Raw genomic sequence first — 144,179 nt, 5'->3', positions numbered from 1 at the left:
GTCACCAGGGTGATCCAGACAGCCCCTAAAATCAGATTAATTGCCAAGACAAACATCTCCTGGAAGGCTTATTCCACTGCCTCACAAGTCAAAACATTTGACTTGATTCTAAGCTGTACCACTCTTGATATATCTCCTGAATGTCCCTGGTATTCACTTTCACCAGGATACCCCAATCCGTGGAGGTTACACCCCCTTTTTCCCGTTGTAGACATGAACCAACTTTGTTATTCATGAAGAGAGGGAAAATTCACAAATTATACGGCATTTCTAAGAGAAAGCCAAAGTTAACAAAGATATTTGCTCAGTGACTAACTTAAGAACACTGAAGCCACCATGTTAGCAAACTTGAATGACTCATATCAACTTAAGAACCATTAAAGCACCTTCTATGTGCCAAGTCGTAAGCAAAATAGTCCCTGTCCTCCCTGGCATTTGTTTGGCCTGTTGCCCCTTGGCATTTGTCATTTTAGAATCAATTCCCCAGAACTGGTTGATTCTTGAATTCTCCCCTTTTCCCTCATCCCTGGAGGTCTTAATAATTGTGCTTTCTCCCTTGCTCTGTATCTTTATCTCCATTTCTGTCTTGTTTATCCTGCCTCTGTCCTTGTCTCTTTTTGTGTCTCTCCCTCTATATCTCTGTCTCTTTTGTTTGTTCTCTGGTTCATTCTCCCTTTTTCCCCTTTTCCTCTCTCCCTATCAATCTCTCTCTCTGTTTTTTCTGTCTTTGTCCATCTTTGTCTCCGACTCTCTGTCTTTCTCTCTCTCTCTGTGTCTATCTTTTGGTCTCTCTATCTCTGTGTCTTTCTGTCTGTGTCTGTTTTTCTCTCTTGCAGCATGTCTCTCTCCAATTCTCTTTTCCCTTCTACTGGTTAATTGATAGTAGTGCTTTATCCCCAGGCAACAATTAATCAAAAACAGTGGGCTGGTCCTGACATTTTCCCCTACACCTGGATGATAGCACACCCAAACAATAGCAACCATATCTTGTGAACCAAAAATAAGCATCCATATCTGACCTATGGTTTGCTTTTTTGCAAAGATATCAAAAGGACACTTTCCTAATTGGAGCTGACCTAGAAAATGAGGTCATTGTATCTATAATTATAATATGTATCTCACAAAGATTAATATATATTGCTTTCAATGTCACCCCCAAATTTTGAGATATGGCGAGTCTTAGTATAAAGAATAACGGACCGGGGGGGGGGGAACATGTATAAATCTCTGCTCTAAGACTTACTAAGTGGCCCTCAAGACTAGTTTTCCTCACTTGGTACAATGGAATTATTACTGATATTACCTATCACCTGGGGTTGTTATGAGGAAAACCTATTAAAGGCAACATGATACTGTGGAATGATTTAAGTATTTGGAGCCAGAAGTCCTAGAATCAAATTCTACTTTTGTCATACTATGTGGCCAGGAGCCAGATTGTTATTTTATGATTCTTCGCATTAGTTTCTCTATCTGTAAAAGGGGAGGGTTGGATTAGATGGTTTCTAAGGTCCTTTACTGCTTTAGATCCATGATCTTAACGTACTTTGTAAACATTAAAGCAACAAAAAAATGTTATTCTGTATATACACGCTATCTCCCCAGTTATTATCATAAAAAGCACTTCATTTTTTTGTTCCTGTTAAGAAACATGGTATCTTGGTTACCTAAAGATTTCCAGTCCACTGTTAAACAGAGATTTGCTGAAAATATATTCTCAGCCCCTTTCTCTCAGTATCTCTTTAGACAATAAAAGAAGGAAATCTTTTGCATAACTCAGTTATTAAGTTGAAGACATGAATCCTCGAGAAAACAAGTCTGCTTACCTCATGGAAACTTGTTTTTAATAAAACAATCGGTGCTGCTAGGCAACCCAGATCTAGAGCCTCTTCTACAACAATTAAAGTGAAATGAGAGTCATCAAGTATCTGCAGAGGATGGTTGAATAAGACTGGGTTTTTTGAGTCAAAAGAAGAATCCAGAGATAGTCTGATGCTGATTCCCTGAGGCTGGGGATGTGAAATTTTGCCTCAGCATCAAGAGGAGGTGACACTTGGGGTTCTGCAATGGGCAAGGTTGTTGTGTCACCCTTTGGGCCTTGAATATTGATTTGGGAACTCACTTTAAAGGAATGGATTGTTTCTTCTTACTCAAGTAGGTGGAGTTAGCATCTGGGGAGATGTTCTTTCTCAAGTGTTGTAAAGACTAATATGTAAAGTCAGACTTTGGTTTGCTGCAAAAAAAAAAAGGGAGAAGGGGAGAGAGGTAGAAAGGGAGGGAGAAAGATAGAGAGATAGACAGAGAGATGGAGAGGGAGGGGGAGACAGAGACAGAGAGACAGACAGAGACAAAGACAGATACAGACAAAGATAGAGACAGAAACAGATAGAGAGACAGAGAGAAAGGGATATATGTAGAGAGAGACAGACATACAAGTCAGAGACAGAGACACCCAAAAAGAGTCAGAGAAACAGAGACAAAGAGACAGAGAGAAAAACAGAACCAGAGAGACAAAAAAAAAAAAAACAGAGACAGAGACAAGACAGAGAGAGGAGGAGGCAGAAAGAGACAGAGACAGACTTAGAGAAAGGGATATAGGAAGAGATACAGACAAGTCAGACACAGACACACAGAAAGAGACAGAGACAGAGAGGACAGATGGAGAGAGAGAGAGAGAGAGAGAGAGAGAGAGAGAGAGAGAGAGAGAGAGAGAGAGAGAGAGAGAGAGAGAGAGAAAGAAATGAGAGAGAGAGAAGAAGAAGAAGAGGAGGAGGAGGAGGAGGAGGAGAGAGAGAGAGAGAGAGAGAGAGAGAGAGAGAGAGAGAGAGAGAGAGAGAGAGAGAGAGAGGGGGGGGGGGGAGAGAGATAGGCAGAGAAACACAGAGAGAAAAACAGAGACATAAAAAGAGAAAGATGAGACAGAAAGAGAGAAAAACAAAGAGGCAGAAAGAGACAGAGAGACAAAAAGAGACAAACACAGACACCAAAACAGATAGAGAGACAGAGAAACAGAAAGAGACAATTAGAAAGAAACAGAGACAAAGAGACAGTACAGAGAAAAACAACTTTTGAGGTAGATTATATGTTGCAACACCCAAATCCCACTGCCAAGTCATTAATGCAAAGTGAATGAGGTGAACTGTGAGCTGGCCAATCAAAGTGATGCCCAAATGGTACCATTTCCTATTATTCCCCGCCTTTGGCTGGGACAGGGAAATGAGACAGCCAGGGAAAAACAAGACCTGCAATCCCTTTTGCCAAGCTGGCTCACTGGGTGGCAATACCTATGGTTTCCCAAAGCATGGGAAATCCTTCAGAGTAATTTCCTAAACTTCTAAGTCTGTCCTTTCCTTAGTTACTCAAACTGGTTATCCCCTAAAGCCAGTCAACTTGAAAGACAGAATCTGGAGAGTAGAGTTGGGTGGGTTTATATAATTTGTGCATGTGTATGTGTACGAATTTGTGTTTATATCCCTTTCTGCCTCGCCCTGACCCCAAGATTCTTTTTTCCACTTTTTTTATAACGTTCAAAAAATACAAATTAAAAGCTTTAAGTTGTTTTGAACCTGCCCTGTTCCAAAAGGCACTCAAAGCACGTCTAGAACAGACCTCCTTAGTTGGTTTTTATCATGCATCTAATCCTGTTTGCTTCCCCACCCCTCACCACTGCCATCCCAACATAACCAGTCACTGAGTCTTGCAAGTTTTTCTTTCCCAATGCCCCTCCTGAGACCTCTTTTCCTTCTCATTCTTTTGGCTACTAGTCTAGTTCTCTAGATATCTCAAGAGAGAAATAATGCCATATCTTTCTAACTGGTCTACCTGTCTCTATTTGTCTCCATCCTTCTCTTCCTAAAGCACTACTTTGCACATAGAACCATCCATTTGGAGTTGGAGTCTCAAGGTTATTTAGTCCAACTTCTTTATTTATAGATGAGAAAACTGAAGCCCAAAGAGGTTGTTTGCCAAGATAATAAGTGGCAGTCAGAACTTGAATGTGGACTCTCTGACTCCAAAATCCAACGCTTCTTTTACCACAATATACTTCCTCCCAAATATTTACCCTTTTGGAAAATAACTAAAGTGGCTCCCCTTTTTCAACAGGATAAATCCAGATATTTTTTTTATCTCTAGTAAAAAAAAAATTCTCATTTCCTCCCAAGGAAGTCTATTCCATTGTTCAGATTATCTATCCACCAGACAGAGCTTTCATTAGGAAAGATTTTCCCTTCCCCCTTATAGTAAACAGAATATGCCTCTTTATAACCTCTAGCCATGAATTTTCATCTGGACTCCTAGACTAACACAGACTATTCATTTCCCATATAGAGTCTTTAAAAATTTTATAGACAACTATCATATCTCCTACTGGTTTTCTCTAGGACACATAATCCCATTTCTTTCAAATTCAACTTGAGACACATTAATTGTGTGACTCTGGGAAAGTCATTTAACTTCAATTTCTTCACCTGTACAAGGGAGATAATAAAAGCATATTTCTCCCAGGGTTGTTGTAAGGATCAAGTGAAATAACATTTAAGAAGTACTTAGCACAATGCCTGGTACATAATAGTAATAGACACTTAAAAATGCTTGTTTCCTTCCTTCGTTCCAATTTATTCTTGAACAAGAGTTCCTTCTCCAAGATACCATGTGACCTGAAGACACAAAGTGAGGAGAAACTCAGTTATCCTAAGGCAGGCCCTTTATTATGGGAAAAACAAAGAGACTAAAGACTGGTCTTGGCCTTTAAGGAACCAGATACATGACACAATAAGAGAAAAAATAACTAGTAAATTGTGTACTATTAACTAAATATGTAATGGGAACTCAAAGAAGGAATCAGTTAAGAAGATCTGGAGTAGTCAGCAATGGAGGGAATTATATTTGAACTTGACCTTGAAAAAATTAGGAAAAAATTAGAGAAGAATGGAGTCAATCCAGCTAGGTCAAATAAGTCAAATTACTCTCAGGTTAAGAGACACTTCTGAAAAGGACTGTTGTTGAAAGGGGGAGACAACTAGCAGTCTAAGATCAAGAATTCAGGTTTTCAGCAGGAGGAATACAGAGAGGCTTGGAGAGGCTTAAATCAACTGTTGCTGAGTGAAATGAGCAGAACCAGAAGATCACTATACACTTCAACAACAACACTGTATGAGGATGTATTCTGATGGAAGTGGAAATCTTCAACATAAAGAGGATCCAACTCACTTCCAGTTGATCAATGATGGACAGAAATAACTACACCCAGAGAAGGAACACTGGGAAGCGAATGTAAATTGTTAGCACTACTGTCTATCTACCCAGGTTACTTATACCTTCGGAAGCTAATAATTAATGTGCAACAAGAAAATGGTATTTACACACATATATTGTATCTAGGTTATATTGTAACACATGTAAAATGTATGGGATTACCTGCCATCGGGGGAGGGAGTGGAGGGAGGGAGGGCATAATTTGGAAAAATGAATTAAAAAAAAAAGAATTCAGGTTTTGATTTGATCATTTTGAGTAGATGGTGGACTACCCAAATAAAGAAAGAGGAAGTTAAAAATATGGGGCAAAAGAGCATTATCAGTAGCCTTCTGGAATTATCCCATAAAAGTAATTGTTTAATCCAGATGAATTGATATTATTTATGAGAAAAAGAGACAGAGACAGAGACACAGAGAGAGAGATAGAGACATAAAAAGCCAGAGCCAGAGAGATACAGAGAGAGACAGACAGAAAGAGACAGAGAGATAGAGACAGAAACAGAAACAGATAGAAATAGAGACAGAGAGACAAAGACCAAAGTATTCCTATAATTAAGGATCTAGAAGATAATAGAAGGGTCCAGAAAAGGAGGTAGAAGAATAACTAAAGAGATAAAAAGAGAACTGGGAGAGTATAGTATGGCATAAGCTAAAAAGGGAGAGACACTACCGAAAGTCTCTGGATTTTTAATAAACAGTTTCAGTACAGCAAGTAAGACTGGAAGTCAAATTACAGAGAATTGAATAAGAAATGAAAGGACATGAAATGGAATTGGGTATAGACCATATGTTTAAAGAATTTTATCGAATAAAGGAGAAAGGCTGGATGCTCACTAGAAAGGGTAAGAGGTTTAAATAAAGTCTAACTAGAGGGGTTAGAGAAAAAGATGAAGATAGCCCTTCCTGAAAGAATGGAGGGAAAAATCAAAGGTTAGACATAAAAATATTTCTATATCTAGAGTCAGAAGGAGCTTTAGAGATCAACTAGTTTAAATCCCTAATTTTACAGATGGGGAAAGTGACATTAGGAGATTAAGTTACTTGTCCAACACCTGTTTTAGTAAAGATGAGGATACATTTTGAGTGTAGAAATTTAGTCTTTCATTCAAAAAGCATTTAGAGTTATTGAAAAAGATGCTTTGGGTTACCTCAGGCAATAGTTGGTCTTTGCTCACTGAATGTCTTCAAGCACAGGCTTGTCAAATCTGTTATAATGATGTGTTCTTTCTAGCTATAGGTTGGGCTAGATGGCAGCTGAGGCCCTTTCCAACACTGAAATTCTGTGTGATTAATTTATGAAGATGGGAGTGGAGTAAAGAATTAGTGTATAAAGAAAAGAGAAGGTTAGAATTGAAGTACCAGGGAGACAATGAGCATTGTGCTTCTGCAATAATGGGACATGATTCTGTGTTAAGGATCATAGACTCCTTTCAGGAAGTCATTTAACCCCCACACCTCTCAATAATGAAATCAAAAGACTTGCTCCTTCACTCACCATGGTGGTTTGTGTTCAAAGGATTTGTTAAGTATCCACAAAGCACTGAGAGATCCCGGAATGAATGAAGCCATTGCACCACTGAGACTGTTTATTATGATGAGCAATAATTTGAATCTGTTTAACACAACCACTGGTTGCTGGGAAGGAAGAGCATAAAACAGACAACGAAGGCCTGAGGCAATTTCAGAGGTCCTGGGCAATTCCAGAACAAACAATATGGGCTGATGATAAAGCAGAGAGGTCAAGTGATAAAAGTAGAAAGGAAAGCTTCAAGTGGCTGCTAGGACTTCTCTAAATGCTTAGTATTGGAGCAATAGCATCCCATCAATCACCGTGTACTCAGTATATATTTTATGCTGTTTGTGCTGGGCATGGGGAGTGACAGAAGAAAAGTAAGATATGTTTTGTTCCCTCAAGGTGCTTATAATGTCATCAGGGAATTCCTAGAAACAAGTGTGTAGCAACAATACAACTGTAATTATCCTGAGTACTGCCTAAAAGTTTGTATTAAACAAGGAAACACTTTATATGTGTGTGTATAAACATATATATGTCTATGTCTATGTATATGTATATATGTATAGATATAATAATATCTAATCCTAATAATCCTAAAACTTTGGGAATAGGTATCTATCACTATTAAAGCTTAATACATACATATATATATAACATATATATGTACACATATGTGTATTGTATATATATATACACATATATATTTTTAATATAAGACCTGGTATTTTAGGGGGCTCCCAGTGAGAAAACTCCTACGAATGCAACTTAACATCTATTCTGTAGCTTAGAGTTTGAGTTTTGCAATTGGGGGTCATTATGAATCCTCCTCATTTCTGGCTCTCCATCCACTATAGCACATTGTTTCTAAGTGTATAACTATATAAAATAGAGGACAGACATAGAGACTGGACCTGTGATTTCATTGGTGAAGAGAATTTTTGAATACAGAAGCTCCCTCTTATCAAAGAAAGTCTGCACTTTTGTAATGATTTAGTCTTAGAGAATTGCTTGGGGCATTGGGTTATTAAAGACTTGCCTTAGATCACACAGTCAGTGTCTATCAGTGACCCAATTCTTCAGTGGTAAAAACTGCAGATTATCTTACTTCAAATTTAGTATTTTTTCCACTTCACCAATTCTGCTACTCTATTCCACACTATCTGCCCCGAAACTTTCAACTGGTAGGAGATAGATAGATAGATAGATAGATAGATAGATAGATAGATAGATAGATAGATAGATAGATAATGCATAGAGAGATAATTGATACATAGTTAAAGATGGATGAGTACTGATAGATAATAGATGGATAGACATGACAGAAAGATAATGGATGGGTAGATATAGAAATAGATACATTGATAAACTTTTTGATACCTATATTATCAATAAATTTAGTAAATTTGTTAATAAAATCCTCCTCCCAGAAAGATCTGCTCCCAGGCGCCTGCTCTGGCTTTAATAGTTTTACAGAATTGCTTATAAGGCAATAATTTCACATACTCTCACTCTCATTTTAACCAGACTTCTTTATTTGTAGGAAGCCAAAATTATCTTCCACCCAGAGCCAATTTAGAGTCATTTTAATCTGCAGATATTAGGTGTTTTGCTTCCTATTGGGTTCTAGATGACTTTTGGTCTGGTCTCTTTTCTCTAAGTCTCCTTGCTCAGATCAGGTGCTAATGAGACTCTTGACATGGTCATCTTGTCCCAGACTCCCTACAGTTATTTCCTTACTCATCAGAGACTCTTTTGGCCTTTTATGAAATGTGATGGTTGTCTTTGATGAGAAGTAAAATAGGTCAGGATATCACAGGCTGATCTTAAGGCAACTCCAGAGTCCTCTGATAATCTATGAGACCCAATGGCTATAGCAGAACTAATCAGGAGACCAGGCTTGAGTCAAATGCCAGCATAAGAGCAGGGTCAAGAGTCAGGAACCAGGTTCCTATTTGTCAGGACCAACCACTGATCAGCGCCAAAACAGACATGTCATTGCCCATTAGTCTTCTCACCTTTTTCTCAAGGTCAACATGGAAAATTGCTTGATCTTGGGTTAAGTTTAAGGTAGAAGAATACTTTATGTTGGAACAAGAATTCATAACTGGGTTTAGAAAGAGAGCTGTGGATACTAGTACTTTTTTAGGCAGGGAATCTGGGGCAAGAGGCAGGTAGACCCCTACATTCCCATCCTTTACAAAACTGTAGGGTTCTGGGAGTTTTGGAGGAAGAGAAAACAAAGAATATTGTAGTTGACCAGGCGCAAAGACATATTGTACTTATTTCTTTTTTCCCATGATGGTCATCAAAGAAAAAAATGTCCCTATTATGAAGTCAAATTCACCCTAAGTAAATAAATGTCTTCTACTTGCAGGACAGATTATTATCTATGTGGACATGTTGCAGTAAAATATAATTTTATTGTATTATAATTTTGAGGAAATGTCATTTTGTTTAGACCTGGGTTTTCTATTGAAGGAGAACTTGGCTGTATCTATATGAATCAGAAACTATATTTCAATCATGATTTCAATCCTCAGGCACTGAGACATTTTCATTCAGTCAATGAGCATTTATCAAAGACTTACAATGTGATAGAAACTATTCAAAGTGCTGGAGACACAAAAAGAAGCAAAAAAAAAAAAAAAAAAACAATTCCCACCCTCAAGGAACTCACATTCTAGTGAGAGACATTAAATGAAATTATATGGATATGTAGAAGATTTGGAGAAAGTAAATGAAAGGTAATTCCAAAAAGGAACACTAGCATCCAGGGCAGTTTTCCAATTACTTTTTGGTCTATTTACCCCTAACTTCTTACTGAATGTAGCTTTTATTTCATTGTGATCTGAGAAGAAGGCATTTATTATTTCTGCCTTCCTACATTTAATTTTGAGATCTTTATGTCCTAATATATGGTCAATTTTTGTGTAGGATCCATGAACTGCTGAGAAGAAAGTATATTCCTTTCTATCGCCATTCAGTTTTCTCCAAAGGTCTATCATACCTAGTTTTTCTAATATTCTATTTACTTTTAAAATTTCTTTCTTATTTGTTTTGTGGTTTGATTTGTCTAAATCTGAGAGTGCAAGGTTGAGATCTCCCACTATTATAGTTTTACTGTCTATTTCTTCTTGCAGTTCTCTTGAAAGTTAGATGCTATACCACTTGGTGCATATATGTTTAGTATTGATATGGCTTCATTGTTTATGCTACCTTTTAGTAGGATATATTTTCCTTCCTTATCTCTTTTAATTAGATCAATTTCTGCTTTTGCTTGATCTGAGATAAGGATGGCTACCCCTGCTTTTTTGGCTTTACCTGAAGCATAATAGATTCTGCTCCAACCTTTTACCTTTACTCTGTATGTATCTCCCTGCTTTACGTGTGTTTCCTGTAAACAACATATTGTAGGGTTCTGACTTTTGATCCAGTCTGCTATCCGTCTCCGTTTGATGGGAGAGTTCATCCCATTCACATTTACAGTTAAAATTACTAATTCTGTATTTCTTGCCATCATATTATCCCCAGATTATGCTTTTTCCCTTGACCCCCCTGAGCCCCTTTCCCAATATTTAATTTATAGACCCCACTTGTGATGCGCAGCCCTCCCTTTTTTAGTATCCCTTCCCCCTCCTTCCAAGTCCCTTCCCTTATTCCCCTTTTCCTTTTCCCTTTTCCTCTCCCCCCTTTTAATGAGGTGAGAGAGAATTCTCTGAAAAACAAATATGTCAATTATTTACTCTTTGAGCCTCTTCTGATGAGAGTAAGATTCACACAATGTTTCTCCCCCTCTCTGAATTCCCTCAGATATGGTATATTTTCTATGCAGGGCAGTTTTCTTTGGCACATAAATGGAGGATAAATTGGAATGGGATGAAACTATGGCATGACCCATAGACCATTGGGTTATTGCAGTAGCTCAGGAGAGGTAATGAAGATCTGGATTAAAGGGCTAGGTGAATAGAGAGAATATTGAGAAATGAGAAATGTTGTGAGGGTAGAAATAACAAGTTCTAGCAATGGATTTGATACAGAAGGTGAATCCCAGGATGATACCTAGGTTTCAAGAGAATGGTGGTGCCCTCAGGAATCACAGGAAAGTTGGCAAGATAGGAGAGTTTGTAGGGAAATATAATGAGTCAATGGGCCAAATTTCAACTTTGATCTGGGCACATGAAAATGATTTGTTTGATTTTCATTTTCATTTTCTGGCTTTCTTTTTCTATTTTGTTTTTGTTTATTTTGTATTTAGCTTTAATTAATTTTTTAAATAGCAAAAACTATCTAGAAAAGAGTCCTTTTAGACTGAAAATCTAGAAGGGCCCTTTCAAGCTGAGATTCTAGAAGAGTCTTTTCTAAATAGACCATCAGAAACTATTCTAGAATACAGTCTTTTCTAGACTGAGAATCTAGAAAGGAATCTTTTCTAGTGTGAGAATCCAGAATCTAGGCTAAGAATCTAGAAAAGTGCTTCCTAGTCTGAGAATCTAGAAAAGTCCAGAAAAGAGTGTGTAATCAAAAATATCCATTCCATACCTTATAATGGTCTCTATCTCTTGTTTATTCATAAATTATTTTACTATCCATAATTCAGATGGATAAAATATTCCATATACTTCTAATTTTCTTTTGTTTCCTTTTATATTTATGTATACATCTTAATCTTTTCATGATAAATGATCTAAGATATTGGTCTATGCCTAAATTCTGCTAGACTGCTTTCCAGCTTTCCCAACAATTTAATAATGAATTTTTATCCTCAAAGCTTAAATCTTTACATTTGTCAAACACGGAGTAACCATAATCATTTGCTGTTGTGTATTGTATATCTACTCTATTTCATTGATTTATCTTTCTATTTCTTAGCCATTATCAGATGATTTTTAATAATTATTATCTTATAGTATAGTTTAAAATATGATAGTGCTAACTCTCCTTCCTTACATTACTTCTTTAATTTCTTTAATATTCTTGGCCTTTGGTTCTTTTAAACGACTTTTGTTACCCTTTATTCAGCAAAATAATTTTTAGTACTTTAATTGATATAGCATTAAATAAGTAGATTAGGTAAATTTATCTCTTTATTATATTGGCTCTCCCTATCCACAATTAATTAATATTTTCCCACCTATTTAAATCTGACTTTATGTAAAAAGTGTTTTAAAGTCATGTTTATATAGTTCCTGGATTTGTTTTACCAGGTATACTTCCAGGCTTTTTATATAATCTACAATTATTATAAATGGAATATCTCTTACTATCTCTTCTTGCAAGGTTTTGTTGGTGATACATAGAAATGCTAATTTTATGTGAGGTTTATATTATATCCTGCCACTTTGCTAAAAATTATTCATTGTTTCCACTAATTTTTTAGTTGAATCTTTAAGATTTTCCAAGTCTATAATCCTATCATCTTCAGAAACAAATAAGTCTTGTTACTTCATTGCCATTCTGATCTCTTCAATTTCTGTTCCTTCTTTTATTTCTCTTATTTCTATCTTATATCTTATTTCTATTATTTCTAAGACAACATTAAATAATACTGGTGTTGATATCCATCTTTTTTTTCCTCTTCTGATCTTATTGGGAAGACTTCTAGCTTATCCCCATTACAAATAATGCTTGATGATGGTTTTGGGTAGATGCTTCTTATCATTTTAAAGAAAAAAATCCTTTTATACATAAGTTTTCAAGTGGTTTTTTTTAATAGGAATAAGTGTCAAGTTTTGTCAAAAGCCTTTTCTGCTAGTATTACTCTAGTTATATGATTTTTGTTAATTTTGTTATTGCTATAATCAATTGTATTAATAGTTTTCCTTATGTTAAACCATTGCTACATTTCTGGTATAAATTCCATCTGGTCACAATGTATAATCTTTGTAATATATTATAGCAGTTTCTTAACTAGTATTTTAGTTAGAATTTTTACATTCATATTCATTAACGAAATTGGTCTGTGGTTTTCTTTTCTGTTTTTTGTTCTTCCTTGTTTAGATATGAGTACCCTGTTTGTTTCATGAAAGTAATTTGGAAAGACTCCTTCTTTGCCTATTCCAAATAATTTAACTAATGTTGGAATTAGTTGGTCTTTAAATGTTTTGTAGAATTTACTTGTAAGTCCAACTGGTCCTGATGCTTTTTTTCTTATGAATCTCATTTATGACTTGTTCAATTTATTTTTCTAAATTAGGTGTATTTAGAGATCTATTTCTTCTTCTGTCAATCTGGGAAGTTTATAGTTTTGTTTATAGTTTTGTAAATATTCTTCTATTTTATTTAAATTATTAAATTTATTGACATATAATTGGAAAAAATAACTATAATTTCTTTGATTTTTATCTTCATTAGTGGTATATTCACTCTTTGAAAATTTTAAATACTAGTGATTTGGTTTTATACTATCTTTTTTAAAATCACTAACCAATAGTGTATCTATTTTATTGTTTGTTTTCATAAAACTAACTTGTAGTTTTATTTATTAAATTAATGGTTCTCTTACACTCATATTTATCAATCTCACCTATAATTTTAAGATTTCCAATTTGATATTTAATTGGGGACTTTTAATTTGTTTTCTAGGTTTTTTTTTTTAAATTGCACATGCAACTCATTGCTTTGCTCTTTATTTTATTGACATAAGCATATATAAAGCTTTACAAAACACCTTCTTTAACGACCCTGAGAGAGCAAAAAAAAAAAAAAAAAAAAAAACAACAACAACAATGTACCTCTTATTCACTTTTTTTTTACTTGTTATTTAGTTTGGACCTTAATCACTAAATGGGCATTGCTTTAATCCAATTGAGAACTGGAGGGGGAAAAAATCTTAGATAAAAGTCAAGGTCTCCCACTGCATCCAGAGCCATCTCCAGCCATCCTGATCTATATCTTACTGCTAGAACCAGATGGCTCTGGAGGATAAAATGAGGCTGGTGACTTTGCCCAGCCCTCTGTCACTTAAATTCAACTCCCTTAAAGGTCATGGCATTACTTCTCTGATATCATAGTCCTGGAGAATAGAGAACAACAATGATGGCAACTAGGTGACACAGTGGATAGTGTGATGAGTCTAGAGTCAGGAATATCTGAGTTCAAATCCAGCCTTAAATACATTCCAGATGTGAAATCTAGTAAGACATGTAATCTCTGCTTGTCTCCATTTCCTCATCTGTAAAATGACATTAGCAATTGTATCCCCATATTTATAAAAATGGGAATAATAATACCCACCTCTCCAGGTTTATTGTAAGGTTAAAATGAAATGATTGTAAAATGTTTACCACAGTACTTAACACGTAGTGATATCTATATCTGTATCTATCTATCTATCTATCTATATGCTTACATACATACATACTTACACATATATGTGTAGGCATATATATGTATGCATGAATATATATATACACATACATACATACACATATTACACATAAATAACTGTCAGTGTAGGGGGTTCCTATTGAAGAAAGTCTCAAACAAGGCAGATCAGCAGTTGCTTTCATTCTGGTAGTGACAAAAATATTCAGGAAGGATGGCCTCTTATCAAGGAGTTAGCATAATAGAGTCCTGTAACAGAAAATAGTTTAGGGCTTCTTAAACTTTTTTCCCCATGACCCCTTTTCACCCAACAAATTTTTACTTGATCCAGTGTATATAGGTATGTAAAATAGGTATACAAGTCAAACACTTACTGGAAATAAAACATAATTTCACAACCCCTACATTTAGTTATAAGACTCCATTAAAAGTCTCCAACCACAGTTTAAGAAGCTGGGATTTAGACAAAGTGATCTCTAAGATTCCTTCAAAATTTAAGATTTGTGTATACTATGACATTTGGAAAGGTTATAGAGAGAATTCAAAATTAGGAAGGGTGGGGGTAGAACAGAAAAAATGGAGAAGGGATGTGAAAGGAAGGGAAAGAGAAAGAATAAACAATATGACTCTGGGAATTAAGACTCGTCCAGAGGGGCCCAATCCAGACGTAGCCCCTCTTTGGTGGAGGAAGAAGGGGCTCTGGTACTGAGTTCCTGTTTTTGTTCTGATGTCAATGGGCTCCCATTTTATCTGGCCCCATGAGAGGTGATATATCCTAGATGTCCTAAGAGGTATGAGGGCAGAGGATTATCTCTTAAAGGCAGAAAGACAGGCTTGGAGTGTTTGAGTACAACCACTCCTGAGGTCAAAGAGCTGATCCTTGATATTTGGCACTTTGCTTCTGACTAACCTGACTAAGCCAGCCTGGTTTGGTACTTCTAGACTTCCTGGGCAACTCTATGTGACTCCTTACTGATCATGTCTTTTCATTTCTTGGAACAGTAAAAAAAACCATCTGATTCACCCCATTCGTTCCTCTGGCATCCCCCATGCCTCTTACATCTCCCCAGGGCTTGCCTGACTGACTGCCATAGTCCTGGCATGTCTCTTGGCAATCATACCACCAGCTCCTTCCGTGTTTTTACTTTTTATTGTCCTCAGGCACCTCCTCTTCCAGGTGCAAAGCACAGATCTGGAGAGTGGGGTGACTATGGGAAAGGAGGAGCTAAAGAGTGACTGTAAATGAAATTGTGTAAACAAAATTTAAGCAAATGAAACTCTCCAAAAGTCACTTCGTGCATTTAGAGAATTCAGTGTTAAACATCAGCAATTTGGCTGGGTGGTCCATAGAGGGCTGGATCTGGAGTCAGGAAGATCTCAATAGATGGGTAACTGGATAACTCTGGGCAAGTCCCTTGATCTTGTTAATCTGTGATTGGACCATTAAAATAGCACCTATCTCATAGTGTTGCTGGTAGGATCAAATGAGATGATATATATATATATATATATATATATATATATATATATATATATATATATATATATATATATATATATATATATATATAATGTTTGGCGAACCTCAAAATGCTATTGTTAAGCTTCAAGAGGACAACTGGGGAGCACAGTGGATAGAGCACTGGTCCTGCACTCAGGTGGACGTAGTATGGCTTCTTATACTTTCTAGCTGGACAGACTTGGGCAAGTCACTTAATTCCCCCCAAAGAGTCAAGTGATTTAGGATATTATATATAATGTGATATAAGCAATAACATAACAAAATAATGCATACTATATAATGTTGTAATTTCCATACCAGTGATTTCACTGACATAGTTTCTGTGAGGAAATAGCATTTACCAATGGATTCAGATAATTTTAGTGTAATTTAGAGATTGTGACTTATTCAGGATCAACATAGTTAGTATTGGTCTTGGGCAGACCTTAAACTTAGACTCTAAGGTCTGCTATCAACCATGCCTATTTTGTATTACATTGTATATTTTTGTTGTAACTATAACCACCTCATTTTTCATTTAAGGAAACAAAAGTATACATTCTAAACCATGAGATGATGGGATCATAGATTTCAGGCTGGTAGGACCATCCAGTCCAACATCCCACTTCCCATTTTGTAGAGAAAGAAACTGAGGCCCAGAGAGTTTAATTGATTTGACAAGTCTAGTTCCCATGTTTTCCACTGTACTGTGAGCCCTGGGCAACAGCTGCTCCAGCAATTAGGATCCCTTAGGAGCACAGACTCTCACTACTGGAAATGTGGAAATGCATGGACATATTTAGCTATGCAAGCAGCAGACATGCCGGCATATGAATCCCAAAGGAAGCTCTCAAACTCTCCAGACCAATCACTTTTTCTGAGGAGTCTAAGCATAATCTCTCCTGAACTTATAGGTCATGTAGCATTCTTGGTCAAGAGCACTGGTTGGATGGGAGGGAAGCTATGGAGGAAAGGTCATTAATACAAATGCATGCTTGAAGCCCCTTGATAGCTGGTTGTCCAAAAAATGAATTTAAGTTCAACTTTAAATTTAACTAAAGTACCTATAAACCTAACTTAAATCTAAATGATAATCAAAAGGGGGACATCTCTTTTGACACGTAAACAAACTTACTTAGCGGATAATGTAGGAGCGGTGACCCTGACTTTTCCATTCACCCCACTCTGAGTGTTTGAGTCAATGCCTGAATTTATCTGGGCCTTAATCTTTGCAATGGGGAACAAATGAGATAGTGTAGGTAAAATGAATTTTAAACATTAGAGTGATATATAAATGTTAGCTATTTATACATATATTATATGCACTTATCAGTTATCAATATATTTTATATCCATATATTATCTTATTTGCTGCTCACAACAACCTTGGGATTATTATACCCATTTTACAAATGAGGAAATAGAGGCAATTGTCACTTAACATGGAACAGGACATCACATAGAATCCTAGAGTGGGAAGGACTTTGGAGACATTATGTTAAACTCCAACTCATTTATAGATAATAAAAGTGAGGTTTAGGGAATTTAAATGAATTATCCATTGTCTTATAACTGGTAAATGTCAGAAGCAGACTTTAAACTCCACTCTTTCTGACTCTAAATTGTGTGTTCTAAGCACTCTATTACCTAAATCCCAAGCCTTCAGTACTCTGACAATGGCATGGAATTTTGAGGGTTTTTACAATGCCAGGAGCATATATAATCAGATGTCTTGTCCCCTCCTCTCCCCTCCCTTCCTCCCTCCTTCCCTCCTTCCTTCCTTTCCTCCCTTCCTTCCTCCCTTCCTCCCTCCCTCCCTTCCTTCCTTCCTTCCTTCCTTCCTTCCTTCCTTCCTTCCTTCCTTCCTTCCTTCCTCCCTTCCTCCCTCCCTCCCTCCCTCCCTTCCTTCCTTCCTTCCTTCCTTCCTTCCTTCCTTCCTTCCTTCCTTCCTTCCTTCCTTCCTTCCTTCCTTCCTTCCTTCCTTCCTTCCTTCTTCCCTCTCTCCCTCCTTTCTTCCCTCCCTGCCTTCCCTCCTTCCTTTCTTCCTCCATCTCTTCTTCCTTCCTCTCTCCCTTCTTTCACTCCTTTCTTCCATTTTCTTTTCTTCCTATCTAGAAACAACCTTGCAACTGGCCTTCAATGTGTGCTAAATAAACATTAGGCATTACATAAGATGCAATATCTTCAGGGATCACTAGATGGCAGCTGATGGAGCCCCACAGAACAAAACTCCTTGGGGAGGCTTTTTAAAAGAGTACACTCAAAATCTCCATGTTGGCTGCTATTGTCTTGAAGAAGTGCTGGAGCTAATCCATTACCATCTGTCTTTATTTTGCTAACATGCTCAGTCAGACGCCACACAATTGAGTCCTGCAAATGCGTGCTATACCATGTATCAGTTGCTGTTTCTCGTTTTCACAACAATACCCCTCCATGACATTCTTTCGATCTTATATCAGCTTTCCAGCTCTCAGCCTCCATTTGTTTACTGAGATTGTCGGCTGCAAAAGTTGTGGTCTGGGCCTCTCACCTCAAACCCAGAGCAAGGTTCTAAAGCTCTCTCCAAACTGAGAAGGGGCCAATCTGCAGTCTTCAGGGACATCCCATACCATGCATCAGTACCCAAGCCCCAGCCAAGACCCAAGGTCATTTGTGCATTTCTATCGCTTGTACACACAAGCTTAAGCAGAGAGTCCAGAACACCAGGTTGTTTTGTTTTTTGTTTTTTTATTTTTTTCCCCCAGAATTGTATGTGGAGGAGGTTAGAAGGCATGGTGGATAGATAGCTGATCTTGGAGCCAGAAAAATTGCCTCTGACCTTTGATTGTGTGATCCTTAGAGTCCCAGATTGCTCTTTAAGACTAGAAATTTCAGAAAAAGGGTCCAATCAATGATCAAGTGGACTTTCTCCAGCTGCCTCTGACTGTGATTGTGTGATCCTTAGGGTCCCAGGTCGGTTTTTAAGATTAGAAGTTTCAGGGCAGCTATTTGGTGTAGTAGATAGAGCACCAGCTTTGAAATCAGGAGGACCTGAGTTCAAATATGACCTCACACTTAATACTTCCTGGCTGTGTTACCCTGGGCAAGTCACTTAATCCCAATTACCTCAGCTAAAAAGAAAAAAAGACTAGGAGTTTCAGAGAAAGGTTCCAACCAGTGGTCAAGTGGACTTTCTTCAACTGCCTTTGATCTTTGATTGTGTGATCCTTAGGGTCCCAGGTCACTCTTTAAGACTAGAAGTTTCAGAGAAAAGTTCCAACGAATGGTCAAGTGACTTTCCTCATTCCAGAATTCAATGGAATCTGTTGAGTACCTATATATTGGAATCACTTTGCCTTGGCTTTGTGTTGTAGTAAAAGGAAAGAGGAGACACTTTAATGACCTTCTCAGTAGCTCAGTCAAAAATAGTTGAAAGGGAAAGTATATAAGACAACTTCCAAATCTACATAGGATTATTTCATCCCTTCTCTTCCCCTCCTCCCCTTTTCCCCTACTTTTTGAGAGTAGGCTTTGCTTTTCCATTGGTCCTCATACCACACTAGAGCCTAACGCAGTACTTGGTACATGATAGGTATAATAAATGCTTGCTGATTGGATTGTTGGATGATTTAAAACTGGAAGGGACCTTGAAAGTCATGTAATCCAACTCCCTCATTTACCACATGAGGAAATTTAGACCCAAGAGAAGTTAGGTAGGTTGTAGGTTGTAATTAGCAGGTGCAGGATTAGAACTAAGCAATTCTGACTCACTCTGCTCTACCACACTGCCCCCTCAATCTTAGCCAAGGTCTGCAATCCTTCCTCTAGACCTGTTTTATGAATTACCACCAACATGTATTGTCACCACCTCGAATTTACAACGTCACCAATTTAGGTCACCATCATCCTACCACAATGGAAATATTCCAGTGATTTCCTTATTATTGTCAACAGTATCACCAACCTTCCAGATACCTCAACCTGCAAACTTGAAATCATCTTCAAAAGCTTCCTCCTCCTTTATCTCCCAGAGCCAAAATGCTTCTAATTTCTTCGTTAAGGCTGCTTCTGTCTCTCTATTTCCAAGGGCACTACCCCATCCTGATCTATTGCCACAATCTCCTAGCTGGTTTCTCTCCTTCCCCACTAGATCCTTAAATCTTCCCTTCAGAGAACCCAGAGAAAAAATGACTCCTTCCCTTTTACCATGTTATGTTGGATCTCATACACCTCCAGCAGTTTCCCAATGATTACTTTATCAAATCAAATTCTTTGGCCTAATTTTCAAGCTCCTGGCACTTCCCTATCTCCTTAGCCTCGATCCTTATCTCTCCCCTGCCCAGGCTGGCCTCCTCAGCCAAAATGTCTTGTTTTGTGCCCTAGATTCACAATTTGCGGAAATGGACTCTTCTTCCCTATTCTCCATGAAGCTACAGCCCTTATTCTCTTGAAAAATCAGCTCTGGCAATGTCTATAAAATGAGATGAGCCAAGCAGATCCCAGAGGACTCTCTACCTGCCCCAGCATTCTGGGATTCTGGGATTCCATTTCCTTTTGGGAATCTCCTGGCTTGACCTGATATAACTCACAGCACTCCTCTCCTGGGCACCTCTTCCATGCTTATGCAATCCATTTCCATTGCATTACTGTACACCTGTTGATTCATTTCCCTGTAAAAGTGTTTGCCTCATGTGGGCCCTGATCCCACAGCTGGATTGTAAGCTCCTGAAGGCTTTGCCATCTGTATGTTTTCTATTCCTTGCCACGCCGAGCACAGTAGATGTTTACCGGCTGGCTGGCTGATTGGAAATGGGCTCCCTTGAGAAAAGATCTCAGAGAAGGGAGTGCTCGTGGCCAAGTTAATCTCCATGCAGGCTTAAAGAACACATGCTTAGATCAGTAGAATGAACACAGACTGGGACAACTAAATGCTACAGTGAATAGAGCACCAACCCTGGAGGTCAAATTCAACCTCAGACACTTGACACTTAATAGCTGTGTGACCCTAGGCAAGTCACTTAACCCGAATTGCCGCACCAAGAAATCAAAATAAAGTATATACTCCGTAATCAGAGGGCCTGGGTTCAAATCCCACCTGTTACACAACTACCTATGTAACTTTAGGCAAGACATTTAATTTCTCTGAGACTAAATTTCTTCCTCTTCTTTGATTATCTCTGCATTATTCTCTAACATTCAACCTACTTTCAATTTCTCAACCTTCTCTCAATTTCTATATCCTTCTAGCTGTATATTTCTATATCCTTAACTATGCCCTAACATCTGTAAAATCAGAGGGGTGGATTAAATGGACTGTGAAGTCCCTTTTACCTGGAGATCTATGAAACTATAACCCAGTTAGAAATCTCTGTTTTTCCTTGGGAAGTGGAATGCAGAGAACTGGATTGAATTCTCAGTCCCATTGTGACTAATTGGCTCCATAAGCATAACCATGGCATTTCAGTTGATTGGGCCACAGTTTCCTTACCTGTAAAAGGAGGGAAGTGAACTAAATGACCTTTACAATTCTTATTTAAATATATACTGATTGATCAATTTATCTATCTACCTATCTGCTTCTACCTATCCATTCACCTATCTCTATAATCTATTATCTACCTATCTATCTGCCTGTCTATCTATCTATCTACTTATCTGTCCATCTACCCATTCATCCACTTATCTCTATAATCTATTTTTATCTATTTATCTATCTATCTATCTATCTATCTATCTATCTGTCTATCTGCCTGCCTGCCTGTCTATTTATCTATCTATCTAAACATCTACACATTCATTTACCTATCTCTATAATGTATTTATCATCTGTCTCTTTAGCTACCACCTATCTACTATCTGCCTGCCTGTCTGTCTATCCATTTATTTATCTATTCCCCTATTTATTTCTATTATCTGCTTACCTATCTATCTCTATTATCTATACAGAACTAAGTCATCTCTAAGGTTCCTTCTAGTTCACATGCCTAGATTTATTGGGTAATAAATCGATCAATCAACAAAGATTTATTAAGTGCTGATTACATGCTAGGTATTATGAGGTACTGAGATACAAAAGCAAATATATATATATATATATATATATATATATATATATATATATATATATATAACCTCATGGAGGTCATATTCTATCAGAAGAGATAGTTTGAACATATAGGAATATAGTTCAGGTCTCAAACTTAGAATCTTTGCATATAATCTCCTTATTGACAGAGAGAACAATGACTTGACACTATGTGCCTATGTAAGGAATAGAATCAGTGCTTTGGAGATGAGAGACACTCTTCCTACTTCAAAAAGATACATGAAGTTTTGGATTTTCTACAGGAGGAGACCTACTCCCTAGGCTAACTATCCATGCACTAGAAAGATCTTGGAAGACAAACCTGTAGGGAAGATCTGTAGCATGGTCCTGATCACCATCTTGCCTCCCCAGAGACTTAGGGGAGTTTTCCCTCGTGTCATATTGGGGGTCTCTCTGTTGGCTAAGCTGAGATATGTTGCTTTTAAAAGGAAAACTCATTCATTCTCTTTACCATTTGGCATATTCCAATCTATATGACTTCTATGATTCCTGATAACTATCTTCTTGAATAAATGAGTTTGTATTATTAACTATTTGTTATAATCTTTTGTGTAATTTGCATTAAGAAAGGGTCAAACCTTTGGATACAGACCTGGGGTGCATCTTCTTTAAAGGATTGTTGTTCTTCAATCATTTTTAGTTGTGTCCAACTCTTTGTAACACCATTTAAGGTTTTCTTGGCAAAGATATTAGAGTGGCATTTCCTTCTCCAAATTCATTTTACAAATGAGGAAACTGAGAAAACAGGGTTAAATTACTAATATGTTTCTCAGACCAGATTTGAATTAAAGAAGATTAGTTTAGTTTAGTTTTGTTTTGTTTTGTTTGACTCCAGGACACACTACTACCTAGCTGTCCCTCTTTAAAGGATAGTGACCAGGAAAGTGAATTGAACCTAAGGATTTGGGGAGTGGAGGGAGAAAGGGAAGCATTTTCCTAGGCTAGCAATATTTAAAGCAGAGAGATAACTTTTATTCTGATGCACGCTCTGAGAAGAGCATGGACGCCAGCTTTGTGGTACCTTCTACTCTCTTTCTGGCAGTAATCAAAATCTGCAATCAAAATCTGCATTGAAGAGGAGTGGGCAATATTCCCAAAATATCCATTCATGTCTCCTCACAAGCTGAATTTAGATCGCTAATGTGGGCATATACACATATATATATTCTCATGTGTCACACATACACACACTACATAAATCCATAAAAATAGATAGCAAGAGATAATAAAGGTTTGATTTCATAAATGTTGGGAACTTCCTAGATGAGAAAACTCCCTCTACCAAGCGATTTGCCCACAGTCATATAGCTAGTATGTGTCAGTGGTAGGATTTGAACATAGAACTTGCTAGTTCTGAGCCCAGCTCTTCATCTGCCTCCCCCAATCCATACAAAATAAAACAAGGTAATTTAGAGAAGGTACAAGCAGTCAGGGAAAGAGATTGGAATTAAAAGGTCTTGTGTAGCTTTGAAGGGTGAGCTGCTGTCTGTAGACATGGCTACTTCCACATACAGGGCACTATGGGTCCTGTTGGTCACTCCTTATTCACTATGTGGTATTAATTACATGGAGAGAGAAAGGAGACGTACAGAGACAGAGAGGGATGGAGAGAGAGGAAGAAAGAGAAAAAAGAAAGTGATAGAGAAAAGAGAGAGAAACAGAGACAGAGAGAGGGGGGGGAGGGGAAGGAATAGAAGGAGAAGGGTGAAGGGAAGAAAAGGAGAGAGACAGAGAGAGACAGAGACAGAGAAAGAGAGAGACAGAGACACAGACACAGACACAGACACAGACACAGACACAGACACAGACACAGACACAGACACGACACTCTCCAGGTCGTCCCTGCATTGTCGGCTCCTGCCATGATCAGAGGTAAAAGCAGAGCTGGCGGTCAAAGGAGCCCCCATGTCCAGAGGCGAGCTGCGCTCCGACTTCCCCTTCTCACTTTGCTCTTTGGACCGTGGTCCCCACGCTGGCCCAAGCTGTGGCCAGCCGCTCCCGCACCATGTGAGGGGGAATCTGCAGAGAGACATCTGAAGGTGCTCCGGTTCTCCCCTGAGGCGGTGCCCACTGACCCGTGGCCTCCAAGACTCTGGGCTGAGAGAGCGTTGGGCCCTCCTGACAATGGGAAGGACCCCTCTCCCCGCGTCCGCGCAGCTCCGTGCCGCCGGGTGCAGCCGGGCTCGGGCTTGCGGGTGATGCCGGATGAGTCAGGTCAGCCACGGCCCATTGCGGGGCGCCCCGATGCACCTGTGTACCACGCTGGGGCGGGGCCGCCAGCCCGAGGACCTGGCAACGCCAGGTGTGCGGGGTGCTTCAGGCCTCACTTCCTAGGCTTGTGGAGGCAGCCTTCCCGGCGGAGCCGGGCCAGGGCTGGACCCTCTGCCCGCTTCCCCTCCTCCTCCCCCTGCCCGGGAGCATCACCGCCCGGCCCGTGGGAAGACCATGACTCGACTTCCTCCTCGTTGGACGGGGAGGACGGCTGGGGCTGCCACGGCGTGACTCACCCCTTACACACCCAGACACATCATGACCTCACGCTAGTGCTGGGGATTCCCCATGGAAAAAAAGAACTGAGTGGGAGGGAAAGACAAAAAATAGATGTCAGTGTACAGAGCCCAGAACCGGGGAGGCTCCAGAGGAATAGGTTTTCTGCCCAGGCCACTTCCTGATGTGTAGGGAATGAGAATGTGAGATGTAGGAGTCGTGTGTCTGCCCAAACCCAAATAAACAGAGACCCATAGGGTACCTGACACCTGGAGAATAAGTTTGCAAGACACTTTGCAAAACATTATCTCATATGAGCCTCAATCAGCTACTACACGTATTGTCCCCATTTAGCAGATGAGAAAACTAAAGCCCAGAGAGGTGAAGGATATGGTCTTGGTCACCCAGCTATCCCCAGCACCCAAGCCTCCGAGGCAGTATGTGGATGCAGGTCTTCCTAACTTCTTTAACACACACACACACACACACACACACACACACACACACACGTTAATATAGCATAACATAGCACAGGATAACATAAGACAAGATAATGAAATGTCTGATGTGATATAATGGATATATGGTATATAACATAAGAATATATTTTTATTTTGGAATCATTTCAGTCACATATGCCAATGCATGACCCCATTTGGGGCCCTCTTGGCAAAGATACTGGAGTTATTTGCCTTTTCCTTTTGCCCAGGGTCCCCCAACTGGTTAGCGTCTGAGGCTGGATTTGAACTCAGGTCCTTTTGACTCCAAGGCTGGCCCTCTATACATTGTGCAAGCTAACTGCCCTGAAGAATTTGTATTTATAGTTATACATACATGTGCGTGTATACATGCAAATATATCACATGTGCATATGTATGCAGACACACATAATCTATACATGCACATGTATATACATATGTACATTGCACCCATGCATATACACGATATAAAAATATATACATGCAGGTTCACAATACAGTACTTATACTCACATATAGATGTACACAATAAGGTATGTATATTCACACATATGTAGCATATGTGCTCACACACATATACATACACATCACACACATAGCTACGTATATATACTAAATAAATATATATAGTCTTACATGCATATGTGTATATATAATATTTATAATACAGTCTATATATACACATTTATATACATACACCTGTATACATGCATACATACACATATAGATATATACACTTACAGCTGCATAAATATGGATTATGTCCACACATACATATATACACATTCCTATATATACACATGTACACGTGTATCAATATATACACATGTAGACACACATATTATATATGCATGCATATATACACTTACATATATTAATAATGCACATATACACAATACATATACAGATATATATGCATACATATGTACACACATATAAATACACACATAGATATAAGAATATTATATATATGCACAACACACTCATGCATACTATAACACCTACACATATGTACATGCACATGCATGTGTGACTATATACATACGTATGCACACATATAAGCACATAGGACTATGTGTGCATGTATATAGATATACACATGCACACACATTTACATATATAGACATAAACATATACTTATGCATACATATATATACAAAATGTACACACATATACATAGATATATTAATATCTTATATACATATATGGCATAATAAACATATACACAATCTATTTACATATATACACATATGCACATAGGTACACACATAGGCAAATAAAGACAAACATAAATATATTATATATGCACACATATCCATATGTAATGTAATACACATTTACATATACATGTACATATATAGGTCTATTTACACATAGATATATACATACACTATACATACCTATATACTTATGTGTAATATAATACACATACATTACACATATATTTACACACATATAGCATATGTGCTCACACATATACATACACCTATATGTGTATATATACATGGATATGTAAATATTGATTATATATACATACACACATATATATAATACACATATGCACACTTGTATACACATAGATATATACACAAATACATATAAATCTACAACATACTTACATATAATACACACATATACAAATACACTTATGTATACATTTATAGATATATACATATAAAATATATATTTCTTTACACACATGCACAATATACTTTATAACATGCCCATACACATGTACATGCATTCACATGTATGTGTACATATATACACACATGGGTATATAAACACAGATTATATACACACTTATATGCAATGTAGCACACACATATACACAATACATATATGCATGTGCACCTGCATGCATATATACATACACATATTGCACACTTCTAAATATATACACACATAGATATATAGATTGCATACACACACATACACATATATGATATTTATAATGCACACATATTCCACCTAATAAAGATGACTGGCATGAAAGGCCACAAGGCATAGTAAATAGTGTTGGATCTGGAGTCAGGAAGAGCTAAGTTCAAACCCAGCCTGTGACATTTCATAGCTGGCTTTGAAGTCGAAAAGGCCTGGAATGGAATCCTAGCTTTGACTCATGTTGGCAGAGTGACCGAGTCATTAAATCTTTCAGGGCCTTCAGCTAACTCTCTAAACCTATTAAGTGGCCAAGCAGGTACTAACCTGCCCTGGTAGAGGGAATTTCTTCACTGAGAATTGCATATGCCAGTGAAATCCCAGGTCACCAAAACCTGAAGGTGTCTGTCTGTGTATCTCTATTTGGTGGCACAAATCCTATTTCAGATGTAAAGATTATGTAGACGTCAATCAAAAAAGGTCCTCAGAGGTCATTCTAGTCCTACCCCTTCACTTTACAGCTGGAGAAAAATAAGGTCCACAAAGGAGGCTAACTTAACCACAGGACAACTGGCTGCTCCAAACCTGATGAGGAACAAAACTATTTTCTAAGACTCATACCTGGGCAGTGTTCTCATCCCAGCCAACTGGCCTTCTGAGAATTGCTTGGCATGATATGGGACCATAAAGTAATGAGATGGAACTGAAGGAAATAAAATTGCTACCAGTTATCGGTATAATTGTTCTAGTGGTGAGGTCAGTGACTGTGGAATCAAGAAAAGTCATTAAGAATCAGACGGGCTGAGATTGCATAAGAGTGTTTTTTAAGAATTACATTTTAAAAGCAATGAGAAAAAAAGCAATTGTTACAAAGCACATTGCCTCTATCCCAGCTAGTGGTGGTTTATCTTTTAAGTAATTTCAAAGGGCTGGTACAGGTGGATGTGTAGGTTGAAGTTAAGCTCTGAAAATGGCAAGGAAGCATGCGATAATAGACTAGGAACAGAATTTGAAATCAAAATATCTGAGTTCAAATAAAGACTCAGTTGTTTAGTAGCTGTGTGACCTTTTACAACAACTGAATCTTTCCAACTCTAAATCCTACTTTATTTTATTTTTAATGGGTTGCTTTCTTCTGTTGTGGTTGTTCAGTTGTTTTCAGTCATTTTTGACTCTTTGTGATCCCATTTAGGGTTTTCTTGGCAAAAATACTGGAGCAGTTTGTTATTTTCTTCTCCAGTTTATTTTACAGATGAGCAACTGAGGCAAATAGTATTAAATGACTTGCCCAAATCACACCACTAGTAAATATCTGAAGTCAGATCTGAATTCAAGAATAGGTGTCTTCCTGACTCCAAACCCAACATTTCACCTACTACTACTACATTAACTAGCTTGCCCCCAACTCCACACCTTATGATGGGAACTCAGTGATGGATGACTACAGTGCACTTATGAAATCCTCCTTACTACAAAGGAACACTATTACTGTCTTTCCCAGTTACAATAATGGCTAGAGTCCGGACCTAGAATTAGGAAGACCTTAATTCAATCAAATCATTTAACTTTATGGTGCCTCAGTTTCTTATGTATAAAATAAGGGAAAGTTGGACTGGTTGGGGTCTGAAAACTCTGTATTTCTGATCTCTTTTCCTCCAGCTTGGCGTAGACCTAACTTCAGTGACATTCCATAGAATCAAAATAAATTTTTCTTCCTGTCAGAAATGTTTTCCTAAATAGTAAACAAAAACTCCTGGTTCTTGGTTCAGTTTCTAATCCTCACCATATCCAATTTTGGCTTTCCATACCCAATCCCTCTTCCACCTAACACTTTCCAAAACATCAGCTTGCTCATCCAAGGCTCTGGCTATTACTAGACTTGTTAAGATTGCTCAATGTTTTCTCCCCCAGGGAAAAAAAGTCCTCAGAAACCAGTCCTTCTAGGCACCGAGATTCAGTAGCAAGTTTGATGGGGCTTTGGTTTCTTACATAATTTCGCTTATGATACTTACCTCCCAGAAGACAAACATCATAACATGTTTAACTAGAAATGAAAAACATGCAAAATTTAGCTGGATGCAGAAAAAAGACTTAAATCAGGATATAAAAAATGAAACAAGATGAAGCACAATGAAAAGTAATTTTAAAACAGTTGTGTTGATTTCAAAAGCAGTAAGCTCAGAAAAACAATCAAATCAATAAATTTCCCTCTGCTTTTTGAAGTCCATGAAAGTTTCCCCCTCCCTAACCTTTTCTTTCTTTGAAGTCTCTGTTGGCTAACTCAATAAAAGTGTTTCGAGTTAACTTTATAAAAACAAATTCAACAAACATGTATTAAACTTCTATGTTGTACATTAGACCTTCCTTACATTTCTCATGTAATGAGAAGTTACATTATTTTGCTTACTTATTTTTCTTTTAAATGTTTCTTAAGTCCTGAGTTAAACTATTCCTTACCCATGGGCCCATACTAGAAGCTATTTTACAATTGGAGGTAGGCCATTTGCAAGTCAGCCACTTTGGGGTATTGACTCAGAAATAATTCCATTGTGAATTCATAGACAATGTAATTCTTGCCTAGATCAAATGCTACTTTTTTCAGAAGAGTCAAAAAATCACAGTGAAAAGAGGGCTAGATTTAGAATTTAAACTGTGACTCTACCAATCATTAGGCTAAGAGACATTGACCAAGGCACCCAGCTGGTAAGGATGAGGGTAGCCAGGTATGCAAGAGATAGATAAGGTTTTATACTTGAGGTCAGGATTGTTGTTGCTGTTTGGTTCTTCTTTCTCTAAGACAACCATGACATCAGGGAGGGGAAATCATGACATGCACGTGAATTGGATTTAAGTGAGGGAGGCTGCAAGGTCACCTGCCTCACCTTCCCCTCCAGAGTCATCTGGATCCAGAGGCCAGGTATGGATCAAATTGACTGGAGATGGCCCTGGATACAATGGGAGACCTTGGTCTGCTTAAGCTGAAGTCTTTAACATGTTTCAGTTTGACTGAAGCAACATCCAATCAGTCAAGGCTAGGTAAGAAAAGAAGCAAAGAATGTAAAAACAAATCATTTTGTGAGAGGAAGACCCTCAGGATTTCTGACTGAAACAGAAGCAAGGACTATTTATATCCATTCTGAAGCAATCAGAGTCCAAAGACCAAAACCAAGTGGAGTTTAGCCTGGAACCTATTGTTGGCCAAGTAAAAAGAGCCAAAATTATTTAAGTTTAAGATACAGTGCTTAAAGAAGTCTAGTTTGTGAGCCCCAAAAAGGGGGAAAGGAAGGAAGGAAGGAAGGAAGGAAGGAAGGAAGGAAGGAAGGAAGGAAGGAAGGAAGGAAGGAAGGAAGGAAGGAAGGAAGGAAGGAAGGAAGGAAGGAAGGAAGGAAGGAGGGAGGGAGGGAGGGAGGGAGGGAGGGAGGGAGGGAGGGAGGAAGGAAGGGAGGAAGGAAGGGAAGGAGGGAGGGAGGGAGGGAGGGAAGGAAGGAAGGAAGGAAGGAAGGAAGGAAGGAAGGGAGGGAGGGAGGGAGGAAGGAAGGAAGGAAGGAAGGAAGGAAGGAAGGAAGGAAGGAAGGAAGGAAGGAAGGAAGGAAGGAAGGAAGGAAGGAAGGAAGGAAGGAAGGGAGGGAGGAAGGAAGGAAGGAAGGAAGGAAGGAAGGGAGGGAGGGAGGGAGGGAGGGAGGAAGGGAGGGAGGGAGGGAGGGAGGGAGGGAGGGAGGGAGGGAGGGAGGAAGGAAGGAAGGAAGGAAGGAAGGAAGGAAGGAAGGAAGGAAGGAAGGAAGGAAGGAAGGAAGGAAGGAAGGAAGGAAGGAAGGAAGGAAGAGAAGGAAGGAAGAGAAGGAAGGAAGAGAAGGAAGGAAGGAAGGAAGGAAGGAAGGAACACGAGTTCAAATCCAACATTAGGCATTAGTAGTGTTACAGTGGATAAATTACTTAACCTCACAGTTTCATATATAATGAGACAGGATACATAAACTGCTCTGTAATCCTTAAAGGACCATATAAATGCTAGTTTCCAATATTATCATTCTAATTTCTAGATCTGTTTTCCCATATATAAAATGAAAAGTTTGGGCTAGATGACTTCTAAGATCCTTTCTAGCTCTGAATCCATGATTGGATGATTCCATGATTGTTCTAATTGAATCTTCATTTGGTTTGCAAATTTCTTGTGCATCATATGGGTCATTTTGCATTATAGTCATCTACTTATGAATTATATTCCCCTGCAAGATTCTAAGCTCTATGACATCAGGGACCCCTGCCTTTTCTAAACTTCTCACCTGCCCCTCCAACTCTGTGTTCTGCAGCTAGGAGGGGTTTAATAAATGTTAGTTGAAATAAAGGGAAAAAAAAAAAGCTTGTGTCAAAGTAATTCTAAACTACCTCCTACTCACTTGGTTATTATTTTCTGGGAATTAGATTGATCATTTGGACCACTGCTGTGGGAAAAATGCCTCCTGCTTTCTGTAACTGATGTAGTTTGTGCTTCCTTTGACAGGAAGTTTCTTTAGCCTGAACAAAGTAAAATCATTCTTGCCATTATATAGGCACATGAGCTTGCTCACTGTCCATGGCTGCTTCCTCTTCTGGTCTTATGCTGTTTTTTAATTAAAAAAATAAAAAAATTATCATCTTCTGCAGCTTTCTCTCACTATTTCCTGCCTTTGTTGATAAATTACATATTACTCCCCTCATAGGTAGTATTATTAGCACAAGGACTCTCCTGCTAAGTGAGAAGTTCATGACTAGACCATTAACAACAAGACTCTTCTTTCCCAGTACTAATGAAGATCCTAATGGACTTACTAGCTTCACACTGACCCCTAAGGCATACTTGTCCACCAGGAGAATCCTCGTTTTTCATCGTTTTCTTTAGTTTAGGAATCTTTCTCTTTGATCTGTGCAAGCAAACTTGAATAGAAAGAGGCCAGTAAACCATACATATGTTCTTATCAGTCCAATTTAATTTAGAAAACCACAAAATGGCATTATTTTTATTGTATTTTTATTTATTGCATGAAATGTTTCCTAATTACATCTTAATCTGTTTTGACTGTATGAGAGAATTTTGTGGGCTGAGTTTTGGGCACCTCTGTCTTTTGAGGACAATTGCATTCTCAAACCCATTTTAGCTCATTTTTCCAGTAAGAGTAATCATGAATGATGGGGGCAGCTAGATAAAGCACTGGTTCCAGAGTTCAAATCTGATCTCAGACACTTAACACTAGGCAAGTTATTTGACCCCAGTTGACTCACCAAAAAAAAAAATCATGAATAAGAAACTTAGACTTTCTGCCTAGAGCTAAACCCAGCACTTGGGGACCTCTACTTCTGCTTTCCTGTATAAACTAGGATAAATCATGCACCCTGAAAAGGCCTCAGTGCAGTCACACACAAAGAGTGTGCTGGTAAATAATTAACAAGGTGAAAAAAATGTGCCCAGGACACACTTTTAAGTTTAACCTGCATTATTAACACTTAAAATTATTTTCTTAACTCTATAAATTAAAAATAAATAAATAAACCAAGCCCTGATTTATAGCCTCTGCAGATTTCTAAGGTGTAAATTCTTGCACTAAAAATTTAATAATGATTAAATAAGCAGGTAAGAGCTGGCTCCAGCACTCCCATTCACAAAAAGGAGATTATGAGACTACCTATAGTTACCTCCAAGGGACTTTGCTAATATTCATGCCTAATTAGTCAGGAAGCAAAGAGTTGCCCTGTTGAATAATGAGGGCTGGGGAATGGGTAGAAAGTTGTATGGCATAATCTGCTGCCCTGGTGGCTCTGATGTGAAGTTGGAGTATAGTTTCTACAATTGTTTTTCAACTTTTATAACTTAAAAATAGTTATAATAATGTCACTTGTGACATTATGGTTCTCTCCAAGAATTATCTGTAGAGATTCTTTCCCCTCTTACTCATTTTTCTCCTTAATATTTTAAAACCTTTTGATTATATCCATGTCATGGCCTTAAGGTAAAAAGTCAAGGAGGAAGAAGACTACCAACTTGCTGCTCTCCATCTTCAGAGAGGACAGAGCAGAAAAGGAATGAGCAAATTTGGGGAATAGAGAGTTTACATTAACTAATACAAAATGATCTCAATATTGGGAGTTAATAGACATTAGAGAAGAAATTTTTAAGAGCTGCTAGTTGTCCCTCTTTTTAAGAAACTTACTGTTTAATGAGGGGGACAATATGGAAGCAATTATGGAAACACAAGAAATGTACAGGATAAATTGGGATACTCTCAGGGGCAAGGCACTAAGAATAAGGAGGAGGGCTGGAAAAAGTTGCTTGTAGAAGGTGACTTTAGCTAATATGTGAAGGAATCTAAGGAGGCCAGAAGGGAGAGGAGAAAGAATGTCCTGGCGATACTGGATACAGTCAGTGAAAATTCTCAGAATTGGGAGATAAAGTGTCATGTGCCCGAAACAAGTCTGGTTCATTGACTCTCCTCTAGGAGAACAGGGAGACCTGGATTCTGACTCTGTGAGTCTGTGGCCTTGAGAATGTCTGTTAATCTCTGTTTCAGTTTCATCATCTGAAAAATGGGGGGAAATAATATTTCTATAGCATTGTTGTAAAGAAAACATTTGCAAAAAAAAAGAATGAAAGAAATGAGAATTACTATTAAGGAAGAATGAAGATATTCCACTGAAGAATGTTCTTTTCTTTTTCTTAAAAAAAAATCACACACACACACACACACACACACACACACATACACACAAAGTGACCAAATAATATGTAAAGTGCCCTGGTTCATTGGAAAGAGCATTGGACTAGGGTCAAAGAACCTACGTTCAAATACCAGCTCTGAAGTTTATTAACTGAGTGATTTTGAATTTTAACTAAGCCTCAATTTCCTCATCTGTAAAACTGTGGGGGGGGATTAAATTAGAGGGTCTCCACTGTCCATTCCAGCTCTAGATTACAGATCCTAATTAAAGCCTCCTCCTACTGGTTTAGCCACAATTCTGAAAGCAGAATTTAGGTTAAAATTACCTGGCAAATCTTGACTTGAAATTTTTTATCATAATAAATTATACCTCATATTTACATAGAACTTTACAGTTTACAGAAGACTTTCAACAAAACAATCTTGGGAAATCAGTAACATAAGGATTATTTCTCCCATTTTATAAATGAGGAAAATGAGGGTCAGACAAGTTAGTAACAATTGATATATCTTTTTTCTTTGAGGCTGATACCAACTCTAAGAGGTAGGTCAATTATCCCTCTTTGTAAAACAAAACAAAACAGGTGGAGAAACTGAGGCTTGAGGAATCTAAATGTCTTGCCCAAGAGACCACAGCTAGAGTCAAAGTGGAGTTTCAAAAACAGTTCTTCCCAACTCAAAGTCTGGGCTGCCTTTCTCAGGGGGAAAATGAATTCCTGTCCAGAACTAGAGACTCTACAGACTCCTTTCATTTCATCATGAGATCCCTTATTGTCCCCATGCCATCATAGCAGAAGTTCATGGCTTCCCATCACTAGATCTATTCTATACAAGCACTCTCTTCTTTAGCTTTGTCATTAATGCCCAAAATGATTTTTTAAAAACACTGAATAAAAAAAGACCATGAGTAGCTCCAAATAAGAAAGCTACCTCAGCCCCAATAATTCTCTCTTTCTCTCTGTCTCTTTCGCTCTGTCTCTCATTTCTCTCTCTGTCTCTCTGTCTGTCTCTGTCTTTCTGTCTGTCTGTCTGTCTCTATGTGTGTGTGTGTGTTCTAATGAGGCATATGGGAGAAAGAAACATTTTATACATATATATTATATAAAGGGAAATTTATATGTATATATTTATATATAAAACATATGTATTCCCTATATACATATATATAAAATCTGTTTCTATCTCTCATATGAACAAAATGACCTTTTCCATACATACTTTATCTGAAGGGACTTTTCCCACTCATACTTTATCAGAAATTGTCTACACCTATGCAAAATTTTATCTGATTTATCCAATTTTTCTTCTTGGTGCAATTTTCCAATCTTTTTTCCCTTTAATCTTCCTTCTCTACATAAACTCTCACCTAGCTCTAGAGGGCTATCACCTCCAAGCAGTCTACCTGGCCTACTGAGGGTATAAATCTCCTTAAATGCCTTTACTTGATTTGAAGACATCCTGAGTCTTCATTTTTTATTGATGACATTGAGCCACACACCCCAGTACCCCAACAGTTTCATCACTGGTAAAATGGGGCTAATAATATCACCTACCTCTTGCCCTTTGCTTAATGAGAATAAAATTAGACACTATAAGTATATAAAGCATTATACAAATGTCTATTTACAATTATTGTTCCTTTGAAAAAGATCCTGAAGATATAAACATTTTGAGCCACTGGCCAATCCCTAATATAGCAAAAGGAGCCAGGAAGCTGGAAGGGACCTAAAATTTAATATTTACAATGGCTTCTCTATACCTTCCCTTCCCTTCCCCCTCTGACCTCACCTGTGGCTCACTGTGTCTCCCTCTCTTAGTAAGTGCAGATAGCAGCCTCTTCCTAATGGGGCCATTGACTCAGGCCATTTACTGACCAATTTCTCAGCAGCCTCAGTTCTGATGACCCTATTTCAGCTGATTTGTTCTCCCTCTGACAGGGAAGAGAGCTGATGGTCCTTTGAGAGAGCAGCATTCTCTTTTTGCTGTTGAATCTCTCCCTGCACCACACATTCCCTCCCTTTTCCAACACTTTATGTGATTTCACTGATCCCAGGGGGCACAGTTTATTCCTCAGGGGGCTCTCTGATTGCTTCGACTTAGTTGAACCCAATGTTTCTGTTCTGGCCTTTGTGCCCCCCTTGGATGCTATATTTCAGACTTTCAGGGACCAATGCCAACCAGATGCTGGGATGACAACATTCAGCTCTACACTGCTTCTTATCCAAAAAATTGAGATGAACAGAGAGGAGAAAGAGGGAATCATTGCTTCCTGGGCTATTTCATCTTGAAGCATCTAGTCCAACACTCCCATTTGACAGATAAAGAAACTGAGGCTAGTTAAATGAAATGTCCTACCAAAATAAAGTCACTCAGACAGTGTCAGAAATGCATTTACACCCAAGTCTCCTGATTCCCCAGGACTGAATGGAAATACCATGTTATAATTCATATCAATCTCTGTGATCTGATTCAAAGTCCAAACCCCGGAGCACTCTCCTACTAAGAGAAGCTAACAGCAATAACCGAAATTTATATAGCCCTCTACATTAATTATCTTGTTTGAACTTCAAAAAAGCCCTATCGTTTTACAAATAAGAACCTGAGGCACACAGAGCTAAAGAGGTCACAGTTACTAAATGTAGGAGATGAGTATGGGTACACAGGGAAGCTTGGGGGTGGAACGAAATCCATAGAGCAGTTTGGACAGACTTCCTAAGGTATTTTCCACGCTGTAATTCCTCACGCCTCTACGTGGTTAGCCTCCTGTCACTGACTCAAGTGGGTGCTAGACTAAATAGTCTCTGATGTCCATTCTAGTGGTCACAATTTATAAGATTCAGTGACTCAGTGAACTTCCCTGTATCTTTCAATGTATCTGTGGTCATTTATGTTTTTTGTGCAGGCAATCTTGTACAAGCATTGAACTTTTGACTAAGAACTCATATTAACATATATATGTATATGTATACATATATATATATATCATGTAATATAATATAGTAATTACAATATATACTAATTACATATAATATATTAATAATATATAATATATTAATAATATTGCTGTTTCCATGTTCTCTTCATTCCTAGGATCTCTAACTGTCTCCCACTGGTTCTTTCAGATTTAGCTTCATGATCATATATTCACATACATTATTCTGTGGTGATGTTGGAAGGGACCTCAGCTGCCATCTTGTCCAACCCATATTCCAAACCCATAACAAAGCTGATAATTGGACATCCAAGCTCTCCTTCAAGGAGGGGAATCCCTTACCTCCCATAAGAGGAACCCATTTTGCTGATGTTGTTCAGTTGTTTCACTCATGACCATTTGGGGCTTTCTCAGCAGAGATACTAGAGTAGAAATTTAAACTCTCCAACCTACAATATAAGAGACTGAGGCACTTTGCTAAAGGTCCCCTCTGATGAAGTGGACCTCAGAGGATTCCTTGCAATCTGAGATGACCCATTCTTTCGGGACCGTATTTTTATGGATTTTTGATTTCCAAATATGCATAATGAGTGTGGTAAAATACAGAATCTCACTCTACTGATGTCATTGGTTCTTTGTGAGAACAAAGGATGAATAGCACCAGCTGATCCAAAGCAACTGAGGAAAATGTGCCTGAATAAAAGTCAACCATTCCCACTGGTTAGAACTGGGATCTAAGAAAGGCAGTTGGCCCCAGACTTAAATTTCTGTGAAAGAGCCCAGAGCCTCAGGTCTTATTAAGGAGTGTGTTTCAGGATGATAAATAAGAAAAAGAAAGCTTTTGGACAGAAATTCTCCCCACTCAGCAAAGGCCAAAAAGAGAGAAGATGCTCCAAGATGAGGGACGGCTGTTTGTCGTTAACAGATCGTTCCTGCCAGGTGGTCCTTCACGGTGGATCTCTCAGATGGAGGCAGGCGTTCCCTGCGCTCAGAAGCCCCATCCAGCTGTCACATCCGTGGGCTTGGAAGAAAGCTCCCCTCTCAAGCAGAGAAACCATTTTTGGTTTTGGACGTGAAACAGATGATGTTATTATCGTCAAGTCTGTTGTCGGGAACATAGTGCTCTCGGACCTACTGGCTTGGCCATAGTCAGAAGAATCAAACATGGCTCCTGTCCATGTACTTGCATCATGGGTTTCACCCTGAACCCACCTTGCCCTTGGGATGTACTGGGTCAGGCTAACTGCCTTCCTGCCCTCAAGTGACCTACATACTTTCTTTCCAGTCAACTTTTTTTTTTTTTTTTAAGTGCAGTTCTTAGTCGTAGGGAGCAATTGAAACTGCCAGAGACCAAAGTCCTCTGGGAAAAACAAAGAAGACTAGTAGTTAAGGCATAAATCTGGTGTATAAAATAAAAGATGAAGATAAAAAAATAAAAAATAGAAAGGAAGGTTATTCTGAAAGCCTCTGGACTACTTCCCGGGTCACTTAATTGTTTTGGGGGGCAATAAGACCCCAGGGGTCCAAAGCTTGGCAATGATACCTGCCCTAATTAACTGGATTGACCTAAAGATTGTGTGTTTACTTAATCAGGATTGTGTAAACCCTTCCAGTTAACCTTTAGCCTTAAGGCCTTTTTTCATTGTGCCATCAGCTCCTTCACCTTTGAGACAGATGAGGAACAGGCTGATTATGGCTTAGTATTGGGAAAATATTAAGAATACTGTGTTCCCAAACACAATGTGATTTGCGAAGAGAGCCAGATTCCACTGGAAGAAGAAAGAGCCAAACCGGCAGCCTTCAGTCTGCTTGAGGGAAAGCTCTGCTTTAAAAGACTGTATTTGAGATCAGTCCTCCATGGAAATCTCCAGAGGAAGATCCTGGATAACCTGAGTACACATGAGAGTCTCGGAAGACAGTTAAGAGCCAAAAAAAGACTGTGACGAGCTAAGATGATGGATAAATTCTAAAGAGGAGAATTTTATTGGGGAATGTTTGATAGGGATAAATAGAAAGTCCTACATAGGTTTAAAAAAAATCAATGACACAATTTTAGGATGCAAGGTGACAGTTCAGTAAGGCAGTATGGTATAGTGGGTAGAGCACTGGATATGGGGTCAGAAGAATTGAGTTTTTATCTTTATTCTGTAACTTATTACCCTTTTAAGTCAGGACACTTGTTATTGCATTTCTCTGAGGCAAAGAGAGACAGAGACAGAGATGGAAACAGAGAGACAGAAGCAGAGAGAGATAAAGTCAGAAAAACAGAGACAAGAGACAGAGCAGAGAGTAAAAGACAGAGACAGGAAGACAGAGACAGAAAGAGACAGAGCAGAGACAGAGACAAAGAGAGACAGAGACAGAGTGACTGAGATTGAGGCAGAAATACAGACAGAAACAAAAACAGAGAAGAGAGAGAGATGAAAAGAGAGACAGAGAAAGAAACAGAGACTGATACAGAGACAGAGCAGAGAGTCAAAGACAGAGAGACAGGGAGACAGAGACAGAAACAGAGACAGAGCAGAAAGACAGACAGAGAGAGACTGAGACAGAGGCAGAGGAACAGAAACAGAGACAGAGACAAAGCAGAGAGACAGAGACAGAGAAATAAAGAAAGCCCGGGCTGTAATTTTTTTGTGGGGGAAGAAGAGGGGAGAAAAGACAAGAATATTATCCCAGTGATTAGGATTTTAATTTTCTTAAATAAGACTATGATTTGCATGGAACAATAGAAGAAGGTAAAGAGTGAAAGCAATTACTTCATTATAGTGTTATTCAACAATTTTTAAGTTTGAAGGAATAGTTATTTACCTGATCAAGGGAAGAAAAGGGAGGAGAGAGAGAGATAATAAGAACGATGAGTTAAAATAAGTTTCTGACCATAAATTGAATAAAAGATAAGCTGAAGAAATTGGTTGAGTTGGAGAGATTAGAAGAATTAAAGACCTTTGCCCCAAGATCTACATGTTTTTGTTCCTGCCTCAAGGAACTTCAATTATCTTGGGAATAATTACTGATATTTACATAGTGCTTTTTAAAAATACAAGCATTTATATAGAGCTTTTAGTTTTATTTCCAGTCCAGTGACTTTGTGATCGTGTGAATAATATGATAGGAGGGTCAGAGGCTTTCAATCCAAACCTCCAAGAGCATTGTCTTCTTCCCTGAAGTTGAGGAGGTTTTCTGCCTGAAGGCACCATTATAGTCATGTCCCAGCCAGTGAGTGGTATCCCCATCACTTCTTTTAGTGTCTACTTTTATTTGTAAAATTGATGGTTAAGCACATGTTAATACATTTATTGACTCGTGCACTTGGTTAATTGTATGTGATCTTAGATTCACCTCCTGGTTTGTTGTTTTGTTTTGGGGTTTTCTATATAAATACAAGCATTTATATAGAACTTCAAGGTTTTTCAAAGCAGTGTACAAAGATTATCTCATTTTATCCTCTCATCAACCCAAAAAAGGTGCTATTACCATCCCCATTTTATGAACATGGAAGCAGATTGTGGTTGCATGGCTTGCCCTGGACTACCCAGCTACTACATGTTTGAAGCTGGATTTGAGATCGTTTTTCTGACTCTAGAATCCAGCTCTCTACCTGTTGTACCACCTGGCTGCCAGTAAGCTGAGCTGGGAGCCTCTAGGATTTGCTAGATGGAAAGGTTAGCCTGGGAGTAAAAGCAAGCCCAGGCAAGACAATCAGCAAATCCTACTCAACATTGGAGGGACATGGAGAGCCTCAATTTCCATTGATAGATTGTAATGGCTTCTATAGAAATGGGGAGAATCCATGAGGATGATCATGGAAGGAAAAGATCATCCATAAAGTTATTTTTGTTTATAAAACTCGATGAGTCAGGGCAGTGAAGTGCTCCTTGGTTCAGGCTAGTTTTCCATCACTTCCAGTGCTGCTATGAGGTTTGATCAGTCTGTAGGTGAGTCTGTTTATCTAATCAAATTTTCTTCTTGGCTCTATCCTGAGTCACTGCAATAAAGCAGCTGGGAGAAATGTTGTAACATGCATACATAGACGATGAAATTATATATTATAGGATTTTCATAAGGAGGACTACGGTCTCCTCCTATGGATAATCTCTTCATCAACATGGAACACAGCCCCGGAATCTCTTCCCAAGTAATTCTGGACCATGGTTTCTCATGAATCTTCCATCAAAGCTGAATTCTCATTTTTCTCAGTGTCTGGAGGTTCTTTTGGGTCACTCAGCCTGTCTGTATGTCATCTCTCATTCTTGCTACACGACTGACCTATCTCCTTCTTTAATCATATAAATCCTCAGTAATAACTTTTGTATGTCATATCTTGTACTTATTGACAATGTTCGGTAGCCTGATTTCTCCCATTATGCATCTTTCTATTGAACTTTGAGGTATTTGTGATTTCAGTTTGTTCTGAGATCATCTTGTTCCAGGGACAAGAAAATATTAGTATTAAAAAAAATGGGTTTTGTTTGTTTTGCTATGATGAACAATTTTGGGTTTTCAGAACTACTTTTTCAATTTCTCAGATGCAATCTAGTCCAGTGTCCTCCTCCTGAGTACCTGTAAGTGCATTTATTAGCCTCCTGAAATGCATGACTGCCCACTATTCATTCTAATGATACCTCAGCCAAATGGCAAGCAATTATGGAATATAACATCACAGTGATAATGGTTATTGACATTTACACAGCACTTTAAGGTTTATAAAGAACTTTTCTCCTAATAACTCTGTGAGATAAATAGAACAATTGTTATTGTCATCCCCATTTTGTAGATGAGGAAATTCAGGTTTAGAGAAAAACTGTGGAAAACTTGAATGAAAGATTTTTGACTCCAGATCCAGCGTTCCTTAAGTTCTACCATGATGTCTGCCCAAAAGACCCAGTGGGATGGACTAGGTCCAGATCTGTTTCTATTATGAGCCAGAGAATATCACCCAATGACTCCAGAAGCTCTAGGACCAGTCAGAGCTCAGTGATACAGTCAGAGCAATGCCATGAAAGATGCTGACCTCAGAGTCAGGAAGATGTGGATTCTAATCCTATCTGGATACTTTCTAGCTCCATGATGCTGGGAAAGTCACAATATTCCTATTTCTCCACTTCCTCCATTCCTCCATTATAAAATGAAGGAATTGAATTCTCCTTCAAAGGTTCCTTCAAGTTTTAAATCTATGGTCCTGTGTCCTCTCAGTGGCCAAAGACTTTATGGAAGTGCAAGCACTTAATGAACTGACCTCTGGGCCTCTAGATATATTTTACGGAATGCCAGATGGTCAGTGCATTGGTGGTGAGTATCTTACAGAAGGGTAAATGTCAGGTGGAGAAGATCAGCCTTGAGAAGGTCCTTAAAAGATAGATAGGTCATGCACCCACAGTTTGATTTTGCCTGTTTTCTTCCTAAGAGGAGACACAGATTTGGCAATGGTCAGCACTAGGTCTGGTCAAGAAACTCATGAGGTCAGATCTTCCAGCCTCCTGAGAGCTACTGAAATGAATCATGGAGACAGGCAGTCAGCACTGACATTCAACTGATAAGATTCCTAATGGGGCAGGAGAATGTATTTTGCCAAATTTAGTTCTAATTTTGGAGCTTAATTTGAAACTTCTGAACACCATGTTCCATTTGGCTTAGACCAAATAAAAGCATTATTTCTTGTTTACTTTATCCTTCTGTAGCTGGGCACCCTTTACTCTTACTGAGTTTTGTGTTTAGTACAGACTTCTATCTAGATAGAAAAACATGTTGTTTTTATTTCCTAAATTTCCCTGGGGAAAACTGATGTACACAATGGAGAAAATGGTTCCTTGTAAATGTTCTACAAAGAAAATGTGCCAATGGATGAATCTAGTAGAGAAATAAACTATGAAACCCACCATTCAGTGCATTATAAGGCTATTAATGTAAAGCTGAGTTGGATAGGGAGCAGGGGAATCTTAAAATCCATCTAAGCCAGTGGTTTTTAATCTTCTTTGTATCACAAATCTCTTTTTTCCATCTAATGCAATTTATGGACCTTTTTTCCAGAACATTATTTTTAGATGCATTAAAATATGTAGGATTTCAAAGGAAACTAATTAAGTTATCAAAGTACTTTTAAAAGGGGCAGTTAAATGGCATAGTTGATAGAGCACTGGCTCTGAAGTCAGGAGAATCTGAGTTAAAATCTGGCTTCAAATACTTAACACTTATTAGTTATGTAACCCTGAGCAAGTCACTTAATCTCAATTGCCTGGCCCCCAAAAATATTTAAAAAGAAGTTCATTAACCCTAGGTTAAGAACCCTTGATCAAGTTCAATCCCTTTCCTCAATTTATAAACAAGGAAACAGGTATAATGACTTCCCAGGATTAAATAATAAGAGTGAAAGGTAGAATTTGAATTCATGTCCTTTAACCCTAAGTCAGTGTTCATACACACATACACACACACACACACACACACACACCCCTCTCATTATACTGCTTGACCCTGCAGGTATAGTTTTGTTGATTCTATTCTTCTTAGACATCTAATTCTAAAGGACAGCATTCATCAATTAATCAACAAATATTTATTAAAAGATTACTATGTGCTAAAGTGAAAATAATCTTGCCCTCAAACTTAAAATTAGAATAATATTCCCCAATGATCGAATATGTAGAGTATTGCATAATGATTTCTTTGTGATGACACTATGGTGCTGAGATTATGATGTCTCTCAAAATAACGATGTTATATCCTATTCTTAAAAACATTTAGAAGAAAAATTTAACAGTATCCCTGTCTCAAATAGCTTAGGATCAGTAACTCCTTTGTCATTTATAACATAAACCATTGCTTTTACCACTTTGGTTCAGTCCCTGTCTTCATGTTATTTGTTTCTCCAAAGAACTGCTGATAGATTTTATTATAGAACCAAATCCTGTTCCCTGCAAAAAGTTCTCCTACCATAAAGCATGTCCATCGTGATAGTGGTAGCAAGGACAATTCATAGCTGGGGTTCATTCAGGACATACTACAGTTGTATAATCTAGATCCCAAAACAATCTAACCCGATTTCTAACCTGAGCAAATTTAGTGGGCAGTGTATCTCTTTTTATAAACTCAAACCTGTTCAGAAATCCATCTCAAAACTATTGCCTAGTCTTAGAATTCATTTCTATGCTTTATGTATACTTCCCATCCCAATGCTGCCATAACATTGACTTTTTCTTTAGAGGCTGAACTTGCCTCCTGCCTCTGATATCTGCTTGCTTTCTTGGGCTACTTCCTTTAATAAATGACTCTTTCATATCAAGTGGTTTCTTGCTTCTGCCCACCACCTCCCACCTCTTGCCTCCCAATGTTACTGGAGCATATATCTTAGCCTAGAAGATGCTTGACAGGGAATATTGTGGTTTACTGGATAAAGTGCTCTTGGCCCAATTCTAGGAATTCTTTCTCTGGACTTATCACCAGCCAGGTCCACAGTGGAACTAGAAAAGAATCAAAGAAGGAAATGATCTCAAAGATCTAAGCCAATGAAAAGCTAGAAACAAAGAATTTTTGTTTTGTAAAGTTCAATTGGCTCTTCTTAATGGGATTGGAGAGATAAAGTTATCATAGCAGCTTCTGTGGGAGGGGGAAAAATACTTGGAACTATACTGGACTATAAGTTCACCATGATCCAAAAGGGAGACATGATACTAAAAATGAACATAATCTTATGATGCATTGGGAGAGGCACAATGTGTCCCAGACTAGAGAGATGACAATTCCACTGAATTTTATCCTGAGCATTCTATATCTGAAGTATTACATTCTATTCAGGTGCCATATTTTCAAAAGAATATTGATAAGGGGTAGAAGAGGACTGAATAGCCGAAGAGCCTAGGAAGCATAATTTATGAGGATAAAAAGAAATGTGGATGGAGAAAAGAGTGAGTATGGCAAGGAGGAAAGATAACAAAGATGTATTATGTTAAGGAAGAGTTTTTTTTTTGTTTAGTCCCAGAGGGAAGAATGACTAATAAGCAAAAGAAACAGAGACACAGGTTTAGAGTTGATATCAGGAAAAAATTCTTAATATGCAGTGATATCAAAAAATGGAAAGTGTTGTCTCTGGAAGTAACAATAGATTTCTTCTCATGAGAGGTTTTCAAACCAATCCTGGAATGACTACTTATTAATTATAATATAGAAGGGAATTCTTGCCTCTGGCACCAGTTGTCCTTTGAACTCCTTTCCAGGTCTGATTTGGGACAGAAAGGAAAAGGAAGTGTCTTATGCTACTTTCCAAGGAAATAACATCACTATGTAAGTTCTGTTCACCGATGAGGAAAAATTAAGTGACCTCTCCAGAACATCTTGGGCCAAACCCACTTCTACAATGAATAAATGTTTATCCAGACTTAATAAAAATGTCTGGAAATCAAAATTCCAGGAAATGCTAAACATGGCAGAAGCAACATTACATTCTACCTGGCTAAAGATTAAATTCCTAGATCTCCCTCCTGCCCTAAGAGACCTCATTGTATGTCCTCCATACCTTCTTCTCAGCATCCCTACTTTTCTTCCAGGATCACATATAATCTTGTATAAGTTAAAAATGCTTTCTGATTCCTCAAAGTTTATATTTTTATCCACCAAGGTATAAAACTTTAACTTACCTCAGTGAAATAAATAGTAGAGTAATTATGCTCTTAATTCATTTTTTCCAGTGTTCCCAGAAGAGATTTCATGAGAAGTTAAAGAAATTGAGGCCTTAAGGAACATCTGAACTCTAGGTAACAATAACTAATCCCTTAGAGTGATGTCAAAACCACTACCCCAATGCTGGAACCAATTGGCAAAGCAAGGCATAAGCCTCTTAAACTAGATTATAAGAAAAGAGAATGAGAATGCTTGAAGAAAAACAGAATTCTCGGAAATGGTATTCTTATTTGTTTAGGGGGGAAGAAGTTGAGGGGAGGGGAATGCTCATCATTGACCTCATTCTTTCCTTGTTTTTCTCCTAATGCTTTCCATTTGAAAGGCTCATGGAAAAAAAACACATGTAAGTGCCTTCTCTTTAACTTCTTAACTGGTCCTGTCTGTGTGGACCCTGTGGCCACTAGAAATGACAATAATGTCACATAAGGCAGTATTCCTTATGCAATTACAGTGAGTGATTTTGGCAGAGGATGGAAGAAGGATCACTCCTGATTTTTAGGATCATTTTCTGTTCAAAGTTACCTTTGAATGTGAAGGGTTTCAGAATGATTTTTCCCCTTTTTGTAGTTAAGGAATACTTGGGACATAATAATAATTCTCGAGGTCTTTACAAATATGTAAATATAAATGAGACTTCCCAACATCAGTCTTGGAGGAAATTCCACTTCCCTTATCCCTTCAGCAATTACACTGAGAAAGGAGCATATTTCAATTCAGTTCAACAAACATTTTATGGAAGAGGTAGAGCAGGAAGCAACTTTCAAGATTATGTATTCCAAGCCTTGCCTTCTACATGTAGCACCTGGGGCTCCCTCTTCCCCTAGGACTCCCAGAAAGAGCTATCAGAGCTTTGATACTCCTTAGGGTCAACATCCACTCAAAACTATAGTTTGTGAGCTCCAACTAAAGCATTTACTTTTATCAACAAAGTAGTTCAACAGCCAGTCAACAAACATTCATGAAATGTTTACTGTGTGCTACACTGTCCCTAAGTTCTGGGAGCACAAAGAAAGGCAAACAAAAGATATTTAATCAAACAATATGGCAAACAGAATGCAATAGTGTGGAATGCTTAGATAAATTTGAAAATAACTATATCTATAATATGCCTCATATCTACCAACTTTAAGAACTCTTATCAAAAAGACAAATAAACCCAAAACGAGTTGAGTCTGTCAAGATCTATTGTTGGCAAAGCTATATGGACTCTTGGTGATCATCACTCTATTTTCTAGGTTTTCAATAATCACCTCTTTAATCTTGTATTCTACTATTTTGTTAAGAATTGAATTAAAGTTCAAAGACTCCAGTTTCTTCCCTCTCTCTAAAAAACATCACCTTTTCCAGTCCTGTAGCACTTCTCCTATTCTCCAAATCTTACAGATGATGGGGGTACAGTAAGGACATCTGGCAGCTCAGTGAGCATCCTGAAATATTGTTGAGTTGGATTGGTGAGATGAAATTTACATCAAGGACAATTAGATTTTTCTCTTACTCTGTCCTTCATAAGGTAGCCACAAAAGCCTGACTATTTATATAAATCATCAGAGACTAAATAATGAATTCAGAATTGTACCTAAAAGCTAGTGTTCATTTAAGTTCCAAATCAGCAACTTTCAGGTGTCCAGAGGTGACCTTTGCCAAATGCTTAATAGGCAAACACCTGAGCCTTTTCTTACTGAGAATTATATATCCAGAGTTTCTAAGGGGAGAAGAGAGGAGGATGTATTATCAGGGAAAGTCTCTTCTTATTTATTTAATGACCTTTCCTCCCTTCTATTCTGAACTCATACTCACTCTCCTCTCAGCCTCTGCTTTGTCACTTGTAAAGGTAACAAGGAGTACTGCAGATTTTTTTTAAAAGCTTGAGATGAGAGCATTGGAGCTAAAGTTAAAGCTCTCATTTCCCTGGCTGCCTTTGGATATTTCCTTTACAAACTGATCCCTCAGGCCTTTCAGTAACTTGAAACTCACCCATGGCCAAATAGATTTGCCTCTACTATTCTCCTTTTTTATTCTTCTAAAATATACAATTTCTTTTAAAACTTTTTATAATATATTTTATTCCCCCAATTACATGTAAAAACAATTTTTAACATTTTTAAATAAAATTCTGAATATCAAATTCTATCCCTCCCTTCTTCCCTCCTCTCCCCTCTTCCTGAGTCTATAAGTAATCAGACATAGGCTATACATGTACAATCCTGTAGAACATTTCTACATTAGTCATTTTGTTCAGAAGATTCAAATAAAACAATAAAAGTAAAAATGTGAAAAATAGCATGCTGCAGTCTGTACTCAAACAATATCAGTTTTTTCTCTAAAGGCAGACAGTTTGCTTTATCATTAGTCATTTGGGATTATCCTGGATGATTGTATTGCTGAGAATAGCTAAATTATTCACAATTCTTCACTGAACAAAACTGTTGTTACTGTATATAATATCCTAATTCTGCTCACTTCATTTAGTATCAGTTCATAAAAGTCTTTTCTCCAATTTTTCTCGTGTAGCAAGATAACTGTATAAATATGTATACATATATTGTATTTAACATATACTTTAACATGTTTAACAATTATGGGACTACCTGCCATCTAGGGAAGGGGGTGGAGGGAAGAAGGGGAAAAGTTGGAACAGAAGTTTTTGCAAGAGTCAATGTTGAAAAATTACCCATGCATATGTTTTGTCAATAAAAAGCTATAATAAAAAAGTCTTTTCCAAGTTTTTTGATATCATTTCTGTTTATCATTTATTATAACATAGTAATATTCCATAGTTTGTTTAGCCATTCCCCAATTGATGGCCATCCCTTTGATGTCCAATTCTTTTCTATAAAAAGAGTTGATATAAATAAAATATACAATTTTTAAGAAATATTTAGATCCCATCTATTAGGCCTTAGGGACTTAGGAGTATACAAAAACAAACAAATACAGTAAATTCCTACCCTTAGGAAACCTAAAAAAGAAATGCATTAAGACTGTGTCTCCATAAGCAAAAAGAAATAGAAAAATGAAGCAATTTTATGCATTGTGCATATACTCCTGATAGCTCATTATTTTGAATTCAGAGAATATCATCTTTTTTTCTTACTATGAGAACATCTTTTTAATGTCTAAAAAATATATCAGGGCCCCTGACAGTCACTATTCTATAATGTTTACTAATTGAGAAAATGGATCAAAAATTCAGTAGGTTCCAGGCACTTCTTCCCCCAACAGAGATAAAACTAGTGGTTATAGGGGGAAATAGTACAAAACATACCTGGGATAGTTGTGCCCAAATTTAAATTACACGTAACACCTTTTAAAGATGAATTTTGGATGTGGAGAAATCTCTAAAAGTTCCTACAAGGAGACTCTAGAATAATCTATGGTCAAAGACTGAGGACATTATGGGTACTATCAGATTGGTGGAAAATAGGCAAACAGCTAAGAAAGCACTATCAGATCATTTCAAATCTTAACTAATTATTCTTGTTCACTAGGTGCCAGGTGCTCTTAGTGCCCTATAAGTTTTGGTGCATTGGAGAGAGGGCTCAATTGTCCCTCTCTAGTTATGGCTCTGCCCAAAGTTTAGAAACTATTGCATAGTCAGGATATTAGAGTTGGACATGACCTTTGAAATCTTCTGCTCATTAATGCAGGTGAGAAAACTGAAGTCCAAAGGACTGACATGAGTTGTCTAAAATCATCCAAGTAGATTTATTGGCATGAAGATTAGAACTAAAGTCACAAACAGTCTATTAGATATCTCACAACATATACTAAGGAAATCTCCAAACAAATGGAAAAGATCATATCATAAATTAGAAGAGCAAGGGAAAATATTTATTGCAACTATAGATAAGGAAAGATTTCATAATCAGACAAGGATTAGAGAACAGAACAGAAGATAAAATAGGCAATTTGATTAGATGAAATTGAAAAACTTTTGCAAGTTCATATGCAGATAATTCACGCATGCAACAATGCAGTTAAAGTTGGAAAGAAAATAGTTAATTGGAGGAACAATCTTTGCAGAAAGTTTCTTCATAAAGTTCTAATATCTAAGATAGATATTAGGAAGTAATTCAAATATGTAAGAACAAACAGCATTGGATATAAAATAGATATTTATTATATAGACATAGAATATAGAATAATTTATGTAATATGTAGATTATATATTAGACAGCAAATAAATATCAAGAGATATGAGCAGATATATCCCTAAAAGAATAAAAGCAAGTTATCATCAAACATGCAAAAATACTCCAGATAAAATCAATAAAGATTTAGTAAGTGCCTACTATGTGCCAGGTACTGTGCTGGGCATACAAAAATGCAAAGAACAGTCCATTATCTCAAAGAACTCACAGTGTAGTGAAGAAGACAGCAGGTAGACATGTATGTACAAATGTATATACAAGCCATTTGCAGGACAAATTGGAGATCAACTCAGAGGGAAGGTGTTGCAAATGATTAGAGAAATTCAAATTAAATCAATCTTGAAATTTCACCTTAAAATCATAAGATTGACAAAAGTTAGAAAAAGAAAAGAAAATCACAATTGTTAGAATAGCTGCTGGAAAATATGCATGTTAATAATACCCTGTTGTGAAGCTGCAAAGGACTTTGAAGAATAATTTTTTAAAAGTCACTAAACTGTATATATCTTTTGCCTCAGCAATACCATTACTAGGTCTGTAATAAAGAGATCACAGAGAATCCTTAGGTACAAAAAATATTGATAGTGATTCTTTTCAAAGAACTTTTAAAAAAGGAGGTAGTCATCAATTGGGGAATGACTGAATAATGATGCCATAAGAATGCAATGGAATATCATAACATACAAAGAACGAAAGGGATAAACCTGGATAATCCTGAAAAGACGTGCAAATTTGTGTGATGTGAGCAGAAGCTGAGAACTACTTATGCCATAACAACATTGTGATTTAAAACAACTATGTGAGACTTAAGAGCTCCTTCCTCCCTGCTGATAATGAAGTAACGAACTCAGAAGCCAGAATGAGGCAAATAGTTTTGAACATGGCCAAGATAAGGATTTGTTTTGCTCAACTATCCATATTCAACAAAACTTTTTGGTTTCTTTGTTCTTTTCATTTGGAAGAGGGAGATTTAGGGGGAAGATGGAGTAATTGCCAAAATGAAAAAGAAGAAAAAGTCAGAAAAGAGGGACTCAGAAACATTTTTCAATGCCCAGAAGAGGAAGATCAGAGAACAGAAAAGCAAGGGAGTTTTGAAAATACCATATGGGAGATACAATCAATACTGATTCATGGCTCCATGTACAATCTTCTTTTTCTGGACTGTTTTGTGTATTCAATTGTTCATCTTCTTTGAATATTAGGAATAAAAACTATATGATTTTTAAAAGAGCCAGAGTCAATGCTTAATGTAGACCTCTTTCCACTACTCAGCACTCTAATCCCACTTTACCTTTGAATGGAGGAAGCAATTGTGGTTGGTCCTAGGGGAAAAAAGCAAGGACATGAAGGGTGCTTCTCATCCCTGACCCATTCTGACAGCCCATGACCAGTGGGCTATCCTGTCTTTCTGGACCACACTAATGGCTGACCATGGCCAGCTGATATCTGGAAGATGAAGAGCAGGGGGGAAAACTTCCCTCAGCTTGTTTGCATGGCAGTCCAGGTCCCTCACCTCCTCCCAGGGCCCATCCAATGGTATTCCAGACATTCCATGGTCCATGTACCACAGCAAGACAGCTTGGGACACAATTGATACAAGTGACCAAGTACAGGGAGAGGCAGGTGGTAGTGGGGGGAAGCCCACATTGCCAAATGCTATAAAGGGGGCCTATGTGCCATTAAAAAAAACCCTAAACACCCCATGGTTTTCCTACTAAATTACAGAGGATAAAAATTCAGAACAGAATGTGCAGCAGCCAGCAGTTAATAATTTACTACAGAGTGAGTGACCTTTTCATGGAAGGTAACAGGTATAATTAAATAGCCCATTATGGTATCCTTGTTGAAACTGGAAATTCTCTAGACCTGAGTCACTACTTTTTTTTCTCTCCACTATGGTTCATAGTTCTTCCAAACAATGTGGAATAAAGCTGTTTGTCTCGTGGAGCAAATGTGGAGGGGAATCCCTGTCCGGAGTCTTCCTGGGAACTGTCCAGAGCTTCTGTTTGCTTTTGTCATTTAAGACTTGTTTGCTTTCGATCTCTAGGGAGTTGCTGACTGGTCTCGACTTGGGCAGACATGTTCTTAGGCTGGCAAGTACTTGAGATCCAATCACTTCTCAGCTCCAGTGCCCTAGGGAGGAGGGACACAGGGCGTGGGCACTTAATTAGTCATCACTTCTTTGCCAGAACTCTCTAGATCTTACATGCTTCTTATACCAAACTTTTGGAGGTTGTAATGCCCAGGGATAGTCATTAAAGTTAATCATATTGGAGATGGGTGTTTTTCCTTGGTGCTTTTGTTGTACCTGGTAGAGGGGAGGGGTTACACAAAGGTGTCTGTTGATTTGGGTTTAAAATTCCCTTTCTCTTATAAATCTTCTGGACAACATCACAACTCTCCATTACCCAAGAACCCTGAAGATGGTAATATTACGTTTTACAAAAACTTAACATTCGGTGGATCCCTTGAGAGAAAAAAAAAGAAAGTGAAATCAGATTATTTGAATAATGTCTAACTTTAAGGAGCTATTTACCAGGAAGAATGATTCAAAAAGTTTTGAGTGAGTCTTTACTCTGAAAGCAAAATTCTCTCTCATCAGCTGCATATATGGATGTCCTATTGAAAAACAAGGCAGAGCCACCTTCCAGTTACTCTTTTCCTATTTATTGAACCCACAAGTCCCTGTGTAAAAAAAAAAAAGATACTATGTAAACCTCAGGGAAGATGAAATCCTCTACTCATGTATTCATGAATGGACATGAGGTTTAACATCAAAGAATTTGTATGTAGCTATCCGTGATAAAAAAAAAAAAAACTCTTAATTCATGTAGTTTTTTTTTCTTGCTGAGTAGTGAGTGATGATACAAAGAAAGAAGGACCTACGATGTCAGCTATATTCACTGAAAGGGGTGCAAAGATAAGTTAAAATAACAAAGAAAGCCCACTTCTCTACATACCCACTTCTATTATATGCTCCTAGAACTGGAGTCTTGTAGGAATAACTAAGAATTCTTGCTCTTGGGGATTTGGGCCAGGGCTCAGAAGGTATTCTGCCCCAAGAAATAGGGCAGCCTGACCTGCAGAAAGGCTTATTTATGCTTCTGTAGGAGTTGGGGAGCAGATGGAGAAGAGGAAGGCTTCTTCCCACTAGAAGGATATCACAGTGTTAAAACTCTGGGCAACATACCTACCCAAATGACTGTAGATCATCTCTTCTCCTTTGAAGACAAAAGTGATAAATCACCAATTACTGCTTGGAGAAATAATTAAAATAAACACCTCTATGGATCTGATCTCATCAGCGAGAACTAAGTTAGCTTCTTGGAGCTTTTAGAATGATCCAAGACTGGTTAACATCGCCCCAACTCAAAATAAGCAATTCATTCCATTTTGCCCACTCAGAATCTAGTACAGTTTATGAAAAGTTCAGTCGGGTTCTCAGAAAAGTGAAGCAATTAGTAAAATTGTTACTAGGGCTAGGCAGCTGCAGTTTCGCCTCGGGGTGACAAAATTTAGAGGACGCTGATAGCACTTGCTTGATAGCTCTGTTAGCAGTTAGAAATAACTGAGCTTAGCACCTAGAGATCTGGAATAATTAATTAAATAAGAAACTAACAGTTGTCATATTTCCTCCCTCCTCTCCCTGAGACAAGTCCTATGAGACTAAACCCTAAAGAAGGTTCATTTCCTCAACTCAGCCTGAACTAGCCCTGTTCCTTCCTTTGTCAGGGGCTTCTCCTGAAGAGTCTCAGGGTCCCCCTTGACAGAGCCTTGCATCCAAAGGGCCAAGGGCTCTTGCAGAGCATGGAGGCATAAACTTGGAGATGAAGTCCATCTAATACAACACTCTCATTTGACAGATGAGAAATCTAAGGGTTATGCTAAAAATAAATTACTTGCTCAAGGTTATATATTCAAAAATTGAATATGAGTTTTTTGACTGGGACAGCTAGAAGGCAGGAATAAGTTTAAATGTAGTCTCTGACAGACTGTGTGATCCTGGGCAAGTCACTTAACACTGTACCTTCAGTTTCTTCATATGTAAAATGATCTACAGAAGGAAATGATAAATCACACCAGTATATGATCACAAAGAGTTAAACACCAGTGAACATTACAAAACAACTTCTGACTTCAAATTTATTTATTATTTTTATTGTTATATATTATAAAATTATTTTTAAAATAATATGTTATATATAATATTACATAAGTATTTATTATTCATTTCTACCATATCACCCTATCACAATGACACCCAGAGTTCCTCCATCTGACCTTCACAACTGAATTTATCTCACTGCTTTTCCTGGGTGCATTTTGAGGTGCTTAGTCTAGGAACCAAAATTGATAATTGCATTTCTGGGAATCAGAGCTGTTATTTTGGTCTAGGGTACCATGTGATTCATGTGGGATGGGGAGAAGGGAGAACAATATTCCCCAAAGCATCCTGGGCAAATGGTCCTGATACCAGACTGCCCGGAAATTGCCAGAGGTGATAGAGTATCATTGCTCCTCCATCAACCAGGAAAACTGGAAGAAAAATAAAAGACTTGGCAGCCAAAAGAGCTAACATGATTGCAAACTGCATTAATAGAAACACTGTTTGGAACCAGGGAAAGTGACAGTGCTGCTGTACTCTGCTTAGCTCCATCCCCATCTGGGGTATTATCCAGTTCTGGACACCATATTTATAAAATAGTAACAAGCTGGACAATCTCCAGAGAAGAATAACGGAGAGTAAAGGGAGCTGAAACAGGGCCATAAGCACTGGTTGATCTGAGAACGCTTACTCGGAAAAAGAGGCAGCTTGCTAGTCTGGAGTCAGAAGTTATTTTTACTGTTATTCAGTCATGTTGGACTCTTTGTGACCCTATTTGGCATTTTCTTGGTAAAGTTACTGCAGTGGTTTGTCATTCCGTTCTCCAGTCTATTTTGCAGATGAAAGAACTGAGGAAAACAGGATTAAATGACTTGTCCAGAGTGACATAGCTAGCAAATTTTTATTTGGGATCAGATTTAAACTCAGGGAGATGAGTTCTAGACTCCAGACCAGGCACTTTTTCCACTGAGCCATCTAGTTACCTTGTAGAGAATATGAGTTCAAATTCTGTCTCCGCTGCTTACTACCTGTTAGGTTTCAGTTCCTCAGTAGCAAAATGATACAAATGGACCCTCTAAGGTCCCTTCCATCTCCAAATCTATGACCCTCTGAAGTTTCCTAATCATAGTTTCTTTTTAAATAAATAAAAAAGCAGTATTAAGTACCATCTTTGTGCTTTTTTTCATTTTTGTAAAACGAGGAGAAACTAGTTGCGATCTTTATCATAGAAAGAAATTCTTACCAGAGGAGTTCCCACAGAGCCTTGACATATGGAAGTAGAATTAGACTTATTCTGCTTGGCCTTTAAGCAAAAGGTACAAAGAGACTGATTTTAGCTAATATAAGAAGGAAGTTACTAAAAATATATTTTAATTGCACCTGTGATCCCACTGGCACATGCATATGCTATTGAGAAAACTCTCTCTCTCTCTACTAACAAAGATTGACCCTTTATTTATAGTAAAATCTTAGACAGTTGCTTAGAAACATTGAGAAGTTAAGTAATTTGCCCAAAGTCAACAGCCAGTGCATCAGAGATCAAGTCTGAACCAAGCGTATGCTTAGGGCCATCTTGAATTGACTTTAGAAGCTGATGTCAAACATTTACCAATATATCACTGGCTTAAACCCTGATTTTCCTAAATCTTCAACTGGCTTTCTGTCTGTTGTACTATGCTGATTCCCTCCCTGACAATGGAAAGTCTCAAAATTGAAATGGGCTATAAGGATAAATAGTAAGTTCCCCATCATTGGAGATATTCAAATAGAAACCCATCAACTACTGATTTTTGTATGCTGTACAGTCTGTGATCAAAACATTATTCTGAATTATCTATTATTCAACTCTTTGAAGATTTTTAAAATATGTAGCTGTTCTGATTTTAGAACCAACAATGCCTTGCAACAAGACTCAAACCAAGAGAACTCGCCATGCAGCAGAAATATTTTCCAACACTGCTCAGAAAATGGGATTGGAGAGATGCTTGTTTGCTGCCAGCTCTACACACAATCCCTTACATAAGATCATGTACTAAGACATGCTGTACTTCCCTGGCCTCCAAATCAGTTATCATGCTTTGGGGATCATAACTAGAACAACACAGAGACAACAATTGTGAGGTACAAGTTCAGTCCAGGAAGGGAATCAAGCCTGGGCTTGCCATGGCTTCCCACACTGTGAAATAAGAAGATCTTGAAGGAGGCCTTACTTTTTAAATTATTCAGATGAAGATCATTCTAAAATAAAGGCTAACTCCATATGAGAAGGGACAGCCTAAAAAATGGTTTTGAATATTTTCTTTAGGATGACCTTGCAATGCACACAAGTTAACATGAACTCTGAAGAAAATAGTCAAAGGGTTCAGTATTCACTGATGTGCTGGTTTCATTCTCTTTAAAGTTATAAATAAATGCAACCAGATCTGAGAGTATTTAGACAGTTTGAACCAAACTATCTATGCTTTATTCAATTGTTTATTCTAAAAAAGAAGAGAAAGAAAAGGAAGGAAGAAAAAAGGGAGGGATGGAAGGAAGAAAGAAACAAAGAAACAAAAAAAGAGAGAGAAAGAGAGATGGAAGAAAGGGAAGGAGGGAGGAGAAGAAAAGGGAGAGAGGGGAAGGAAAGAAGGGAAGAAGGGAGGAAGAAGGGGAGGAAGGAATGGAAGGAAGGGAAGAAGGGAGGAAGGAAGAGAAGGAGATAGGAAGGAAGGAAGAAAAGAAGATGGAAGGAAGGAAGAAAGGAAGGAAGGAAAGAAGAAAGGAAGGAAGGAAGGAAGGAAGGAAGGAAGGAAGGAAGGAAGGAAGGAAGGAAGGAAGGAAGGAAGGAAGGAAGGAAGGAAGGAAGGAAGGAAGGAAGGAAGGAAGAAGGGAGGAAGGAAGAGAAGGAGATAGGAAGGAAGGAAGAAAAGAAGATGGAAGGAAGGAAGAAAGGAAGGAAGGAAAGAAGAAAGGAAGGAAGGAAGGAAGGAAGGAAGGAAGGAAGGAAGGAAGGAAGGAAGGAAGGAAGGAAGGAAGAGAAGGAAGGGAAGGAAGGAAGAAAGGAAGAGAAGGAAGGAAGGAAGGAAGAGAAGGAAGGAAGGAAGAGAAGGAAGGAAGAGAAGGAAGAAGGAAGAAAGAAAGAATGAACTCTTAATGCTTCACAAAACAAACATTAAAAATTAACATTGTCAGAGGGGCTTTAAAAAAAATCTTCAGACAGACAATATTTACGAGCCCAAAGGGACAGTTCAACTTCCCCTACTTTGTTGCTAAAAAGCAGATGTGATTAGTAGAACCCCAAAGCATTATAATTAAGCTCAACGAAAGAACCATGAGGCCATCTAAGATTTCTCAAATGTTTGCCCCAGTGGAGATTGCACAGCCTTTCTGTGGGTACTGTTCCAGGGTTTTAAGTGACTGTCAAAAACATTTTCCATATGTTTAGAGTATACTTCTTACATTTCATAGTGGACCCGTGCTTTCCCTCTCCATCCCTGATGAGCAAGGTATCCACCTGCCACTTACATGCAGCTGTGTATTTTTCTTTGCCCAGTCATGTCTCCAATTCCAGCTTTGTCCCAGATGGAGTCATGATTTCAATGAGGCAGGTTTCCTTCAACAGTATAGGTCACTTTCCTGCCCATTGTATGGGATTCTCACCTGTCTCTTCTTATAAGTTCATCCCAGGGGAATTTTCTTCCTGTTCTCCTGATAATACCTGAGTATCATTAGAACATAGGGCTCTATGGCAGGTATGTTTCACTGTTGCTATGGTACCAGATGCATCCATCTTTTTTCCTTCCCAAACATTCACATCTGTGATGACATCTTTTATAGAATCTCTCTCAACTGATTCCTTGTTTGTAGAGAAGGCAGCCTGTTCACACCCTCCAAGAAGTCTCTGTGGCCCTTTGGGTGATGGTCACCTTTGAGCTTTTAGACTGAGACTGCAGCATTCCCTGACTCCACAAGCATACTTTTTTCTTAATCTGTCTTTGGAAGCAAGGTTTCCACTCATGACTCTCCTTGTTTTTATTACTCATATCTGTACCCACTCCAAGTTCCCTCCTCAAAGACACAACCTTCCCTCCTTGAGCCTCACCAATCATTTTGTTTGAGGCTCCTCTTATATTCTCAACAAAGCTGGAGCAAAAACTTGGAGTTGGACAGAGCACAGTGTTTTCTGAGGGCGATCACATTTGTCTGGCTGGAGCAGAAGGTTCATGTCAGAAAGGACTTAGAAATAAGTCTGGATAGGCAAAATTAGCCCCACTTGAAGAGTATCTTGAATGCAAGGGTCTTCCCTTTTGCATACCCATTTTATGTACAAGTTGTTAAGTGCTGTTGAAGGCAGGCAACTGGATTGTTTGCTCTTAGTATAGTGACTGGCACAAAGTCAGTGCTAAATGAAGCCTTCTGATTCACTGAATGCCAGGCTAAAGACTACAGAATTTATTTGCAGTGAAAATTACTAGAGTGGAAACATGAACCAGGGGAGTGACTGAATATCTTCCTGGTACTTGGATGAATCTCTCCAAACTATCAAGTGCTTTGAGACAGGGATTGCCTTTTGTCCCAAAATGGCTGTGCACAATTTGTACTTGGGAAATGTAAACAACAACGTACTAAGATGGGAAAAATAGAAGGATTTCTCTGCCCCTAAGACTTCAGTGAATCATGGGGACTCTTTTGGTTTGTGGTAATTAACTTGGAGATCTCTTTTAACAACTTTTTGTATGTTCCCATTACCACTTTCTGTACTCTGTTTTTTCTCCAAATAACCCAGTTCAAATCTCACTTTTCCTAGAATTTTTCCAACCATTTTCACCATAATTTGTCCCTCCTCTCAATTTTAAAAACAACAATAGCTAGCATTTATATGGCACCTACTATGTGCCAGGCAGTATTCTAAGTGCTTTATAGATGGTATCTCATTCACTCTTCACAACCTTAGGAGGTAGGTGCTATTGTTATTCCCATTTTGCCATTGAGGAACCTGAGGCAGACATACAACCAGTGAGATTCGAACTTAAGTTTTCCTACTTGGTGCCTGATACCCTATCTCCTGAGTCAGCTAGCTGCTTTCTACTCATGTCATTAAGAATCCCAGCATATTAAAAGATCATTTAGTTCAATCCCCACATATTTTTAGTAGCAGAAACTGAAGGCAAGGCCAGGCCAATATCTGTCCCAATATCCCACACCATTAGACCGGTGAAATAACGGTTAAATCCAGGCTTCTGACTCCAAACCTACTCTAGTACTTTTCAGTTTAGCAAGCTTTTCTCCTAATTATTTGGCTTGTGTCACAAATGATCTCCCTCATTTCCTATATCTAATCAGTTGCTAAGTCTTGGCTATTCTACCTCCATGGCATCTCTCTTATCTGCCTCCTTTCTCTCCATTTACATGGTTTACCACCCAACTAGATTAGCTCCTCATTATCTGTTTTTTGTTTTTCCTCATTATCTTTTGTCTGGACCACTTCAACAGCTTCCTCACTGGCCTTCCTGTTTCTGTTCTCTCTCCTCTCCAACCCAACTTCCAGACAGCTGCCAAAATAATCATCGAAATCAGAGTTCTGGCTATATTTGTCAGCTATTCTACAATCTTCAGAGGCTCCCTATTGTCTCTAGGATAAAATTAAAGTTTGTCCCCTTGGCATTAGAAGCCTGTCATGGTGTGGCTCTAGCCTACTTGTTAACCAGACTTGTTTCACAGTATTCCCCTTTAAACCCTCTATACTCCAACCAAAAATGGCATACTTGCTGTTCACCAAACTTGACCTTCCACCACCTGCCTCCCGTGTCTTTATACAGATTTTCATAGATGCATAAAATTAACTCTCTCCTCCTTCTCTGTCTCCTTCAGTGTCATGTCCAGCCAGAAGCCTTTCTCAATTTTTCTAACAATTAATGCTCCTTAAGTTATCTTAATGATAAGCACCATAATTTTGGTAGGGACAAAGAGTGCTCAAGCTATTATCCTAATAAATTCTGTACTTAGATCTAATTCAGTTTTAGGCAGCCCAGATCTGGAGCCTTTTACCAGCACTAACTAGCAATTCCCTTCTCAGAGAGGAACATAGATGACAAATTCTGCTCTCCAGCTTTTAGTTATTAATGTAAATATTATGTGCCCCCAGTAGAATGTAAGGGATCAGGAACTATATTTTTATTTCTTCTAGGAGTCCCAGGACATCGTGTTGTATCTAGCCCATAGTAATTTTTTAATAAATGCTCATTACGTTTAGTTCATTATCTTTGGGAGACAGTTTAATGCAATATGTAAAGTGCATTGGTTTTGGAAGCAAAGGAGCTGGGTTCTATAAATCAAGTCCGATCAAAAAGTCAATGAGCATTTACTAAGTACCTATTTTTTGCCAAGAACCATGTTAATCTTTCTGGACCCCGTTTGTCCTTTTGGAAAAAAGAAAGGATTGACTAAATTGCCTCTCGGGTCCCTTTCAATTCTAAATGTATGTTTCTCTGAGTTTTTAGTCTTACCTTCTCACTCAGATTGTGAATAATCTCAGATACTTTACCTTGGGTATCCCATGATAATATTCCAGCAGAAGAAAGGTTCCTTAAATCAGATATGGGAAGTGACTTCAGGAGACACTTACTCCAAGATTGTAATCTCTTTGAGGGCAGGGACTGTCCTTTGCTTTTATGTCCCAGTGCTTGGCACAGTGTCCAGCACATGATAGGTGCTTGATAAATGTTTATTAGCTTATTGGATAATAATTCCCCACTGGAAAACATTGGAGAGATGACTTACAGAGAATCTTGATAACATGTAAGAAAAACCTGAGGAGCATGTATGAACATTCTGTAATTGGTTCCAGTTGATTGATTCCATAGAGACTTTTTCCATTGATTACATAGCTGGAACTATCCTTATTTTTTTTTAGAAAAGAGCTAAGACATCTCTTGATTTCATTAAAATCTGGGAAGAACTTCATGTCTTCCTTTCACAGTGTTCAGTGAGAAATTCTGCTTTATGGAGGAAGGTATCAGGGACTTCCTCTTCTGAGGACATTTGACCTCCCAGAAAAAGCCTGGATATTTAGTCTTGAGACTCCAAACTTCGTAAGGAGCATGAACCATAAGAATCCAGGAATCAAAATTCAAATGTTGTAGCCAGCCCAGTATTTATATTCCAAGCAACAAAGAGCCTAGGAAGACCTTTGGGACCCCAGTTCTATAGAAGAAATCATCATGTTGCAGCCAAACACAAATCTGATGGGAACAGTGCTAAATAGGATCTAAGTCTCCTCCTCCAGAATATGTAGTGTGATATTGGAGAAAATGTTTGTATTTTATTCTTGTTATATTTTTGAAGTAAAATTTGTAAAAATAATATAATAATATTCCTACCTACTGTTGAGTGGCTAAGTATAAGAGCTAGTCACTGGCCCCTAACAACAGTGGAAATACAGCCAATGAGCTGATGGCAAGAGAGAAGAGACATATCTTTCCCTTTAATTCCTCAGAGTACCCTGGAATCCAGGGAGGGACATCTATCAGTCTGGCCCTGAAAGTAGAGACAGAGAGTATATTTTCCATCTCCATTATCTCCAAAGCACCATAATTTTGGTAGGGACAAAGAGTGCTCAAGCTATTATCCTAATAAATTCTGTACTTAGATCTAATTCAGTTTTAGGCAGCCCAGATCTGGAGCCTTTTACAGCACTAATAGAACTAGCAATTCCCTTCCCAGAGAGGAACATAGATGACAAATTCTGGTCTCCAGCTTTTAGTCACTAAAAACTGGTCCTCAAGTAGAAAAAAAGTTTTAGGAATTTATTCCAGGTCAGCCATTAGGAGGCTGAGGGAGAATTTCAAATAGGAGCATGCAGGGCACAAGGCATTCATTGAGTATCTCTCACCATGCTTTCTGGGGAAGGAGTTTAGGAGAAAGCAGGAGCAATTAGAGGCACCAGAGCCCCTACTCAACCATTTGCTTTCCTAAGCTAGATCCTAAACAGACCTAAAGTTCAGATCATTCTTCATTTTTTAAAAATGCACTTTCTCTGATTTTAACACAGTATTAGGACATGTGGGGAAGTGGACTGGTGTCTCAAAATATAAATTGCAGTCCTTAATTTTAGGGAGAGCAAAAATCTAGTTGGGTTATAAAACACATAGGAGGCAATATTGTGTAGGGAAAAGCACACTCATTTGGAAACCAGGTCACCTACTTGAATTTAATTTATGGTTCTATCTGCCCCAAGATAAATTACTTTGCTTACCTTGGATCTCAATTAATTTACTCCAAAATGAAAGGTAGATTCAGGTGGATTAGTTCATCTCTAAAGTCCCTTTAAAATTTAAATCCTATGTTCTAAGTGCCAATTAGACAATAATTAGTATGCCTATCGATTGAGGATGACTAGAAAATTTCTGGTACATGAATGTGATGAAATATTATCATGCCCTCATAAGCACTAATAAAAAGGACAGCTTGAGAGAAATTAGAGAATATTTGTGTTTTGAACTCACACAGAATGAAATGAACAGAACCAGGAGAATAATTTATACGGAACAACAACATTGTAAAACTAAACAACTTTGAAAGAGTATACAATATTCTTGGCTACTATGCAGTAGCCAATCATCATCCAAAGGACTGTTGATGGAGGATGTTAGTTGTCTCTTCATAGAGACGTGATGGACTAGAGTACAGAATGGGACAAATATTTTTGGACACAATGTAAGGAGTTGTTTTGCTTGACTATAAGTAGTTGTCAAAATAATTTGTGAGGAAAGAGAGAATGTAAATCCTTATTAATTGAAAAATAATTTTTATAAGTTTAAAAAAAAAGGACAACCATCAATATCTCAAAAATTATATGGGCTGGACAAGGACAATCAGCGTTTTTTAATTTCTGAGGGGGAAGATGATGGAGTGGTTTAGGAAGGCTTGAAGGAGCCAGGCTTGAAAGGGAAGAAAGCAAGATTGTAGACAAAGAGAAGGGAAAAGGGTATTTAATAGGCACAAGCTAAGACAGGATTAAACTACAGAGGCAGGAGGACACAAGGTAAACTTTGAAGATAATGACTAGATCAATCTGTTATGGGTGACTATGTGTAAAGGAGCATTGATTTGTGTGTTTAGAAAGATAGCCTGAAGTTAACTGTAAAAGGACCTTGAAGGCAAAACTAGGAAGTTTGGACTTGGTTTTTTTGGTAATAGAAAGCAATGAAGGCTTTTGAGTAGAAACTTTATTTTCTTTTTTCAGCATTTTAATTAATGTTAGACACAACCAAATCAAAGTTTTTGTTTAAAATTGTGCTTAGGGGGCAGCTAGGTGGCGCAGTGGATAGAACACCAGCCCTGAATTCAGGAGGACCTGAGTTCAAATCTGGTCTCAGACACTTAACACTTCCTAGCTGTGTGACCCTGAGCAAGTCACTTAACCCCAGCCTGAAAAAAAAAAAATAGCTAAAATTGTGCTTAATTGAATTATATATATATATATTATATATATTTATATATATGTAATATATAATATATTATAATTAATATCAATATTAATTATATATTAATATATTGATATATTGATATATTTATATATTATATATATAATTAATTATATATTAATATATAGTTAATATTAATAATTAATATATTTATTATAATTATTATATAAATATTATATTATATATAATTATATATATATATATATATGTGTGTGTGTGTGTATATGTATATGTATATATTTTTTTCTGCTCAAAAGATTTCATCCATTTTCTCCCCCTAATTGAGAAGACAAGTTGATTTTATGTGTTCTATATATTTATATATATATGTAAGAAGACATTGATTATATCTGTGTGTGTTCAAACATACAACCCATTTCCATAGTAGTCATGTAAAAGAAAGTGCAGACACATATATAAAACATGAAAAAATAAAATAAAAAATAGTATACTTTGATTTACATTTATATTCTATCAGTTCTTTCTCTGGGGTGAATAGCATTTTCCATCATAAGTCCTTTGGAATTGTCTTGGATTATTGTTTTCCTGATAATTAGGTAAGTCATTCACAGATGATCTTCATACAATGTTATGTTAGCTATGTACATTGTTCTCCTGTTTTACTCATTTTGTTTTGCATCATTTCTTTCTAAATTCCAAGTTTGACCATGTCACTCCCTGCGCAATAAATTCCTGTGGTTCTCTATTGACACCAAGATCAAATATCATTTCATTCATTTATATTTTTAATTTTTTGTTTATTTTACTTGTATCACACATAATTATTGACACAGTAGTAAATGTATATTATTTTATAAATAAGCCAATAATCATAAATTAGGAGTGGGTGCACTTTTTTTTTTTTTTTTTTTTTACTGATAGGGTGAATGAAAAAATAAAGTTTGGAGGTTACTACTCTTCTCAGTTCCAGGCTAAACACTTTATTATTTTAAATTTCATTTTAATAGTATAGGTTTTTTTTTTTTTTCCAATTACATGTAAAGATGGTTTTCAACATTCCTTTTTTTTTCAGATTGGGAGTGTGCGCACAATTTGTTTTTACTGAGAGGGTGAATGAAAAAAAAAAGTTTGGAAGTTACTACTCTCCTCAGCTTCAGGCTAAACAGTTTCTTATTTTAAGTTTAATTTTAATAGCATTTTCCCCAATTATATGTAAAAATAGTTTTCAACATTTTTTTTCAGATGGGGAGCTTGCGCACAATTTCTTTTCACTGATAAGGTGAATGAAAAAAAAAAAAGTTTGGGGGTTACAACTGTCCTCAGCTCCAGGCCAAACAGTTTCTTATTTTAAGTTTAATTTTAATAATTTTTTTTTTTAATTACAAGCCTATTCCCTTCCCCCTGAGTGGAGAGCCTTAGTTCGACATCAGTTGGGGTCGCACCAGGGAAGGTTTCATGGTTTAAGTAGAATAAGGCATCAAAATGCTATTGAGAAAAACCATTTGTCAGCAGCCAGCGCAGGTGCTTCCTGCAGCAGCAAAGGGAAGGAGTGAAGAGCGCCCGAGATGCTGATTTGATAAGGGACTCGCCAGCAGGGGCTGATTGCTTTTCTCTCATGTTACCCGGATGAGATGGCCAAGGCTGAGCTCAATTGAACATGTCTAGGTACGCGCTTGGGTCCTGGGCTGCCAGATCCTGGCAACAATGACCATAATGGTGATTACAGAAAGATGGCGACCCCACGTGATCCAGAAGGAAGAAGAGAATGTTCTAAGTGTGACGTTCTTTCGGTTTGGGGGTTTCTTTTGTCACGCGACCTTCTTCCCCTGCTGTGGCCACAGCACCCGAGTTTTAAGCTGTTCGTCACGGAGCCAGCTCCGTGCAAGGAGAGAGCCGGCACAAGGACGTCTCCACAAGAGAGCCAGATTGTTCTCTGAGGGATACTTTAGCCCCAGACAATTGGGAAGCAAGGAGCGTTCCCCTGCCTATTCAACCATATATGAATTCTATGATATCCCTCTTTTCATGGTGATTCCAAGGACTGTTGAATGAAGGGCTATAAACCGTCCCATCAAGTCCGGGGAGTCCCAAGAACCAGCCACAGTGCATGGCGCGGGACTCTCGTGTCCGGCCAGGTGGCGGGTGATGTCATTCCATCAGTATGAGCGCGGCTCTTTCTGGGGCTCCCGGCCATTTTCCTTTGCCCCCTGGGCCTGCTGTAGGGGAGGAACACCTTTTTTCCTACAAAGAACAGGCCCCCAAGGAACCAACACTGAAACAAAAGCTTGCTATTTTAGTCAAGGTGTTTAAGTCATCAGCCACCATTCCAGCGCTTAGAGATGACGAGCACAGGGGAAAGGGCATTCGGAGGCCAGGTCATGGCCCTGGAGCAGCCTTTCACCACGAGCGGAGGTGTGGTTGACCACGTGAGTCCGCGTTCAGTAAAGCAGCGCCTGCCTGGAAACCCCTGAAGGAAAACCGGGAGGATTCTGGGAAAGGCCAGGCTCCTAAGGCCCAGCTGGCGAAGGCAGGCAGGGCTCGGAAAGCTCCCGCCTCAAAGCGGGCTATTGATTTAGACTTCCGGGTCTGCTTTCAGTCGGAGTGGTTTGCCTTGTTTTCTATGGCAACAACACGGCCCTTGATTGGAAGAGAGGCCTTAAGACTCAAACAAAATTAATCAGAGGATGAAGGCTGGAGAAACACTTCCGTGTTAGGGCTACAGTTACCAGTGACCACTGGGGCTTCCCAGGATGCCCAGCGAGCTGTGGCTTATTCCATGCAAAATGACGTCAGTGCGGGCTTCTGCCGGGGCGGCGCACACAGTACACAAAACACATGCATATACATACACACAGATATGCAATACGCTTTACTGCTGGCTAGAATTCCCCAGACAATGACCTTGCTCTATTGTGTCATGGAAGAAACAACATAAATCAAAGAATTAATTTACATGTCAGTACCTGAAGTACCTGTTGAAAAGGACCCAATAAACCGGGGATGGCCAATGTGCTATTAGGGCATGAACCCGGGGCTGTGCCAGGATGGTGCGGCCCGAGATTTGGATCATTATTCACAATATTCACATTACGACAGTATTATCTCTGGGCCTGAATTTTAATAGAAATCATTATATACCTTCTTACCATTTCATTTGTTTGGTTGGGTTTTTGCTTAATTACAATTTTTCTTAATTATAGCCTGTTTGGGGGAGGGGAGGAATGAAAGGAGGAAAAAAGAATAAAGTAAATAAAGTGAGCAGCAGAGAACAAAAGAACAGTTCACAAGGAAGTAAAGTCAGGCACTCATGGATGTAATTTCTTCTACTAATATATACACTTTCTTTAACTGGTATTTGTTGTCATATATTTTGAATCCTCTCATGATAATGTTCTCCTTTGTTTTGTTTTGCTTTTCTGTTTTTCTATTTGCTTATTCTGTTTCTTCAAAAAACAAATTTGGGGGAGGGGGGAAGGAAAGCAAGCTTGGGTTTTCCAGAACAGGCCTTCCAAGCTCTGTTCCTCAGAACCTGCATCTGTAATTTAGGTCCGCCCTGCCCCATCCATGGCAGCGCCAGGACCGGGCGAGTGAGTCAGCCACCCCGCCCCGATCCGGAGAATCGGATTAAAGTCTCATCGTGTCTGTCAATCGTGGTTTGTTTTATTTCTTCACCCAAGGAATAGCAGCAAATACTGAGTAACAGAACAGACACCGAAATCCGATTTTTGGGGGGGCAAATAGTTAAGACAGACAGTGCCTGACATGTGACTTATTTATTTCTTAGAAATAAGACTTTTACATCTTTCTTTACTTAGCACCATACTGCATGTCTAGACGTGTGTATGTGTGTATGTGTGTGTGTGAGTGTGTGTATGTGAGTGTATATGTGTGTATGTATGTGTGTATGTGTGTATATGTGTGTATGTGTGCATGCGTATGTGTGTGTGAGTGTATGTGTGTGAGTGTATGTGTGTGTATGTGTGTGAGTGTATGTGTGTGTACGTGTGTATGTGTATGTGTGTGAGTGTATGTGTGTGTGAGTGTATATGTATGTGTGTGAGTGTATGTGTGTATGTGTGTGAGTGTATGTGTGTATGTGTGTGTACGTGTGTATGCGTATGTGTGTGTGAGTGTATGTGTGTGTGAGTGTATGTGTGTGTGAGTGTATATGTGTGTATGTGTGTATGTGTGTATGCGTATGTGTGTGTGTATGTGTGTGAGGGTATGTGTGTGTGAGTGTATATGTGTGTATGTATGTGTATGTGTGTATGCCTATGTGTGTGTATGTATGTGTGATGTATGTGTGCATGTGTGTGAGTGTATGTGTGTATGTGTGTGAGTGTGTGTGTATGTGTGTGTGAGTGTATGTGTGTGTATGTGTGTGTGAGTGTGTGTGTGTGTAACTCTTACCCAGGCCCCTCAAATAATCTACCTCATGTAAAAAATGAAGCAGATATAATTTCTTATTTTACCCAACAACTAAGGATTTGGGATTATTTCATTATTTTATTATCTCAGAATTCTTCACTGTCCAAAATGCAGCACCTTTGTGACTGTATTTTGGACAAGAACCGCCCCCCCCCAGTCTTCCTACTCTTACACGACACTGGTGGTTATAGACACTAATTCTTTGGAACTTTTGAAATGGAAGACTTGAGGGAAGCATCCTTTTATAGCCATACAGTACATAGAATGTATTGGGCAATTAGGATATTCAATTCAAGTCCAGCTGTCCTTTGCCAGCTGTGTGACAAATCACTCAAGTCCTAGGAACCACACTTCCTTAGGTATAAAACAAGATGAACTCCAAGCTTTCTTCCCAGGTCTTCATTATGAATTCCAATTCATGGATCCTTGAGTCATCATCTTCACTGTTCTAAAAAAAAGAAAGAAAGAAAGAAAGAAAAAAAAAGAGGAACCCAGAAATTAATTCAAGACCTGATTACCAGAGTCCTCTAGTCTCCCTGGGGAAAAGTGTCTTTTTTTCTCATTGACTAATTGCAGCGCTTAGTACAAAATCCATAAAGTGGATGTTGCGACAAATTCTGACCATTCTGTTTCCTAAATTGCAGATGTGTGTCATAATAGATCTTGTCCTGATGTCTATATTTTTATGCTTAAATTCATTCACTCCCCTGTACAAAAACACACGCCAGCGGTATCAGTGTCGACGGAGCGCAGAGGCAGCTTCCATTTGGATTCATGGGCACATCATATCAGTTTTTCAAGATCCCCTCAATCTAGGCTGAAATTGCTTTCTTCCTTTCTACCTTCCCTGAGAATGAGCCAGAATGAATTCTTTCTCACAAAGAAGAGTTTATTTTTCTCAAGAAGCTCAGACACGTGCCCCATGGCATTTTCCTTCTTATTTCAGTTTGGGATATGGTAAAAGGGTCAGCTTGCGTTTATGGCCTCTTTGTTCTCTAGCATTTTCTGGTGCTTAGTGGCTGATTTTCCAGGCTGCAGCAGTCAAAATCCTCTGAACTCACTAAAAATGTCCAGATTATTTCCCACTTGAAGGTCTGCCTTCCTAGGATAGAGGGGAACCTTCATTTCTCTCTGTGCTGTTGCACAAAGCTCTCCTATAGCTGTAAGACTTAGGAAGAGATCCAGAACTTAGAGGCGATGAGGTAAGGGGGATGAAACCTTTCCCCTTGACACTGGGATCTGGAAGAGTCTGAGATCTCTCTCGTCTGGTTTCTGTTTGGAGAATGGATTCATGAGAGTTTAGGTAGGAATTGAGTTATTTTTCTTCTCCCACAAATTTGTCTCTCATATTTAACTCTGCTAGCTATCAAAACTCTGGGCTATATATTTTCCCTGCCCCTTCATCACCAATTGTATTTATAACCAATCCCAGTTCTATCCCTCCTTGCCCCCCCCAGACCTGTCCAATTTGCAGGTTTCTTTCTTGACAGAGAAGTGAGAGAATGTTTTTTCTGAGACCTGTCCCTGCACTCTGCAGAGTGTAAAGCTTTATATCAATGGGAGCCATTATTATCATTATTATGATGATGCCCTCCGTCTCCATACTCTCCATCTGCTGCCGAGGTTCCCCAGGGATCAATGTTATACAACTTGAAACAGGGCTGCAGTCATTCAGCTGTGCTTGGAATAGTTCTTCCCCTTCGCTCCTGCCCCCATCCCCCTTGCCTATAGGATTGCCTTCCTTCATTTCACACAACAACGAACTCATTATCCTAATGTTATCCCTCCTTTGGCAGGACTGTTCTCATGAAGTGGAGGAGAAAGGAGGAGAGTTTTGTTCTCCCAGGAGGAGTCACAGCCTTCATCACCAGGGACTGCGTCCTGCTCTCTGATATGAAACAGGTCGCCCTACACAAGTCCGATAGAATGATTGTAGTCAATTCTCATCACAACTCAGCAGTAACAGGGGCTTGCAAGGAAAGAGAACCCCAAGCTGGAAGGGACCGGTCTCTCTCATCTGTACCTGAGATCCAGTTCCAGATCCAACTAGAATTTTCCTGTTCTGCTGCTGTCATTTCCCTGACCTTTCCTTTCTGTCATCCAAAATGTAAGGCAGAACCCAGAGGGAGGACTGCGGGGACTGATATATAGTATTTTTAATATAGTATTTTTAACTTTTTTTTTGTTATTGTTTACTTGCATTTCGTTTGCTTTCTCATTTTTTTCCTTTTTGATCTGACTTTTCTTGTGCAGCATGATAATTGTGGAAATATGTATAGAAGAATTGCACACATTTAACATATATTGGATTACTTGCCATCTAGGTGGGGAGGAAGGGAGGGAGAAAAAAATTCATAACATAAGGTTTTGCAAGTGTGAACATTGAAAATTATCTATGCCTGTGTTTTGAAAAGAAAAAGAAAAAAGATAAATTAAAAAATAAACAAAATGTATGGCAGAGATGGGAGGCTATGACCCTGCTTCTGTTTTTTAATTGATGTCACTTAGCTCTTATGCTCACCTCTCTTTGTTCCCCTATTCAAACTGGAAGCAAAGATTTTTGTGTTGTTTTGTTTTTCTTGTTTTTTGGTTGTATCCAATTCTTTGTACTCTCTCTCTCTCTCTCTCTTTCTCTCTGTCTCTCTCTCTGTCTCTCTCTCTCTGTCTCTCTGTCTCTCTGTCTCTCTGTCTCTCTGTCTCTGTCTCTCTGTCTCTCTCTCTCTCTCTCTCTGTCTCTCTCTCTCTCTCTCTCTCTCTCTCTCTCTCTCTCTCTCTCTTTCTCTCTCTCTGACACACACACACACACACACACACACACACACACACACACACAGAGACCTAGGAAGTATTAAGTATCTGAAGATCTGAAGCCAAATTTGAACTCAGGTCCTCCTGACTTCAGGGCTGGTGCTCTATCCACTGTACCATTTAGTTGCCCCTTACCCAGTTCTTCTTGTGGCTTTGTACATAGTATGTGCTTAATAATTTCTCGGTAGGTTGGATTTGATTGAAAACAAAAAGCAAAGCAAAATAAAATTGATGGCCATATATTTAAATAATTAGTCTAGAAATAAAAGAGTATGAACCCCTCATTTTACAGATAAGGAAACTGAGGCCTAATGTCATATGGTTGGTTAGTGTCAAATGTGGCATTTGAACCTAGAACAATGTTCTTTCCATTATGAATTATATGTCACACATAGCTTATTCTAAAAGAACTTAACCTGGGCCAAGTCTGTTGGCACACACTTGTAGGCCATATATCTTCCTTTCCCTAATTGCATAGCCTTTGGGTCTGTCTAGCTGCCATCTTTCCACATTCTTTCCTCTTCCAACATGTCCTTCTTCAAACTGGGACAATCACTTACCTTGCAAGGAAGGCTTCTTATCCCTTCTGGCTTCTCACCCAATTTCCAGTTTCAGTAATCCTTTCTATCACTAGTTCTAGAGAGATTAATTCAATCTTTTTCTTGTCTCTATGACTTTCTTCAAGTCCCAGCTACCAAGAAACCTTCCCCAGTCTTTCTTAATCTTTTATTTCCCTTCATTGATCATTCTCCCAATTTATCCTATAAACATCTTGTTTGTACATAGTTATTTCCATGTTGTCTCCCTCATTAAAGTGTGAGTTCCTTGTTTTTTGCCTTTCTTTGTAAATTTTTTTGTTTGTTTGTTTGCTTTTTGTTTGTTTTGCTGAGGCAATTGGGGTTAAGTGACTTGCCCAGGGTCACACAGCTAGGAATTGTTAAGTGTCTGAGATCACAGGTCCTCCTGACTTCAAGGCTGGTGCTCTATCCACTGGGCCACCTAGCTGCCCCATTTCTTCATATTGTTAGCATTAAGCACAGAACCTGGTACACAGTGGGCAATTGATAAATGTGTATTGACTGACTAGCTTACTAAACAATCAGTTCAGTCTATTTACAAGGCGCTTTAGCCCCCCAATGAAATAATTCAGGATAGACAGGTTTCATAAGTACACTCTCTGAGTCATTATGTTTATTACACTATTTTTTACACTATGTTCCTCCCACAACTTCAACTAAAACAGAGAAACTTCACAAACTGGGTAAAGCCAAGACTGGTAGGTAATTTTAATTGCCCTTTGGACTCCCCTATTCCAGTGCAGACAGATTTCAGGCTCATCAGAACTGTGCAGACTCTCAAGTTTATCAATCACTTAATAGCTTCTGGAGCTGAGTCCACCCATGGGGGGCAAGAGTGGTCAGCAATAAACCTGAGAACGTCTGATCTGGCTATCAACCAGATTACTCCTATAAACAGAACCTAGAGGACTAAAATCTGCCTATTAATCCCAGCACAGGGACTTTGTAAAATGGCCCTCTCAGCTTTCTGTGTTTGCCATTATTTTGAAACTGGGTCTGGGCTATTTGCAGCAAGATTGTCCCTACTCTAAGATTTTTCCACCTCCATTCCAGAAACCTTCTCACCCTGGAGATACCTCCACCCTTGTGGGCCCTCCTCCAATAGTGCATTTCTAGAACCACCATTTAAGGAAGTGCTAAAACTAACCCACACTGGTAACTCCCCTCCCCCCAATCCAGCTGCATTTTATCTTATATATTCCCACATTAGCTAATAAAGGACATAGACTTTCTTCTTGTTCTTCTTCTTTAATTCAATATTAAATTAAATTAAAATTCAAAATTAAATTCAATAAGTCTGTACTTAATAATTGTTCATTAGGTTGGGTTGGATTGAAAAAAGACAAAGTAAAATAGAATTGACGGCCATAAATTCAAAGAATAATTAGTTTAGAAATAGAAGAGTCCAAACCCCTCATTTTACAGATAAAGAAACTAAGGTCCAAGGTCACAAGATCACAAATGGAGCTTATTTTCTTTCTCTTAAACCCTTCTGATTACTTTAGTAAATAACATTATGCTCCCCATCAATTATATTCACAGCCTAGGGGTCATCCTAAATTCCTCACTAACTCTTACCGAACTAATTTATACCCCAACATCTCCCAAATATGCCCCCTTCTCTGCTCTAACATCTGCTCTAGAGCTGGTCCTCCTCCTCATCTCCCATCTGGATGAATACACTAGCTGCTTGGGGGAGAAGGGAAGGAGCTTATTTATCTGCCCCAAATCTCTCCCTACTCTGTCCATCCTATCTTGAGCCACTAAAATGATTTTCCTAAAACAAAAGTCTGATCTCATCACCCTCTACTTAATAAACTCCAGTGGCTTCTAATTGCTTCTATAATCAAACACAAAATGTTCTGTTTGACATTCAAATTTCTTTATAAAGTAGGTCCCTCCTTCTTTTCTAGTCCTCTTATACGTTACCCCCCCCCCAATAGCCAATGGCATTGATCTTTTGGCTGTTCCATGAACAATACACTCCATCTCTCAGCTCTAGACATTCTGGATATTCCCTCTTGCCTGGGATGCTCTCCCTCCTCCACAGCAACTAGTGACCTTCCAGGCTTTCTTTAGTCCTAACTAAAAATCCTACCTTCTAAGGAGAGTCTTCCATAAGCCTTGTTAATTCCAGTGCTTTCCCTCTATTACCTATTTATCCTGCCTATAACTTGCTTTACATATATGTATTTGCATGGTGTCTCCCCCATTACATTGTAAACTCCTTTGAGGGGAAGGGCCACATTGTCCTGTGGGAACTGTCCTGTGACCTTCCTACCTAAGGACACAACTTCAGCATCCTGGGCTCCAGCCTGACAGTCCTATACATCTCTGCCTTCACTGGGGAGCAGCTGCCCACAGCCAAGTGTAATAGCCGTGATGGAGGGGCTGGGTAGTAAAGTGGCCAACCTCACATCCCTACTATTCAACCCAGACTACACCCAAGTATGTAACGAGTGCCAAGCAAGCGTCAAGGACTGAAGCTTTTTTTCTCTCTCAGTGAAATGAATCGAATACCAAATTTGACAAGGTTCAAAGAAGATGAATACCAAGTGCCACAAATACAAACTATTTGTATTCTCAGTGCTTATCACAATGCCCGGAACATAAAAAGTACTTAATAAATGCTCTGTCTGTTGTTCTCTGTCTATTTATGGATCTGTTTCACAGCTGTGAGGAAGTTGCCCTTTTCCCCAAGCAGGTGTGTGTGTTTTACATGCCCCACTAGTATCATGGGATTTCCCTAGTCCCTGGTTCATGACAAGGTTGTCTTCTTATCTTTATTCCCCCAAAGTATTGTAATGCGTCCAATAATCTGTGTATTCTCCAGGAAGTCAGTGATCCTCAGAGAATGTCCTTCTGTTAATGGAGCCCCCAGCAGATGTCTAGGAAGAAGGATAGAGATCTAAGTTCCTTTTCTCAAGCAAAGATAGGAGAAGAATAGAAGAATCAACCAGTCATGATGTCTTCTACGTAGAGACAAGTAATTACATCATTGGATCTCAATTTCTTCATCACTGTGGAGAAAATAGAAATTATCTTCTTTATAAGAAGTTAGGAACAAAACTGAAATACCCACAAAATCACAAGGAAATCATCTTAATGACCTGGAATCTAATCTATGCAATTTCTTATTATCTACTGGATGATAGTATTTTGGAACATTGGCCACACCAACTGTTGAGCTTCTTTTTAATTAAGATAGAACAAAATGGCTTCCTAGAAAGCAATTTTTTTCTGGTACTCACAGACATGCTGGTGTTGGTCTCTTCCTAGCCTCATGCGCTAACCTTACTCTTTATTTAAATTATCGCTGCTTCCAATCTTCAAGATGAAAATCAATAAGATGCAAGTTATTGCCTCCCACTTCCAAATCCTCTAGGAGTAAATCTCTTATTTCCACGTAGAAAGAAGAAAGCATTAAACAAAAGGAAAAGTACTTAAGTACTGAGAGATAGAGAAAGATAGAGAGAAAGAGAGAGAGAGACAGACATATAGAGAGAGACAGAGACAGAGACAGAGAGAGAGAAAGAGAGAGAGAAAGAGAGAGAGAGAGAGAGAGAGAGAGAGAGAGAGAGAGAGAGAGAGAGAGAGAGCTGAAATCTATTAGTGACTTGCTGATAAACAAGTTATACAAGCTGATTCACTAATAACAGGACTAAAACAGTAGATCAGTAGTTTTGTTTTTTTTGTTTACTATTGCCATGTTTATATTCAGAAAACAACTCTGATTAGTAGGAGATGGAGAAAAAGTGATAGATTAGGTACAGCAAATACTCCAAAAAAACAGATTCAGCGAAAATCTGACTATAACATAGGGAAGTGACCAGAGATCAAAAATTTAGATGGAGCTTAGAATTCAAGTAACCCAACGGGTTCATTTTAGAGATGGGACAGCACTGAGTAGGATGTCTTCAAAGAAAACTATATTTCAATGAACACCAGAAAAAGGAAAGAATGTGGAAGAAGGGACCTAAAGATCACAAAATCATACATTTAGGGAAGGAGAGATCATCTTTCTGTAGAGAAGGAAACTCAGGTTCAGAGAAGTAGAAATTTGCTTTGAGCCTTACAGTTAGGAAGTAGCACACTGAAGCTTTTAACCCAGATCCTCCAACTCTGAACCTGGAGATCTTTCTGTTGCACCCCCCATCAAGGAAGGGACTAAAAGGGGCACTGGAGATAGCAAAAGAGAAGCTAGAGGCTGAGGGGAACTAATGTTAAATTTGTTAAGCAGGGTAGAGGGACAGGGCAGCCACATCTCACATTACTGCCTCTTCCCCCCAAGTTGATGCTGAGCTTATGGAATGCAGTGGACCCTTGGTCTGGGGAGGGGGCTTAGCTTTGTCTGTCCCACACCATTCTGGTAGCAAGGTCATTTGAAATAGGGACTTGATGAAGGAGAGATCTATAGGGGTGTGGGCAGGGATGTGGAGTTGGTACAAAGGCTGGAGCTGGGACCCCTTTGGGAAGAAATCAGCTCCTTCCTCCCTCACATATAACCTCCCTCTTAGCATTTCCCCTTTTGAGATTACCTCCAATTTATCTTGTATGTTGTTATTGTTGTTTGTCCTTCATGCAGGAAGAGGACCATGACATCAGGGAATTGATGCTATAATATGCAAGTGAATTGGATTTAAGTACAAAGTCACCTGTCTCACTTTCTCCTTCAGAGACATCTGGATCCAAAGGCCAGATAGAAATCAGGATGCCTGAACTAAGCATAGCTAGTAAATACAAGCCGGATTTGAGCTCAGGCTTGGCACTGGACCATCTAGACCCTTGCTTGCTCTTTGATAATTCCCTCTCTGGCCTTCTTAGCCTTTTCCTGGGCTAGGCTTTCTCTGTTTACTCTGAGTCCACACTGATTTCTCACTCCCTTTTCTGCCTTCTTGTACTTCCAATCAATCTCACTCAATGAGAAGATTTCATTATTCTCTCATTCTTTCCTCCATCATACTTTTGTGCTCCCAACTAGAACAGAATATAAGCTGTTAGAGAATAAGCATTGTGTTGTGCTTGATTCAGCAGCACATATACTAAAATTGGAATGATACAGAGAAAATTATCATGATCACTGCACAAGGATGACATGCAAATTCATGAAGAGGATAGGCATTGTGTTTACCCTTCTGTATTGCTTTGACATGGAGCTAGTCATTCCCCAAATGTCCCAAAAAATATTTAGTAGAATGATAATGGACATACATACATCAATTATTGCAGATGGGATTGTTTTATGTAAATAGCCAAAAGAACTGTGCTTTGTCAGACTAAGAGACTTCTTCCATTAATCTGAGGAGTTTCTTTGCTTAAGATTCTAACCCAAATCTTTCTGCCTTCAAGCTCATCACTCTATCTACTATACTGCTGCTCCTTTTTGTATTTAGAAAATAATATTTGTAGTCCTCCATGAACTCAAGCAAAGTGCATGTGTACAAAGTAATAGTAATATTCTGGATTGAATGACTTTGCTATTCTCAGCAGTACAGTGATCTATGATTACCCTGAAAAATTTATGATGAAAAATCCTATTCTACCCAAAGAAGAAACTGATTGTGTCTGAATACAGTTTGAAGCATTGAAAAAAGAAAAGAATTTTAATATTATTTACCAGGGAAGGTTCAGAAGAATAGTCAAAGAGCAGAAGTGTGGGGAAATGATTGTGATATGAAAAGAAATACATTAGTTAAATAATACTCATTATAATGATAATGACACCAGCTTATATTGTCACCTCAACTTTACCTTTTCCCAAGTGTTCTCACAACTCTTGTTTTATTTGTTTCCACAGGTATTATTATTCCCATTTTATGGATGAGAAAACTGAGGTCAGGGCCTTCTAGGGAAGCCAGTGGGCTGGACTTGCTGGGGTTCATAGGAAAGTCAAAATGAGATAAAAGAGGAGACACTACAAGGTTAAGTCAGATATTTATGGGTCCTTGGGCAAGTTCTTCCTTGAAGAGAATGTGTTTTGAAGCCTTCTAAGCTGTTCTGGAAAGTGACCTTGATCTTACTGTGGTGATTCCCCTACCCTTTGATCTGCACTGTTGCAGGTTTAGAATACCTGGCTATTCTCAGCAGCTCATGACTTTGCCTTTGACCTCCTGATAATGTCTCCCTAGTGCAGACTTCACTTCTTCTTTGGCCCCCTCTTTGCCCCATCTATGAATTCTAAGCCCTGAGGGTTCCCTTGGCTAGAGCATTTTCTTGGTTTGTCATGCACTTCCTTTGGTTTAATCCTGCCATAAAAATCCAGCAGAAAAAGGCCAAACTCCTGCTCTTGATAAGTTTGAACGGGGGAGGTGGTTTTACATCCTTATCAAAACTAAAACTGCAGCCCAGTTCTCTTTCCAGTGGATCAACTGCTGCCTCCAAACAGGATGTCATTGTGTTTTAGTACATTGTGTTAAAAAAAAAAAAAAAAAAAAAAAAAAAAACACCAAATATCAGTGTTATGGTGATCTGAATTTCCTCATTCTTCTCCAATTACTTCTGATTTAAATATGTTTTTCTTTACATAAGTAGAATTTGCCTAATTTTTTTTCTCTCTCTGAATCATCCCTCCAAGCCCAGGAAAAGCAAATCCTCCTGGGTTACACATGCAAATGTGAGAAAAGCTTCTCCCTCTTTCATCATACCAAGAGAGCAAGGTCTACTCAAAGTCCTTCTGATCCTGGGCACTCCCCACTGTGTCAGAGCTCCTTCCTAAAAATAGATAAATTTCTCTTGAGTCCTTGCAAAAATATGGTCATAGAGTTATCCATAGGACCAGGGAGCACACTCCGGGAGTTATGAAATGAACCATCTCTCTTTGTCTTTCTCTCCCTTCTCTTTGTCTCTGTCTCCCCCTTCTCTCTCTCTCTGTCTCTCTCTGTGTCTCTGTCTCTGTCCCTGTCTCTGTGTGTGTCTGTATGTGTTTCTTTCTGTTTTTCTTTCACTCTTTCTCTGTGTGTGTTTCTGTCTCTTTCTATCCATCTATCTAATCACTTCTCTGATATTATCTCCCTTTCCATCTATTGTTGTTGTTGTTTATTCTTGTTCAATTCTTCATGACCTCATAGCCAAGCTTATGTCTGTTGAATGTGTTGTGTGTATGTGTACGTGTGAGAGAGAGAGAGACAGAAAGAGATGACAGAGAGAGATAACAGAGAGAAGAGAGACAGAGAAGAGATAAGAAACAATAGATAGATGGACTGGAAATAGATTTATAGAAAAGAGGGAAGTAGACAGACTGACACATAGAAAATAGTTGATGAACACGTAAAGAAACAAATGCTTGTTGATTGATAGATTGATTTAGAAGGAAAATGGGACATTTCAGGAACATACATGAGAGATTCTAGAAAGTGGTATAATAACATAAAGACAGAACTCAAGAGTAGAGATTTGCTTTGAGTCTAGGCTGGAAGACCAGATTTCAAAAGAGCTTAGAGATCAGTAGACTCAAACTGTTCATTTTGCAATCCTGAGACAGGAAGTGACTTGCTCAAATTCATTATTTGCAAATAGCAGAGTCAAGATTCCAACCCCAGGCCTGTGACTACAACAATCTTTTGCTTTTTCTCACCGTGGGACTTGGAGTCACTTAAAGATTTGATGTCCCAATTATCTTCACTTGTAAAATGCAGAAGCTGATCTGGTGTGTGGTAGCAAATATACCTCCCACCCACAGCAGACATCCCACATACTCCACAGTGTGGCCCAAACCAGGTTAAAATGCATTTGGGGAATATGTAAAAAAATAAAAATATAATAAAATATAGATAATATTACATTTTAAAATAAAGTAAATATGTAGACCACAGAGTTCTTTGTGAATAGCTTACTGACCCCCATTCCTAATTGAGTTCACTACCACTGGTGAAGATGATCTTTAAGGTTCCTTCCAGCTTTAACAGTCTGCCAATAAAAAGCCAGTGATCTGTTAATCCCATTATATTGTCTGATTGTCATTTGCTTAGTAAAGTAGGTAGATCCTTTTGGGGACACTCAGGACTATTGTGTTCCTGTTTGCAGTTGACCTTTAAAAATAATTTGACAACCATTTTAGAACAATCCATCCTCTTCAGAGTTAGATTGTTCAATATTGACTAATCTCCTCCCCTCTTCAGTTTCGTGGGCTCTTCAGGTAGCTGAATATGGAGTAAACTGAATAGGAATAAATGCTGCTCTTGGGGTGAGAAGAGACCTACATTTAAATCCTACTTCTCCCAGGTACTACCTGCATAGACAAGTCAATCTCTTTGAGAATCAGTTTCTTCATTTTTCAAATGGAGATAATGATAGGTTTACCTCATAGAATGATGTGTTTAGAGCTGAAAGAAACCTTAGATGCTATCCAATCCAACTTCCTCATTATCCAAGTTTACTTGATTGTAACAGAAGTGAAATTTAAATGTAGGTCCTCTGACTACAGATCCAGTGATTTTTTTTCACTCCCTCACAGAAATATGGTGAGGATCAAGTAAAAATAATGTATGTCAAGCGTTATCTAAAGAGTAGCTATTATTTTTTCAGACTAAAAATATCAGCAGAATGGATGTTTTTCCATCCATTCCTCAAAGAACCTTTCCAACTGTGTAGATTTATTTGTATCTTTTTAAATAGGAAGAATATTAGTGACAGTTGGGTCTGCAGGTTCTTTGAGAGAAAGAAAATATTCAAGGAAATTGGGTCTGTTTAAAGGATTTTGGACATTCAGTCCAGGACTGAAATGTATTTAGATCCTTTCTTCCTGGAGTGCTCAATAGGTCAGATTCTTCAATTTTCCAGTGCTGAAAGATTCTATAATTTAACCCATGTCAAAGCCAATGGGAATCTTTTGGTCAAAATTGATAGACTTTTCTAAAGAGGTCAGCAGAGCATCAGTGCTGTATGAAAAATATCATTGCTCATAGGTTTTTTTTTATTTCATTAGAAAAATTATGGTCCACAGGAATCCTCAAGCAGGAAATTTAAGGTGGCTGAGTTCTATTTGTCTCCAGTGATAATTCACTGACTCACCCAATTTATCCAATTGCTTGATGCCTCCATTGGAAAAATGAAATAATTGATGGCTGCTTCTTCAGTGATGAAGTGGGCTTAATGCTCTCACCCACAGGTCAGTGACTGGTCTAAAACAACCTATGAAAGGAAATTTCTATGAGTTGAATAGCAGAATGTAGGAGGAGATTCCATCATAACTTCCTAGTTGTTCAGTAATTTCAGTCATGTCCATCCCTTCATGACCCTATTGGGGGTTTTCCTGGCAAAGCTACTGGAGTGATTTGTCATTTTCTTCTTCAGCTCATTTTACAGCTGAGGAAACCGAGGCACACAGGATTAAGTGACTTGCCCAGAGCCACATAGTTAGTAACTGTCTGAGACCAGATTTGAACTCAAGAAGATGAGTCTTATTGCTTTCAGACCCACACTCTATCCTCTGCACCACCTAGCTCCCCATTACACATAGCAGCAGACACAGTGGGGCAGAATCTGGAACTACTAATTAATATCAGTTTGGATTCCCATCATCACCCTTTGCTCAGCTACAGACACTTAGAAAATATCACAGAGATCTATACTGGGAAGGAATTGTAAAAATCACCTAGTCAACCTCTCCTATTTTATAGATGAGGAAACTTAAACCTGGAGGGGATTATTTTATTTTTCTAAGATCACACAGCTATTTAGCAATAAAGTTTGGATTCTAACCTAAGACTCTAAATTCCTAGTTCAGTGCTCTATAGAAAAGAAAGAAAAAACATTTATTAAATACTTATTATCACTATACTAAATAATGGCAATAAAAATAAGAAGTCAGACAATTCCTGCTCTCAAAGAACTCACATTCTAGCTAGCAAGAGCAGTATATATGCTAGAGTTAAGCTGCAGAAACAATGGCAAAGTCTTGTGGTCTGGAGGTTTTACCATATAGGGAATGTATAGGGTGGGATCTGGGAGGGTTGGTTTTAGGTAGGGATGTTGGAGGATGCCCAAAAGTATGGCAATCTCTGAGTAGATTCTGGCACGGGACAATTGAAGACTGGCATATAATATTCAATTTGGGCACAAACTGAAAAATTGGGTATAAGGGGAATTGGAGGAAGACAAAAAGCTTTCTGACCTTTCTACAAGGTCAAAAGGAGGAAATATACTGCTCCAAGTCTATCCAGCACTGTTCAGTTCTATAAAAGCCATTTATGAGACACATAAACAGTAACATCTCTCCTTTTTTCATCGTTGACTTCAAAGGAGAAAAAATACTCCAAGAGAAACAAATCTCAGTAATGGTGAGGGCTAAACAGAAAGGTTTCTAGAAAGCTCTGACCTCTTCTGGTTTTATTTTATTTTTAAGAAATGTTATCCTTCAGCGATAAAGTTAAAAAAACATTATGGGATGACAGCAGTACACAGTGTATATGGGGAAAGCAAAATATACTCCAAGGATCACTGACTTTCCACTAAACTGGTTTTCTCTTCTTCTATGAATGATCTGGCTTATGGAGAGTATTCCCCAGAATATTTCAGCACCTTCTTAGTCATTTGACATCGTCTCTCCCCACTCCAAACTATCTTCCTCATAGCTGCCAAAGTGATTTTTTCATAAGCACAGAACTGACCAAATCTCTCCACAATTCTGTAAGTCCCACTAGCTATTTATTTTCTCTAGGGTCAAACATAAACATAGTTGGCTTTTAAAGCTCTTCACAACTTGTTCTCCCTGCAAAGCACCCTATATTTTCAGCATCATTATTCATTACTTCCCTTCCTGGGCTCTACAATCCAGCCAAGTTACCCTTCCTGATGTGCTGTCCCATATCCTATTTCCATGTCCCTCCCCTGGCTGCCTTTCATGTCTGGAATATACCCCCTTCATGGAATCATTCACTTCTTTCAAGATTGCTCAAATACTACCTTCTATATGCAACCTTCATTGATAAGTTCACTACTAGTTCCCTCCTTCCCCAATGACTTATAGTTTATTCTATTTTTATGTGCCCAACTTGTCCCAACTCCCCCTTTCCAACTTCTTGAAAACAGGAATTGTTTCATTTTGTTTTGTTGTTGTTGTTTTTTATTAGGCACCATCTTGTATCCCTAGTGCTTTGCGAATATTTGTTGATTGATCGATGCATCCAATCATAGAATTTGAATTGCAAGGGACCTCAAAGATCATGTGCTCCAACTCTCTCATTTTACAAATGAGGAACCTGAGTTCCAAATAGAAATCAAAGCAGGATTCAAATCCAGGTCTTCTGAATTCAGACTTGGGATTCTTTTCATGGTCTTATAAAGAGGAAAGTAAGTCTTTGGAGCGGAAATTTAAGCCCCAGTCTCTCCTCCCCACAAGCACATTTCATAAAAGATGCTATAACTTAGAATCAACCATTTAATAAAAACAATAACTGTTTCTGTTTAGCCTATTTACTGTTTATTTGCTATTTACTATTTATTACTGTTTAGCCTATTTACTCTTTATTTACTATTTATTGTTTTTTACTATTTACAAAGTGGTATATTTTTAGATAAATGTTATTATTCCTTTTTACAAATTGGAAAAATGAGTCTGAAAGCAATTAAAGTGACTTGCCCAGGTTTATACCTCTAATATATAGATATAGATATAGATACAGATGCATATAGATATAGATATATTCAAACTCAGTTCTTCCAGTTCTTCCCAATGGGAAGGCGCTACTGTTGCTATTAAATAACAGGATGATTTGCTAGGTTACAGTATCACTTCCCAGCAACCTCTGCAACACAGGTGATATTTGGACAGAATTTCCATTTATGCCTGTGCCTTCAGGGATCCATCCTGCAGGTGTGGGTTTCAAATTGGTCAGGAAGCTTTCAAAACTGCCTCCAGCTCCTTGTTCCTTCCTGACCACAAAGAAGGAAGTCCAAAGCAGTGCCTTCCTGTTTCCACCCACCATTCCTCCCACTAGTGTCCAGTGACGCTCTCCCAAGAAACCAGAGTATCTTTGTGTAAAAAATAAGACTCGTGGGAGTGACCCCAGAAAGGTACATAACTCAGCTCGCCAGGTTCCTTCTCAGCTGGAAGACTAAGGTGCTTGAAAGTCTAAAACTGATGGTGGTGAGGATGAGGAAAAAGGTTAGGTGAGAAAATGGGAGATAAACAATGTGAAAGAAAAGCAAAAAGCAGGAGAGGAAAGAAAAAACTGGGGAGAGGGAAAAACAATTCATCAGCAGGACCAGCAATTGCCATCAGTTAGATTTACTGCACTCATATACCAAACTGCTGCCGACCGTAATTAACTTCAAGAAAAATCCTATCTCCCAGCTTAGATTCAATTAATTCACATGGTGTTTATTGGAGAGCTTTCGTTATTACATGGTGGGAGGATGGGCAGAGCCCCCAGCTTGGCTAACCCTGCAGTCTCTTCCCCAGGACAATTTATATGTCAGTTATATTGTGTTCAGGCTGTGGGGCAGTGACAGAATGAATAGATGAGTGTTTGTAGGAACAGATATTCAGGAAGACGCCACATTAAGCAAGCATGGCCACTGGGTGATGTCATTTTTTCCCAGGCTATTTGTTTGAAATCTGAGGGAGGAGGGGAAAAAAAAAAAAACTCCATCACACCACTCATGGATATCAGAGTATGATTTAATCTGATATGTCTTTGAAGCTCTAATTGTTATCAGATTAATTTGTGTAAAAAAGCCAGGGCTATTTGGGTTGGTTGTTTGCTTGAAGAAATGGAAGGAGAAAAGAAACAGCTGTGAGAACATGCTAAATGTCTGTAGAAGGGTCCTGTGGTTTGTAAACATCTCAGATAAATAAGGCATCTTTCTTCCTCAGGGAAGCATTCTCTGACTGGGATTGCTAGCTCACCTACAGTGGCAGGTTTGATTAAATGCATTTTATTCTGCTCTCTATCTTCTTGAAAATGGATGAAAAGCTCTTCAAAATGTCCTCTGTGTAAAGAAGTAGAAAGTGAAAAAACAAAGGGAGGAAAGGAGGTAGACTGGTCAAAAGAAAAAAAAAAAACACCAAAAAGAATCCCTATACAAGCATAGATATCATGCTGCAAGGGCAATTTCTTTCCCCTGAAATTGAAATCAATATTAAATTAAACCTGTGAGCTTCATCTCCATGGGTAACTGGTAGCAAACTTGCTGGTTCTCTTTCCTGGCCAACTGTCACCTAATATCACCTTCATCAAATCTGCCTGGATGGCTGATATTTGGGACAAGTCTCCATGCCTGTGACGTGCATGTTCCCCAGGACAGAAATAGATTAATACATTTGTCTGTTCCCTGCTGCTTGGGAGCAAATGAGAAATAAAAAAACCCCAACAATCTCATAAAACAAGGTTTGTAGAGAGCTCAGGGAAAATGGAAGAAAAAAATTTCAGCTCCTAAAACATCCACATCCTGTTAACAAGCTCTGTCACCTGTGGCAGGTCGGTTAAGGGACTATTGATCTCTGGAAGAAGCTGGGCTGAAATATTATCTCAGAGCCTCCAAGGAGACTCCCTTTTTCCCTTGCTTTGGAGAATAATTATTCATTGTCGTTTTAATCTTTCGATTCACTGATTTCACTACTTATTTTTATTTCCCCAAAACAGAGTGATTCTATGTTGAATCTACCCAGGAAGAAATATTAGGAAATAGTTATTAAGAGAGCTTCAAAATCACACCACAGAAGTGAGCATGAAAGCAATTTCCCTGTATCACAATTGTTTGTTGTTATTATTAATTATTCTTCCTGGTTAGATTGCAGCTCACCAGAATATGATTTTCAGTCAACAGAAGTAAGAACCTTGTCTTCCCCTTACCATCGCTCCCTCTCCTAGCTTCTGCAGAATGTCTCTCAGAACATAATCATCTCTGCTATGAAAAGATGGAAGATGAGCCAAAAGCATCAGGCCCCCTGAGGACGGCAGAAAAGATGACCTTAATTGAACTGGCACAGAAAGGTTTGGGTCAGATTTAAAAAAAAGATTGATCTTCCTAAATAAGCAACCAACTATCATAAACAACATCTTCACAGGGTCCATCATCATCATCCTGAAGATTTCCCCCTACAAAAACCCAAACATCCTTAAGTGGACAGGAAGGACAGAAGTAATGGCCATGACAACAACAAAGTTATACGATGATCAATTCTGATGGACGTGGCTCTCTTCAACAATGAGATGATCCAAACTAATTCCAATTGTTCAGTAATGAAGAGAGCCATCTACACCCAGAGAGAGAAACTATGGGGAATGAGTGTGGACCACAACATAGCATTTCTACCCTTTCTGTTATGGTTTGCTTGCATTTTTGTTTTCCTTCTCACTTTTTTTCTTTCTTTCTAGAGCCAATTTTTCTTGTGCAGCAAGATACATATATTGGACTTAACATATACTTTAACATATTTAACATGGATGGGACTCCCTGCCATCTAGGGGAGGAGGTAGAGGGAAGGAAGGGAAAAGTTGGTTTTGCGAGGGTCAGTGTTGAAAAATTACCCATGCTTATGTTTTGTAAATAAAAAGCTGTAATAAAAAAGAAGTAATGGCCATGAGATAACTAATATTCCCAAGAATTACTCCTGTCTTTACCTAAATAATAGTTTCCAGTTTGCTCAATAATTAGATATGATTATGTTCAAGATAGGGGACAGGAGTAATTTCTCTTGAACTACAAGGAAGTTAAACTGTGATTTATATTTTATTATTGAAAAGAGATCCTATCCAATGTGACTCTGGACAGGATGGCGCCACAAAAACTTTTGTAGTTTTTATTGTAGTTTTTTGTAGTTTTTGAGTACTTTGTACATAATGGTTGAGACAAAAAAGGCTCATGATGAAAAAATACTGTCTACCTCCAGAGAAAGAACTGATGGAGTATAAATGCAGATCAAAGTATATTTTTTAAAACTTTATTTTTCTTGGGGTTTGCTTTTTGGTCTGTGTTTTCTTTTACATGACTAATTATAAAAATGTTTTGCATGATTGCACATGAATATCCTTTATCAGATTGCTTGCCTTCTCAATAAGGGGGAGGGGAAAGAGGAAAGGAGAGAATTTGGAACTCAAAATTTTAAAAAAGTTAAATAATTTTATACGTAGTTAGAGAAAATATATTAAAGAGTCAGTTGCTGATAGAGGGCATCTCCTTGCCAGGAGTTCTTTATATCAATGAAATCACAAAATCAGATTTTTAATGACATTAATTACTAGTATATTACTAATACATTCTTCTAATTATGGACACCTGGTGTTGCCTTCCCAAATCAAGAAATCAATCGTGGCTGAAGCTAAATTTTGCCAGCCAAGGTCTTTCATTTATTTATTTGGGAATTCTGCTTTAAACTAACACATCTACATGCAACTGATCACATGAATTTGAAAGCAGTAGCTTTACCAGAGAGCAATTCCAAGGACTCTAATACCCTATTGGGAAATAAAGTGTTGCAAAAAGAAGCATTAATAAAACTTTTTCTTAATAAAACTTTTTTTAAGAAAGATGTTCTGCCTAACTGAATTTTCCATGTGACTTTTTTTCCTTTAACCATTCTTGAAGGGAAATTTAAATCATATCATGTACTTTACTTTCTGCTTTTTAAAAAATGATCTTTTCTTGGTGACTGAACTATCAAGAGAGATGCTAATTATCACATATACTTTGCTGATTGTCATATTGAACAGTGGAACAATACAATAATGTTGCTGAGGGTCCTTGAACCACTACTTTTTCACGGTATAGTCAACGTGTTCTGTGTCTACCACCACCCAAATGCAACTGTTGCCAGGACAGGAAGTGCTCCCAGTAGTGAGGAAGCCTGAAGAGCCAAAACCCAGGTGGAAGCTTAGAGGGGAAAGGGTGAGTCCAGACACTGAGGCATTAAAGAATGGCAGCCTGGAAAGTATACCCTTTTAGATGAGCCCCGCTCACTTCTTCCTTGGACATTTGCCTGCACCCTTGACCACACCTGCCAGTTCTGACTCTCTGAATCTTTCAGAGGACTCTATTTCTGGACTTTGGATGCATTTCTTAACTCTGACCTTCTTACTTATTCACTGCTACTACACTGACTTTCCACAGTCTTTCTCGTATTTCTTTTTCTTTTCTTTTTTTTTTAATTCTTCTGCTTACATTTTAAAACTTTATTTGTAACTTAAATGCAAATAGGAAAAAGAAAAAAAATTACAAGTATACAGCAGAACATAAAAGAGAATTCAAAATGTAAAGCAATAAATTTCCATTTCAAGAAAGTCTATATAATAAATACTACACATTATGTTTAGAACTGTACATTTTTTCTTTGTTTCCTTGCAGGGTTTTTTGTTCTCTGCTATGCACTTTTAATTTTATTCTTTTATTTCCCCTCCTCCAAAAGCTATAATCAAATGTATATATGTGTGTATATGTATGTATCTTTGTGTAAATGTATATGTGTGTGCATAAATACATGTCCACATACACACATATTGTCATATATACCCACACACGTACATAGACACATACATACATATATACATATGAATACACACATACTTATATACATATACGTATACATATACAAATACATAAAACATATGGCATATGGCATATAGGCACATATATATTTATGTAGATATATATGATCATACACAAGTATACTCATACATTCATATGCATTTTTGTTAGACCATACTATGCTTGTTTGTCCTGTTTTTCTGAAGGTGAAGAATATCTTCTTTCTTAGATCCAAGTCTTTCCATATTTTTCTAAATCTACCAATTCATCATTTCCTACACTGCAGCAATTTTCCAACCTTATTGTCTTGTTATTTCAAGTAGTCTAAAATAATATTGATTAATGTGGCTGACATATAGTGTAGTTTCCCTATTTTTAATTAAATCTATTTTAGCTTTAACTTTGTGTAAGATCAAGATTACTACATCTGGTTTGTTTTAAATTTTAAAATCTACTACTGATTTTCATTTTATGTTTGTATGTATCTCTTATTTCCTATCTCCTAATGCCTGTTTTATTTCTACCTTCTACCTTGTCTTCCCTATTGCTTAACTGAACCTATCCCAAAGATACCTGCCTTATTCTCTCCACTGTCCCCACCCTTTTCTCTTGCCCTCCTGTTTCTATCTGAATTTAGAAGACTTTTGTAGCTTTCCAAATATATGTTTTGTTCCCTCTTTATCCCATTCCTGTTAATCTATATACGCTTCTATACTCTCCTTACCCTTTTCCCTCACCCTCTTATTTCTTTTTGAATTTTGAATACTTTTATACCTGTATATGTATATATACACACATATATATATTTATTATTCCTTCTTTAACCCATTACCAATAAGAATAGATATTCAGAATTACCAGCCCTCTGTTCCTATCTAATTCCTCTGTATCAGTTCTTCCTCTCACATATCATTTGTGTAAGTCCCTTCTAATTAATCTTTGATGTTTACCTTATATTTCTCTTGGATCTTATATGTTAAATTTTCTATTAAGTTCAGGTCTTTTTGCAGGAAAATCCTGAAAGTCTGGCAATTTATTGAATACTCTTTTTTTTTTTTCATACAGGATTATGCTGTATTGGCTATATTTGCAGCTGCAACCCGTTTTTGTTCTTTAATAGTGTTCCAAGATCTGTACTCTTTTAATGTAACTGCTACTAGGTCTTATGGGATTCTAATTGTAAATCTGCCATATTTGAATATTTTTTTGCTCATAATATTTTCTCCTTTCCCTGGGGACTTTAGAATTTGGCTATGATGTTCCTGCAGGTTTTCCTTATAGGATCTATTTCAGATGGTGGTGAATAGATTTTTTCCCCTAACTCTACTTTCCCTTCGTGTTCAAACATTTCAGGACAATTTTCTTTAATCTTTTCTTACATTATCATATCAAGATTCTTTTCCTGATCATACCTTTCAGGTAGTCCAATTATTTTTATGTTTTCTCTTCTTGATCTGTTCTCCCAAAGAGATATCTCACATTCTCTTTTTTTTCATACTTTATATTTTATTTTATTATTTCTTGGTCTCTTATAATATAAGGTTTCCCTTTTGCCCAATTTTAATTTTCAAGGAGTTATTTTCTTCTTTAAGATTCTAGATCTCCCTTTCTAGTTGGTTGACTTTCTTTTCATAATCTTGTTTTTTTTTTCTTGAATTGTTCTTATTTCCCTCCCCTCCTTAATCTCTCTCATTTGATTTTTAAAGATTTTTTTTTAGTTCTCTTAATTCTTTTTGGACAGATAACCAATTGAACTTATTCTTTGGAGTAGGAAAGGGTTTTTTGTTTGTTTGTTTGTTTGTTTGTTTGTTATTGCTTCAGTTTCCTCCTCTGAAGATGAAACAGTCTTCTTTATTCTCCTATTAACTTTCTATGTTACTGGGTTCTTTCTCTTTTGCCTGCTTACTTAAAAAATCCTTTGTGGTAGCTTATTATAATCATATCTAGTCCTGAGATCTGGGGAATGGTGCTTCTGATTTCAGCTCTTCCTTCAGTTTTCTCCTGGAATCCAAATTAAGAATTCCACCTCTCAATAAGTGCCCCCATCCAGGAGAGTCTTGACCCACTGCTCTGCAAGCACCAGACATTTGCTGATTCCTTCTCACCCACAGCCTCATCTCAGCTGTACAGTTGGGTCTGGTTTTCCTTATCAGTAAAGATTTCCACAATCTTCCCAGGCTCAGACTCTGGACTCTCCACAGTAGGAGATGAAAATTCCTGTGGCTTCCCACCCAGCTAGCCCCAGGTCTCTCCAAGCTTGCTGATTTAAAGGAGCTAGCCTGTAGGTATTTATACTTTATACAGACCATATATCACTTTTGGTATCTTCAGATTTTCTCTGGCTGTCCCAGGAGGATCACTATTCTGCCCCCCTCTCACTTATTTTTACCTCTCTATGTACACTCCGAAGTGTTATTTTTTCTTCTTTGTGGAGGAGATCTGAATAATTTTTGGAATTTTCTGACTTACCCTGCCATCTGTCCAGAATCCTCTCCCCCCTTTTTTTATTTCTGCAGACCACCTCCCAAGATCCTGCCATTGTTTTCTTTCTTCCACTGTAAAGAGACTCCTGTTTGTGGATAGGGCCAGGAGAAACATGTTTATTTCTGAATTTAATATTCCCTTAACAAGGTTGGATTGTGAAGAATCAGTCAGATAGTATAGTAGACTATCATTTCCATAAAACATCTCTAAGTTATTTGCTTCCACAGACACTAATTTTGTTTTCCAGAAGCCACACATTAATAAATACTATGGCAACAGAGGGGTTGCCTCAGTAGACAACTTTGGGGAAAGAAACTGAATTGGGTACTCAGGTTCTGATAGCAATATTCAGGATATAAAGGAAATCCCTTAGTGCATTCCATATACTTAGTAAATGCTCATTGACTGACTATCTGAAGCCATAGAGATGTAACTCTTGGAGAATTCTTTGTACAGGAAATACAGGAAAGTACAAGAAGTACAGGAAAGGCTTTTGGAACATATGCTGACCATTCTCCTTAGACGGCATTTTGCTAACAAAAAAGATTTTTTGTTTAACATCACGTCTATTCTGTATCACCTAACAAGACTGAGAACCAATAGTTTCTCCAGATGGAGAATGGACAAAACATCATGCTTGAAATACACAGACCTTAGTTAATATTTTAATTTCACCATTTGCTAAGCAAATATATATATATATATATATTTAGTATATGTGTGTAAATATATGTACACATATGTATTCCCCTTATTGTATCCCTTATACAAATATGAGTTGCTAATATCATTCTTATGACTATTCCCTGACAAATCCCCTGAAGCTGTCAGTTGTAGACTACACTAAAAAATCTAACAATTTCTTTAAAAAAAGAATACTATGCTTTCTTGTTGAGATGGAAAGAGAAAACTCCAGAAGGCCATTGGCTTTGTTGCCCACCTATTTTCAAGAAAAATAATCCCTGTATTCCTTTTAACAATAACCAAGAGGCATAGAACTTTATACAACACATCTTAGAAAATGGCTCATAAGAACAAGCTGAATGAGTCGTTTCTTTTCAGCTTTAAATTTCAGAAAGATTGCACCATTGTGTCATACTACAGTTAAACCTCAGAGTTTCCACTATTTCATGATTCTGTTTCTCAGTTTCTGCCAAAAGGAGGATATATCGGGGGACCTTGTTTCCTTTATTTTGGTTTTGGTTTCTGCTCTTTTGTCTCCTGAGAATTTTGGAGTAGTTGGAATGTGTCTTTGTCTCTGCACGAACCTTTCCCAGTTGATCTTTTTCTCTAACAATTAAAAACTAGAAAAACAGGGACACGAATCATATAGAATGAGAAGGTTTAGAGAGATTGAGATTTGTTTTGGTGCAAGAGTGTTCATGTGGATGAAATCACGGATATTCTTCAAATGATAATAATTTCTAACAAAACTCTTAGCATTTTATTTCATCTGATCTGCAGAACTTGGGAAAGTAAGAAACAAAGTGTTCTCATACTTCTAGGAAAAGGGATATGAGGTTGCCCACTACTTAATCTGTGGATAACATAGTACTAAAGATTATAATAATTTTTAAACAGCAGTGAAATAAATGATCATATTAAAAATCTGGTCCTAATTTTGTTTCTAATTTTTTTCTACTTTGGTGATCCATAAAGTATAGTAGAAATGACATCGGATTTAAAGTCAAGGGAAATGAGTTCAAATTCCAGCTCTGCTAATGACTGCAAGTCACTTAGCCTTATTTACTGCCCTGTTTTCCTTATCTGGAAAATGAAGATGTAGAATTAGATAATTCCTAATATTCATTTTCCACATAGCTGCCAAATTATTATTCCTAAAATATAGCTCTCCCCATTTATCTGTTTGGTTTTTTTTTTTTTTTTCAAAAATCAACAGAAATTCCTCCTTGCTTCTAGGAGACAATATAAAATCCTCAGCCTGACATTTACAGCTCTCCAGAATCGAGTTAGTACCAACCTTTCTAATCTGATTTCATAGTACTTAGTCTCATACAGTCTCCATTTTATTCAAACCAATCTGTTTGCTGCTCCTCACACATTCCATTCAGTTTTTTTTTTTCTCCCTCCCTTTGCAAAAGTGGTACTTCATGCCTAGAATGTATTTGCTCCTCCTCCCATAGAATTTGTAGCTTCCTATTTAGTCCAGCTCAGGTAACAGCCTTTTGTGACTTTCCTGCTTTTCTCTCTTATGAAATTACTTCGCACTGATTTACTTGTGTAAATATTGTTTCAACATAGCATTTTCACGCTTTTTATTGTTTGCTCACATTTTATTTTTTTTCTAATTTGTTTTCCTTTTTGATCTGATTTTTCTTGTCCAGCAAGATATTTGCATAAATATGTATACATTTATTGGATTTAACATATATATATATATATATATATATATATGTTTTACCATGTTTAACATATATTGGAGTACTTGCCATCTGAGGAGGAAATGGGGAGAAGGGGAAAGAAACTGGAATACAAGGTTTTGCAAAGGTCAATGTTGAAAAATTATCCATGCATATGTTTTGAAAATAAAAAGCTTTAATAAAAAAAAAGGAACTAATGGGGAAAAATAAAATGCCTGGAATTGATTGCCCAAGCCAAAAAAAAAAAAAAAAAAAAAAAGTAAATGCTGTGTTTACCTCCTTTCTCTCAATTGAGTCTAAATTCTTTGTAGTCTGGAATTACTTAATTTTTGTCTTTCACTCCCCCTCAAACCTGGGTACACAGTAGGCAGTTAATAAATGTTTATTACATTTCTTACAGACCAAATATGATGAATATATGATCCAATTACTATCAGAAAAGACACATAATTTCCTGTCTTCAGATATTTTCTCTGTGTGTTCTCCACGTCTGGAATGCTCTCACTCCTCATTTCTGCCTCCTTCCTTTCCCTGCTCCTTCAGTTCCCAATTAAAATCTCACTTTCTATAATAAGGATTTCCCAAATGTCCTTTGTGGCCCCCAAAACTTGTGCTTTCCTCTGCCAATTCTTCCAATTTATCCTGAGATAATAACATATATAGTTGTTTGCATATGATTTCCCCCCAATATATTGTGTGTGAACTCCTTAAAACAGGGACTAGATTTTTTTTCTTTTGTTTTATTCTCTGTGTGTGTGTGTGTGTGTGTGTGTATGTATGCTCTTTCTTTGAATCCCTAGCCCTTAGCATATTGTCTAACCCATTTGTCATTTAGTCATTTCAGATAGTCTGATTTTTTGCGACCTCGTTTGGGTTTTGGCCAAGATGCTCAAATAATTTTCCATTTCCTTTCCCACCTCATTTTATGGATGAGGAAACTGAGGCAAACTGGATGAAATAACTTTCCCAAGGTCATACTGGTAATTATCTGGGCTGGTAATTATCTAAGGCTAGATTTGAATTCAGACCCAGTGTTTTATTCATTATACCACTTATTTACATAACACATAGTAGGCAATTAATAAATGCTTACTTTTAAAAAATATTCAAGATAATATTTTCTGTGGACTTTTAAAGCTAGAAAGAACATCAAAGATTATTTAGTTCAATCCTTTTCCTGATTTGCATCTTTTCCACAACACTCATTTTATCATAAGAAAGTCTCTCTAAATAACCTCATTCCATTTTGAGACAGCTCTAGGTATATATTGTAATAACTAACATCTGTCTGAATATAATTCTCATTCTCCTCTTCTCATTTTACCACAAATTGCTCTTTTTATTTCTCTTTCCTATGGGTGTTTTTTTTTTCTGCCAATCCATGGTGATGTTTTAGAAAAGATCTTAACATCAGATCTTACTTGGGATGGTGTCTATGTGCAGTGGTGTACAGAAAAATGTTTAGTAAATGGCTTTCTGAAAGGAAAAAAAAACAAATATGCACATGAGGATACACCCACCAATTTAATCTGCATTATTAACAATTTATCCCTTGCTTTCTTAAGTCTAGACAATCAACAAAACACTAAATCAATTTGATTTGCTTGTATTTGCAAATTTTAATGAGTTTACACTAAAAGCTTAACAATTGGGCTCACCAGCTGGTTTGAGCTGGTTCCAGCACACAGCAACATATTCCCCTTCCCATATATGTTCCATGGAATATGAATAATCCTCTGCCATGTAAACATTCTATATATGTTATCTATCATCTATCATCCATCTATCCATCATCTATCTATATATCATCTATCATCCATATATCTATCTATTCATCCATCCATCCATCTACTCTATCATTATCTATCTATCCATCCATCCATCCACTATTTATCAATCATCTATCATCCATCTATCCATCTACATATCTATCATCTATCTATATCTATCCTCTATCTATCTATCTATCTATCTATCTATCTATCTATCTATCTATCTATCTATCTATCTATCATCTATCATCTATCTATCTGTCTGTCTGTCTTATAGAATGGAAGAAGCTTGAAGAAAGGAATAGTTTCATTTTTCATCTCCATATTTCTAATGCTTACTTAGCACTGTGCTCAGCACATGTTGATTACTTGTTGATTGATTGCCTTCAAATGTCTCGAATTTCCTTCACAGTCCAGAGTGTGAGACCCTTTCTCCAAGGCAAAATGGGCAAAATCTCATTATTTTAGGACACTAGACAGTTTTCACTCCCCTCAAGAAAAACTGCAAAAGAGCAAGCCATTCTGCAATCACTAGCCCTGAAAAAGTAGCATGCAATTTCCTCCTGGGTATGATGGGTTTGTTTCCTTGGATACTGGGCCAACTAAAACCCAATGGAAGATTTCACAAAGTAGCTTTGAGTATTTTGGCCAGGCCAGCAGATTGCCTCACCCTGGGAGATGTTGTTTCTGGACTGGAGGCCAGAATGCCCATTCATAAGGGCTTAGAGACAATGAAGTATGACACCTGAGCCCCATGCAGAAGCTTCACATGCATTTCCCATTAATGCAAATTGCCATGGATTCCTAAGCAGAGAGTTCTATTTCAAGCATCCAACTCCAGAAAAATCTGATTATACTGATCCTCACTGCTATGTAGATCAATAGAAAAATGGGAAAAAAAAAACAATGATTAAGCACCTACTATTTGCCAGGTACCATGGTAAGCATCTTACAAATATTATCTGATTAATCCTCACTATAACTCCTAGCAATAGGTACTATTTCATCCACATTTTACAGGAGAGGGAGGCAGACAGATTAAATGACTTGCTTAGGGTCACACAGCTAATAAGCATCTGAGAATGAATTTCATCTCAGGTTTTCTTGACTCAAGGGCTACTCCCCCATTCTCAGCTCAACATAATCATGCCTTAGAAATCTGCTGCTTGTGCATTGCTGAGAAAATCACTTAACCATTTTTTTCCTCTTTATAATGAGGGGATTGGATGGTATAACCTTCCAGCTCTCAATCTATGCTCCCATTATCCTATGACTCTAGGACTTAGAATGAAGACTTTCTCTAGTTTTGGACCTATAATCCTCTGACCCTGATTACACCTACACATGTTACAAGGGAGAAAGGAGAAATTCATCATGTCACCACAGTAACTCCTTCCCAAATCTGATGGGAGTACTGGTTTTGTTTTTAATACTAAAAGTAAAACAACAAAGAATGAAAGTTCAGGCCAAAAACTTCCATTGTGAGTAAAACTCACATGATTCATAGTTGTGTGCTCACAGAAAGTCAACTATGAGCTTAGTATTTTTCAAACTATCAATGTCTTCTTGCTTAAAAAAAAAATCTTAGCAACCTCCACTATATTTTTCATAAAACAATCATCCAAATATTTTGTTAGCTTATATTTAAATAAAATTAAGAATTTATTGAAATTTTTAAAAATTATCACAATTATATAATATAATTAAAATAAAATATATAATAAAACTATGCAAGATGTACAAATATTTATTGATGAAAAAATTTTAAATATTCATATTTATAATGTATAAAATAATGACCATAATAATATTAATAATGTAGAGAGAACCCCATTTTCAAAACATATGATGTTACTATTCATAATTTTTGATACATTTTATCAATGTATTTTGGGGATTTTATATTACCATAGTTAAATAAGTTTTTATTAATCTATTATATATTATCTTTATAGTTTTATGTTAGCTTTTATATTACTATAGTTTCTTTTACATTACCATGCTCTCATCTCTCTCCTTCTCTCCAGAGAGCTATGCCATATAATAAATAATATTTTAAAGACAAAAAAGGAAAAAGAAGAGAAAAATCAGCGTAATTAATCAATATATGTCTGAAAATATGTGCAAAATATATTTGTGAGCCTCTCATCTCAGCAAAAGAGTAGAGTGGGAGCATCTTCTTATCTCCTTTTAAGCCATGTTGAGTCTGTAAAATTTTGCAACATTCACTTTTGATTTTGATTTTTGTGTGTACATGGGGTCACTGTTTATATTATTGGAGTCTTTATATATATTGGTTTAGGGGTTTTGATTACTTCATTCTGCATTCATATAGATATAATTCTTTTTAAACCACCAAAAATGAATAAAGAATATAAATATATAATAATAATAACAAAATATAAATAAAATGAGTATTTTCTTTATAACAATGATATCAGAAAATCTCATTTCATAGAATAAAATGCTATACAATTGTAATAAACTTTGTTATCAGGTTTAAGAGACTAGGAGATAGGATCTAGATCTGTTATCTCACTAATATAGAGAATTCTCACTACCAAGGCTGATTGGCACCTTCTTTGTAATTTATAATCCTAAAGAATTGCCTAGAATTGCTAGAAGTAAAATTACTTTCTTATGTTATACCTTTTGCATGTGTCAAGAGGCAGCATTTGAACCCACATCTATTGTGATTTTCCAGACTAGTTCTCTACCCACTATACTAGGTTGCCTCTCACTAATAAGTCTGAAATAAATTCTTTGTTCACCTATAACCAAAACGTAAGGTTTTTTAATGTATAAATGTTTGTTTCAATTTATTCCCAGGCCAACAGTATGAGCATATGGAACAAGGCCAAATATATATTTGTTCCATGATAAATAAGTTTCTTATTCATTCTTATTTATGAATAGGTGGAAATTTTTTTTTCTTTCTTTTCAATTTTTTTTATTATATATATATATATATATATATATATATATATATATATATATATATATATATTTTTTATAATATTATCCCTTGTATTCATTTTTCCAAATTACCCCCCCTCCCTCTATTCCCTCCCCCCGACGACAGGCAACACCATACATTTTACATGTGTTACAATATATTCTAGGTACAATACATGTGTGCGAATATCATTTTCTTGTTGCACAATAAACATTAGAATCCGAAGGTACATGCAACCTGGGCAGACAGATATTAGTGCTAACAATTTTCATTCCCCTCCCAGTGTTTCTTCTCTGGGTGCAGCTACCCCTGTCCATCATTGATCAACTGGAAGTGAGTTGGATCTTCTTTATGTTGAAGATTTCCACTTCCATCAGAATACATCCCCATACAGTATTGTTGTTGAAGTGTACAGTGATCTTCTGGTTCTGCTCATTTCACTCAGCATCAGTTGATTTAAGTCTCTCCAGGCCTCTCTATATTCCTCCTGCTGGTCATTTCTTACCGAGCAATAATATTCCATAACCTTCATATACCACAATTTACCCAACCATTCTCCAACTGATGGACATCCATTCAACTTCCAGTTTCTAGCTACAACAAAAAGAGCTGCCACAAACATTTTGGCACATATATGTCTCTTTCCGCTCTTTAGTATTTCTTTGGGATATAATCCCAGTAGTAGCGCTGCTGGGTCAAAGAGTATGCACAGTTTGATAACTTTTTGGGCATAATTCCAGATTGCTCTCCAGAATGGCTGGATTCTTTCACAACTCCACCAGCAATGTATTAGTGTCCCAGTTTCCCCACATCCCCTCCAACATTTGTCATTATTTGTTCCTGTCATCTTAGCCAATCTGACAGGTGTGTAGTGGTATCTCAGAGTGGTCTTAATTTGCATTTCTCTGATCAGTAGTGATTTGGAACACTCTTTCATGTGAGTGGATATAGTTTCAATTTCTTCCTCTGAGAATTGTCTGTTCATATCCTTTGACCATTTATCAATTGGAGAATGGTTCGGTTTCTTATAAATTATGGTCAGTTCTCTATATATTTTGGAAATGAGACCTTTGTCAGAACCTTTGTTTTTAAAAATATTTTCCCAATTTGTTACTTCCCTTCTAATCTTGTTTGCATTAGTATTATTTGTACAGAAACTTTTTAGTTTGATGTAATCAAAATCTTCTATTTTGTGATCAATAATGATCTCTAGTTCTCCTCTGGTCATAAATTCCTTCCTCCTCCACAGGTCTGAGAGGTAGACTATTCCCTGTTCCTCTAATCTATTTATTATCTCCCTCTTTATGCCTAAATCATGGACCCATTTTGATCTTATCTTGGTATATGGTGTTAAGTGTGGATCCATATCTAATTTCTGCCATACTAATTTCCAGTTTTCCCAACAGTTTTTTCCGAATAATGAATTTTTATCCCTAATGTTGGAATCTTTGGGTTTGTCAAAGATTAGATTGCTATAGATGTACCCTTTTTTGTCCTTTGTATCTAATCTGTTCCACTGATTTACCGGTCTATTTCGTAGCCAATACCAAATGGTTTTGGTGACTGCTGCTATATAATATAGCTTTAGATCAGGTACACTTAGACCACCTTCCTCTGAGTTTTTTTTCATTAGTTCCCTTGCAATTCTTGACCTTTTATTCTTCCATATGAATTTTGTTGTTATTTTTTCTAGGTCATTAAAATAGTTTCTTGGGAGTCTGATTGGTATAGCACTAAATAAATAGATTAGTTTGGGGAGTATTGTCATCTTTATTATATTCGCTCGGCCTATCCAAGAGCACTGAATGTCTTTCCAATTATTTAAATCTGATTTTATTTTTGTGGCAAGTGTTTTGTAATTTTTCTCATATAATTCCTGACTTTTCTTTGGTAGATGGATTCCCAAATATTTTATACTCTCAACATTTGTTTGGAATGGAATTTCTCTTTGTATCTCTTGCTGTTGCATTTTGTTAGTGATATATAAAAATGCCGAGGATTTATGTGGATTTATTTTGTATCCTGCCACTTTGCTGAAATTTTGAATTATTTCTAGTAGCTTTTTAGCAGAGTCTTTGGGGTTCTCTAAGTATACCATCATGTCATCTGCAAAAAGTGATAGTTTAATTTCCTCATTTCCTACTCTAATTCCTTGAATCTCTTTCTCGGCTCTTATTGCCGAGGCTAGCGTTTCTAGTACTATATTGAATAGTAATGGTGATAGTGGGCAACCTTGTTTCACTCCTGATCTTGCTGGGAAAGGTTGCAGTTTATTTCTATTGCATATTATGCTTACTGACGGTCTTAAATATATACTCCTGATTATTCTAAGGAATAATCCATTTATTCCTATACTCTCAAGAGTTTTTGTAGGAATGGATGTTGGATTTTGTCAAATGCTTTTTCTGCATCTATTGAGATGATCATATGGTTCTTATTAATTTGATTAATAGGTGGAAATTTTAAAAAACATAACAAAACAAAACAAGATTTGTAGACCTTTTAGCAGATCTTTAAATTCTATCTCACTCACAGGGCAGATTTTTTTTAATTAGGAAATATATCAAAATATTATTTGAAAATTCAGTAAACAGAGCTGTTTTTCATAAATACATCATTTCATCTTTCTAGATCAGAAAATGAAATTGAAGACTGTAGCTTTATTTATTTATTTATTTGTTTGTTTGTTTGTTTGTTTATCTGTTCCATTTTGAAAATCCACCAAAAGTACAAATTTCAGGAGAAAATAATTTTGTTATAAAGTGAATTTGTTTTATTTTTAATATTGTCACTAAGAAAAATGGCAATTTCTTCTTTTATTTCAAATACTTTTTGAAGTACTATGTCAGAAGAAAGTCAGAATGTTCAAGGAAAACAAAACAAAAAAAATGTGCTTTACCCTACCTCCATACCATCACACAATTTTGTCAAGAATCTTCTTTTTCTATGGATTAGCTTTTATAAAGCTGATGACACTTGTAAATAAATGAAAAACTACATACACAATTCTTAATGTATTTAACTTGTTCTGTGAGATATATAATGTGTCCAAATTGCATTAGACTAGAAATATAGAATTTTATTTTGTGTCCACATTGATTAAACTCTTTTACATCATATTGTTTTCATTTTACAAATCATAAACTATATTGGAATTTTCTTTTGGTGTGCCACTGTCATTAATAATTTTGTAAAGTTAAAAAAAAAACTTTCCTGATATCAGTTTCAACATATTTTACTATGTAATCAAATGAGTATCTTTAACAATATCTGTTGCTTCATTCCCTTACAAAGTAAATTAGGAAGATTTTAGTTTCTCAATTAATTGTTTGCAAAAGTCTTCAGAAACATGGCAATTCTCTTTTCTATTCTATTACCTGCAAGTGGAATCCTTCAAAATTGCTTTGCATGTGATTTTCCAAGCATCATTTCAATCACTTCATTAGCTACAGATAACAAATTCCTCACCTTTTGAACAAGACTTTTAACCCAAAACAATCCTGTAAACAATGTAACAATCCTATTGGTATCAGGCATCATGAAACTATTAAAAAATGGGTTTTTTAAATTAGAAGTATACAATTCTCTCTGGAAAAAATTATCTTGCCTTGCCAGCATATTATTTATGTAAGTTTTCAAGATGTTATTTCTATATATTAGGTTTCATGCTTTCCATAGTTGATTTTAAAAAGCAAGCACAGCAGCTTTTCCTTTTTGTTGGCACACTATCTATGATATATATATATACATATATATATATAATATACATTATTTTTATTATATGTTTCTGTTTAATGGAAAAATGCAAAAGAGATTGCCATACTCCAGAAAACAGAATTCACTATATAACATAATAATTATTTATTATATTTATACATTTTATAAATTATATAATTTGTATATTTTGTAATTTTTATATTATATAAATGATTTATTATATTACTATATAACTATATTTATTATATTATAATTTGTTTATCTTATTCCTTATATACTATTTTATTAATATAAAATATTATCTTGGAGATGATTGGAATTATATTAATTTCACCTTACCATATTATCATGTATTCTATTATTTTATATTATGTGTTATCAGATACATGCATATGTTTATATTTGTATATCGGCTACATAGGGTGTTCAGGAAGGACTCATTTCTGAAATGGTGTCCACCTTTCACCCAACCTTCGCCCATGGCTCTGCAACATGTGTAGCAATCCCAACCCAGTGAAATCATTGCAGCAAACAGGCTAAACCAGGTTGAGGGTAACTGATGGACCTCAAACCCGATGGTAAGTTAAGGGAATGTCTACCCCAAGTACATGAAGACTTCTCCAGGAGAATGGGTAAATGAGAACAATTTGTTCCAACAGCCACAAAGGCAGCGGAGGCTGGAGCTGTGGAGCTCTGAGAGCTTGGTCAGACTTCCAGATGCCAAGGTCATTCAGTGCATCCCAGGCCATCCCCAGGGATGATTTTTGTCTTGCTACTAAACTCTGGAAGAGAGAGTGAGACTGCTGACTACGTACAACTCTGCCTCACTTAAATTCAATTCATATGTGAATTAAGACATTATTGTGATACCATTGGTTCTCTTCCAAAACAAAGGATGAACAACAATAAACACAAACACACATGTATATGTGTGTATGTGTATGTATATATATAAAGCACATGCAAATATATATACATACCCATACATATGTACATATTCATATTTCTTGACTGTATTGCTTCATGTTTTTCTATTTCCATTAGTTAAATAGTCTCTCTTGTCTTTGCTTGAACTCCTTCACTGGATTTTTTCTTCAAATTTATAATATGCTTATTTATCAGGAAAGTATATTATTTTCCTACTTTATTAGATAAAAAACTAATTCAATTAAATAAAAATTTAATTATTAAAAATTTTAAATAATCATCACCATCCTTGAACTGTTTCTCTTTTTTAAGTAGAAAACTTCTTTGGAACCAAATATTAGAATAATTTTAAGAGTCACAGGAAGATTATTTAACTTTAAGCTAAACACTTTTGAGATTACACATTTTATATTCAAAGGCAATAACTAGAGCAATGATACAATTCATTGGTATCATGAGCCTATGTTGATTAATGTTATTACTGATGTGTCCTTATTGAACTATTATTTGTGCTTACTCATATTTGACCTTATTTGCACATCTTATTACTGCATTTTATTCACTTTCTTATTGTACACTAATATATTTACATATTATTTTCCACAAATATGGAAGGTAAGTTCTTTGAGGACAGAATTTTTTTTTTAACCTTAGCACCTAATTTCTACCATTACATAGAAACTTAATAAATATTCATTGATTAATGGATAATGCTGTCAATTGTACTAAAAATTATTCAATATTTTTGACCATTGTTTTGAACTCCCAAGAGAATTTTGTGCTCTGTCCTACGGGGGCATGACCTACACTTTTGAAAATTCTAAAATGGCAGAGGAGGTACAGAAGTACAGAATTTGCATGTAAGATTTAGAACTTTAAAGCTGAAGGATGTCATAGAAATGACCTAGTCCTATCCTTTCATGTTACATATGGGGAAACTGAAGCCCAGGGTAATAATTCCTCAGGATCCTATAGGTAATAAGTGGCAGAGCAAGATTAAACCCAGTTTTTCAGGTGCCAAAAACCAGTGCTCTTTAAAACTATAAGACTACCTTCTTCATATAGAGAATGCAACTGAAACTATCCTTGAACATGTCAATCTGCCAGCCTCAGCCTCGCCCACAAAATTGGTATTCTCTGACACACTGGTCTAGGACTAGACTAAATTCAACTGGTTTATTCTGGCTTGAAGTGGATTTTCTTGTACTTATCTGAGTTGGACTTTTCATCCCTAGGACATGAGTCAGAACTGAACTAATGTTTCATAACCCCTTACAGTATCAGATTAGAAAGCATTATATATAAGTTCTGCAAGGATAAGTACTATCTCTTTTCTTTTTTATTGTGTCCCCTGATATTTGAGTGGTACTTTGCTGATAATAGGCATTCAACATCCATTAAATATCTACTACATGTCAGGGTCAGGCATTGTTGGATGCTAGTGATACAAAGAAAAATAATGAAATAGTCCCTGCTCTCAAGGAACTCTATTAAACATAAACAGCTTATAGAATTTGAATCTTGTTGGATAAACTAATCTTGGGCTTTTAATGTTTTTAGTAGCTATAAATAATGCAAAAAATGTCAAAAGAACTCCATCTTGAAACATGTCCTTTGTAAACAAGAAATATTATTTGAGAAATAGCTAAATAAATTGCAGCACATGAATAATGTAGAATATAATTGTGTTACAAGAAATGACAAATGGGAGGAGAAGCAGAGAAGCATAAAAAACTTCCATAACACTAATACATTGTTGGTGGAGTTGCAAACTGATCCAACCATTCTGGAGAGCAAAAAGATTATCAAACTGTGCACACCCTTCGATCCAGCAGTGTTTCTACTCATAAAGGAGGGAAAGGGACCCACATGTGCAAAAGTGTTTGTGGCAGCCCTTTTTGTAGAGGCAAGAAACTGGAATCTGAGTGGCTGGATGTCCATCAATTGGAGAATGGCTGCATAAGTTATGATATATGAATGTTATGGAATATTATTGCTTTATAAGAAATAATCATGAGGATGATTTCAGAGAGGCCTGGGAAACTTAGATGAACAAGATTATGTGATGATTGACTCTGATGGATGTGGCTCTTTTCAAAAATAAGGTGATTCAGGCCAATTCCAATAGACTTCTGTTAGACAGAAGCATCTGCATCCAGAGAGTTTGGTAGAAACTGAATGTGGATCTTTGTCTTTTTTGTTGTTGTTTTCTTACTTTTGTCTTTCTCATTTTTTTCCTTTTTGATCTGATTTTTCTTGTGCATTATGATAAACATGGACATATATATATATAGAAGAATTATGTTTTTACTTGATGTGTAAGGAGAAAGTAGGAGAAGGGAAGAAGAAAAGTTTGGATCAAGGTTTTTCAAGGGTGGGTGTTGAGAACTATCTCTGCATATGTTTTGAAAATAAAAGGCAATTATTTTTAAAACAATTGATGCAAAGTGAAGTAAGTAGAAGCAATAATTTATGACCACAATAATGTATATGGAAAGAACAGCCACAATTGAGACTTAATATAGCATAACTACATAGAACAACTATGGTCTCAAAGATGAGATGTTAGAAAATACCTCTTCCCTCTCCTTTACAGGAGTCAGGTTCTATGGTCATGGAACCCTGCATAAAATATCAAATTTTTTTCAGTGTGTGATAGGTGTGGCTAAATTTTTTTTCTCTTCTTTTTCTTTTTTAAAAATTCTTTTTTTAGAAAGGCTCTTCATGAAAGAGAAACATATTTGATATTGTTAAATAAGTAATTTCCAAACATTCCATTTAATCCCATTTCCACCCCAGAAATCCATACCAGCATCCAGCCTTATATAGTATGGCACTATTATCAGAGAGAGGGAGTTAAGAAAAATTCACAGATGAATACATAAAGGTGAGGTGAAATTTTTTACCTAATTTCATAAGTATCAGAGGCAGAAATTGAGCCTTCATCCTGGATCTCAGTGTTAGAGATACACTCTTGACACTGAAAAGCAGATATGGAGGAAAATTTATTAAAGAAGAATCTTTAGGAATCCTCTTAATGTTTCTGGCCAGAAGTGGAGCTCTGCTGAGCACAGAAGCAATATGTTTCCTTCTAAATATAGAGAGATACAGATACAGATATAGATATAGATATATAGATAAGCTTGTCTCTCCTCCTTCATCATACATCCCATGTTCAAAAATGGTGGAAAATTTCTACAGAGTTTATTGTTTAATATTCATTTGGCCTATTAAGCAGGCACAATAGCACAATAGTGATTTGGTCAAGTCAGATCATTGACCCCAACTGATTTGGGCCGAATCAGTTATTACCTTAATCTTGTGGTTTTCTCAAAACCACAAGATTCTTTCTCATTGGCTGAATCTACCTGTACCTTCCTAGCTCCCCAATTCCTTGTTTGCTCAAGGCTTCTATTGATCACTTAATTTTTCTGAGAAATCTTAGCCTTCCTTAACTTCTCACATTCTGAAAACCTATTGGTCAGTGTACCTACTATCCTATACTACCTCAAGACTGGCCACACTCTGGAAACCCACATTTTCAGTATTTCTCACACAAAGATCAATGCTCATTCCACCAATCCATGCTGCATCCTTATTTATGCCCAAATTTCCCAAGTGCTGCTCTGAAGACATCCATTACCCAAAAGCAACATTTTTCTGGTCCATAAAACTTTCATTACCATTAGAATCTATTCCCATAAAAAAAGAATTACTGAGATAGATACCTATGTGGTACATTGGATAGTTCTTCATGCCTGAAATCAGGAAAAATTGAGTTCAGATCCAGACTCAGATACTTTCTAGTTATGTGACCTTTGACAGAACCTCTGTTTACTTCAATTCAATCTAGTAAAAATGAGGATAATATTAGCTTCTACCTACCAGGTATTATCTCTTAAATGAGATAATAACTATAAAATACTTGCCACAAAGGTAGCTCTCTCTATATGTTAGCATTTGTTGTTGACTAGGTAGGTTACAATCATGCTACATAACCATGTTCTAGTTTTCAATTAATTTTTTTGATATGAAGTAGCAGTAATAGAATACACACATAAGGTGGGGGGTAGTTTGTGTTTCCTGAAATGGGCTATATTCCAGGGATAAGAATTAAAATTAAATGTTTGCACAAATTGAATAATATTTATGTATCATTGCCTTCATCACAAATATTTGGCAGTCAAAAAGTTAACACCCAAATTAAATGAGATATATAAAATTTTATATATAATCAATAAAAACTATACATTTATTCTGAACATTTGATCATTGAATGCAAGGATTGCTTTCCCATGGCAAAGGAAATAAATTTTTTCAATGTCAGAGATTTCTGGGGACTAGAACATCTCCAATATTTCAGGTTACTACTTCCTTCAATAGCCCTCCCCTCAAGAAGATGGCCCAAACTTTTCTTCTATGAGAAAGACATACCACATGAGCATCAATGTTTCCTACTTCATACAAAAGTTCAAAAGCAATAGGAACACTATAGGAAAAAGTCTTCTTAATTAAGAATCATAAGTCTCAAGTGCAAATTCCTGTTCTGGGATCCTATTATCTATGTGATATAGGGCAAAGCACTAAATCTTTCTCAGTTTCCTCGTTCACATTGAGAAGATTAGACTTGATTCACTTTCAGAGCCCTTTCAAAGAAAAATCCTATAAAAAGGATTGACCATTCAACCTGAGAGTTTTGAGAAAATTATATGAATTATCAAAGTTGAAATATTTGGGTAACCCACAGAACTTTCATCAACTCACCCAGTTTTGGGATTTGCATGAACTATATTCAATCATACTTCTCTTTGACATTCCTTGTTTAAAATTTATTCTGGGATATGATATTGATATAGGTTATATCTAATTCTCAAATATAGGTAAAATCATACTCAGTTTCAAACAAATAAATGTATATATTAGGCATAGGACAGCTTTCATTTCATGCTACAGGAAAAAAAACACAAGAAAACACATAAAAACATTCAAAATATTTCATAGATTATCTATAGAAAATACTCTCTTATCAGCAAATTCCTCCTTTCCCTCGTGCCCTATAAAAGCACTCAGTCTTATCAACTATTCAGAAAGCTTGAACTCCTGCTGGAAGGGAACTTTACTTGGCATTGTTAAACAAGAAATGTCCCCAGATCCTACTTAATCCCATTTATGTACCAGAGATCCATACCAGCACACTGCCTTTTGGTGCTACCCTGAGATTTTAGACTATTGGAAAAGAGAAGACGTTGAGTTGCTAGACCATCTACCTTCCAATATTCTGCTGAATTCTGTTTTCACCCAGAGAACCAGATAAGCAATCATCCTTATGGTACACTAGCTGAGGGCATTAGTTTTGTTCCTGAACTCTCCAGGAATGAAATTGTATTTAGGGTTGCTAGGAATACAACTACTTCCCATCAGACCTATGTTGTCCAAATTCTCATAGTAAGAGAAGGACAAAGTCTAAATTTTTTCTTTCCCCATAGTCCATCTTTTGCTGCTCCAGCATAAATATAATTCTCTCTCTCACCAAGAGACTGAGGCTGGTTAAGAACACCTCTTTTTTCTTTGAAAGGAGGAATCCCTAATATTCCAAATTTGGGAATGCTACTGAAATTATACCAAGGCTGATATTTACTAGGAATCACCCATCCTCTTATCCAAGAGGCTTAAATTCAGTACTTCCTAATGGTCCTCTAGAAAGCTGAAGGTCAGGTATACACATCTCTTAGATTCTATGGTTCTCTTATCCATGTCCATGTGGTTGAGAGCAGAATGTCTCCCCAGCACTGGGTCCAGGAACTTTCCTCTGGGACCACATGGCTGTACAGTGCACATCCTATTATAGAACAAGAATATATGCCACTTCCAATGAATACATGGCTTCCAGGGAACAAGAAGAGAAAGGAGGAGACTTCTTGGGATACGGGATTCCCTCAATAAATGTCAGGTATCTAAGACCAGATTTGAATTCAGATCCTCTTGATTCCAGAGTCCCGGCATAAATTCCTAACACTAGAAGGTCTGAAATTTAAAAATATCTTAAAGGATTAAAATGCATCAATTGTCATAGTTTTTCATTTTGTTTTGTTAATTCACAAGGGGAAAAATAGATATAGTAGGATGAATATTTTTATTTCAAAGTGAAATTATAATTTTATATTAGCATTTTATATAATGTTATATAAGAATGAAAAATGCTCCTCATCATTCTAGTGTTAATTAGTACAGAATGATTCATAATAAGCTCTGTTTCCCTTTCTAAATGCTCACAAACAATATATTTAATAATCTCTTTAGGAATTTTGCTATGAACTGACATCAAGCCCATGAGCCTAAAATTTACAGAAATCACCTCTTACTCTTTTCTAAAATCCAGATGGAGTTTGCCAGTTTCTAGAGTATTCACTAACTTTTCTATTCTCCATGATTCTTCAAAAATCACCAACAGTGATCCAATATTTACATTTTTTTAAGGCCAGAGGACCTGAACTCATTTAGAATTTCAAGTTATATTGTTAGTCATATATCATTGATTGCAATTATTCTTTATCTGTATCTTTTCTAAAAAAAAAATTCCAATCTGGAAATCATTTTTCCTGAGAAAAAATATAAAAAGCAAACAGCAATTAAATCATTTTTTTCTTTTCATTATCTTATCACATTATATCTCTATCTCTAAACAGGGGTAAATCATTTCCTTATTCCTCCTCTTGCTCAAGGCTTGGTATAAAAAATCCTTTTCATTTTCCCCTCTTTTTGTTAGCCCATTTATTGGCTCATTGTATGTCCTGATACTATTCCTAATCCATTCTTATAAATCCATAAAAATTCTTATGTTTTTCCTTCAAGTATCCTGTTACCATCTTAATTTTTTAAATATAAATTCAACCTTAAGATCCTTGTAAAGTTACATTAATGTCTTTAGCTACCTCCTTCGTCTCCTCCTTATTGATTTCCTTTGCAATAGTATCATCTGTATTTCATTTTCAAGGATTTTTCCTCCTTCCTAAGTCTGGACTGGAATGTGCTTGCATCTCATTTCCACCTCTTAGCACTTTATGTTGTCTTCAAAGCTTTGTTCAAAAGATGAACTTTTCTCAATTGCCACCAATTATCCATAGTTGCTGGTACTTTCCTCCAAAAATAATACTTTGTGTTTATTTGATATGTATTTCATATAACCTTATTTATGTGCATATTGTCCCCTCAAATAGATTGTAAACTCCTTGAAGATAAGTACTCTTGTCTTTGTATATAAAAATATATACATATAATATACACATACATATATATGTATATAGTGTACACATACATAATTGGTGTGTAACAAATACCTGCTGATTGAGGAAGTGAATTTTTGGAAATCTACTTTCCTAAAAATCAAGTATGCAAATCCACAGATAAACAATATTCTCCTTCTTGATTCTTGAGAATTCTAAGACAATGTAATCACAGTCTCTGAAAGTTGCTATCACTTCCACTTTGTAGACAACATATGAAGTACTAAGTTAAATTAGTGCTTTGAGATTATCTAAAAGCTATGGGATTCTTATCATTGTCCCTTTTCTATCACCATCACCAAAGAAACAGCAAAAGAACTCAAAATTATCTTGCATTTTCATACATCCATGGTGGGCAAAACCAAGGAATTCATCACCGTATTGACCAGTCTACTGGTGATCACTCTCTCCATACTTAGCTAGTCTAGACCTTGGGATATAGAGCTGGTCTGTTGCCTTTCCAACATGGCATTAATTGTCAGAACTAAGTGCTTTAATATGGTATAGTCTTCAAGAATCCAGGGTCACCACCACTCCACAATAAGCTACTGAAATAGAATTTTGGAGAAGCTTTAGGAGATAAAGAAATAAACTCTTGTCTAGGGTTGGAATGCATCTTATCAGGAATAGGAAAGTTTGGCCAAAGACTTACTGGCTGACTGAGGGACTTAAAATAGAAAATGGAAGGAAGAAAAATGACCAGATACAATTTTGAACCCACATTTGATAGAGAACTTCAGAAGGGTTAGAGGTCAGATGAGATAATCAGGGACAAACAAGATATGAAAAACAAGGAACAATCTGAGATCAAAAACTAGAAGAATTGGATAAAGGATGCAATAAGCTGGAAAGGAATGGGGAAAATAGAGAGCATGTTTGGCTCTCAGGGAAGGTCATTCCCTGACCTTTTTTTAACAGAAACTTTTAGCTAATCATGCTACATTGATCATGCTTACAGGGACCAGTTTGAAAGTATGAGAATCAGATTAATATGCTGCTGGTACCCACAGATAGGTCATTTTTTGCCCTAAGCTTAATACTTAGAAGGCAATATGATATACTGGGTCAGCTCAGTTCAGAAAGATAGGAATTCAAATTCCGTCTCCAAGTAACTTAGTTTCCCAGAGCCTAACCTTCTAAATCTTTGAAATGGTGCTATTCATACCTGCTTTACTGATTTCAGAGTCATTTGTAAGACTCAAAGAGATAATGTAGGCAAAGCATTCTGCAATAAACATTAGCCATTGTTATAGTCTTCACTGTTACTTTAAAAGTATATTATTTTTCCAATTACATGAAAAGTTGGTTTTCAGCCTTCATTTTTTTTTGATGATTAAGCTTCATTTTATTTTATTTTTTTAAATTATAGCTTTTTATTTACAAGATATATGCATGGGTAATTTTTCAGCCCTGACAATTGCAAAACCTTTTGTTCCAACTTTTCCCCTCCTTACCCTCACCCCTTCCTCCAGACCAATACATGTTAAACATCAGCATTCATTTTTGTAAGATTTTAAGTTCCAACTTTTTTCTCCTGCCCTCCCTTATCGTTTCCCTCCCAAAAACAGCAAGCAATCTTGATATAGATTATACTTGTGCAATCATTTTTAACATATTTCCATATGAGATATGTTAGGAAAGAAAAATCAAAACAAAAGGAAAAAGTCATAAGAGGAAAAAAGTGAAAATAGTATGTTTCAATTCATATTCAGTCTCCGTAATTCTCTCTGGATGCAGAAGGCATTTTCCGCCCTAAGTCTAGTGGAATTGTCTTGGATCAGTGTATTGATGATAAGAGCCAGTCTATCATAGGTGATCATCACATAATCTTGCTGTTTCTGTGTACAATGTTCTCCTGGTTCTGCTCACTTCACTCACCTTCAGTTCATGTAAGTCTCTCCAGCCCTTTCTGAAATCAGCCTGCTGGTCATTTCTTACAGAACAATAATATTCATTACATTCATATACTATAACTAATTCATCCATCTACCAATTGCATATACTCAGTTCCCAGTTCCTTGACACCATACAAAAGGGCTGCTACAAACATTTTTGTACATATGAGTCCTTTTTCCTCTTTTATGATCTCTCTGGAATTGCTGAATCAAAAGGTGAGCAAATTTTATAGTAACTTGGGCCGAGTTCTGCTCTCTAGAATGGGAAGATCAATTCACAACTCCACCACTAATGCATTTCCACTGATATTTTTGAGGTTTACCCTAGAAGTGTACCATTAACCCCTGTACAAATCATCAGAAACTGACAGCAATCAATAAATTTGGTGAATCTCTCTGGCACTAGGCCAAATGGAAATTGTACTTCCCAAATATCCATGTCGGGTATGCAAATGTGAATTATTCTATATTCAGAATAGAGTCATCAGCTACCAGACACACCTCTTTTTTCCCTCTGTGGGCAATTGGGTTTAAATAATTTTCCCATTTATTTTAAATAAATTTCCCATTTACAGCTAGTAAATTTCTGAAACTGGATTTGAACTCAGGTTCTTCTGACTGGAGAACCATTGTGACCCCAGACACACCGCTTAAACTTTCTGGCAATCATTAAATTGTTGTTATTGTTTATCCTTCATTCTTGGAAAAGATCATGACATCAGGGAGGTGATACTATGACTTGTGAATGAATTGGATTTAAGTGAGGGAGGGCTGTCCGGAATCATTTGGGTCCAATCGCCAGTTATAGATCAGGACCACTGGGTACAAAGGGAGAACTTGACTTTTTTAAGCACAGATCTAATTGTAAGCTCCTCAAGGGCAAGAACTATCTTTTGCCTCTTTTTGTACCTCTAGTGCTTAGCACGGTACCTGGTATATAGTAGGCATTTAATAAATGTTTATTGACTGATTTAATTGGTTGGCACATTTTTATTATTTCATTTTATTATTATTTATTATTTTATTATTGGTTGGCACAGGATGCTGCCCATTGCCAGATTATATAATCACCTTCCCCAGAATAACCCTCCCATCCCTTATGTAACTCCTTCCCTTTCTCCTCTGTCACATTCTTCCACTCACTGACCCCTTGAACCTTGTCCTTATTCCCCTGTGGCTTCTGAGAATTTTTTGCTTCCTGCCTCCCCTTTTCAGTAATTTTTTTCTCCCCTGTCACTCTTCATCCTCCCTAATGAGCCTGAGTCTAGAGAGGCATTCCTCCGGCCCTCTGTCCTGCTTTGACCTCTTCCTTGAGCTAGGAAGCCAGCTTGCCCCTAGCGCAGCCAGATGCTGATTTCTTCCAGCAGAAAAACAAAAATAGCACAGTCCCCACCAGCCTGGGACTGGTCCCCTCTCGCCTTCAGACTTCCCGATAAAGGAAACCTTAGGGCTCATATCTAGAGGGACTTTCCCTAAAAACTCCTTCTGGTTCTGCTCTCTGAATTGGGGCTCTACTCCAAGCTGCTGACCCTTAGTGAATTTCTATCCGTGTTTTTATGCATCCAACACTGAATATCGTACCTGGTACATATTAGACATGACCAATATTCATTGACCCACTAACATAATTAATAGGATGTATTTATTATCTCCTAAATTAGTGCCTTGGGAAGTAAAGGCAGGTGAATGTGTTTTAAATATTAAAGCCAAATATAGTTTCCATAGATCCTGGATGTGGAATTCAGGGCACCATGAGCTAGAAGAAACTTTATAAGAAACTTGGTTCTAAGACCATTGTACAGATGAGAAAACAGAGAAACAAAGAAGTAAAATTATGTCAGAGTGAGCAGTAGAGCCATGATGTAAACCCAAGTCTTCTGATATCAAATTCTTTCCTACCATAGTATACCACAGTATTATTATCACCTCTCTATCTCTTGAGATTTTCCAGAATTCTCTAATTTGTACCTTGTTTGTTTCTTCTTTGATCTGGGGAAACCCCCCCCAAAGTCCCAATTGCCCAATATGTATCTAGCAATATTTTTAAAATGTGGACAATAAATAACAGGCTGATTTATAATTGTTAGCCCTAAAATTCAACATTATTTTTTATTCCCCACAGCCAGACTGCCTCACATCCTCAGTAAATCACTTGAACATTGATTTAGTTCTGGGAGAAAAAGTCACAGAAATTATCTAGTTAAATCACCTTTTTTGCCATTTATTTTACAAATGAGGAAACAGAGGTTGAGAGAGGTGAGCCTCTGAGGTTCCACCTTATATGAGGAAGTGGCTGAATTCCACCCATTTGAATCCCACAAAGTCCTCAGATACCAAATCCCACATTTTTTTTCACTGTAACATCAAAAGCAAAGTACTTTACCCAATCAACTTATCATGTCTTTTATGCCAATTTTTATAATTGTTAAAACTATTAAAACTGTCACCCTAGAAATCACCAAATGATCATATCTCTATATTGTAGATCAATACAAAAGTAAGACACACTTTTAATGGCAAACTCTAATTCCTCTTGTCCAATTATTAAGAGCCTCCTCTGGCTCTGGCAGCTAGATGTTACAGAGGAGAAAGTACAAGGCCTGAAGTCAGGAAATCTCATATTCATCTACTAACTTCAGATGCTTAGTAGCTGTGTGATCCTGAATCACTTAGCTCTGTTTGCCTCCGTTTCCTCATCTGTAAAATAAACTGGAAAAGGAAATGGCAAAACACACCAGTATCTCTGACAAGAAAATCCTAAATGGAGTCACAGAGAATCAAACAACTGAAAAAAAAATAACAGCAAAATGGTCATAAACAAATGAAGAGCTAGAGAAAATAAATAAATGAATTAGTTTAGGGGGCTACATAGGTTCTACAAAGAAGGTTAGAAAGATATAGGATTATCTTCACTTCACTGGTTTAGAAGGAATTTCTTACGTTCCCAATATCTGGAAGCAAATACAATGACTGAGATAGGAAGATACCAAGAGTTGCCTTCCTAGATAAGGATATAAAACATTTGTAGAGGACCTGGATAGTGTCCAATTCTCCCCTCCTCAGCAAAGAAGAGGAAGTCCTTTAAACGAGAAAAGTTGAACCAGGTCAGCCGGAGAGCTTGTGGAACCTCCTTTTATGGAAAGCTTTGCAAATGAAACACCAATTTCAGAACTGTCTAGAAGTAAACAAATTCCAAGATTCTGTGATGGAAAAAGAGAAGTATGACTACGAACAAGTCATTATACCTGTCCTTGTTGTCTTTTATATATATATATATATAATATATATATTATATAATAAGAACCTGGAATAATTAGTAATAGATGACCAAACAAGTGATGGAAAAGATCACAGAAGATATAATGAACAATTTTTGATTATAAAAAATTTAAAAGTTTTTGTATGAAGAAAAGCAATGCAAATAAAATTCGAAAGGAAACAAGTAGATATCACAATGGTGTCTACTGGATTTTTTTGGCAAAGATAATGAAGTTTGCATTTCCTTTTCTAGCGAAAAATATACATAGTCAAATAATGCAAATGCTTAACAATTGGCTTTCAAAAATGTATATATGACAAACTTTAAAGTTGAATATGAATTATTAGTATTTTCTCCATCACTTTCCACAATCAACATAAAATGAATCGACCCCTGATTGTCAGTGTTTGCCAATTTTCAAGGTGTAAGTGCTCACACTGAAAGCTTCATAATGAGTTCTGGTGAGCTAGTTCAAACATGGAAACAAGTTACTGGCAGGGGTAGGGGAAGAATCTTTGCAGCAAATTTTTCTGATAAAAGTCTCATATATAAGACATAACAAATGGAATCAAATAAAAATAAAAAGAATTTATCCCCCAATTAGTAAATGCTCAAAGCATATGAAGATTTTTCAAAAGAAGAAACATAAGCAACCAACAAACATAAAAAGATGCTAAATAATTGGAGAAATGCAAATTAATTCATACCTCGTACCCATTGGAGGCAGCCAGATGACGCAATTGTTGAACTTATAGTCTGAAATAAAAGGAGTTTGAATCATACCTCATTAGCTGCCTGATTCTGGGCAAGTTACTCAATTTCTTTTTCTCAATTTCCTCATCTGTAAAAAGAAGTTAATAATAATATTTACCTTCAGTAGTTGTTGTAAAGGTCAAATGAGATTATATTTATAAAGCATTTTACAATAAATGTTAATTACAGTACAGATTGGCCAAATAAATAAATAAATAATGAAAGGAAAATGACACTTGTTAGAAAGTCTGTGGAAAACTGGGTACACAGTGAACTGTTAGTAGAACTACGAACCAGTCTAAATTTTTCTAGAAAGCAATTTGAAACTGCTCCTCCACCACCCCAACCAATAATCTATGACCCAGATTTAATATATATTCCAAAGAGATCAAAAGAAACCATATATGCAAAAATATTTATAGCAGTTCTTTTTATAGTGGCAAAGAACTGGAAACTAAGGGGGTTCCCATCTATTGAGGAAATGGCTGAACTAGTTGTGGGTCTGTGAACAGAAAGGGCTATTATTGAACTATAAGAAATTATGAAATAAATGGGATCCAAGAATGAACTCAGGCTTCTGAGACCTACATGAACTGATGGTGCAGAGTGAAATGAATAGAAGCAGAATTTATATAATAACAATATTACAAAGAAAAACCACTTTGAAAAATTTGAGAAATTTTATCCATGCATCCTGATTCTAAAAGAATAAATTTTGGCTTCTACTTCATAAGAGAGTTGAAGTCAAAATATACAATGACATACATTTGGAGGCACAGTCAATTATGGGGATTTTTTGTTGTTGTTTGACTATGTATATTTTTTACTAGAAAAGGAAATGCAAACCACTTCATTATCTTTGCCCAAAAGTAGACAGCATTGTGATATGGTCCATGGGGTCACAAAGAATCAGATATGATGAAAAATACAGTTTGATCTTATCATATATTTTAAAAGAAAAGTAAATTGAGACCTGAAGCTTCATGTATAATCTTTTTCTGCTCTTTGTTTAGACAAAGTATTCCAGTTCAGAATAAAAATGGTGTGCCTCATATTTCAAGCTTGGGACATTTGTCATGTCTCCTTGAGCAGTGGAAATGGTACAGAAGTTTGGAAGAGATTTTTTTTTCATTATTGCTTTGAGGGAGAATAAACATGGTCCCAGATTATTTTTAAAACAAGACCTGTGCAAAAGAGAGAAAATATTTTGGAAGGCAAACAGGTAAAGGAAAGCAGACTTTTCAACATGTCCAATTTCCAGCTCCCCTTGAGTGACTTTGGGGCCTCTCTGAGTTGAGATAATTTTGACTCCAAAGTGGGAGAGTTTGTTTACTCTATGAATATTCTAATCTGTATAACTTCTCTGATTTCTGTTTGCTATTTGCTTGAATAAATGTATTTAGTCACTATTTGTGATAGCTGTGTGTAATTAGCATTTGGTGGGAAAGAGCCAAGCATTTAGTTTTCTCTTTAAAAGATAAGTTTGAGAAAGTGGCCTAAATTTAAAAAACAATAATAATGATAATCATTCCCCTCTATTAGTGATTAGAGGGACTGTGAGGTACATTTCTTTTTCAGAGTACAGTTCATCAACCATATGAACCATTTTGCTTCTTTTGTTTCTCATATCCTGTATGAATCAAAGTCTCACGAAGAGAGAATTGGACAAGACTCCAGAGATAGCTATCCTTGTCTCTTTGTAAGCCACATTTAGATAACCCAGGTAGACGTGTGAGTGGGCATACATAGCCTTCATGGGCAACAAAAACATCCTACTCTACATTAAGGACCATTCCATAAGAACATTCAAATAATTGAAAATAAATTATTTTGAAAGAAATTAATCTTTAATTTTTTTAAGAATTTGGATTTCTTTTCCAGTGATTCTGAAGTTTATTCATATCACACATGCTATGTGTTACAGCTTTTTAAAAAAATAATAAACACATGCTCTCTTTCCTTTTCCCACTGATGTAAAACCCTTCTTGTTTGTCTACCATTCCTTACTTAGCCCTTTTCATTTGAATTGGTGTTGCTTCTAGCTATACATTGAGCTGCAGGAAACTTTGAAGAATGACATTTTCCATAATCATCTTTATTCAAGAAAAGACATTTTGGAGAATTTTTTCCTTCCCACAGTGAGCAAATTTTTCTTTTGAAACACAGATAATTTTGTTTCTTTCTTATTGTAGTCTAGATTTTTTTTCATATGTACTTATGTAGTTTTTTATTTTTATGTTATTTTATGGAGTTACAATGGGCTATCTGTCCCTGCCTGATGATTGCTGAATTTATTGCTTTTTAGTGCTACTACATACATAATTGATTGCTATCTATAGATATATGAAAAAACCATTGGTTCTTTTCATGATCTGAATTTTTCAATTGTGCTATTGTATTGCTTGTAATGTATGGTACATTAATTCAAATGAGCATTGCTGCTGTAATACTGTATATTTATTATATGCATCAATATTTTGTATTAATGTGAGTACACAGAGCGCCATCTCTAAAAAAAGATAGGTTGTAAAACAGTTGAGGGACAGCTTACATTTGCATTTGAAAAGGATAGTAGCCTCCTAAAACTGGGAGTAAAGCTTTATCTTAAGGATGAGGATATTTTAAGGATAATGGTGAGAAAAATGAAAATCTTAGAAGAGAGCATAATTAAAAACACTAATATTAGGACAAATAAAATCACTCAAAAACCTTTTCCCCCAGATCCTACCTGAGAATTTCAAAGGGAAGAAGGAGAAGGAAACAAGCATTTTATTAAGCATCAACTGTGATAAGTATTTTATAGATATTTTAATTGATCCTTACAACAATCCCAGAAGGTAAGTGCTATCATTTATTCCCATTTTATAATTAAGGAAACTAAGGCAAACAGAGGTTAAGTGATTTGCCCACTGTCTTACAGCTAGTAAAGTATCTGGATAGAATTTGAACTCTGATCTTCTGAATAGAAGCCTGGGACTCTGTCTATTGTACCACTCAGTACATTAAAATATATCTCACAATAGGGAGCTTTTCCTAAGGCTTTCCTACTAGTCCACACTTTGAGGGAGAAGAATTGCTTTAAAATGTAGTAGGTCTTCTAATCAATGGAGTTATTTTTCATAGAAATGGAATATCATAATGAAATCCAGAAATGTGGCACAGCAGATAGAACTTCAGAAGACCAAAATTCAACTCTACTCTCAACATTTACTAGCTATGTGGCCCTGGGCAAATCCCTTCACTGCTGTCTGCCTCAGTTTACCTCTTTGTAAAATGGGGATAAAAATAGCACCTACCTTATAGGATTGCTGAAAGAAACAAATGTAACTTAATGATTGACACATAATTGGGAAAGCAAGGTAATGAAATGAACACAGCCCTGGACCCAAAGTCAGGAAGACTCCTGAGTTTAAATGCAGACTCAGACACTTATTAGCTATATGATCCTGGACAAGACACATCACCCTATTTGCCTCAGTTTCTTTATCTGTAAAATGAGCTGGAGAAGAAAATGGCAATTCACTCTAGTATCTTTGCCAAGAAAACCTCAAATGGGGTCACAAAGAGTTAGACACAAGTGAAATGACTGAACAACAACAGACTCTTAATAAATGCTTGCTCCTTTCCCTATTTCATCTGTGAGTAAAGTCGAGACCCTACCCCTTTTGTTGATAGCTACCACAGGTAGCATTTTCTCTGGTCATAAGCCATATCTCCAGGGAACAATATTGGGAGGCTTGGACAAATAACAGTGTTCCTGTCCAGAGACACAGAGACAGATTATGGTGACATACTTTGGGTAGGATATCCTAACTAGCAATGAATAACCTTTTTGATTCATGGTAGGAAGTCATTTGGAATGAATATATACAAATTTTAGCTGTGTTCATAAGAGGAGAAATCACAAGCCTCCTGCACTAATTTTGTTTCTAGTACTGTGCAGCAAAAAGAAAGGGGGAAACTCTTTGAGTTCCTTCTCAGAAGAGAGCAGTGCTTGCTAAGATTGGTGGGATGATCACAATAGAAAGAGTAGGTAAAATTACATTGTGGATATTGAGGCAGGGCTTGACTCTCTGACATTTGAAGTTATTGTTTTTTTTTAAATTTTTCAAAATATAGATCTAGCAATGGTATTTATGGATCAAAGATTATTTGTGGCTTTGTAGCCCTTTGGGCTCAATTCCAAATTGCTCTCTAAAATGATTGGATCATATCCACAGTGATGTGAAGAGAAGGACACAAGAACTAATTACTAAGGAGATCAGGAAAGGACATATGAGCTAAGTTTTGAGGAAAACTTTTAAGAGGTAGAGGCAAGGAGGAAGTGCACTGTAGGCAGGAAGAACAGAGGTGGGAGATCAAGTGCCTGTTATAAGAGATATGAGACAGTTTGGCTGAAATACAGAGTACATGAAGGTGGACAATGTTCAACAATCCTGGAAAAGTAGACTGGAAACTTGAACTAACTCCCAAAATCTATTGAACTGTGCATACTCTTTGCCCAGGCAATACCACTAAGAGGTTTATATCCCAGAATTCGAAAAAGAGAGTCCTTTTTGGACAAAAATATTTATAGTGACAAAGAATTGGAAACAGGGGGTGCACTCATCATTTGGGAAACGGTATATGAATATGATGAAATACTTTCATGCCATTAGAAATGATGACAGGGAGGATTCAGAAAAATCTGAAAAGACTTGTATGAACTAATACAGAGTAAAGTGAGGAGAAACAGGAGAATAGTTTATAGAATAACAACAGTATTTTAAAGACAACCTGTTTCCAAAGACTTGAGAATTCTGATCATCAAAATAACCAACTATAACTCCAGAAAACTCTCTATTTTCTGATAGTGATGAATCAACAGAGCAAAAAATTAATTTTGAGGGCACTTGATCAATGCAGGCATTAGTTTTATTTGACTACATGTTTGTAACAGGGGTTTTGTCTTACTTGCTCTCTCAATTGTGGAAGAAGAGAGAGATGGAAGGAATGCAAAGTAGATCTTTATTTGAAAAAAATATAAAATATTTTAAAAGGAAAAATAGGAAGAGGAGGAAGGTAAAAGAAGAAAATGAGGAGAAAGAGAAGAAACAGAAGGAGATAGAAGAAGAAGAAGAGGAGGAGGAGGAGGAGAAATAGAAGGAGGAGGTTTTACCTTCCATTCTTAGGTGTTTGCATTTTATCCTATATGCAAACAGTTAGAAGCCATTGATATTTCTTGATCCAGACAACATCAGACTTCAAGGAGAACCAGCCTGATGCCTCTTCTACTCTGATAGATCCCTTCAAATACATGAAGAGAGTTATCATTTGTCCCCCTTCCCCATTTAGATTAGAATAGCATCTAACTTTACATGTACGTCACAGTCTCACCCTCATAACGACCCAAAGTTGTCAATGCTATGAGAATATCTTCTTGGAATAGAGAGTCGGGGGCATATGGAAAGTATGCAAATTACATTAAAAAATCTTTACCATATAAGTCACAGCTTCTCTTTTCCAAGAATTTTAATACAAGCTGACCATTTGTGCATTTGCCTTTAAGTAAATACTAAGCCCTATTTCCTTTCACACAAGAATCCACAAAGGCTGCCATCATGCTTTCCAAATCTCTAACCAAATTTAATTTGAATGGAATGACTTCCAGGCAAATGTTTGCTATTCTTCCTTAGAACTCGGTGTTCATGACAGGAACAAGGTGAGTTAAGGGCTTTGTCCATTTCAGCCAGGAATCAGGGTCCCTCAGAAGTTCTCAAGAGTCTAAACTTCTCTTCCTAGAAAAAAAAACCAAAAAAACCTTCAAACCAATCAGACTAAGAATTACCTTAGGGATATGGAAAGTTAGAACAAGAATAGAATTTTCCCTAAACCCAGTACAAGAATACATTAATTTCTGCCATTGATTCAAAAGCAACTTGTTATGTGGAAAACTTCTTGGTTAATCAAATGTTCGGGAAATGGATGTTTAAATGAACTGAAATCTCTACCTTGTTGTTGTTTATCCTTCAATTTTGAAGAAATGGATCCACCCTCATCCCCAAGGGATACTAGTGGTTTGAAAATCATTCCAAAAAAGTATTAGCACACTTTCTTCTGTTAATAGGGATGGGAGACTAACCACCATTCTCCTCCTTGTCTCTAATTTATGTCCTGAGTTTTCCCACGTCAGGAGTTTTGTTCACTCTATTACCTATGTTTTCCTTTGTCTCCTCTGATGATTGAATCCTTAGCCACGCTTTAAAACAGACTCAAATGTTACCTCTTTCAAGAAACTTTTCCTGTGATTCCTATCCCCCCCATATCCAACATATAACCAACCACACATCCAGTTGGTATAACTTTTTCCTCACAGACCTTCGGAAGCACTTTGTTTACATTCTATCATTCACTTATGTATTATATATCTTGTATTACCCCACTCTCTCAAGATCAAGTCTGCTCCTTTTATACCCACTTAGGATTCTCAGGAACAAAGAGATTGGAGTTATCATTTTTCTCTACCATTGGCTAGAGCCTCTACTGGCTGAACATCCCCCTATTTGAGGAGCCCAGTAACTAGTGCTCCCATTCTACTTAATTTCTTAGCATTGGATAACTTCTACAAAGGAATAGTAACTTCAAAGATACAGCAAGAACAAAGTACCTACATTTTCCCCCAATACCTGGAGGGTATAATTTCCTCTATATTCCCTCAGTCTCTGGAGGACAATGGGACTCTTAATTTGATTCCTACTTAACACTGGTCCCACCAAGTTCATGTCCAAAGCCAGAACCATTGCTAGGCTGAAGTTGGAACCTTTATTTTTTCAGGATATTGATACCAGGCAACTCCCAATCTATATTCTTAACTCCTATATCCCCATGGCTCATGTTCCTAGACAAGAATGAAGATTCTACTCCTTGCACGAAGTATAGAAAAAAAAATAAAAATGCTAAAGATCTATTTTGGGGGTGAGAGCAGGAAAGGGGGCTATCCTCTTACAGAGAGAAGGATGCCCTTAAGGCTTTCTCTTCCTCAGTATATCATCTCACCAGTGAGGGAGACTTCTCATTCTTTCAGTTTTGGATATAACTAAAGCCTTCCTGGGTTGACTATGACCTTTGAAGACTCCTAACAATTCTGCTATAAACCCAGAAAAAAAAGTTTCCTCTGAACCATGTGGTAGGACAACACAACATGTTTACGTTTCCTCTAGTTCTGTAATCTCCTGGACTCAGATCCCTAGAGTGATCCTGGACTCAGATCCCCAGTGAATGATGCCATTCTAGTAAATTGATCATGTCTTTATACATCCTGACTCTCATTTATACAATTGTATTATTCTTTTTCAGTCATTTCAGTGAAACTTCATAAAATCATTTGGGTTGGGTTTTTTTGTTTTTGAGTTTTTATTTATTTGTTTGTTTTTAGCAAAGACACTGGAATAGATTGCCATTTCCTTCTCTAACTCATTTTACAGATGAGGAAACTGAAGCAAACACAATTTAGTGACTTGTCCAGGGTCACACAGCCAGGAAGAGTCTGAGGTCACATTTGAATTCAGTCCACATTTGAACCTTGTTCAGACCTGACATTCTAATCACTTCGCTACCTAGCTGCCCTAATTGTATTGAAGGGTAATTTTTGTATTTGTTTGCTTTGGTTTGTTTTGGGTTTTTAGAGAGAGTCAGGGATTGAATATTTTATAAATTTATTGCCTTCCCCAAGTTCACTATTATGTATTCTATAAGCAATAGGGACTTACTAATAAATACTAAACTGAACTGAATTAAATCATTTGTTGATCTCACACCGATCTTAACACCTAATGATCTTTGGGGTATTTACCAATAAATAACCAATAAATCTATTTCTTTCCTTGATTGACATTATTTAGAACTTCTGGGATCAATTGATTTTAATTACCACCTGTACTTTTGCCTCAAGAAAGTCACTTAATTTCTTAGGGAAGGAGGAGGAAAAGAAGGGTGCCAGATCCAGTTCAAACCAGTTCACAATAGCTGGTTCCTAATTTTTAAAATTTAATTAATTTTTTAAATTTAATTAAAATTTTAAAAATAATAATTTAGAATTTATTTAATTTTAATTTATTTTCTTTTTAAATTTTGAGTTCCAGTTCTTGAACTGATTGTTAAATCATCAATGTGAGCATTTCTACCTCACCTTTGCTACAAATTAGGACTTAACTTGATGATTGTCTAAACTTAAGAAAGTGATCGAGAAAGTATGAACCATGCAAATTAAACTGGCTGTACTTTTCTTTCAGAGAGCTGGTAATTAAAAAATTACCAGTAAATCCCTGCTTAGAAGTTCCTTTTTTGAATAAATGCCTGCTATTTTGTGGGTTAGAGGAGCAGCAGTTGTTCTGAATGCGGGGGATAATTTACCTCTTCCCAAAACCAAGCAGAACAACACAATTCTGGGAAATTGAAATTGAAATTCCAGAATCCTACTAAGTACACATTACCCAGACTGTGAACCATCCCTTAAGGTTACCATTGGAAGCTGATTTGATCAAACAAAGATCAAGAAATGTTAGCCTCTGTCCAATTCTGTTCCATGTAACGAGAAAGTAATGTGTCTATCTGTTCAAGTGCCCAGATAAATCTCTTCAAAATTTGAGGATTCAGAAGGGGCAACTGGCACTGTTCTCTTCTTATAGTCAAACACATTTCTTTCCTTCTTTTCCTTTTCATCCCCCTTTTTCTCCCCAGAAGACTGGCAAGTATTTCTATTCCATCTGGATTAATGTACATCAGGAATTTTGTTAGGAGATGCCAGCAATAGCTTTTGCCTCTCTCTCTTACCCAAACTTCTAGATGGAGGAAAAGTGGGTTGTTATAGTAAAGGAGGTCATACGGATTACCCTAAGGACAAGAGGGACTGTGGAGATTTTTCCCCCTCTTGTCTTAGCTTTATAGACTTCAATAAACACTTTCCATTCATTATTTCATTTAATCGTCACAACAATTCTATGGAGTAGACAGATAAAATCATCTCAACATCATTTTACAGACAAGAAAATTTTTAAAAATTCAGAGGGTTCAAGGGTCCATGATTGCATAATTAGTAATGAAATTGGAGTTAGGTCTGACATCTGACTCTTGGACCAGTGGTCTTTGCCTTATACTGCTGTGCCTTGAACCATTTCCCTTCTCAGATCATGATTACTTTCCTGTATATGAAAGGTGGAACTTTAAAAATGATGCCTAGCAGTGTTCCTAAGACTCTTTTTCTAAAGTATTTGTCATTGTCATCATCATTTACCTTTGTTTTTATAATTATTATTTTAATATATTGCATATACCATATCATATCATATTATAATTCAATTATAATATTATGATTATAATAACTCAGGAAACTTTCAAAGGCTAGAAGTTGCAAAATAATTGTTTATATTCATTGTTTGGGGAAGTTCCTCACCAAGAACTTCCCACACTGTTGAAATCACTGGTCCAATAATGAAAAACAAAACCCAAAAAGAAAAATTTGCATTCATGTACAGCACTTTAAGTTCTGCAAAATGTCTTACACACAGTATCTGATTTAACATTCTTATAACTACTCTGTGATAGAGTTGCTATTATTATTCCCATTTTATAGATGGGGAAACTCAGGACCAGAGAGATTGAGTCACATAATTAGTAAGTGTCAGAGATGAGAATCAACCCCAGTTCCTGCTAACTCCAGATCCAGTCTAGTCATTGCATGACCATGCTTCTCTAAAATAAGGCTACATTCTTTTTGTAGTGGCAAGGAACTTGAGTGGATGCCATCAGTTGGAGAATAGAGTTTATCTAAACTATCTGAATAATATGAAGGTAATGAAATATTATTCTATAAGACATGATGAGCAGGCTGATTTCAGAAAAACCTGTAAAGACTTATATGAACTGATGCTAAATGAAGTGATCAGAACCAGGACACTCAAAAAAGCAACAAAAAATTATGTGATAATCAGTTGTGTTGGACTTAGTTCTTCTCAACAATGCAGTGATTCAAGGCAAATCCAATAGACTTGGGATGGAAAGTGCCATCCACATCTGAAGAGAGAGTTATGGAAACTAAAAATGGGTTGAAGCATAATATTCTCATCTTTTTGTTTATTTTTTTCTCTCTCGTTGTTTTTTTTCCCTTTTGGCTTGATTTTTCTTATACAACATGACAAATACAGAAATATGTTTAAAAGGATTGCATATATTTAAACCATATCAGATTGCTTGCTGATTTGAAGAGGAAGAAGGTAAGAGAGGGAGGAACACAAAGTTTTTCTAAAAATGATGTTGAAAACTGTCTTTACATGATTTGCAAATATAAAATATTATTGAAAAATAATAAGAAAAATAAGGCTGCAGATCAATGCACATATTCACAAAATCATAGCATCTTAAGAGTGGAAGGAGATTTAGAGAGTATTTATTCTAAATTCCCAGAGGTTCTTATTTATATTTTATTATGGAAGAGGACCATGACAGGGAGGTGTTATCCTGACTTGCAGGGTTTGAGTAAAAGTTGTGCAAAATCACCAGCCTTACTTTCTCCTCCAGAACCATCTGACTAACTATAGATCAGGATGATTGGAGATGGCCCTGGATACAGAGGGAGACCTTGACAACTAAAGTCTTTAACAGGTCTCATTTTGACTGAGGCAACCCCCCATTCAGTGACTGAAGCTAGGTAAGAAATGAGGCAAACAATGGCCTTTTGTTGTTGTTGTTGTCTAGTTAAAAACAAATAAAATAAAAAAACAATCAATCTGAGAGGGAAAGATAAAACTGGCAACAATTACAATTTGCATATCACTTAGGACAGGAATCCTTTTTTTAATGTACTCAAAGAGTGTAAACTCTCTAAGGTTGATTTATCCAGGATCTACACAGCTAGATAGAGCCTGATGGAAGATCCTCAAATCATAAAACTATACTCATTCTTCCCTACTCCATGTACCACAGTCCTTCCCAACTCTGGACAGAAAATGAATTTTTTACCTAGAATAGTTTGATCAAAGCTCTGATCACTGGGCATCTGGAACAGGAACAAGTAAATGTTAAGAAGGGCTATATAAAGGGCCTCCCCATTATTCTTTCCTCTTAATTGAAATGAGTCACATTTGTACTACTAGGCATTTCTTGGACCAATAACATGTAAAATCATTCAGCAGCCAAGTTGTTTATCTAAAATCCACCAGGGATTTGTGTGTCGCTGTTGTTATTACTTCCTGTACCAGGAAAATGAAAAAGCCAAATTTAGCAGCAGATCATAAGCAACAGGTCCACTCGTTTCCCAGAAGGCTGTGATGAAATCTTCTGTCTTATTGACTCCAAACCAGATGTCCCAAATGTCATTCTTCTTGAGATTTGGAGAGATGCTCTCCCTTTTCCTAAGTTGGTCCTCTCTGAAGTTCTCTATCTTTCCCATTGTGATTCATTTGCTGTGAGTGCAAAGGGAACCATTACTAAGGATTTAAGCTGTTCACAGACTCTGGAATCAAACCCATAGCACAGGGTTCTCTGGGCCCCAGAACAAAGGCTGAGTCATGTGTCAAAAAAAAAGTTGGGTGACGTGAAAAGCAGTTTGTAAAAAATGCACATGGTATTCCATGTGCATCACATGGTATTCCAACCTCATGTTTTGGAGCACATGGTCCTCCTAATAAAGACAGTGAGTAAGTAAGATCTCAAGAGAGAACAGGAAGGAACTTTGGTCCAACCCCCTCATTTTACACAAGAGGAAACCAAGGACTGGAAAAAGTAAACATCAGCCCTAGTTCCAACATCAAGTTAGAAGTAGAGCCAGGATTTGAATTCCAGGGTTCTTTCAGAGAATCATAAAGTTAGACCCTAGTAGCCTTTTATTTCCCCCCACCAATTTCAGATTAAGAAAACCTTCATGTAATCAAGCCATTCTCCAATTGATAAATGGTCAAAAGATATGAACAGACAATTTTCAGATGATGAAATTGAAACTGTTTCCACTCATATGAAAGAGTGGTCTAAATCACTACTGATCAGAAAAATGCAAATTAAGACAACTCTGAGATACCACTACACACCTGCCAGATTGGCTAGAATGACAGGAACAAATAAGGATGAATGTTGGAGTGGATGTGGGAAAACTGGGACACTGATGCATTGTTGGTGGAGCTGTGAAAGAATCCAACCATTCTGGAGAGCAATCTGGAATTATGCCCAAAAAGTTATCAAAATGTGCATACCCTTTGACCCAGCAGTGCTGTTATTGGGATTATATCCCAAAGAAATACTAAAGAAGGGAAAGGGACCTGTATGTGCCAAAATGTTTGTGGCAGCTCTTTTCGTAGTGGCTAGAAACTGGAAGATGAATGGATGTCCATCAATTGGAGAATGGTTGGGTAAATTATGGTATATGAAGGTTATGGAATATTATTGTTCTGTAAGAAATGACCAACAGGAGAAATACAGAGAGACTTACATCAACTGATGCTGAGTAAAATGAGCAGAACCAGAAGATCACTGTACACTTCAACAACAATACTGTACGAGGATGTATGCTGATGGAAGTGGATATCTTCAACATAGAGAAGAGCTAATCCAATTCCAATTGATCAATGATGGACAGAATCAGCTACATCCAGAAAAGGAACACTGGGAAATGAGTGTAAACTGTGAGCACTGTTTTGTTTTGTTTTGTTTCTCTTCCCAGATTATTTTTACCTTCTGAATACAATTCTTCCTTTGCAACAACAACAACAAAATTTGGTTCTGCACGTATATATTGTACCTAGGATATACTATAAGATATTTAATATGTATGGGAATGCCTGCCATCTAGGGGAGGGGGTAGAGGGAAGAAGGGGAAAAACTCGGAACAGAAGGGAGTACAAGGGATAATGTTGTAAAAAAAAATTTACCTATGCATATGTACTGTCAAAAAAGTTATAATTATAAAATTAATAAAAAATAAATTTAAAAAAAAATAAACAAAACAAAAAAAGAAAACCTTCATTTGAAGAATGATGAAGAAACATATCTGGAGAGGTTGTGACCACCTATATTCACATAGGTAGGAAGGAACCAAAGCAGTATTTGAACTCATACATTCTCTCTTTTTTCTACAACATTATACAGTATTTCCTCTGGCACTCTTTAATTTCTGGTACATTGGGGAGAAGGGGGAAGCATAAGAAAGGGAGAGGACAGTAAATGGGTTGGATGGAGCAGCAACCTCAGACTTAGGGCTGTTATGACTCAGTGAGCCTTTGGGTTGGAGGTTTGCTCTGCCTTCTTTGTTTTATAGAATGTAAGCTTCTTAAGAGCAGATACTATTTGGTGTGTATGTGTATATGTGTGGGGTATCCAACACATAGGACAGTACCTGACACATAGTGTGTATATAATAAATATTTATTTCTGATTGATGATTGATTGGTTGTTCTCCAGGATGAGCTATAATAATCCACAACTCATATGCCTAATAGTTGTCAGAAGATCAAACAATGGTATTTGTGCAATGGACACTATTAGTTTTTTCAATAACCTCCTTAGGACTATGTCATATAAACTCCTCAAACCCATAATCTAATTTTCCTAAGGCCCATCAGCAACAGCCAATTGGAATTGGGGGTCTAGTCAACATTTAATTCATTTACCTTGTCCCATCCTTCTGAACTTGTCTGAATCTTTTTCTCTGTAGAACTTTTCAGGATATAGAGGACTTTTAGATGGCTACGTGGTACAGCAGGTAGAGTATTAGATTTAGAGAAAGAAAGACCTGAATTCAAATTCAGTCTTAGAAATTCAGTAGTTGTAAGGTCCTAGATAAGTCACTCAATCTTTCTCTGCCTCATTTTCCTCGATTACAAAATGAAGAAAATAATAGTATCTACCTCACGGAGGGTTTGTCAGGATCAAATGAAGTAATATTTGTAAAGTCCTTACTTAGCACAGTGCTAGGTACAAAGTAAGCACTTAATAAATGCTTATTCTCTTCCTCCCTCCTTTCTTCCCTGTACAAGGATCAATAAGGCAAGAAAAAGTCCAAAAAGGAAAGGGAGAAGTAGAGAATTGATAGAGTCGGAGTTGTAGAAAGTTGACCAAAGAGAAAAGAAAAATATGGTGCAAGTAGAATGGTTGAACATCAACATAAATTACTTTGGCCAGTACTGAGTACTTCTTATGTTGTCTAATTACAATCCTAAACCTAATGCTGGCTGAACTAGAAATGTTGGGCTTTGTAGTGTACATAGCAGAATGATCACCACTATGCTACTAATCACTTTGAAGTTATAATACATATCATCTATGACCTAGGAAGAGCACTAACTGGAATTAAAAAACAAAAACAAAAAAAACAATCTTAAACCCTGGCTCTAGTATTATTTGTGCGACTCCGGGAAAGTAATTTCCTCTCTCTGGGATCGATAAAATGATGAGATTGGACTAAGATGATCTCTAAGGTCCCTTCTTACACTTTAAAGGCAGAAAATTCCCCAACTTTATATTGTTACCAATGTCTGAGCACATAGCATAGAAATGCCTAATTTATGAACTGTCTCTGATCCCATGTGGAAAGTCAGAGAGAATTTTTCCAGTCTAACAATGTTTTATAATGGTGATTGGGATCCTCAGCCAGACTACAAAAACTTCTTTAATCAACTAAGTATCCCAAATCAGTCTATTTCAATCACACACAGCCACAATTTAGTAGTAATATTACTATTATTTGTAGTGGTGGTAGTAATAGTGATAGTAGTAAGAAGGAAGAGGAGTAGGGCAAACCACTTACCCCCTCTGGACTCCATTTCTTCGCCTATGAAATGAATTTAAAACTGGTACAAGTGATTTTTGAGACTTTGGCAAATTTTGAAAAGTGTGTCTCCTGGATGTTACTCTCCATTGGAGGCTCAAAGCCTTTATTATAAGATCTGTGATTTGACTTCTCACAAAATACATACTTTTAGTAAACATCTTGGGGAATGAAATCTTCAGGTGCTAAAAGAACATTTTTATTTATGAACATAGTATTAGAAACTACCTCTCCTTTGTGCATCCCCTTGCTAGTTAATGAATAACATAAATTTCTCAAGGCAGGGACTTTACTTTTGGCTTGGTCTCCCCAGGGCTTGGCCCAGTGCCTGTCAAGAAATACAGTCTTGATTAATGCTTGTTAACTGATTAATTGATTATTAAGACTTTGATGGCTATCTATGTCACCTAGTCTTGATTCAAATTTGGGTTAGACAAGATGGTTTCTGAAGTGCCCTAAAGCTCCATATTCTCATCATATGATTATTTTGTTCAGCACAAGATGACAGCCTCAGCCTTCTCATCCATGATAGCATCATTCTGTTAAGGAAGTGACATAGATGCTTCTCCTACTTTTCTACACTTTTGTATCTGCTTGAAGAAGTCAGTGCTTCATTCGGTGTTCTGACTTGTAGAATACATGAGATAGTGAATTAGAATAAAATTTGGAATCAGAGGAACAGAATTTAATCCTATCTCTGACACTTATTGTATGGATAATCTTGGATCTTCCCAGCATGCATTTATCTTTCTGTTATCCTTTGAAACACCACGTATAACCTTCCCAGTGTAAATACAACCCAAATTATTTTCCAAGAACTCCTGTTAAAAATAAGAAAGTAATGGGAATTATGGCCCTCCTCCAATAATAATATGCATGTTTATCTATGTATATATATATATATATATATATATGTATGTATAATAACAAATACTAAATTTTAACTACTTGAATGTTGGCATAGCTAGTGAAGAAAATATATTTCCAAATGTGCCGTATCATATAAAGTCCCCGCTTGAAATCAATAGCCGCTTTAAGCCACTTATCATTTTAAAAAATCACCTAGCTCAACTGATCCACCTGGAAATATGTATTTCTATTCATAAAATGTATGAATCATCAACTACACACCCCATTGAAATGTAACCTTTAAGTCTAAAATGATTCAGACAAATTCTTAATAGTAATGTGGGTTTGGTTTGTTAGTTTTAACTGATAGAATCAGCTTACCATTTAAGGAAGGAGTTGCTAGACTACCATCTTAAGGGATGTGTTTTACCATGAATTCATTCCAACAACTGTCCCCTTTGAAGAACATACACAACACCCATGGACAAGATTTGAAATTATACCTTCCAGTAACGTATATACATTAGTAACAAAGCCTCTACCCTGGGATTCAGACTCCATTTGCAATATGAAAGTGAATTATACAATATGCAAAAACCAGCATCATGATTTTTGCCACTACTATTTTCTAGGCAGAGCTAAAGAGATAGAATCTACATGTATCTCCACAGTTTTAGACAGCAGCTTATCAAAGGAGAAAAATGGCCCAAAAAAGGCAAGAAGAATAAACTGAAAATGGCAACATGTTGTCCAAAGGGAAATGTGATTAGCTCATCAATTGATATTATTTCTAAATCCTCATATAAGCCCATAGAGAGGTGACCTCTAAGCTAATAAGACCTGAGTTCAAATGTTGTCTTAGACATATACTGGCTGTGTAAATCTGACTTCTCAGTCTCCTAGGCAACTAAATAACAGAGGGATACCAATCTGCCCTGGCGGGCAAGAAGGAAATTTCTTCACTTGGGAGTTCCCTATATCTGCAAAATCACAGAGGCAGTCCCCACCTCCCCAATATGATCATGTGAACAGAAGTTGTCTATAGAATCAAAGTCACAGTAATTCACAGTATTTAAATTTAGGAGAGTTTCCATTAATTATCTAATCCAATCTTCTCATGTTTATAATGGAAAAACTGAGTTCTTGAGAATTGTGTGACTTGCCTAAAATCATTAGAATAAAACTATGGTATCATCAAAAGAAACTCCAAAAATAAATTAGATCAGAGGAAATTCTGAATGAAACCCAAACCAGATGAAAATATAATTGGGAAATATTTAATAAAATAAATACAAATATAATACAACATAAACATTATTAATTTGTATGCTCTAACTCAATATTTAGCCCACAGTTTCTATTTGAATTTGAATACACTGATCTAAGCCAAAACAAAAAGGAAACTGAGGCAGTGAAGAGGGAAGTTCCTGAGTGAGGTCATGATTCAAGCATAAATTCTTTGACTCTTTTCACTATTTTCCATGCTCCGACCCTAGTTCTTGAATATAGGAGGAATATATTTATCTAGATTACTATGAGGTGATATTAACTGACCATGGGTAATAGTGATGGTGAAATTCATATAGAAAAGAGATATTATTGCTATTCTTTCAATAGCCTGGAGCAGGAGATGGGGATGTCATCGAAAAACATCAGTCCAAAATCAGAGAAAATCAGAAAAGAGAATGTGTGTGTGTGTGTATGTGTGTATTTGTGCTTGTTTGTGTGTATACATCAAGAGAGAAAGAGAAAGTAAATGAGGAACATGACAAAGAGCTTTTGATAATAATAGGGGACTTTGACTCTCCAGATATCTGTCTAAAAGAGAAAGGCTAATGATGTTTTTACTTCACTAGTCAAAGATAGTGAGAGAAAATGCATATCTAGACCTGATTCTCTCCAAGAAAGAAGAATTGAATGGTAGAGTAAAAGCCCTGGGAATTGGGATAATGTAAACACTCCATCTTAGAATCTGTGATAGAGAAGATAAGGTAAACTAGATACCATCTGACATGCCTAGATTTGAGGAAGAAAGGCTTCAAAGTTCAAAGAAAGAATGGGTAAGGTCCTAGGAATTAAAATTCTACAGAGGGAATCAATTAAGAAATAGTTGTCAAGAATGAAATTCTGAAGACAAAAAGAAACAATTCCAAATAGAAGAAAAACAAGTTCCCTAAAGAGATAGATCGAATGATAGAGGGAACTCATTAAATTAAATTTGTAAAGGGCACATATAGATTTTGGAAACAAAAGTATGCTATGGTATTCTAAGAATTTTGTCAGAACAAAACACTAAAGCTCAGAATGAGCTACAGATAAAAGTTGAAAACAACAAAAAGGAGGTGTTTTAACTATATTGGAGAAAAGAAAAAAATCATAGATGGGATAGCAGTGCAAATGAATGACAGAAAGAAAGAAGGCAGATCTGCTGGATTTTTATTTGGCTTTTGTTTTCACTTCCAAGGAAAATGATCTCTGGGATGGAAAGGACTGAACCAAAATGAAGAAAGTGGACTTGATTTCTATGAGAAGTAAGGTCATGGTAAGAGAGCACACAACTGCCTATGATGAATTTAGGTCACCAGAACCAGGTAAATTACAGTTCAAGGCACTGACAGTATTGTCAGATGCAATTGTTAAACAATTGCCAATTATACAAATTAAGGCAAATAGGAGTACTGCCAGTCCTAGGGAAAGAAGATATTATTCAAAATTCAAAACAGGAGAAAAGAGTCAAATCTGCAAAGCATAGGCCACTGAGTTCAATTTGGCTTCCTAGCAAAATTCTAGCTCCTCCAGAACAAAAGAATGGAAAGATACGTAGAAAAAGAAGCAGTGATTGCAAAGAATCAGAATAGATTTATCAAGAATAAAGTCACATTAGATTAATTTCATTGCCATTATAGACAGAGTTACTACCATTTGGTAGATTACAATAGTACTTTTATCTACCAATATTTTAGCAAAGAATTCTTTAAAAGTCTTTCTGATGAAAAAATAGAGATGTGGGCTAGATGATACAGTTAATGAATTCTGAACTAGTGACCAGGATGGCCTGGCTTAAAAGTCACTAATGGTTCCATGTCACCTTGAAAGGGACTCTTTAGTAAGTGTCCAGGGATCTGTCCCTGGTCCTATGCTGCTTAAAATATTCTTAGTGAAATGGGTAAAGGCATGTTTTTCAAAAATACCAATGGCCAATGTGGCAATGAAACTAGGAAAGATTGCTAACACCTTGTACTGAATAATCAACATACAAAAAGATCATGACAGGTTCGTATGTTGGGTTGAATATAATATGGTGAAATTGAATAGGGATAAATGAAAAGTTTTATACTTAGGACCAAAAAAGGCAACTTTAAAAATTATAAAATGGCAGAAGAGAGCAGTTTCTCTGAAAAAGATTTGAAGTTATCAAGCTGGATTGCAAGCTGGATATATCAACAGGGTAAAACAGGAGCCAAAGATGCTGATATCCTAAGCTGCATTAAAGACAGATGTAGTATCCAGGACTGGGCAAGCAGAAGTCCCACTGCATTCTGTTGTCAGACAACACCTAGAGTATTGTGATCAATTCTATTTAATGAAATAGAGACTGCCTAGAGAAAGGAAACCAAAATGGTAGAAGGCTAATAGATCCTGCCATCTGAAGGTTGATAGAATGGAGAATGAGATTTAAAAGATTTCAACAAAACACAAAAATTTATCTTCAGATATTTGAAAGGGAGAATGGAAATATCAGCAACGGATGGAACAGGAATGATACTTGTTTGACCCAAATCTAGAAAGAAATATTTGGAACCATGGATATAATTTGAAAAAAAAAAAGTAAATTTTAGTTTGAGATAAGAAGAAACTTTCTAAACTATAGCTATCCAAAACCGAAGTGAATTGATTTGAGAAGTGAGTTTCCCCCTCCCTAGAGACCTATCTATAAACAAAGGCTGGATTCTTTTTTCAGTAACAGCTCGAACAAGATGTTCTCTGAGAAGTTTTTCAACTCACTCTGAGAACCCATGATTAATATCTTAGATTTTGCTATCCCTCTGAAGATTTGAAAGGAACATAGCATTAGTACTGTAAGAAAAAGTTTTCTAAAAACCAGGGATAAATCTGTTTTGGTAAATGTCTTCCCTTGCTTATAATGCAATGTGTCTTTTGGGGTTCAAGGCACCAAAGCTAAGTGACAGGAAAATTCTCCTGGACTTTACAAGTATGTGTTCCCTAAGGAATGTTTGTTTCAGCTTTCCTGGGGGCTGGGTGACTAATGAGTAGAATGGGTCATGAGGAGGATGGATAGCAAGATCCACCCACCATTCTATGAGCATCACTGTGGTGAGCTCCACCCATACCCACAGAAAAGCATTCTGTACTGGGAGGACCTATTCACCCTGTAGCAGGGTTCTATCAAATGCTTCAAGAGGAAATGTCCTTTCAAGAGCTGAGAACTAAAACACAACTGAGTCAGTTAAAGCCACAGGTGGAGTCTGTCATTCTATTAGGGACCCTCCTCTCTTGTGGGAAAGGTTTGAATGATGGCAAAAAATAGATTGTTCCTTGTTTAGAGGACAAGGATTCAAATAGTTGCAACCTGATGCATTCATCCTCACATAAAAAACACATACATAAAGACACCTTCCTGAGGTAATTAGGTGTAGGATACTAGACCCAGTTCACATTTATTCTGCTCTTTTCCTGAGCTCAGAGGGTATTGCTTAGTCTTTTACTACCAGTAACTCTACTCCATAATTTGATATCACATTAATTTCCTCATGTTGCTGAAAACTATCCAAAAAAATTAGTGTTTCATCCTAACTTCAAGGTAACCCTGGGTCACAAAAGGTTATTCCAGGAAAGTAAAAGCTCTGGTGATTCTATTAAGTTGGGAAAATTTAGGAGATATATCTTATCTAAGAAATACTCTTGATATGTATAGAGTCTCATCATCATTAGGTTTGTTCTTTGGCTATGGCGACCCATGAAATAAATAAAGCTAAAAAAAATAAGACAAAGTTTAAAAAAAACTACCATAGGGTAGGTCAGTTCCATACATCTAGTCTCTTGTTTTTGGAATTATAAAATGTTAAAGTAAAGGAAGGGGGTCAGAGAGGCTCTAAAAATCTGTTTTCAGACAATATACAAACATAAAATTGTTGAGATATATGAAAAATATGAAATTTTTGTCAAATTACCAATAAGCTAACACACAATTTAAAGAATAGAACCACATGCATATTTCCTTTTTCACTATAACTGAAACCAGATGGTCCAAAGAAGTAATAGCTAAATGGAAGGCTAACTCAAGGTCCCCCTTGGAGGAGTTAATAAGGAAGTCCAGACTGTTCAATTTACCATGAAACCAAAAATAACCAGAAAAATCATTTCTTGGAATTGTTGGTTAGTTCACCTTAAAAACAGTTGCAGTGGATATGCTAACCAAGGAAAAGTGAATGAATAAATAGAGAAATTCTACCAAGTACTTAATAAGATCATCCAACCATGGCAATATATACAGAAATAGTTGGCAAATTCAATGTGAAGATGGGAACAGGAAAGAGTGATGAAAAACATGTTGGGAAATAAGGTTCTCTAGCGTGTCATTCCTGTCTATCACACTTGTTATAAAGAGTGAGAGGTTACAGGACATGACAAGCATCAAATATGATACTCCTCCCCCCAATAATATTGATCATATCTTCAATATTTCAATTAAATCTGTGATCTTCTCAATTTGTATAGCCCCTCCAACAGTATATATGACCACCCGGCCACACCTTGTCATGCTGTCTAATGCTTATCAGGGGAACTTCCTGGGGACTTCCCTCTGAGCCATTTTATATTTATTATTGCTGTTGTTGTTAATAATTATAATTACCTACATTTATGTTGTGCTTTAGGATTGGCAAAGCACTTTACAAATACGATCTTATTTAATCATTACAAATACTTTAGGCAATAGGTGTATAGTTATTCCCATTTTACAGAACAGGGAACTGACACTGGGAGAGGTAAAGTGACGACCATGGATAACATTGAAGGTAGATTTTAATTCAGCTCTTCCTGACTCCACATTCAGTGCTCCATCCATTGTGCCATCTACTTGTCTGTTTATTTCATGGATTTTTAAGGAGTAGTCTTATCCTTCCCTATTGTTCACCTTATTTTCTGATCATTCATTTCTCTTCCATGGAAATTCTATGATTCTGCCCTCCCTTCCCTTTAACACAACTTCCTTTTATTTTCTAGTTTTGCTTATCCTGAGAAAATTCATGACAATGGATCTTAGTTCTTCTAACAGTATTTCAATTCAGTGAGTTTTAGAAAAGAATTGTTTACTTGGTTCTTATTTAGATATATTTTTATATTATTTAATATTTCAGTTGAGTCTATATTTATAGATGGTCTAAAAACTGTGTAATTCTTAATCTGCCCCCCCAATTTTTTGCTACTCCATTTCTCTCCTTTGAAAGTAGGGAAAGTTGTACAGAACTGAGGGTCACTGTGTCTTTTCTTTTTGTTTGTTTCATTGGGTTGCCATGACCAAAGAATGAATCACTCAGCAGTCACCTACTATTGAGAACCTTCTCCATACTTAAATTGGTCATCAGAGAATAGATGATTTTGTTCACCAGGAACTTACTCAAAACTTTTCCTGTATGATAGAATCTACACAAATTTGCACTCCTGTGTTATAACTAGCATAGCTTTCCATAGTGTAGGAAAACCAGAGTAGGCTTTTGAGGAGGAATGGGTTAGTATATATTAATAAATTGATGTGGGAGTTGGTTAAGAAATCAGTGTAATGCATGATATCAGATCCTCGGCTCTTTAAAGAAAAGGACAAAATTAGCACCAGATTAGGAGAAAGGATACAAATAAGAAGAAATTGTGTGCAAGAAGAAGAGCTCCAACCTGACCTACTGAAAGAAGGTGTTGACTTCCCAAACTGGGAAATGGATAAAAGTAAAGACGTTCACTCAGATTATTTCTAGTATTATTATATTAGCAAATTACGTAGGGTGCATTAAAAAGGAAGACAATAGTAGAGGTCATTTTATACCACTCTGTTCTGTCTTCATTACGGCATATCTAAAATATGGTGTTCAGTTTTAGATGCTGCATTTTAGGAAGATCAATAATAAATTAAGAAATGTGTGGAAAGGTATGACTAGGATGTTGAAAGGACTTAAGTTTATATGAGGATGAGCAGAAGAGTTAGGATGGTTTAAATTGGAGAAGAGAGGACTTGGGGAAACACAATAACTGTCCTTAGGTATTTAAAAGTGTCACACAGAAAAGGCAACAGCATTGTTCCACTTGACTCCAAAGGGCAAAGCTCAGATATCTTATTTGTAAATAGCTTCTTACATGTTGTTTCTTCCTATTAAATTGTGAGCTATGTGAGGGCAGGAACTATTTTGACCTTTAATCCCATAGTAGTTATTGTGAATGAATTTATTCTACTAGAGTAGAAAATTCTTCTCCTTTATTTCTCACATAGAGGCATTTATCCTTTGTTTATATATGAGGGAATTATTTCACCTTATCTCCTAAGATAATGCAGCATTTATTTTTCCATTTGTAAGACAGTATGCAATAATATTTTGTGCTCACCAAATCTTTTTGGCAATTGGGGCCTTGTACCTGATTGGGTTTAAAGAGTTCTTAGGAAATCTTTTATTCAAAATATCTCTGCCTTGATCATCATTGTTGGGAGAATTCTCAGTATTGAAGTAATTCTTTAAGGTTTAATAATACCCTCCTGCTACTATCCCTTGTCCTAATAAAAGAAAGAAAGAAATGGATATAGGTCTGATAAATTTTGATGTGAAAGACTAAAAGATTGGCAATTTAGGGCTCTTAGCTGACCAAAGCAAGGAGCTCTGGACCAGGAAAAAAAGTGCAAGGTATTATCCAGGACAAAGGTAAAGAGGAGAGGGAATGCTATACCTCTAAAATCAGGCAGAGAACAAACTTCATCACATTTCACAGTTTGGGGAAAAGTCTGAGCTGCTCATTTAAGGTATAAACAGGAAGAGTTGCTGTTAGGCACATTGAGTCTAGCATCTTATCTCAGGGAAACAGATGCTGGATAGAGGCTTCTTGCTGGGTTCAGTGAAGAGCCCAATCAGCCTTCTGAATGGAATGGCTCCATCTAATATATACAATCTAGAATTAAGCATGCATCCATCTATATATGACACGTGAGTTTATGAGTCTGTCTGTGTTTAGTTCTGTGTAGGGGCGGTATTGCCCAGGAAGCTTAAAGCACTACTTCAATGGCTCTGTTCCCTATGTTTCCTTGGGATTCTCCTTGGAGGGCCCACTATAGTGCCTCTCACACACAGATAACTGGGCAATATTTGGTGATTAACAGACGAGTGTATGCAGCTGAAAGAAGATTTGATTTAGAATTAGGATGAGTAGGTTTAAATCTCCCCTCAGACACTTAATGAGTTGACATGACCTTGGACAAGTCACCTCACCACTGGGTGCCTTAATGGACTCATCTATAAAATTTTCTCATTTTACTCATCGGCAAAAATAATAATAATAGTATTTGAAGCATTTAGGTGACTTAATAGACAGAATTCTGGAGTCAGGAAGACCTGAATTTAATCCCACCTCAGACACTTAGTAGCTATGTGACCTCCAATTGAATTGAATAATTGTAATTGAATAATAATAATGATGATGATGAGAATCATAATAATAATACTTGTATGGTCTACTTGACAGGACAGTTGAATGTGTTTTGTAAATCCAACTGAGTTGTAAATTATGAGTTATTATTATATATATTATTATATACCTGTTGAGCTATGAGTTGGTTTGAAATGCCTAGAAATCTTTATCTTCCTTCCAGGCTTACCCTAGGTGCTATCTTGGAAGCTTAACATCTCTGGTGTGAGGGCAGCTAAGCCCTTGTCAGGGCTGCTCATCCACCTTTGGTGCCCACCACTACTCTCACCTGTGATTTCAAGAAGTTGTAGCATGGGCAGTGGCCATATCCTAGAAAACCTATCTTTGGATCCACAAAGTCACAACCAACACATTGAATGATTGCCCTGAACAGAGAGGACTGCAGAAACTGAGGGTGGATCACAACATAGCATTTTCACTTTTTTATTGTGGTTTGCTTGAATTTTATTCTTTCTCATTTTTTTCCTTTTTGATCTGATTTTTCTTGTGTAGCAAGATAATTATATAAATATGGAAGCCTGTATTGGATTTAACATATATTTTACCATGTTTAACATATATTGGATTACATGCCATCTAGCAGAGGGGGTGGGAGAAGGGGGGAAACACAAGGTTTTTCAAGGGTCAATGTTGAAAAATTATCCTTCTATGTATTTTGAAAATAAAAAACTTAAATAAAAAAGAGGGGAAGAAAAAAAAAAAACAATAACAAAGTACTCCCAAAACACTATAAACTCCTACATGAGGAAGAACAAGTAAACAACGTTCCCAGGAACAATTTAAAAGGCATCCATTGTTAGTTTGGCTAAAGTGACTTTTTCTCCTTTATTTTAATTATTTGCTCCCTATTCAAGATAGGAAGTATAGGGGCTACTCACTAGCTCCACCAATTACTGATTGGCACTGAAGCTTTGACCTATTGGTCTACATGACTTCCTTCAAATCCCAGCCACAAGTTCACTTTCTACAGGAACCTCTTAATCCTGATATCTTCCCTCTACTGATTTTGAATGCTGGAATCATGGTGTATAACAAGGTTAAAGCCAATCTGGCATCCTGATTAAATCTGTTGCTAATATGTAATATGACAGGGCCTTCAGAAATGGGTGGTAATGGTAAGGAGAGCTACCTAATGAGGGGTGAATTATTCCAGTTAGGAAAAGTCGAGCCATAACATCCTATGAAAGCTTCTTAAAGATTCTATCTCTTGAGGATGGAGCTTGTGAACACAGGGAGTATCTCCTTTAGAACCAACAAAGCTTGGACTGAATAAAGGAAATGGAACACTTCAAAATGATACAGAAAATTAACAACCAGACATGGAAGTGCCCAAATGCAGATACTAACTAGCTAGGTAACAATGAGTGGACATTTGCCTTTTCTAAGATACAGTTTACTCATCTTTTAAATGGGTATTACAGTTTGTGAGATTTTGAACCTGACTTCTAATCTCTCCTTTGACACTTATTACCTGTGGGACTGGGAAAGTCACTTAACCCAATTGCCTTGCCAAAAAGTATAATAAAACTAGACTAAATAGCCTCTGAGATCCCTTTCAGCACCCAGCTTATGATCCTATGATTTTCTCAATGTAACTAGTCATTCCACCAGTAAATAATGTATCCTTCAGTACATCTTTGCAACATTTGTCCATTAGTCTTTTAAAGAAAATCTAACTAATGTACTAGGGGACTTACTCTAGATCTATTTCTGGATACCCATACAACACTCAAATCATTCTGTGATCTACTGTTCCCTTCTCCTTGATACATGACCTGTCCATCTATTTTCCTGATCAAACTCTAGATCATAGAACCATAAATTTATATCTGGAAGGGACCTGAGAGGCCACTAGACTTAAAGTCTTATTTCCCAATTTTATATATGAAGAAACTGAGACACAGAGATATCCCTTTTGTACAAAGTAAAGTCATTCAGGTTCACAAAGGTCCTGAACAGCAAGGTCAGGGTGTCTGTCTCAGGGAACCCTTTTCATTATGCCACAATGCCTTGATGAAGTCCCTTGTGTCACTTCTTAGGCACAAATATTCTTTAGGAATATGCCACAGACTGTTTATCCCTTACATGGGTTCCCTCCAGTTAAGATTCTCCTGGGATCCCAGAGTCCTGTGATTTGCTTCCCTGATGCAGCACTGGGGGAATGTTGCTGTTGGAAGAAAGACTCTTGCTCTCTATGAACTTTAAAATGCTAGTGAAATGTGATTTATTATTATTCTTAGACAAGACCCCTAACAGAGACAGGCAGCTGTACAAACACCTAAACAAACAGAGTATCTGTGTTCTAAATGCCACGCGATGGTGTCTGTGAAGGGAGAGACAGGACTGCAGAATCCTTTAACTCTTTCACATCTAGACAAAAGGCAAGGAAGAAATATGCATCTAATTATAATGGTTAACCCTATTTAATTCTTATTAAAGTATTGCTCCTTATAAAATCTATTTAATCCCTTGGAGCAGCTATTTTTTAACTTGATGTCCAGAAAACTCCCATCACACAATAGACCCAAAGAAAGATTTCAGGGGTTCTGGAACTTGAATGGGAAAAATGCATCTTTATTTTCACCAGTCTCTACCTGAAATTTAGCATCTCCTTCAATTATAATTATAGACAAAATACAGGCTATCATGAGAAGGGGTCCGTAAATGCTTCACAAAATTGCCACTTAGATCCACACATAAAAAAATGCTACGAGCATTGGAAAATAACATGCACAAGACAGAATGCTGAGCTGGAAAGCACACTGCAATATCTTAGGTGTTTTGAAGTATCTGCTCCTTTAAGGTTGGCTCTCTTTCTAGAGGCAGACATCGATGAAGAGACGATATTCTTCCAAGGCTGCTGTCATCTGGAACAGTCTTCCTGTATTTGTCTGCCTCATCAACTCTCCATCTCCTTTCAAATCTCATCTGAAAACATCATTTTTCTTCCCTTTTCTCCACCTCCTTGTATACTTGGACCCAGCTTCCTTTCCCCCCAGGACTCTGCCCTCCTTCGAAATCAAAATCAAAATCAGGGATTCATTTTGTCTTAGCAGGCTGTGTCTAGTAAGTGCTTGGACCCAGGGCCAACAGAACAGAAATCCCTGCCAAGCCCACAGTTAGCAACCCAGCAGGAGCCACTTTAACTGCTTGCTGTAGAAATTGGGGAGTGGGCTGTGGGGGGTGGGGATGCTTCTGAAAACAATCTTTAGGGTTGAGTTGAATGCTCCTTTTTTATGTTCACCTGGTTGACGTCACAGTTTGGAAATTTATGGTCCCCAAGGGCGTGCTACTTTTGTACATACCAAGCAGAGAAAGGTTTCTCCCAGATTTGTGTGCTTTAAGGAAAGGATATATTTTGCCCTTTTCCTGAATAAGATATGTGAGTGGAGGGTGTCTTAAATTATCAAAGTTAATGAACTGCACTTGGTTCTATCTATTCTAAATCAATGAAGAAAAAGGGAGGGTTGTTGAATGGGATTCTCCTTCTCTACACTGTAAATATGATGGCTCTACAAACCAATTATTTCCCCTTCCTCCTAGTCTGTGTGCATGTGTGTGTGTGTGTGTGTGTGTGTGTGTGTGTGTGTGTGTGTGTGTGTGTGTTTTATTTCAAGCACATCAAGAGTTTAATCCTTTGGGCTTTTTATCTGTGCTTCTCAAATTATGATTCCTGGAAGTAAAGGAGGTGAACCCTGAGAAGAGAAAATAAGAAAACACAATGTGAGCCAATTGTATCTTCTTTCCCAGTGGCTCAACATCAGTGTCGTTAATATTTACGTGAAATGTAATTTTTAAAAGATGTTTCCTGTCTCCCTAGGCACCTATGTTTCCATTAGCCTACAGCTACTCCTCCCTCTCAACCCACAAAAGTACTTGGGAGCTTTCCTTCTTTATCTTGGATACATTATTTGGCATTCTTCAAGTCTGTTTCTAACCATTTACTTTGTCTCAGACGCCTTCTGTAGAAAATGTTCACTGTTATAAATTTCACGTGTGACTTTTTTTTAATCAACAGAAGGTAGAGAAGAAGAAAAAATTGACCCTTTTCTCTGGTCTTTTCCAACAGCTAAGAAATCCAAACCTTTCATTTTCCTTTTGCTCTTCTCTTGGAATTAGTATTTTAAAAAGGCACAGTTCACATCCTCAAAGACTAAAGTAGTAACCCTATTGTGATCAACCAATTCAGGAAAAGGAGAGGATTTATGTACTTATATGTGAGGTGGGGGGAATAAGGGATCTTAGATAAGTTGGAGGAAAAATGCATTTTTTTAAAATTTCCAGATCTATTAGACTAACTTAAGAACTAATCCCTTTCCCAAAAGGGCAAAAAAGGGTGACAGGCTGCCTCAGGAAATAGTACATTTTCTCTGGTCATCTCCAAGCAGATATTGAGCGATTCCTTCTTGTGGGGATTATAAAGAGAATTTCTATGCTGCTCTACAGATTGTACCACATGGCTTCAGGGTGCTTATGATTCTGTAGTGATTCTCATATGGAAGGGGAAGAAAAGGGAAGACTCAGGTCAGATGGTTTTCTAACTTACTAGGGGCTCTGATGGAAAGTATGGTAAGGGAGAAGATTGAAACTATTAACTAAAAGAAGATATTGATATTTTCTTCCAGATTTACTTATGCATGGTAGTGAGACTGCCAATTTAGGCTTGCAAATACCTAAAGAGGCCAACAAGCATTTATTAAATGCTAAGGTATTTTACTAAGCACTTGGAATATAAATGCAAGCAAAAAGAAAGGTGGAATCTGTCTCTAGAAACTACATTTTAATGGAGCAAGATAATATAAAAGAAAGCTTGGTTTGGGGGAGAGAAAAGAGGATATGGGAGAATCTGAGGTGAATAAAGTGACAGAAGAACAGAAAATGGCTGGCCAGGACACTTACTTAAAATGGAGATTCTAGGAAAAATAATCAAGGGAAGGGACTCCAGGGACAGAATGAACTTCCAGGGTGAGAAGAATGCTGTGGCTTAGTGGAGAAAGTCAGAAGAATTAGGAGTAGGGCTTGGTGAAGAAAAACAAAATACTCTGTATTTAATTTAATTTAAGTAGAATGTAGCCCTCTTGGAAATTGAAGGGTTTTGGAAAGTAATGCAACTGCATGTCATCATTCCAATTAGTTTGAAAATCATTGATTCATGACATTGTCCTTCTCCTGTACCTTAGATGACTTATGATGACCATACACCCCCCACACACACACACCCCTAAATAATAGCAACTCCAAAAGCTAACTGATGCTACTTAAAGTCATCTATTCATCATGGAACGTTAGGAAACTTATTTCATATTTTTAAAGTTTGAAGGCTAGGATTTGGGGGCTTTTTTTTTTTGAGGCATTCAAGGTTAAGTGCCTAAGATCACAGAGTGAGCTAGCCAGCTGCATTCGAACTTAGACTCCTAAGATTATGCTCTATCCACTTTACCACCTAGGATCCCCAAGCCAGGGTTTCTTGAAGGATAATGGTCTGTTTTAAGTATTATGGCAAACTAATCAAAAACAGCAAAGACCTAGAGCCATTTTGAATTTAAGTATCAAAGATGTACATGGACCAGAAAAAAAAATTGCCTTTTAGTTGGCCAAAAATGCCTTTTTAGGTATGGCATGTTGAGT

At 37.0% G+C, this 144,179-nt stretch overlaps 2 long non-coding RNA genes and 1 other non-coding gene across 3 annotated transcripts; 1 reads left to right on the top strand and 2 right to left on the bottom strand.

Moving 5' to 3' along the window:
• Positions 1-50,722: 50,722 nt before the first annotated feature.
• Positions 50,723-56,814, bottom strand: LOC141560626 (uncharacterized). The gene is made up of 5 exons (XR_012487760.1): positions 56,583-56,814; positions 54,322-54,381; positions 52,164-52,229; positions 51,282-51,440; positions 50,723-51,106 (listed from the first exon to the last, which is right to left on the bottom strand). It is a non-coding gene; the product is annotated as an uncharacterized LOC141560626 (long non-coding RNA).
• Positions 56,815-71,536: 14,722 nt separating this feature from the next.
• Positions 71,537-114,284, bottom strand: LOC141564864 (uncharacterized). The gene is made up of 3 exons (XR_012488765.1): positions 114,163-114,284; positions 79,327-79,446; positions 71,537-73,337 (listed from the first exon to the last, which is right to left on the bottom strand). It is a non-coding gene; the product is annotated as an uncharacterized LOC141564864 (long non-coding RNA).
• Positions 75,336-75,442, top strand: LOC141565164 (U6 spliceosomal RNA). Its single transcript, XR_012488864.1, has one exon. It is a non-coding gene; the product is annotated as a U6 spliceosomal RNA (small nuclear RNA).
• Positions 114,285-144,179: the final 29,895 nt, after the last annotated feature.

The sequence above is a fragment of the Sminthopsis crassicaudata genome, chromosome 3 (genome assembly GCF_048593235.1).
Source record: "Sminthopsis crassicaudata isolate SCR6 chromosome 3, ASM4859323v1, whole genome shotgun sequence".
Lineage (NCBI taxonomy): Eukaryota > Metazoa > Chordata > Mammalia > Dasyuromorphia > Dasyuridae > Sminthopsis > Sminthopsis crassicaudata.
Note: the sequence above shows the minus strand (reverse complement) of the source record. Positions and strands in the feature narration are given on the sequence as shown.